The sequence below is a fragment of the Haemaphysalis longicornis genome, unplaced genomic scaffold (genome assembly GCF_048455015.1).
Source record: "Haemaphysalis longicornis isolate Haplotype H1 unplaced genomic scaffold, Haemaphysalis longicornis Haplotype H1 scaffold_12, whole genome shotgun sequence".
Taxonomy (NCBI): domain Eukaryota; kingdom Metazoa; phylum Arthropoda; class Arachnida; order Ixodida; family Ixodidae; genus Haemaphysalis; species Haemaphysalis longicornis.
The window spans coordinates 69831349-69975527 of NW_027526225.1; the positions used below are offsets into that span (position 1 = coordinate 69831349).

The following is a 144179-nucleotide window of genomic DNA, read 5'->3' on the forward strand; positions in this document are numbered from 1 at the left end:
TCAACGGTTAAAAAAACATCCGCTCAGGATGTGTTGGATCATCCACAATTTGTTACTTCACGGAAATTCCGCAACAATAGCCGTTACAGCGACACCAGGTATACGAATCTCGCATCGGGTCATCCATCAATTATAATTTTAATTGATTCGGCGTCGTCATTATATGCAGCTGAACGGCCTTCTTTGTCCATCTTATGATAGAACATTTGCTGAAGCTAACGCATACCCCGATAAGTCAATTCATCTACACCAACACCATTGTTTAAAGAAGGTTCACTTTACCCTCTTACGGACGGAAGCTCCGCCAAAACTTGAATGCCAACTTCCAATGAAACTTTAAGACTATTCAGTATTGTTACGTGCAGATGTACGATAGCTACTTGAACGGACACGAGTCAAAATTACAGTAGCTCTAGATAGATAGATCACTTCACTGAGAAAAACGAATGAATCACGTATGCAGATAGCTTTTTTTTTAAATAAGGTAACATATAGCAAAAATGTTTGGGCGGCGGTACAACTTTTCTAATTTACGGACGAGTGGTTGGTTCGATGCCGACATTTGCGGGGCCTGAAAAAGAATGTTTGTCCTCAACAAAGCGTCCATACTGATCAAGGGTCCAAAGATGGAATAGTTTCCTTATCGATGCGGAGCTGTAAAAGACGTGGGAGTACGGGAAATCACAACAGTATTAAACCAAACTAATTAGGCCGGTTGGTACGTGGTACAGCGTTCTACTCTGTACCGCTATACATCCCCGCTGCCTTGCTTAGTTCCGGTTTATCGTGGCTGAAACAGCGAAGTCACGTTTCACCAGGGTTCGATTACCAATTAGTCAGCAAATAAAACCCCTTTCGGTACCGAGTCAACGCTAAAATGGCTTCGGGAATGTTAGATTATCTTTTGAAGCCAACGTTTTACTGGTCTTCAATGGAAAATGCCTCGCGTATTCGCTTTCGTTTAAATAAAAAAATATAAAACCTGTACATTTTGCATGCTAGCGAGCGTCCTATGTGCGTCTTTCATCGCCATCGTCTTGTTTTCGCTAAAAAATGTATTCGCATGTTAATTCATAACAAATCGAAATTTACACCACTATGGACGCTCTGGAGAGTACAAGTTCTTGCGGGCTACTCAAATATAAATTTCGTGAATACTAGTAAGTGCTACTTATACGTGGTTTGAAGCACAACACCGGAGATAAAGGCTCTTAATGTTATAAACTAATTCAGCGTGCCTGCTCTAATCCGTGCAGATATTGTCTTTCGACAATATCTGCACGGACTGGGATGTATAGCCTGTTTGCCGCCCCTGCCACCCAAATGCCTCTATAGTCTTTCCCGCCGACCCCTAGCACTCCACCTTTCTCGTCTCGCTCATCCCGCTACAAACACGTTAAAGGTTTCCTCATGTCATTTCAATTTCCCGGCGTTCCACTGACGGTGCAGGAACATTTGTCGGTAATGTCCAAAATTCTATGCGTTTTCTGCTCCACCATGCTGATGTGTCCATTAATACTAAAGTTAGCACAAGGGCATGTATGCAGGTTGGAATAAAATATAAATGCACGTAAGCTTCGCCTGCCTTTATTTACAACGTAGGTTTGGTCGTAATTGCTGTAGGGTGTCAAGGGGAAGTTGAAAATTCCCGGTAAATGTCGCTTGAAGAGTTCTTTGTGCTGCCCAGAGCCATGCAATACGTTACGTTCCACCTGCTTTCGGCTAACATTGTGTGCCATCGGGAGGTGTCCAGGCTGCCTCTGCTGCATAAACAGAATTTTTGGCTTGGTTAAATGGGAAATAAACGGGGTGCTATTTTTCTTTTTTTAATTAGGCGGCCGATAAGGCAGTGTGGCACCACCTACATATTGTTACGTGGCGGCAGGAGAGAGGACATGAACCATGAGATAGGCGAACGATGTGTTATGGGAGAAGTCCCTTAGGGTCTGGAGATGTTTGTGTCTCCTGTCCTCGTCGTAGTTGTCGTAATAGTTGTCTCATGTAGTCACGGTACTAAAACACCGGGAAACTCGTTTACGCCTCACGCTAAAACGTAACGCGTGCAAAAAGCATCGGGACACTCGTTTACGCCTCGCGCTGGAGCGCTTCATAAATTGTGTTAAAAAACACCGGGACACCCGTTTACGCCTTGTGCTAGAGACCTTCGTGCATCAAAGACAACATACTATTACAGCAAAGCTGTATACCTCTACCTCCCGACAATTTTATCTCCGTGGGGGAAAACACCAAGGCGCCAAGAATTTACTTATGCAGTGCATGCTTCGCCACTTCCCAGGTTTCTCGTTTGTGAAGATGGCCCGCAATTTTTTTACCACGACAGGCTTTATATATACCGACTTGCCCATGATCGGCGGTTACGTTCACCGGATTTATTATTGCTTGCTTGGCTTTTCTTTAGTTCTTTCCGGTGCCATTACACCGGCTTGAGCTGCATTTGATCTCAATTTCTCCGCTGCATACGCGTTTGCTCGGCCTGCTTCAGTTATTTCGTAGTTTTCTCAGCGCGTTGCGCTCAGCCCTTGCCTATTTACCATAAGAGAAGTGCGTACTTTCTGCCGGCTCAATCATTTGCGTAAATCAGCTTGTTAAGGCGGAATCGCCGCTTGGCTAGGTTGGCGAAAGCATGCACATGGCTGGCGTCCACCGAATGCGCACCCTTCCGGATATCGTCGCAACAAGTCTCCACTGCTTCTAAGTAACCCTTTGCGACTGCATTCCAGAGCGTGTTACGAATTTTATTGCGCGCGTTCATAATAAAGAATAAAACGCAAACAAATAAACAGTGCGTTTTTTTCTATAGCAGGGGCCAGAAAAAATAAGCATGAAGCAGTAGTTGACACACACTGTTTCGTGTAGTGCGTACAGAGAAACAGGAGGAAGATACACAGCGCGTGGGGAATTTACTTTAGCTAACGACGCGTATTATAGCACGAATATAAAAAAATTGTCTCATATTAAACCAGTGGTGCAAGGCTGGAGAGACAGCAAAGCTGGCGGCCCCTCTCCTTTCGTCGACGACCCAGCTGTTGCCCCTCAAATAATTTCGAAACGTGCCGCTGAAAGTTCTCCATAACTGGCAGGCCCGGACCGTTTCCTCCACAGGTTTTCCAATCTATGCCAACGTGGACTGCGTTAACACTTGATATAACCCACGGCCATGTTCAAAGCCCGCGCTACGAACCCAAAGGACAGGTAGTGCCCCCTGAATGCAATGATAGCTAAATCGATAATGAAAAAAAAAAAGATAGCTCAATCGGATAGACACTTGTTTCACAACTCGATGGACCCAGTTTCGATTCCGACAACAGCAAGCGTTTTATTTCTTATTAATTGCCTGCACATTCTTTGTTCCCCGCCGCTGCTTAACCCTTATTCCTCACGCCTTTGAGGTGGCCCAGTGGCAATGTTGCCGGTTTTATGGCATGAATGTAGTGAGAACTGCGGAAACTCGCGATTCCGACTCGGTACGCGGTCAGCGCTCCGAGACCTGCGCGGCTCTTCGACGAGAGCACGAACACTTTGTTCAATTTGATGGCTACGACAGGCAGGTTCGCTTGCGCCTGGTCAGATGGCGCCACAGCTTCGGCTACGGTGAGCCAGGAGCTCGGGGGTTGCCGGCGGGGACGAGAGCTTCAGAAGCGGCACTGGCCGCGGCCGGTCGGCTGCGGCGAACGAAAACTTGGGCGCAGCGGTTGGGTGCAACCGCTTGGTTGCGCCGAGCGGGGCAGCACGGCGTGCAGCAGCGGAGTGATCCCGTGGCTTCCCCTCCAGCCTGGGCCGACCATCGTCCACCGGCAGCGCTAGAGTCGAACTACTCCGGCCGCTTAACCCTTTACGGCCCAGCCCACACAAACGTGTGGGTCAACAAATCGTTTACTAAGTGGCACCTGTTTTGGTTTCAGTTTCACAGCCCTTGGTAGTCGCTGCTAACGCTTCCGTGACTTTATTGGTTTCGTTAGTTCATTCATTTCGCCACCAGGGGGCGAGAAATCGCACATTAAAAACGGCGCTCAAGCCAGCGAGATCACGCTGGCCGCCTTCTAGATGAAAACTGATATTTCCTCTTGCTATTCTCGTATTTTCTGAATAACAAGTGTAAGACACGACTTGCAGGACTAGGAAAAACGCGATTGGCTAAAAAATACACCTGTTCCCTTCGTCTTCGTTCCGTCATCACGCTTGAAAAATGCACCCACACATATGTGTGGGCTGGGCTTTTGCCGTCACGAAAATTTTTCTGGGCACTACAGGGTGGCGGGCTCGTGCACTGCAGCGCTAGCGATAAAAATTTTTCCTTCCTTTCTTCGTGTCTCATTTATTCGCGGTTTTGTGCTGGCTCGTTGGTAATGTTTTCTCGCGCCTTAACCTTGAACTAGTTCCGTAGTTACTTGTGAAAAATATTAACTATAATTATTAATTATATTAATTAAAACTTCACTATTATTAATTTTCCAAAAATTCCATTTATAATATAAGTACTCCTGAAAACAATGTAAAACTCGTAAATACAACGTAAAAATGAGGTTTTCTGCGCCTGGTGCCATTTTTAAGGTATTCTTACAACCAGCAGATCATACGAATAGAAGCCCAACCGACACATATGTGTGGGTTTGTTTTCTGTGTGAAATAATCTGCGCTTTCTATTTTCACTTGTCGAAGCATGATTAGGAAGGGGTAAATACATAAAATTTATTTACTTGTAACCTCTTTTTCTAAAATGTTTTTGTTGGGCAGGAAAGGGTTAAGCAACGCGGGACCCGTCGACGACGAAGGAGACGGGAGCGCTAGGGGTGTTTTGGAAATAAACGGCGTTGGAGGTTGGCGCCGGTTGCCCTTGTGTCTTGCGTGCCTCCCACGCCGGCGCGTTCTACACGGCAGCCGCGTGAAGAGTCGTCCGGGTGAGACCCACACCACAAGGTCCTGGGTTAGATTCCCGGGACCTCGATAACCACATCTTTTTCTTGAAGTGCACACTGCCAACGCCTTCTCGTCGGCTCCTTGCCTCCTCGCCACTTTCTTTCACACTTCAAAGTTTTTTGTTGTGACATTGCTCGGCCTAAAGGGCTCCGCTGTTAAAAACACATACAAGGAGCATTATCACAAGTTTTGCCGCAAATATGCTTGGCCTGCAGGTTTTGTGGAGGTAGTCTCGCAGCAGCGTGGATAGTGATGCGTGAAAAAGACCCACAGCGGTGGCTCGGTGGCTAAGGCGTTGTGCTGCTGAACACGAGGACGCGGTTTGGGTTGCCGACTGCGGCAGCCACTTTTTTGTTGCTGGCAAAAAGCAAAAACCCCCGTGTGCACGAGGTTTCGGCGCTCTTTAATCCCGAGGTACTCAAAATTAACCCGAAACCCTCCACTATGGCGCACCACATCGCCTGCGTTGCGTGGGTGAGTTAGACCCTACAATTAATCAATCGATCAATCAATCAATCAATCAATAAATCAATCAATCAGTAAAAAAGTAGCTGTAGTGAGACAGATGCGGAGGGTGTAGGCTATAGTGGACATCGGCAAAAGCCTCGGTGACAAACCTTGCTAAAATAAAAACTTTTGCGAAAAAATGTGCTGAAAGATTCTCTGCAACTTTTTTTTGCGTCGTTCTCGGTCAAAATTTCGTACGCGATGGTATTTGTTGCTTACAACTCAGCAATTTTGCCAGCCTCCCGGTAAAGACAATTTTTTTCACAGTGCTGTCATCGCTTCGGTACGGCGGCAGTGACTCAAGAACATACCCCATTGAAAAGATCTGTGCTCGCCGCAGGACTGATTGGCTGGGGATGGCTGTCATTCCAACTTTGCCCTTTGTGAGACTTGTAAGCCGCCCCGAAGGAGCTCCTGGACGCGGGGCTCCAGTTACAGTGAGAACACCTCATCCATTCAAACAGTTTGTGTCGATTAGTGCTGCATTCGCTCAACATACTCGACAAAGTTAGGGATGGAAACACGCACCGTCACATCGGTCTATCATGCTGTTCACGTGAGACCTTGAAAGTATATACTCAGCGCATCGCGCCCTGTTCAATTTTTAGGGCAATACTTTTGTTGGGGAACTGAAGCCGCTCATCTTGATCGGTCTGTCTTTCGGTCCTTTGATCCATCCACCCGGCCAAAAGATAAAAGAATTTGTGAAACGAGAAGTTTAAACGTGTGAAACGTTTGAAAAAATAAATCTGGAAACACAGTTTATACTTGTTGACACCGACCAGCCAAAGCATAACAGTAACCGCATTTAAGAGGAAGCAACAATATAGAAATGTATTTGTAGTGTTCTTTTAATTTAAATGCACGATCGCTTCTTTTTTTGCTATAGCAAATACAAAATACGCATTCAAAACCCCGTTTTGACGCAATAATACAAGAAGTACTGGGGCTCGAAACAAGACCTTGAGGCGGCCTTCCAGGGAATGCAATAGTAACGAAACAGTCGACTAGTTGGTTCACGGCCACTGGAACGCCGGGGAATTGAATTGACTTGAGGAATCATTTACCGTGTTTGTAGCAAGAGGAGGGAGACAAGAAAGGTGGAGTGTTATGGATTGGCGGGAACAACTTTAGAGGCATTTTGGTTGCGGGGCTGCAAAAAGGCTGTCGTCTTTCCACAATATCTGCATGGACGAGAGCAGATACGCGGAATTTGTTTATAACAATAAGAGTCTTTAATCCGGTGGTGTGACTTAACCCACGTATAAGAAGCACTTGATAGTATTCTCAAAATATATATTTGAGTAGGCCGCAAAAACTTGTACTGTCCAGAGCGTCCGTAGTGGTCTAATTTTCGATGTGTTATGAATTAGCACGCGAATGCATTTCGTTAGCGAAAACAAAGCGATAAAGATGAAAGATGCACACAGGACGCTCGCTAGCATGCAAAATGTACATGTTTCCTTTTTTTTAGTTAAACGAATGCAAATAGGCGAAGCATTTTTCTTTAAGGGAGATTGAAAACAAATAAAACGTTGACTTTAAATGATAATCTAACATTCCCGTAGCCATTTTAGCGTTGACTCGGTGGTGAAGGGGGTTTTATTTGCTGACCAATTGCTAATCGAACACTGGTTAAATGTGTCTTCGCTGTTTCAGCCACGATAAACCGGAAGTAAGCAAGGCAGCGGGGATATATAGCGCTACAGAATAGAACGCTGTACCACGTACCTACCGGTTTAATAAGCTTGGTTTAATTATGTTGTGCTTTGCCGTACTCCCACGTCCTTTACAGCTCCGCATCACTAAGGAAAATATTCCATCTGTGTATCTTTGATCAGTATGGACGCTTTGTTGAGGAAAAATATTCTATTTCAGGCCCCGCAAATGTCGGCATCGAACCAACCACTCGCCCGTAATTTAGAAAAACGGTACCACCGCCCAAACATTTTTTGCTATATGTTACCTTATTTTAAAAAAAGCTATCTTTAAAAGTGATCCATTGGGGTTCTCAGTGAGCTGATTTATCCCTCTAGAGCAACTGTAATTTTGACTTGTGTCCTTTCAATTAGCTATCGTACATACATCTGCACATAACAATACTGAATAGTTCTAAAGTTTCATTGGAAGTTGGCATGCAAGTTTTGGCGGAGCTTCAGTCTGTGAGAGGTTAAAGTGGACCTGTTTTAAACAAATGGTGTTAGTGTAGCTGAATTGACTTATTGGGAATGCGTTGGCTTCAGCAAGGGTTATATCATAAAATTGACAAAGAAGGCCGTTCAGGTGCATAGAATGACGAAGCCGAATCAATTAAAATTATAATTGATGGATGACCCGATGCGAGATTTGTATACCCGATGTTGCTGTAACGGCTATTGTTGCGACATTTCCGTGAAATAACAAATTGTGAATGAACCAACACATCCTGAGTTAATGTTTTTTTTACCGTTGAAATAAATCTATGTCTTTGTTTGCATCCAAGCTGCGAGGTCTACCTTGGACAATTCGTCAACACTGGCATACTCAAATCGTAGAAGCCTGTCTACCTACACGCTGGAGTAATAAACTTGAAATGTGAGCCCCATTTTCAAAGCAACCGATGACCCAACACTTTCCAAGCACAGCCGCATTTCACGCTCTGTACTTAACCACTAAATTTCCAAAATAACGATAGTTGTCAGTGTAGGGAAACAAAAATCATAAATCAAAATTGGTTTCTGAAAGCTAATTTTGTTAGCTTGGCCCTCCAAGAAGAGTATAATAGTTGATTTTATTGATTGATTGTAGGGTTTAACGCGCCGACGCAACGCCGGCGATGAGGCGCGCCGTAGTGGAGGTCTTCGGATTGATTTCGACCACCTAGTGATCTACACATGCGCCGAAACCTCGTGCACATGGGCATTTTTGCTTTTCGCCTTCATCAGAAAAACGGCCGCCGCGGCCGGGAATCGAACAAGGGTACAATAACAGCTGTAGTACTCTTTCTTGGATGTGTGTGCGCAATAGATGCAATTTGTAATGTCCCTTGAGTTACTTGAGGCCGTGCAGACAACCTACAACTGTTGAACATGAAACTGGCCTTTGGTAGCTTAATCAGCCCTATTACAGCCACCAAAGAGTCTTTTGTAACCGAAAAAACTCCACTAATACAAACCTTCAAATTTTGTGCTAAAGATGCGTAATATACACAGGAGGGACGGAATAGTGGCTAACACTAAAGCGTATTTATCGGTGTGTCAACTTCATGTTAGCATTTAAGTGACAGGGTCACGTAGTTAAAGCCGACGCAGTTGACTCGAAGGTAAAACAACTTTATTGGGAGGAACTTGTGCTCCCCTAAAACTCAAAAAAATACACAGGCGGTGAAGCAGCTGCCAACAAAGTGACTTGAGCAGCCGAGTGTCGGTAAAATCGACTTCCGCGGCATCCGCTCAGCGGGCGTTTATCTCTCGTCACGAAGATTTCTCGAACCGTCAAATTACATCCAGATAACTGTAGATAAAACATTATTCTAGGCTGGTGAGGTTAGTTGAAGACACTCTCCCTATCAAAGGCGATAACACATGCACATAGAAATAAAGAATGAAACACGAGATTCATTTGTCCCACAGATAACACGGATAACACAGCTCGGCTCAGCTGGGGGGGGGGGGGGGCAAAACGAAAATATAAATAAACAAACCAAATGCATGATTTGCGGCAATATGTTGTCTTAAAAAACCATTATTTATTTGAAGCCTGTGATAAAATTGGTATCATTGATATTCGGTATAAAGCAGTCCAGCATTTTGTCTTCATAGCCCCTTTAATTCCTACCACACAACCACAAGGAAGGCCACTGCGACCCCAAAACAAGCCACAACATCAAACAAGAAATTGGCTTTTGCTGTGTGAAAAAACAAAATACATGGGAAGGTGTCGCATAACGCATGTGCTCTGCGGAGCACTGCACAAGTTTTGAATGTGTGTGTTTTGAATTTCACTGTGTTCGCGTGCAGCTGACCGTATAATCAAGTGTATGCGCTAGCAAGGCAGTTGCAGCAACCGAGCACAGGCCCCTATAACTCCACACTCATCCCAAGACCTGCCAATGTCGGCCCCTTCATGGGTTGTGTAAGGTGATGTTTTTCTTTTTTGCCATTTATACGACCATCGAAGCCTCGAAAGCTACAAAAACACGTCCGGTTGACCGTAAAGTAAAAGGAAAAGAACTTTTTCCCTCACCCGAACAAATGTGCGCGGGGGAGGAACTTCAGAAGCTCCACAATTAAACATCTTTTTTTGTACTTTCCTCTTCTCTTCTTTTAAGAATCTGCTATCTTTTCCTCATTAAACTTCATCATGTACCGAGTCGAAGAACGCATGTTGGCAAACCCCCTGCACTTTCTTATTTAATAAAGGGATTTTCTCCCTCTATCTCACTGTCTTTCTCTCTCTCTCCCCGCTTGACATTTGTGAGAGTGCAAGGCCTAAAGTGATACAAGAATGTCACCTCAAGGGTGTACAATGCTACTGCTTGACACTAAAACTCAGGTTTCCGAAGGGTCAGTGTAAATATAGGTCGACGTCACAAATTATCGACAAGAACTACGCGCAGCAAACGCGTCCAGGATAAACCAAAAATGAACGAGTTGAAATGCTAATGAATGAGTCAAAAATAAGTGCATCTGAGTTCCTTTCCTTACAAACAAGAGTGGAATGGCAGTCAAAGCTCTCTGTCCCGCTCGTTTCGACGGAGTCCGGGGAAGCTCCTGTACACGTCGTCACCACCGGCAAGTTCTTCAAATTGGAGTCGGGCTCCAGTGTCAAGCATTACGTACAAGGGCAGAGGAAAGTGAATCCACAGTCACTCGTTCCGAAAACTGAAGATAACGTTCGTCGGGTGACAGGACACTGTAGGTTCCCAGAAACGTTAGGGCTGCTGGCTACTTTTGGGATGAGCGTTGCAGTAAGAGGTAAAACGCAATTCGGCTGTGTCACTGCAAGCGTTCGACGGAGATTGGGCCTCATACATCGGCAGGTACATGACACGCAGAGGTGAAAGTGAGGTCAAACATCCTCAACCACAGCCTCGGTCACTCGCCGAATGACGTCGCAAGCGTGCTCGATGTCCTCTTCAGTTAGAGAGGCAAACACGGAAATTCGTATACTCGCATCCTTCGCGGTGTGCGTGCGGTCTTCCGGGTACCGGGCCCGTGTTAGCGCTAGGCCAGCTTCCCATGCCTGCGTGCGAGAAAGAGCAGCGTTTGGAACCCAGTGAGAATCAGAGTTACAGAACATACGCCTGCGAAGGAAAGTTTCACATCCACCTAAATGCAGGCATAGGGCTGTAAAGGACAACTACAAAAGGGGATTTCCCCTAAATCTGGTCGATTAACACCTGCCCTTCCCTTCGAGTTGTTGATCATTTCGCTCTCGCGCTACAAACGACTCACCTCCTTCTGAGCTCAGTTGGGTGAACGACTGCTCCGGTTAAGCAATGGTCCCGGGTTCGAATCCTGGATCAGGACGAATTTTTCTTCAACTGTGAAGTTTCTGAGAAAGTTGTTAACTTTCCTTTGTAGCCGTGTGGATGCATGTAGATGGATTTCAAGCTTTCCTTCGAAGAACTTACTCCACGTTGGGGACTTCCCCTAAATCTGGTCGAGAATATACGCCTGTTGTAAAGGTGTCCCTATCCCCACGTATCAAAACCGGCAAACCGAATGGCCCGCGGATGACAAAAAGTTGAAATAGTAGTCAAGCGACTGCAACTGCTGTGGTTAGGCATCAAAAAGTTGTAGAAACGTAAGTAAGCGTTACCTAACCTATTGTTTCTTAACTTGGAGTCTTAAGTAAATGTTTAGCAAAGTTAAGTTTTTGTTCCTGAGGTTCTGCCCCAGTACATTTGCAACTCAGCTGTAACCATGCAAGCAAGAAAACCTCCACCAAAGAAGAGGTGCTTGCACGGCCATGATTCTGAAATGCAGTTTTGCAGCTGGTGTATACTGAAGAAAAGTGAGTGAGAATGCGAAAGAAGCCGACCTATTTTGCGTTTTATGTGCCTTTTAGAAGGAAAGGCAGCAGTGGCAGGGCCGTAGCCAGAAATGTTTTTAGAGGGGGGGGGGTATGGATTTTTGTAAGTGGGTAGGTAGATTTGCTGAAAGCAACAGTAAGTATTGTTTACCTGCTGCCTGGAAAAGATTTCGGGAGAAGTTCAGCACCCCCCCGCCCCCCCGCTCTGGGTACCGCCCTGAGCAACGATTTGCTAAAGTGCAGTTCTTAAACGGTAAATTTACTGAATAAGACAAAGCTTGCATTACAACGCCGAAAAAGGGGCAGCACTCTGGGCAGCACTGCACAGCCGAAATAAACACACCGAACCTGTGCGCGTGCTTTGTAACAAGAAGTTTGCAGAGGCTAACCTTGAATAATGAAGAACAACAGAGCTATGGACAAATCAGAATGCCCCCATCTTGGAAAATTTAGTTGGAGGAAGCATATCAGTCGCTTTGTCGCTTTCTCTGGTAGCATAAAGCATAACTGCATTTTTGGGCTGGTATGAAAAGCTAACAGCACTTCACTGCTCTTATGTTCAGTGCAGGAGCTTGGGGTATTTTTTTGCGTTCGGAAGGGAACATAACATTTATATACAGTATTTTAATTAAGTCACAGAGCTATACGAGAATAGTCGAAAGGCTCAATTTCTCGCAGTTTCGGAATCTCCTGCAACAGTTTGGAACACATTGTGTTCTCTGGTTTGTAGCATGGTGATGAGAGTTTGGTTCTCTGTATAGTGTGTTCTTCATTTGTGTGGGGCGGATTTTAAGCTCCCAGAAAAAACTGGAGAATCAATTGATTGACTGGAGATTGATTGATTGACACCTTTCGCACGACGTCATCGAGATGCTGTCAGCAGTCCTTTGGTCGGTCCCCAGCGATGTAGAGATGCTTGACAGGCGACACAGCCTTGCCACCCAGCCGGAGCTGCGGGATCCTGGTAAGAGAAACAGTAGACAAAAACGTAGCTTAGAACTCCGGATATTGAGCACCTTCTTGGCTCATTCAGATTTTCTTTTGTCAGAGTCTGTATGTTTTTATACAGTTGAACGGATCTTCTCGGCCATGCTCGTCTTCGGGAACCCTTGAAGCCACTAAGAAGCTGTGAAAAATCCCTCCACTAAACCCCCTTCTGCAATAACCCAGTCGATTGCGGATGGTTGCTGCCAGGCTTTTGCCTAAAAGAGTGAACCTTCTCCAATTTCGCTGAAAAATATCATCGCGTCGAAAATACACTGAAAACCATGCATGCTGATGAGGTGGGTAACCTGTTCGTGTTAGAACATGTGAGTTGCTCTATATAGTTGAATCTCGCTCAGCGCCAGTCGCGCATGCGTTAAGCTGCTGAATGAACCTTATTGGTGTGCTGGGCTTCTGAAATTCAAACGCAAAATTTATAGCAGACGTAATACAAAACCCAGATCACAGAAGCTGGGACGGGAAAAAGATTCCTTCACAAAAACATTTGGACCCTACAGGAGGCACAGGAACTCTCCCCCCTTCTAATCAATACACTTTGAGGACTCCTGCTGTAGAACTTCGGTAAGGTAATCACTGCTGCTATAAATTTTGGTTTAATAGAAATTTTATAAATTCCTGAACTTTCCTGCATAAAATGGGGTGAATTTTACAGCTGCATTGCAGCACCGCTATGGATGAAAGGAATCACCAAGATTATCATTCGTATACGGCTCAGGAAAACAGCTCTAATGCGCATCGTTCTTATACGCGTACTTCAACATAATCTACCTTTAGATGCGACGCATCTCATGCTCGGGGCTGTGTTCCTCCCTCCCTCGTTGCCGTGGTCTTTGTCCGTCGTCCGCACTCTACTGCGCATGCTCGTCTCTTCAGCCCCGTCAGCGTTTGGGCTGACGTCGGCACAGGCCACTATAAAAAGAAATAGTTAGGCGGCGCCCGGTTCCGATCCCACGCCTCTCTGGCCGCAACGGGAGGTACGTGGCGCTCTTCCCAGTGCACTACAAAAAGAGACGGGAGCCTGTGCTAGGAACGCGCCTTATGTCCTTCACTCATTCAAACTACGTCAAGAAGATACTGGTACAACGAAGGCACACGAAGCTCAACGCCAACGGAAACGATGAACTGAAAACTAATGGGAACTTCAATCGACCCCATGGCTGCTTGGCATACTACTCAGGGTTCCCATACGGAAAGATGGTGTAATTTGTTTTGCTCAGTTTGGAGCGAGCACGTTCCAAATGGAAGATGGATGGGAGCAACCGAATCCTGTTTGATAGGCATATAGACAGCGCTGTCGGAACCAAGGTCCCATCACGGAGCAAGAAAACTTGCTTCCCAGAAATCAGCGGAGACGGCGAAAACTCTTTGGGCGCTTTCTGAGGCCATCTCCCTAGCGATTGCACAAACTTCGGCAGAATAATAATCACAGACAGCAACAAGCCTGTAGAACCTTTTCCAGCGGTTGCATATCCCGACCTGCCCGAAAAATTTTACTCGAGCATCCTCCTCGACATCCCGTACGGATTATTTGGGCTCCAGCCCACTCCGCCGTGTTTGGCAACGAAGCTGCCAATCAGCGTGCCCGAGAGTTGACCCACCGGGCAAGCCAGGAGTTCGGCGCGCAGTGGCAGGTCTCCCCTCTCTTGTCGTTGCACGAAGTCACTCAGCATTACCGTCTGGAACGAATGCTATATCCTCCTGCGCACAAAAGCCTCACCAAAGGACAAGACCGCCACCTCCGAGGCATTCAGACAAACACATTTCCCCACCCCACTAGAGCCCACATTCTCGCCCCCACCCTGTACTCCTCGCAATGCCGCTTCTGCGAGGCTCCGGGCACCCTCTACCATATCATGTGGGGCTTTGATAAGAACCCCCACCTACCCTCCTGCCTTTCCCCTCCCCTGAACACTGGGAGCGAGCACTGTCCAGCTCGGACCCTGACGACCAGCTTTGGCTGGTGCAGCGAGCCCAAGAAGCCGGACGGACTCAAGGGGTCCTGGAATGAGGACTCTTCCCTAGAGCTGACAGCTTCAGATACACGTTTATTCCTCCTTCTGCTCCTCTGTTTTCTCGTGACGTCGTCGCCGTTTGGTTCCGGTCTAGCTCTCCTCTTCAACCAGCAATAGTTTCTACTTCGGCCACGGCTGGACTCGGTTCCCTGATCGCGGGAGGGGTAGTCGAGTCCGGCCGTGTTTCGGCAAATCCGCGGAGCATCTAGAAAAGAAAAGCAGATGCTGAACGCCGTGTTGCGCTTGTGCTTGCGATGAGCGGACAGTGAGCGCGACTGAAACAGCTAAAACTCGGCACCAAGAAGCAAGCATCCAAGCTCTAACGACGACAGGGTGGAAAACGTGCCTCCTGCGGCGTTTTTTTTTTTTTTTTCTCGCCTGCCTGCGAAAAGGACTTCTTCACTGACGGCGTTAGGTTCCATCAAGACCAAATTCCCTTCATCAGATTTTTGGCTTTAGTTGTTACCGAGGAAGATGAAAACGCTTGCTGTGAAGTAGGCACGCTTTTGGAAAGGACCCGACGAAGAGGCTGCCCGGAAATTCCTTTTCCCTTGATGCCTCGGCATTTACTTGAGTGGGTGGTTTCCAAAGGCAGTTTCGGAACAATAAAAAAAAATCACGGCAAAAAGTTTTTGAAATGAATATGAACCAACTAGCCCGGGCTCACACTCTGGTGCAGTTTCGGAGCACCTCCTATTCGAGAGGGCAACATGCTCTGAAGCGGAAACGGGCGATCGCTTCATATCCGCCACTGGAATTCCACATGTGTACTGAAATATCGCTGCAATGACCTGCCCCAGATAGGGACGCAATGGAGAATACAGCAAGCCAGTAAAAATGGTCTTTTTAATGACTGATATCGGGACTAATGCAGAAAGCCAGTAACAATGATATTGTTTTTATGTCTGAGGTTGAGAATAATGTGCTGTCTGGTGCCGACCAGTGTCATTTGTTAAGAAATTCAGGTGTTGTTACTACAGCGGAACCCCGCTGATACGTCCCCCGGACTTACGACGACCCACTTCTTACGACGGATCACCATGGTCCCGGCAAACTCTTCATAGAAACAATGCATTAAAACCCCGATGATATGACGCTGGGGTGCATTCAGTACGCTTCATACGACGACGCGGCAGAGGATAAACCGGTGTATTTCCCGTATTTTATTCCGCTTCGCCGCCTCGATACGACCTTGCTTTATTCGGAACCCCCATTTGACGCTGCTTGATGTTCAAAGGTCCGCATGCGAGCCAGGCATCTTGCTGAACAGACGCAAGCAAGCAAGCGGGTACGCGTGAGCAGGAGGTAACCTTCGACGGCCCCACGCGGCTGCAGCACGCTAATGCTTCAACCGCTAGAAGTCGAAGTTGAGGTGGCAGGCGGACCGTGAATTTGAAGCTCCGATCGAGCGGCCGACGAATGCCAAAACACATACGACGCAACCCAGCGGCGATGACCAAACACCCGCTTCCCCGCTCGCTAGATCGCGGTTCTTCCTTTCGCGAAGCGCTATCTCCCTATATCTCTGCTATCCGCTTCCCACCGTATTTCAAATCCGCATTGTCACTCCACTCCTTTCTTTGCTATGGCGCCTCGATTCACGCGCATCCGCCGCAAGGGTGGTAACACGTATATGTTGGCACCGCTGTTTTAGGTGCCTCGCTGGCCGCCGCAGAAAATCACTGTAGCAAGGCCGCGCTATAATTTTCGTTTTCCGCCAGGTAGTTTACTCGTGAAGTTTGAATTACGTTATCAATTTTGTATTGATGGGTCTTGTGGGGAACGAAAACACCAATGTGTTGAGCACTTTGACCCAATAGCGATGGCACGCAGCCATTCAAAGGGTGTTTCCATGGTGTTTTTTTTATCTCCGCCTTGTACTATCGTTCGTTTCGCTTAGGCTTGTCAATTTCATACTACATTTTTTATCTCTCAATTGCTCGACCACGTCGGCCTTATCTCGCTCGCGCAATACACGTGGGGGGCGACTCTTAATAGCACCGGACAGAATGGGTAAGGTGGCTGCACGGGTGTCGCGTAGCGCGCGGCGCTTGGCTGGCGGGAGCTCGGACGCCGTGGAGGAAAAGGGGCACAATACAGGCGTTTCTTTCTTTTAAAACTTCGTATTTCAGCCAAGAGTTCGCTATTCACGTGAGCACGCGCTAAATAGAGTAGTTTAAATAGGTCATTAGCCCACGTGTCGCGTAGGACTGTCTCCTGGCCGGCAGTTACCCGCACCCCGGTAGTACGACACCTCCGTCATACGACACTTTATCGCGGTCTCTTGTAAGTCGTATTATCGGGGTTCCACTTGATTTATTGAAATGCGTGCCCTCTTCAGCTAAGTGATGCACGATGCTGACCAGCATCTTCATTTTCTGAAAGCGAACTGTGGAGTATCCTGAAAATGATTTGGAGGACGTGAGGCAGATGTCACTACCTTCCTAGCGGCCGCTGAAATGCTTAATGTCACACGTTATATTAGGCGATTTTCATGATCTGTTCTCTGAACAATGTTGGGGATAGGAACAAAAAATGTATTTAGTTCCCTGTGCCCTGAGGCGGCACAACGGTTTCATTTTCTATAATAGCTGTTGCAGTAACTTGCAGGCGCTCAGCGCACACGGGAGAAATACAATTAGACGTCAGCTTCGTTCTGCAATTATACGAACACACCACCTTCTGGAAGAAACATACTTTTCCTTGTTTTCCTGTACCTTTTGCCCGTCAAGCATACGATTTCCCAACAGTGGTTGCGGTTTTACAACCGCGGGAACTTCTGCATTAAGCATCAGCATTTTTGGGGCCAGAAATATCTCCACGGGTTTTGATACCTCCAGTTGATTAAAACGCACTTTCTCTGCAATATCAATTTGGAATAGTTTACCACCTTGTGTGAGAATATTTATGTGCGTGTCGTCATTTAAGTTGTCCCTGAAGGACCACGTTTTGTCCTGTTAATTGTTCGTTGCGTGAATTTTTGCTGATTTTTTTCCTCGTGGAAATTGGGTATGCCAATCTTGTTTGTTTTGTCAATTGCGAACTTTTTGTTAGTCTGATTGTTTAGTTGAAATGAAATCACCCTTTTTATTTTTTGGAGCGTCTTATCTTGTAGCATTGTTGCTGTCAATGCTTTTTAAACATTACCTCTCTGTATTAACTCATCCAGGGTCCAGGTACATTCATAGACTTAGGGACCCTTGCCTTAGTGGTTTTACCAATGTACTTCTCTGATGCACCTAAATGAACTTCTTCTTCTTCTTCTTCTTCTTCTTCTTCTTCTACTACCAAGTTGCGTGCACTTCTATGCATTAAGCCCAGGAAGTTTGCCTGACGGAGAAAATGTTCTCGCACAGATTGGTGCCAACCATTGTCACTTCTGTAAGCCTTTGTTTCATAATCGTCCACTGCTAGCAGCTTCAACGTCTCTCTTTCGGCAAGCCGATGTCTGATCATTCAGTAATAAGGGAGCCCGATGCAAGAGCGAGCGCGAACCCGGCCAATAAGCATTGCGGAAAGCTTCATATATTCTTTTTAGATTCGCAGCCACTTCCTTTGTTCAAGATATCGCGCGTACCCGGCAAACTTCCGCATCTGCAACAGCCCTTGTGCCATTATGGCCTTGTAAAGAACTGACAACTAATACGTCGGAGCACTTTATTCTGACTACAAGAGATTGGTTCGGGAAGCTTACACAAATGGTACACTCTTGCAACCGCACCATGCTGCGCGCAATCTCTCTTTCCTATCAAAGCTGATGCAGATAAGCTCATTTATTCTGCTCTGACTACTCTCGTCTGGGTAATTTCTAGCCATTCCACGAGAAATCAGGTCTCTTGGTATTCCAGCGCTTGTGGCATAGCCAGAGTTCGTACAACGGGATCATGGTTGGAGGGCAACCATGATCCGATCGTACGAACTCTCCCTTCCCTTGCCCCGCCCGCTCTCTTGCTATATTCCCTCCAACACCGAAACCAGCTTACTCTGCACTCTGAAAATGGAAAGTCATCTTTCTGAAACGTCTGTATACTTTTACTTGCTTTATGTTTTTATCGTGTGTTTCTGTCTTTACTTACGTTATTTTCTGTTTTCTGGCGCTCTTTATGAGTGCTTTGTTTCCAGACTAGGATATATATATATATATATATATATATATATATATAGTGTCGGCTCGGCTCAGTTGTGGTAAATCTAACTTTGCACCGAGGTTGCCGCAAACCGCCTCAGAGCTCATATTCGAATTATAAGTGTAGTGCAAATAAAACACGTTTTGTAGTTTAAAGCCTCCATAAAACTTGAGTACAATTCTTGTTTATTTAAAATAAAGAATTTTTCAAATAAACGGGGTGCAATATTAAGGAAACTAAGGTGCAAAAACACGTCTGCGTCTATCGGTGTATTTGAGTGTTTAGAATACAAAAATACTACTCGCAGTAGCAGCAATTGCATATTAACCCGGAAAAGGCAAAAAAACATCGTAAGAACAGGTGTCAACGCCCGAACCCCTTTCGCGCACCACACTTTGTGATATCACAGACCGTGAATGCAGGGTGAAACGGATTTGGTGGAGCTTGCCTAGGCACTTTATGAAATAAACACGGAGGCATCACGGACGTGCAAATACAAGACAGCTGTATGCAGAAACTTTTTATAGTCGCGCGCTTTTGAAAAGACGCACAGCACAGCAAATACACATAACAAAATGTAAAGCCGAATCCAAGACGGTAGGCTGTGTTTCAGTTTAGATTTCATCGAAATGCTTCGCTTTGTGCACAAACACAGTCAAAAGACGCCTGTACGTCAAAACACGCCAACACAGTCAAAACACAGTGAAAAGACACAGTCAAAAGACGCCAGTCAAAAGAAGCCTGTAGCCTACCTCCCCTACTGACCACTAGTGCATGCATACTTGACACAGCCGCCGGCAATGATGATGAATAAACTTTTATTGAAGCCAAATCCGACTCTGTGTAGAGGCAGACCTGTGGGAAGACTCCTAAATCCAGGGGTCTCTGGCTCTGGCTGGCAGTCCGGGCCTGTCTTACCAAGTTGCAACGGCAGCCGCTTTGAGAGCTGGACAGCTGCGCCGCCCATTGTGAAGGGGATGGATGGGGATTGGAAGGAAGGCCGGTGCGTGGGACCATTCCAATACTAGGTGATCAGGAGTACCTATTACGGTGCAAAACTTGCAGTGTGGTGGGGGAAGATGAAATGCCAAAATGAATTGTGAGAGAAGGTCGGGGTTTGAAGTTGACGGAGAGTGATTTCGGCAGCCTTTGTAAGAAAGGGATCGGGTGGTGGGAAGAACAGATAATATAAGAGTGATCGATCAAAACCTAGACGGCCAACCTATTCTTTTATCAACTACATTTACTTCAAGGGCAGAAAAAATACAGGGAAAAAAAAAGACGGAAAACCGTCACTCTTGTATACGACGACCAAGAAGACGTAACCATAAAGCTAGGACTAATTGTAGCCAACAATCGGCCACTTATCAAGTAACACATGTCTTGAACAACCTAGGGGATAATTTGAAATTTGAAATTTGAAATTTCATAATTTGTCCTATTGTTTCTGCTAGTAACATGTATTGCAGAAACAAATTTCATGTATATTGTACTACTCGTGATTCTCATTGTTGGAAATGTGTTTTTTTTATTCTTATTTTGCCTTTTTTTCTCTGTATTACTGGATGTTATAATCATGCATATTTTATGGAAACGTGTCATCTGTTGTAAACTGCCCAGGATCAGGAGCCCTTGATAGGCACTCAATGCCTTTAGCTCCTCTGGCGTCAGCAGGCAGGTGCTAAAGCCGTCTGCTGCAAAATTATGTATTGTTAAACAAAAAAGACCCAATCAGTGCCTACTGCTGTACAACCGGCAAATGTGACAGCTGGTGATTCCAAGAGAGAACGAACATGCGTGAACATGTGCATTTTTTTATTTTTCTACATTTTTATAACTTTTGTGTAAGCCAGAGGATAGCTTAAAAGGGCAATCTGTTTTTCGCTAGCATGCGTACATCGCGGAAAAAAGATTTGCAAATGTAACGCGGGTGGCGCGTCATTTTCGGCGACTGAAGATTTTTGGACTTTAGGGCATTGCGCACTGCAAGGTTTGATCCTTCTGAGTAACATTTGTTTGAAAACACAAACTACTCCGATATGACAAACAGGTCAAACAAATTTTCAGTTTAGCCGTGAACAATAAATTAAAAAAAATTGCAAGATCAAACCAGACGCTAGATTGCCGCTAAATTTGACGCCACCTGTCTCTGTATCTCTAATCGGGACTAACATTTAAGTGATGAGCAATATTTATGAAATATTTGTAAACATATCATTGAAATATTGCTTCTCTAGAAAAATATAAAAACGCACAAAAAAATCACTGCGGTATTTTCAAAAATTGGGTAACTTTAAAAATGAAAAAAAAACCCGCTCTCGATTTTCTTCAGAGTTGCACAAAACAGACTTCTTAAGAGGGTGAGAAACACTGCCGTAGAATACGTTGCATGATCATGTCTTTACCAAAATTATAAGGTCCTGAAATCACGCATTCAAGACTCGTCTCTGTGCCGTGTGCTTCGTTACTGGCGCTGCTTTTCTGGCTTCGCGCTTCGATAAAAAGTGTATGTTCGCCTTCTGCGGCGAAGCTGTGTAGCAAATCGTAATTTGTCCTGTCCGCAGTCAAAAACTAGCAAGAAATTGCCGAACGCGTGCACGTGAGCGCAGGCCTCGCCCTGACCGTCCAGAAGTTAACAAAACGAATAAAAATGCCCAGCGCTCGTGTGTTCGTGCCTCGCCGCAACCGCCCAGCGTTCCGGGTGAATGTTTGTCAGGCCAAGCGTACCCACTTAGGAGGATTGGCCAGGATTGCGCCCTCCCCCCCCCAAAAAAAAGTCCAACGTTCGCTGCAATCCTCGCAGTCAGTCAGTGAAAACTTTATTCCTCGCAACAATTTCTTGGAACGAGAAAGACTCCTGCGCTCTCCGTAATCGTAGCAACCTTGCTCGGAACAAGAAATACACGTCATAGAGTACGCGCCATCGAGGTGATGTCCAATGATTATCACTTCCAAAACAATGAAAGAAGATCACACTTATAGCAACAATGATGGAGTGAAGGTCGTTGCGGCAGCAGAGAAGAAGCAAATAAGCTGCAATCGTGGACTTAAACATTCGCGATGGTCGAGAAGGTTAAGTACAGCTTCACTACCTTGAAATCTTGCGCGGTAGTGTGAGCTTCCTGCATTTTTTACTATCAAAATTCCCCGTAATATTTTTCAGGCTGTAGGAAAATGGCCAAAATAGGCTTGCATAAATTTTAAGAAAAAAACGTTTTATGCTTTGAGTGAAGGGGTTGTATAAAGTGCGTTTTTTGGTTGTCTGGTACTGATTCTGTATGCTTTTTAGATGAGTACGATATTGTGAACCTCTGCTTGTGTGAAGTCGCGTGCGTGTTCGGTTTGTGTAAAGTCACCTCGTTCTTTTAAGTCGACAGGAGTGGTATTTTTTGGTTTGTCGTCCCATTGTAATTAGCATAGAGTTATCAAAACAAATAGGTGACAGTAAATTCACCACTGTTCATTTCCCTGCAAACGTATTTCAAATACCTGCTACAAGGTTTAGCACGTCCTGCGCATTTGTAGGAAAGCCTCGCCTAGGTCATCGTTCCCGGCCAGTAATAAGAGGGGGCGTGGCGGCCGAATTTGCTGTGCGTCACCACATCAAGATGCCATAAAATAATCTCTTCCTGATTGGATGCGACAAAATTAGAAAACTGCTCTCACAGACTTTTTGGAAGATGGCGACTGTAGAGTAATAACGGGTCCGGGTCACTTCCGTCGCTTTGTGGCGTGCTCGCAAAGGCAACGAAGGAAAGGAAAGCAAACTGCAGAGGGAAATGCCGGCTTTTCTCAGCAAACAAGGCATCGTTCGGTGTCGAAGGAAAACAGCGAGGACTACGGAACGCGCCGTATTTTGGCGTAGTTGCTTAACGTCGACGATTAAAGTCAACTTTAATCAATTACTTCAGATATTAAGGAAAATGTACCAGCCACTTTTTCACTCAGCCTTGAATTTGTTCTATACGTACTACATAAAGCCACCGCCAAAATACACGATTATGCAATTTCTTCATGCCTCTTGTTTCGTTGTATTCTATCACTAGAATGTTGAGGAGTTAGCGCACTGAGAACTATGTTTTAAGTGTTTCCAGATTACGTCGCTGGTGACGTTGTTTTGAGCGTTTTTTTATTATTATAACTTTGTTTGGACTTTGTTTTTATGGTATGAATTGAACATAAAAACGAAGCCTAAACAAAGTGGCCAGCCAATCGTGTCAGGAGACACATCAGATAAGTAGCGACGACCGTTGACTGTGGCACGTCGGGTATCGAACTTGCTATTATGAGAACAAGGAAATACTCACTGTATCCTTATGCCAAAATATACTACAAAACTTTCCACGTAAAGCGCAAGCGCGCAGGCACGCACAGCAGGGTGTTCTATCAGCCGGTGAAGAGAAGCTTTTCCTGAACAAGAGATTGTAGGACGAAAGGCTGCCTTTGCAATCCGCGAACTCAGTAGTGTAGTGTCCAACGGTGGGCACGGCTGTCATTTCGAAAGGTTACAACCTCTCGAATTTCAACTTGACACTCTAAATTCTGCATTGGCACGTCACTTCTGATATTCCCTGTTCGGTTCTTTAGAAGCTAATTTCGGCGACCCTGTTTTCCATCGTTTCCCTCTTTATGCGGTCGTTTCCCCTTTACCTTTATCCTTTTTTGCATGCGGTTCGCCTGGCTAGTTTGAAACTGTAATGTCTACTTAGTCAGTGACAAGCTGACGCACGGCCACACTTGAAAATAGGGTTTATTCACCCAAGAAGAACACGGCTTTTTCGACTGCTCTGCAGCAAGGTCCCAAAGGGTCTCGACGTGCATTGTCCATCGCCCCGCGGTGTCGGGGGCGGCGTGGGTGAGGGAAAGAGCCCCTTCGCGGGGACACTAATTGGCGTGCTGTCGGGAGGGGCCGACGAAGAACTGCGCTTCCGCAGGGGAGCACGAACACAACATTCTTCCCCCCTTAGAAGAGCGCCTGGTAGCGGTCAGGGGGGTGTGGCTGCCGTGAGGATTTGCCTTGAAATTAGGCTGCCGCTGGCTGAGGAGCACCTTGCGCTTGCTGTTTCGTATATTAGTTGAACACAAATGCTACCTTGGTCAGCATCTACATGCTCGTTTTATGTTCCTAGTTTGTAATAAGTTTGTATTGGTATTCATTCTAATAAAAACGGAATTGCGCAATTTCGCTCACCTGTCACGAGCACATCGAGCCGGCGGGCTCGATCGGAGTCGACACGCCTAAGCAAGTCTGGTTTTTTAGGAGCGAAGCCCTTCAGGGGCTCGGGCTGTTGGCGTCTCATGCCGTCGTCGTAACCGCCGTCTCATGTTGTCATGGTAATAAAACACTGAAACATTCGTTTCCACCTCGAACTAGAACGTAACGCGTACTAAAAAAACATCCAGACACTCGTTTATGCCTCGCACTGGAACGCTTCGCAACGCGTACAAAAAACACACCGGGACAATCGTTTACGCCTCGCACTGGAGAGCTTCCGGCTTCAAAGACACGACGCTTTTACAGCAAAGCTGTGTACCTCTACCACCCAATGGTTTCATCTCCATTGGCAAAAACGCCAAGGTGCCAGGAATACGTTCACACTGGATGCTTCGCCACTCCCAAGGTTTCACATTAGTGGAGATGCCCCGGGATTTTTTCAGCTAGCAAAATTACGTGCTGCCCTCTATTTCTAAATTTTTGAAGGTTCGTGGACTTTGGCCTACCTACACATAGCGTTAAATTTCCAAACTGCCAGACAGCGCGGGAGAAAAAAAAACATCAGGGAAATTCGCACTAACGCGCAAGACTTGAATGGCGAAGCTGTTGTAGGGAACGGACACAAAATTGGGTGTTAGTATTGTTTTAGGGTTGTGGTTGACGTCGGCGGCATGGGATTTCAATGGCCCCGTGTTGAGCAAAGCCCGAGTGAGCAGGTCGTTTTGGTCGACTTTTTCGTATGCCACTCTGCAAGCGTGGCTTATCGTCTCTGGCGGATGCTTCGCACGCCCAACCTCTCGAAGCGCGGTCTCTTCAGTGGGCGTGCGAACTATCCGCATAGGCTGGGAAATGTAGAGTCAATGATCACGTACAGCAGCTTCGACATTCAAGTCACAGCTCTTCTACGCAAGCGCACGAAGACACGAGGATGGACGAACGAGAGGCGTACGCTATGACGTGTCTTTCTCGTTCCGAGCAAGTGTTGTCGCGATACGGCGAACGCGGGAGTTTTTTTTGTGGCCAATGGGGGCCGATTTCACTAGGTGGGCAAGCGTAGCTTGAAGAACGTGTGCCCGAGGCACAGATGCACGAATGCTCGGCGTGTTGTTGCTATTTTTAAAACCGCGGAAGTGGCAAAGTCGGTGCTTAAAATTCCTGGAGGCTGCCGAGAATGGATTCCCCACCCCCCCCCCCACAGCCTTGCACCCTGCTTGCTCAACCAGCAACAACATTCCATTAAAATGTTGGTGCAAAGTTCTTTAACCATGATGACGCTTCGAAGACAGCTTTTATAGCGTTTTGATTTATTTGAAGGAAAAAAGTGCGCGAGAAATTGCGAAGTTGACCGCGTGTGTGAAAGAGAAAAGTCTTGTATGGCAATCAGCCCCGTTTAAAACATTGGATGGTCGAACTTTTTTTCGTAAACCGGTAACCGTTATTTCCTTTTGTGGTTATGTTCCGGTTCTGGGTCAGCGGGCTTAAAAAATAATGTTTCGGGTTCGGGTTGAGTTCCGGCAAAATATCGGTGCGGTTTGCTTTGGGTTCCGCCCCTGACTTAGTAATACATATAAATTTTGTAGTAACTGGGCCTGTTATTGTCGTAGGAGACGCCCTAGAAAACGCCAGCGGCGAGAACGACAACGCTGCCCAACATTTCTCAACGTTCTCGCAAAAGGAGGGAAGTCCCGGCGTTGCCGACATCTTGCACTCGGCAGCTCACTCATCTTCCGGTGTCTAGAGTCTCTTGGAGTGTTGTACACGTTCCTCTAAAGCAGGAACTAAAGCTTGTTCCTCGTTCCTTCCCAATATTGAAACGAGTTCCCGTTACAAGTTCCTTTATTGCGAAAGGAACGCGTTCCAGTTCCACTTCGAACATTGGAACGTGTCGTTGCATTAACGTTATTTTTCTTTTTTAAATTAGAATATGGTGTCGGATTCCTGAGGCGAAATGAAATGAGAAATTGAAAACTCACATCGAACAACGCATATTATGGGAATATGAAGAAATCCGGCAGCAGCTTATATGGAGATAAAAAGAATCCAAAAAACGAACCTAGACGATTTTCTTTTAGAGAGCACCGCACAAACTCGAGACATGTCTAACTGCGATTTTGGTGACAGTTCCTACTTCAGTCTTACAAATGAGCAGTAAGGTTACTGCGCTTCACATATCCAAATAGAAAGTTACTCGCATGCAGGAAGGTAAATAAATGTCTCGCATAAGAAACCCCTCGAATGGAACAATACATATGCCTTTCATAAATGCTAATTTAATACTAGAGTTTATTGAAAATAGCTTACAGGCCCCAAGGAACAAAGTAAGGGGGTTAAAATAGTAAAGTTTGCGGATCATACAGCACAAATTTGCGAATAACAACACCCAGCACAACAAGTAATGACCACGATGTTCGCCATCCAAGTTTGGGGCGGAAGATGACAACAAGACAAAAACATGAAAGCCAGCAGCGAGGTCCACAGGAAATCTACGCACAAGAATTACAAAGTATGCCGAACACAGTCAGGGCAGTAGATAAAGGAAACAATCAAAGATAGCCAAGTATGTGGACGCGACACACAAATCAGTTGCTGCGGTTAGAAATACGCATGAGGGAAAAGCACAAGAAATAACACGGAGCCTAATAACGTGTGTCAAAAACGTTTACACTCTAAAAAATGCAGTCGAACACAAACTGCGACACTATGAAGTAAAAGAAATAACGACAAATAAATAAAAAGTAATAAGAAAACAAGAAAACAAGTGCCGTGGTACCGAAACGACAGATTCTTTGGTTCTTCAATCGGAAAACAGTAAGCTCCCAACAAAGTTACAGGATATGGCAGAAGAGAAAAAGAGGTAGAGTGAATTAAAAAATGTGAAAACAATTAGTGGGGAAAAAATGCCGGTATGCATAGCCACAACTAAGTAGAGTCCCTTAATTCAACTCAGCTAAAGTTCATCTAGATGTTGGAGTCAGACAGACCAACCCGTTTTTTTCGTCGGCACTTCGTTGGAAATCTTCAAGAGTAGTTGTATGGAAGCGCTTGAGGGTACTGACATGTTGTACATGAAAAAAAGTTGGTTCAGTCCCTCGAAGTTCTTCATCTTCGACAGCGGGAAGTCAACCGCTACCAGCAGGTACCGCGGCAGCGCATCCTGTGCCCGGCCCTGTTGGCTGGAGGAACAATCTGCGCTGAATGGCTCGGTCACTGCCGCCAGCTCTGTCTTTGTGTTATTGGTCTTCTTGTCTCGCATAGAACTGTCTGGGATTTTTGATAGCTTAAGCCATAGAATTAGGCCACTGGTGACAACGACATCGCGCTTTCTTTGAGGGGTTCAATCCTGCAGTCCCGAACAGTTCCCGGCGACCCGGTAACCCTGCAATCCCGGTTACCCTTCGAACGACCTCACAGCGAGAGCAACTCCCTCGGCAACAACGCACCCGCGCCTCACGCGCACTAATGAGGTAATTACCCCTCATAATTTACGGTCGTTTCACAAGGTACCTACAGCGCCCTTCGGACATAAAAACCTTTCCCCTACAGGGAACAATTCTATCAGCCAGACGCGCATCCTGGCCTCCCCAGACAAACGATGAAAGATGAAAAGAATTCTCGCGGCTGCGCCATTCCCCCGTAGAAAGCCGCGTAAGCTCAACGGGCAGAAAGCCAGAAGCTGTGGCCCGCTGCGTGGTTATTCTTCTCTTTTTGACCTACGAGGAAGCATGTTCCGCTGAACAGCGGGTGAATTCGCCAGCATAAAGGAAGAGAAACACTATAGCAACTTGTGGGTTTTTCTACTCGAGCATTGGGATCAAAAACAGCCAATTCCTAGCGATGTAATGTTTGCAGAAGGAACGCCGTTCCTGCCGTTCCTTCAAAAACCTAACCAGTTACCGTTACAGTTCCACCGACCCTTAATAGAACGGTGGCGTTCCTCCGTTCCTCCAAAAAGGAATTATTTCCAGGAACGCCGTTCCCTGGAACGCCGTTCCGTACAACACTGGTCTCTTGCCCCTCTAATCGCCTGGAAACTGAAACAAGGAAGTCGCTCTTGGCTGCAATTCAGAAATATCGCGTGTTCCAGAAATCTGAAAGCTTCGTTTCTCCGCTCTATTGCGTTGAAGAAGCCTGTAAGGAGAAGCTATGGGCGTAGAGATATAACCCTACTCTAAATGATTTAGTTTGAGGTGAATGCCTAACATAACACCTTTAGCGAAAAGGCCTGTGGCCGCCGTCCTCAACCGAACAAATCCCGGGCCATCTCCACTAACGCGAAACCTCGGCACTGCCGAAGCATGCAGTGTATAAGAGTATTCTTGGAGCCTTGGCTATTTTGGCCACGGAGATGAAACCGTTAGGGGTAGAGGTATACAGCTGTGCCGTAAAAGTCTCATGTCTTTGAAGCACGAAGCGTTGTAGCACGGGGCGTTGGACGAAAAGTGTCCCGGTGTTTATATCAGCTTTAAATTCAGTCTAACAACATTTTGTGCCGGATCTTGTATAGCAATAATTTTAAGTGACCTTTTCATAGCCCAGCTTGATTGCATTCTGCAGTACCGATTGAAGATCCCACAAGTAACCAAAATTTTCTGTTACTCAGGATTTAGCAGTTTTTACACCGACGAAGGGGATCTCGAATCGTTAATGTTTCAGGTACTAGGTCAATTTCATGAATTTTTTAAGCCTTTGGTTTTAACTTCCCGTAGAAAGACGTATTGGTTGTTTATATCTCAAGCTTCATTTCTCGCACAATCACATCTGCTGGGCGTACTAGCCACGCGCCGGCAAACCACTTGTACCTTTTGATTCATCCCATTCAAAGCTTGTGAAAAGGTCTATTATAACATTGTGTTTTAAAAATGCCATAAACAAGTCATGTTTACACTCGATGCAGAATAGCTTCCGTACACAGGTTGACCGGCTTCTGATAGCGGGATACCTTAATTTAAGCAGCTCTTATCATACGTAGCGGAATCGATACTTCAGAAATAAAAACGAGTGGAACTGGACAGCCGAGCAGCCGATGAACGCAACAAAAGTGATAAATTAACAGTGATTCCTTAGATGTATTGAATAGCCCACAATTTGAAAAAGATAGAAAAACGAGCTTGTTTAACAGCTGTATTTTCGGCGGCCAACAAGCTCTACGCCATGCGCGTGAGAGTCAACGAAACAAAAAAAACAGCAATGCAGTCCTGCTCCGTTAAGCAGGAAAACCGAATTGGTTGATTGTGTTGAAGACGTCGTGTACCTATTCGATTCCGCTGTCCTGTGGGAAAATTATGTAAGCCAAAAGGGACGATGTCTTCACCGAAGATTAAAAGAAAACATTAATGTAGATAAGGGGATTAGTGGCCACTAAGGTGTCCACTTTCGGAGTTACCGAGGCTGCGTGCAGATCTTTCACAAAACACAGGTCAATGCGAAACACGGGGGTAAAGTAAGCACAGAAATAATTGAGACTGCAGAAAGAGAGCGTCGAAAAGAACACCGTCTGAGCATACTCTTGTTGTCCCTCTTCCAAACAGAGATTAATTTTATGTCCCAGAGATAGTTCAGCACGTGTTTGTGGCACATGGCGTTTGGTGCAGCGTAACGTTTGCTTCAGTTATCCCCAGAAATCGTTTTATTTCTGCTTTCTTGTATATTCCGACTCTCAGCGATATTTGTCACATGCCGAAAAATAAAAATTGCAGTTGTAAGTGAGCGCTCGTGCTAATCCCTTTGTTGTTGTATTTCGTCTGTGTGGCGCTGTTCCCGTCTTTGTAATAAAATAGAAACCTCTTGTGCGAAATAATGAAATCAGAAACTGCTCACAGGTGTTTCAAACGAGAGTATGTGTCGACAACGTGCTGCTGCTGCTACGAGAAAGATGGGAAACGTAGAGAGAAACAAAGAAGGAGAGACGGCTCATAGAGCGGTTTAGTCATGGTGCAGGTCGTTTGTTTAAAGGGGAAAAACAAAATTCCCAAAATAACAGACGTCTGCGAAATAAGAAAAGCTTGGAGAGAGGGAAGAAAACAGGGTTTGCGGAACAGCCACATAAGATTTCTTGACACTTTACGTACGGACAAAATGCGCGGCATTAGATGTGTGGCGAATTATTTTGTAAACGATGTCCGATAGAGCAACATCGAGTGACTGGGAATCTCTGACCTCATTGACTTTATTTTCTCGCGTTTTTGCATGGACTTTCGTACGCACCATGCAGGGTGCAAAGAAAGCGCAGATGATTTTTTCTCAGTTGTGCAACGGACGCAGGTTCTTGCTCCGTGAACACGGAAGCCATGCTATGGAGCGACCCAACTCTTAGCACCAGTGTATCTTTCGAACGTCGCTGGACATACTTACGCACATAAATGTTGATAGCTTAACGTATAGCGCTCTTGGCGCAATGTAGGAAGTAACCAAGCTTCTGACATTTCGTAGGTCTTTCCTCCTTTTGGAATCGAATGAAGTCTGGTATCTGGTGGGGAGATAAAGGTATAAAAGAAATGATAAAGTATTCGATCAAATAAAAGATACAGATAGAAAATGTCTGAGATAAAGATATAAACGACTATTACGGATTATTCAATATATCTCGCAGAAATTAAAGCAACAAACTTAAAGCCTCGGGGCAGCTGGAAACCGTTTGTGGGAATTAAGAAGGGGCGGCAGCTTTTGAAAAATAAAGGAAATACTGTAGCTTAACAATTATTACACTGTCCAAAGAAAAGAATATGTAGAACACATACTAGATTACCATGAATGGAGAGGAAATGTATTAGGGTTTTCATAAGTTCCGCGTGCGGAGAGTAGTTCGGAGGAGCACAAGGGAAGTTGTCCAAGTGTCCCTCAATTGCTCTTTAATTATTTTTTATTGTTTGCTTTTCTTTCTCATCTTCTTTCCTAGCCCCTCCCTTTCTACTTTTCTGTGCCCGCCACCATATTTTCTCTTTCGTCTGTTTTTTTATGTTTGCGCTGGCGTTTGGTTTGTTCCCTTCACTTCTTGCGCTATATTTTCCCTTATTTGCTATTATTTCCATCATTCATTTATTCATTCACTCATTTATTCACAAAGGAATGAAATAAGAGAAAGAGCTAAAACATAAATGGAAAGGCCTTTGCTAGAGAAGAGGTGAAGCCGCGAATCTTCTCAGTTACTTTAAGTAATCCATTCATTTCTTTATTCATTAATTTACCCGCCTCGGTGGCTCAGCGGCAAAGGCGTGCTGCCGAGCACGAGGACGCGAGTTCAATTCTGGGCTGTGGCGGCCGCTGTTCTGATGGAGGCGAAGAGCAAGAACGCCCGTGTTTACTTGATTTCGGCGCACGTTAAAGGTCGCCAGGTGTCAAACTTTATCCGGAGGCCTCCACTACACCGCGCCTCATCGCCTGCGTTGCGTCGGCAGGTTAAACCCGGCAATCAATCAATCAATCAATCAATCAATCAATCAATCAATCAATCAATCAATCAATCAATCAATCAATCAATCAATCAATCAATCAATCAATCAATCAATCAATCAATCAATCAGCATGGAATAAAGAAGCGAGAGAAAAAAAAAGCATGGATGGAACCAAGTTTGCTTCTAAGGAGGAGGAGCAAGAAATCTTGTCAGTGGGATTCATTCATTCATTCATTCATTCATTCATTCATTCATTCATTCATCGTCGGTCGGTGGGCCGGTCGGTTGCACTTCTCGAGCGAAAGAAGTTGCAAGGGAATTTCCACTAAAGCCGTCGTTCAAAGAGTAGCGTAAGCGCACAGTTTCATCACTCCCTTATCCGGTGCGCAGACAGAGAGAGAGAGAAAGTAGGGGAAAGGGAGGGTGCTATTATAAAGAGACGTGCTAGTGTCTCAGAGGAGAAGGTTTTTCGATGTCATACCCAGATCTCCCTGTGAGTCAATAGCCGGTGGTGTCGGGAGTGATTTTCAGTTAAATGAATGCACTGAAAGAGAAACTGCAGCGGTGTGCTCTTCAAAAGTGCGGCGCAAGAGAAGTCCCGGTTACACCCAACGCGATGTATCTTCCACACATTCTTGGGCTCGTCGTCCTTTCTGCCGGTGCCACAGGTGAGTTCCAGCCGGGAATGCACGCAGTGGGTTTGTAAACAAGAAAACTTACAAAACAAAAATGTTTCAATAATTTCACGTAGCGGCAATATCTCGTAAAGCTTTAAAGTACATGGCGCTTTTATAAGCTCAGCTTGTAGGAATTTTCGTCGCATATGTCAACAGTTGCAGCCAACTTTCCTTGCGCTCTTGCCGCTAACCAGTCAATGACCCTATATTTAAAAGTATCTCGAAATCATTTAAATGCACAATGAATGAGTGAATGGGGGTGGCTAGCTACAACAAAACCATGGCCCTTGCGCACTGTGTCTGCTCCGTAAATCGTTTCGCTCCGTTATGAAATAGGTGCAGCAGGTAGAGAGGTATTACAGATCCCCACAACCCTCTTATAAAAAAACCATTCGACTAATAAATGCGGACATATTATAATTACTACGGACATAGTATAAATACTAATGCTACACTGACAAAGAAAGTGCCAAACAGACAACGATGACCACAAAACATCTTTTGTTGTCCATGTAGGATTAGTATTTGAAAGCTGTTCCATAAACCAAATGAATTATCCAACCCATTTCAGATTCTCCCACTTGTTCTGAAATACTTTTGAGCGCTATCAGCAGTATTTATTTTAAGTGATTGAGCCGAACATTACTGGACTACGCACATGTGTAATTTAAAAATCCAGGACCTTCTTCACTAATGTGAAACCTGGGGAGGGTCGAGGCATGCAGTGGAAAAGTGCATTCTTGGCGCCTTGGTGTTTTTTCCAACGGAGATGAAACCATTGGGCGGTAGAGGTATACAGATTTGCTGTAAAACTATCGTGTCTTTGAAGAACGGAGCTTTCTAGAGCGAGGCGTTAATGAATGTCCCGGTGGTATTTATTACGCGTTACGAAGCGTCCCATCGCAAGGCAAAACCGAGTGTGCCGGTGTTTTTCAGTACTTGTTCTGCTCCAGCGCGAGGCGTATAGGAGTGTCCCGGTCTTTTAGTACGGTTGCTACATGAGACGATGGTTACGACGACGACATCAGACGCCGGCAGCCAGAGTTCCTAGGGGCTTCGCCCAAAAAACTTCTTCAAAACATTTTTTTTTCTTTCCTTGGTCTGGGCATCATGTCCGGGCTTCAGTGACATCATTCAGGTCATCTAAGAACTATTACTCAGTTTTCTTTCCGTTGAAGCAGTAAACACATTCGATAGCCACATTAAGCAAAGCATATGTTAGGCGAGCTTTTTGTGGGTGAAAAAATTCCACAGCGCAGTTTTGTGCAGACGATAAAAATACCCTTCGCAGTGGATCATTGCACCAAGTAAACAGGGAAAGCGTTTGTTGGTAATGTCGCAGGGGAGCTTATAGGACATGTCAAAGAGTGGGTGCTACAGACCAAGCCTATTAGCGAGTTTTTTACATCGTGGTATACGAGTAGCGGAATGTTTCAAAGGAACATACAGAGCCTGATGTGCAAGATAATCACAAATTCCAAACAGCGGGATTATAAACTGGAGAGCTTCACATTTTGTGTCACATCATCGCTTATTTCTGTCAAGTACCCAATCTTATTTGGTTGCGGGCTGCCAGTTTATTGTCTTTTTGGCTGGTCAAGGCAAAGCGTTTGTCATTTTGTGTCACACAATCACTTATTTCTGACAAGTACCTAGTCTTATTTGGGGGCGGACTGCCAGTTAATTGTCTTTTTTTGTCTGATCAAGCAAAACATATACAAAAAGGACAAATTATATGACCCTTTCCTAAAGGAGCACTGACACTAATTTTCGGCGTTTATATTATTGCACAGTTCGCGTCCTTCACTCAACAGAATACCCTGGCTGAAATATGAGCGGCCTGCGACGCGAAGGACATAGTTCAATTAGATCTCATTTATCGCGCCGACGGAGCAGCGCACGGAGCGGCACTCAGCAAATGGACATCAGCGTGACATTACCCCGTGCAGCCAAAAGAAGTGACGCGACAGCGCTCGTGAAAAACTCATGACGTCTCTTCACGCGCGCGGCCCCACGAGCGGAGAGCGGGCGCAACACCCTCTCAAGCGGTCGCCGGCGACGTCCGCATAAAGTGGTGAGGTCTCGGCCGGGATTCTGTCATATGCGCGGTTCGGGTTGAAAGCGCGGGAATTTGAAACAAACAATTTTCAGGCTGTTAAATGTAATTAGCTATCGCGCGCTGAAGTATTTGAAGTGCTGTTTCCGGTGCGCCTAACCATTAGGCATCGATAAAAGCAATAAAAGTGTAACAAAAAATTTTCGTGTCAGTGCTCCTTTAAAGGAGCCGAGAAGAGAAAACACAAGTTTGGTTCATTCAAAACATTGTCTCGTTAGAATCATACTGACACCACTTTTAACGTAAACGTCGCTCAAATAAGCTACATAATTAGGGAAAACGGGAATGGTCATGTGACCCACCAGCTCATATCCCGCAACAGAACCTATGATGTCACATGAGCTAAGCTCTGCGATTGGCGGAGGCTGGCAGAAGCAGACGCAAATTAGGTAGAGCTTACAAACTAGACGAACGAGCGATTTTCGCTTAAATTTAGGGCACATTCTTTACAAAGCAATAAGAATGATGGGACAAACAGTGGAAGTTACGAAATCACATGTAAACATAGAAGTACTGATGCGTTCTGCTGTTCGCACTGCGCACAGCATGCTTGGTTTAGCTGCACAGCACTACCGGGCTTGGGGTTGTCTCAGACGACACTGGCCGATTGACGCAAGCAACGGTGTCTTACGTGACCCCATTTGTCGAGCGAGCACTGTTTCAGGGAACGAATATTTTCTCCCAGAACAAAAACAAGCCAGGTTTAAATGCGGGCAAAAACAAACCAAACGCTTGCCACGGTATGGTGGCGCCATCTAGGTTACGGAACGTAAAGAAACGCGGGAACAAACCAACACCGCTGTACAGGGTGGAGACAACCTTTGAACGGTCCCGTGCCGCCGCAATTTGGCCAACGGGCTCAACGCGTTATTCTTTTCGTTTCCCACGAGACCTAGCAACGCGAAACAGACAATATGATTCACACTTCTTCAGTAAACCGCGTTGCGGCGATAATTTTTGCGCGGTTTTGACACAATGACTTGCTTCGGCGGCGAGCGAGCAAGCGAAAATGGCGGCGCCAGCGTATACGTGTCTCTACCCTGTACGGCGGATGCGTGAATGAAGGTACTCTAGGCTGCAGAGCGGTCGGTTCCTGTGATGTCATTTGGGACCACGAAAACGCACGATTGAGCGGGAAAATCAAAATTTTAACCTAGATTGTTTAATTTCTCAGTGAATAAAGCACCGTTTGTATCCGGACAAGCGCTGGGGGCACTATAAAACACGAAATCTTTCGAATAAAACCAACTTGCATTTTCTCTTCATGGCTCCTTTAAGAGGAAGATGGTCAAAACGATGGTCGACCGCGTCGGAAGGGCGCAGTCCTACAGATGTGGGCTTCACAATGCGTGGTACCCAGGTTCGATTCCGACCGCGGGAAGCGTATTTCTCTTGAGGGGCTCATGGGTGCGAGTTTATCGCCATCACCGTTTTGTAAAAACCCATTGTGTAAAGTTGGCTTTCCTGCTGTGAGTTGGAGCAATATCGAAAGCCATGAATGAGGTATAGGAAGCTTCGCTTCAATAAGAAAACAGCATAAAAAGCACTAATGCAACATTACACATATTGCGAACGATCTATTGAATCGTACGGACAAGAAAGTTTGGAGAGGTATCTATGTCTTACCGGACGTTATTTCCAGAGAGTGGAACAAGCTTTGAACTGAATATTTGAAAATTGGGCGATTTTGGGGGGTTTTTGATTAAAAGAAAGCAGTTATTTTTAGTATATTTGAAGTTGACTGAAGCTTTTGTTAGGGCCCACAACGTCCAGCAAAATATTTTGTACACCTAACACGATGTGGAGTGGCCCATTGCCGCTTGATAAAGGTATTATGGGGCGCACATTCACCGAAGTAATGCTACACATCTGTATTCGCCATATACCAAAACGAATAAAACTAAGAGTTGTGCATTTCCAAGATGTACTAAAATTCGATGGCACCATTTCTTTTCAGCTGCGGCCGACATTCTGGATGTCACGATGCTAAGCCGAAATTTCGTCTACGGCCCAGGAAGCAGCCCGAAGTTTGAATGCTATGTACCTCCTGGTGTCTCCGCCCATTTCGGTGTCTCCATAACCGAAGTGCCATTCTCAGGTGTTGAATTCCGTCCAGGACGAACCAATGGTAACATGTCTTAGCTTCGTGTGTGAAACTGTCATATTTTACACATGTGTGGTCAGTCTTAAAAATAAGATGGTGTTATTCCGGAGTACTTCGTAAGTGTCACGTCACCGAATGGACAGGGCGATTGTGTGGTCGTTATGCAGGGATCATAGGCAGCAGTGGCGTAGAATAGGCAGCTGTGGCATAGAGGTAGGTAGAACATCCGCCTCGCAAGCACAAGGACTGTTGTTCCAATCCCAGTGCCAGACAATTGCCACCGGATTAAAAAAGTATCCGCGTATTGACGTAATTGCAGAATGGGGCTAGGGGTGCTGCATGACCCCGGCGTCCATTGCCGGTAACGCACTCCCTCACCAGAGCAGGATTGGCCACCCTGGTGTAGTAACGGTCACAACCTTCCATGAATACGCCATTAACCCACGATCCTCAGTCTTCATTGGCTGCGAAGCAACTGACCACGGCGGCGGTCAGACTTGTGACGCAGCAGAGGGTTCTAAGAATGCCTGGACCCGGACAGGCCGCCATAGGAATCTGAACCCGGCAAAGTTAGAACCATATCTAATGAAGCGAGTCTAGAGGTGTCGTTTGAGGAATTAAAGGGCATTAAATGGATGTTACAGGGCTTGGTGAGGTTAGGAGGACAGGTGAAGCCATTACAGTGCTGAAAAATGGATACCTCCGATTTACCCTGGTCTAGTGGACAGAAGAGAACTGGGCGTGGGATTTCTAGTCACTGAAAGCATAGCCAGCAACATAGAAGAATACTATAGCATTACCGAAAGGGCACTAGGTCTTTTAATAAGGCTGAATAAGAGGTAAAAACTCAGGATGGTACAGGGCTACGCTCCCACAACCAGCCACGACGACCAGGTAGTGGAACAATTCTATGAAGATGTGGAATCGGCAATGGCTAAAGTAAAAACACGGTATACCGTAGTTATTGGGGGCTTCAATGCTAAAGTAGGCAAGAATCAGGCATGAGACAAGGCAGTTGGGAACTATGGTCTGGGATGTAGAAATAGCAGGGGGGACCTACTTGTCGAGTTCGCAGAACGGAATAACCTACGCATAATGGATACCTTCTTCTGCAAACGGGAGAGACGGACGTGGACGTGGAGGAGCCCGAATGGGAAGCATAAAATGAAATAGACTTCATATTATGCGATAATCCTAGCGTCGTGAAGGATGTGGAAGTGCCCGGAAGGGTAAGGTGTACTGACCACCGTATGGTAAGATCTCGAATTAGGCTAGATTTGAGGAGGGACCGTAACAAGCTAGTACGAAAGAAGCCGATTAATGAGCTAACAGTAAGACGTAAAGTAGAAGAATTCAGGATTGCGCTGCAGAACCGATATTTAGGTCTCATCGAGGAAGCAGAATGTACGACACTGGAAGCCAGCCACAACCTTACGCGCATTATCACGGAGTGTGCAGTAGAAGTCGGGGGAACGATAACTAGACAGGATACTGGTAAACTTTCCCAGGAGACGAAAGATCTAATTAGGAAACGGCAAACCATGACACTCTCCACACCAGCTGACAGAATACAACTAGCGGAGCTTTCGAAGTTAATCAATAAGCGTAAGACAGCTGACATACAAAAGTATAATTTCGAGAGGATCAAATACGTTGTAAAGAACGGAGGTAGCCTGAAATCAGTGAAGAGACGTCTTAACGTGGGGAAAAATCAGATGTATGCACTTAAAGACAAGCAAGGCAATGCCATCACAAATAGGGATAAAATAGTCACAGTAACCCAGGAGTTCTATAGGGATATGCACAGTAGCCGGGACATCCAGGATAATGCCGAAAAAGAAAGTAGTTAAGAGGAGATAGACATCCCACCAGTAACGACCGAAGAAGTAAGGAAGGCTTTGAAAGAAAAAAATAGGGGGAAAACACCTGGTGAGTATCAGATAACAGCAGACCTCTTGAAGGATGGCGGAGAAATTGTACTTGAAAGACTGGCAAACCTGCTACGCAATGCCTAATGACCGCAAGTGCTCGGGAATCTTGGAAGAACGCGAACATCATCTTAATCCCTAAGAAAGGTGACATGAAAGACTTGAAAAATTACAGGCCGATCAGATTGCTGTCAGTCGTCTACAAGGTACTTACCGAGGTAATCGCTAACCGAATTTCTGCAACCTTAGATTTCAGTCAATCTAAAGAACAAGCAGGGTTCCGTAAAGGCTATTCAACAATGGACCATATTCACACAATCAATCAGGTGATAGAGAAGTGCGCTGAGTATACTGAACCCCATATATAGCCTTCATAGAATATGAGAAAGCATTTGACTCGGTCGAAACCTCACCAGTCATTCAGCCATTACGGAATCGGGGGGTAGATGAGTATTATGTAAGAATACTAGAGGATATCTACAATGGGTCCACAGCTACCATCATCCTCCATAAGGAGAGCAGTAAAATACCTATAAGGAAGAGCGTCAGACAAGAAGACACAGTCTCTGCAATGTTATTCACAGCATGTTTACAAGAAGTATTAAGAACGTTGGATTGGGAACAGGTTGGAGCATGGGTTAATGGAGAATACCTCAGTAACCTCAGATTTGCTGATGAGGTTGCCTTGCTATGTAACTCGGGGGACGAATTGCAAAGCATGCTTTCCGCACTGAACACACAGAGTAGAACTGTGGGACTGAAAATTATTATGCAGAAAAGCAAAGCAATGATCAATAACCTTGGGGCAGTACAGCGGTTTGAGACAGGTGGCGAGGCAGTGGACTTGGAACGCAAATATATCTACTTAGGCCAAGTTGTGACTCCGGATCCCAACCATTAGGCAGATATAATTAGAAGGATAAGAATGGGGTATGGGGATAAGAATGGGATAAGTATGGGGTGGAGTGCATACGGCAGACATTCTCAGATAATGAGTGGCAGCCTACCCTTGTCCCTGAAGAAGAAAGTGTATGACAGCTGCATCTTACCGGTACTCACCTACAGGGCAGAACCTTGGAGACTCACTAAGAGATGGGCAATGGAGTGGAAGATGATAAGTGTAACATTAAAGGACAAGAAGAGAGCGGAGTGGGTCAGGGAACAAACGCGTGTTAAGGACATATTAGTAGAATTTAAGAAGAAATGGATTTGGGCAGGGCATGTAATGCAAAGGCAAGATAACCGTTGGTCATTAGAGTAACAGAGTGGATCCCTAGAGAAGGCAAGCGTTGCAGGGGCGGAAAAACGTTAGATGGACAGATGACATCAAGAAGTTTCCTGGGATAAATTCGTCGCAGTTAGCACAGGAACGGGTTAATTGCAGATTAATGGGAGAGGCCTTTGCCCTTCAGTGGGAGTAGATAGGCTGGTGATGATGATGATGATGATGATGCAGGGATCAAATTGTAACGGAGTTACGATACACGTTCTAGGTGAGGCTGCACGTTACAAGGATAACTGGTGTCCAAAGTTGGATGCTGATAAAAAATTGGACCGAAGTGACGTTTTCCTTGCCACTCAAATAGGAAAAGTTTCGCCAGGACCTGCCAAATTTGTCGGCGCGGTTGGGCGGGACATGAGGCACGAATCATACTAAATGACCTCCTATATCTTGAAGAAGAGTCATTGTTGGGGTGATGAATGCTCCTCATGGTAGCTTTGGATTTCGTGTACTGAAAAGTCACGATATCAAGCATGTGATCCCGACAATCATTGGCTAAAACGGAAGTTAGTCTTACACAACCACGTCAAAATAAGAGAAAGAGGCAAGTCTCATGTCACGTCACGTATTTTTGTTTATGTTTAAGTATACATACCCAAGAATACAACAGTCTATACAGCTGCAGTTGCGGTTCAGTCCCTAGAGCACGAGAAGAGAAGATCCGAAGCCACAAATCAAAATCAGGATCTAATACGGCGAATCGGGCAACTTAGATCAAAGATTCCAGTTCTCTCTTGTCGCGTTCGATGTTCGCAGCCATGATGGGCTTGAAAATGCGTCTTCGCGTTGAGACCGCATACCAAGTGTGTGGAGTTCCGGAAACCTCGTATAGCAGCGTAATAATAGTTCTGCCATGGTTAGGGTACTGTTTGGTCTGCCCGACGAGCTAGTTCGTACTACACGGCAAAGCAGCGAAGGTTTCCAGCACTTCCACGACGCCACAATCTGCCCGGTAGCGAGTTAGGCGATTTTCGTCTCCCACCAACAGTAGGCGCACACTTTTTGATATCGTGAAACCTTCGTTTCTGGTATCACTTGTTATCTGCCTTCAGCAAACCTAAATGACAGTGGTAGCAATTCTACATGACGAAGGAAAAAAAAACCAGCAAAGTTTGCGATAAACAATAGCCGCAGAAAGAAACTAATTTTACGGTTGCTTTACGGATGCGTCATTTCAGGAGCTTACGTACTGGATGTGCCCCAACATGTGTTCTTCCATGCGAGGACTAATCTCTATTGGTGCGACGTGCACGGATCTGCAATCTCCACCGTCACCTCGCCAGCCATGTATTACGATGAAAACGGTAAGCCTTTCACAGCAATCGACATCGACTCTGTCAGGCATCTTTCTGAAGAAGCAGTCATGAAGGACCAAAGCAAAAACCGTGAAATAAAAACAAGACATTTGGGTTTTATACGCCGAAGCTCCACCTGGCCTATCAAAAACGCCGTCGCGAAGCGCTGCGGTTCATTTAGATAAGCTGTTGATATTTATCTTGCTGGGAAATTATGCACGGTCAATATCACTGAAACGCGGGCTAGTTGGTGACAGTTCAAGGCTGTAACTTTAGCGCACAAAAACCGAGGACTGAACGAAAGACAGGAAGACCAGGGCAGACTAACAACTGGATTTTTATTCATCACTCAACTCATATTCATCACTCATCACTCATATTCATCACTCAACCCTTTGACAACATACGCGCATGATAAAACGTTTACGTATCACGTCATACGTGTATGACGTGCACACGTACACATTTGATCATGCGCGGGTGTTGTCAAAGAGGATATTATGTGTTGAGTGACGAAGTATGAGGTGATACGTACACATTTGATCATGCGAGGGTGTTATCAAAGAGGGAATATATGTGTTGAGTGATAAAGTATGACATGATAAGTACACATTTGATCATGCGCGGGTGTTGTCAAAGAGGGTATATATGTGTAGAGGAATGGAGTATGACATGATACACATTTCATCATGCGAGGGTGTTGTCAAAGAGGGTATATATGAGTTGAGTGATGAAGTATGACATGATACGTACACATTTAATCATGCGGGGGTGTTGTCAAAGATGGTATATCTGTGTTGAGTCATGAATATAAATCCAGTTGTTAGTCTGCACTAGTCTTCGTGTCTTTCGTTCAGTCCTCGTTTTTTGTGCGCTCAAGTTACAGTCATGAATTATGGAAGCACCTCTTTTTTTTCTCCACCAGAAAAAACAGTAGCCTCAGCCACGATAGAACCGTGTTCTCTGGCTATTAGCCTATGAGCTACGGCGCCAGTGTAGATAGCAAATTCACCATACCACAAGATAAGTTCTATAGGGCACTTAAGTTTGCGTGCGCGTGATAAAGGTGGAAGTACGGTGATATTTCTTACAACTTCTTTGCTGAAACGTTGCATTTCCATCACTTTATTTGCTTTAGCTTCTTTGTCTGTTGTTTAATCACTTTCGCCTCTTTAATCACTTAATGCGCCTGTTTAATCACTTTCGTGTCTCCGTCTTACGACTGAAATCACATAAGCAAATGTACTGGCACACAACACAACTTTCCTAGAATCAGGGTTTTGTGCGGCTGGTGTGCAACTGTTCTACTCACATGCGTTCACATTCAGTTGTCACGTGTATGGAATATTCTAGAAGTTCTACGTTTCAAACTCATAGTTTTGTTAATTTTGTCAAGTGGCCACATTTCCTCTGAAAGATCTCAATTCCCTGACAATAACCCATGTGTCTAAGTGCCTTGTGAAAAGGAATACCGACAACAACTTTTGTTCCATAGGGGCTGACAGGGGCCACGCAGACAAAACACAAGTTTAAATCCTTCGAAAGATTGCCTCATTAAAATCCTACTGACACCCTTTTAGCGAAGACGCCACTCAAATAAGCTATATCATTAGGATAAAAGGGAATGGCCATGCGACCTACTAGCTCATTTCCCGCAACAGAACCTATAATGCCATACGCTGCAGCACTGCGATTTGCTGAGGCCACCAAAACCAAACGCAAATTAGACAGGACTTATAAGCTTGCCGAACGAGCTATCTGTGCTTAAATTAAGAGTCTATTCTTTCTTTGCAGTAGGAATGGTTGGGTAAACAGTTTAAGTTACGAAAGTACACGTAAACACAAAAGTACCGTTGCGTACTGCTGTTGGTATTGCGCGCACTATGCTTGTTTTAGCTGCACAGCGCTGCGGTGCTTTTGGATTGTCTCAGACGACAGAGGCCGATAGCCGTAAGCGACAGTGTCTTATGTGACCATATTTGTCGAGCGGACACCATGTTTCACGAAACGGTACTTTCTACAATAACAAAAACAAGCCAGGCACAAATACGACAAAAAACGAAGCAAAGGCAGAAAATGACCCGTTCCAATATGGTGGTACCATCAAGGTTGACTAATGTTAAACGAGGCTCCGCAATCGGCTGGAGGGCTTTTCTTGTTATGTCATTGCAGACGTCGCAAAAACGGATGATTTGGCGGGAGATATAAAATTTAACTTGAATTGACTAATTTATCAGGGAATAAAGCATCGTTTGCTCCCGGTCAAAAGCTTGGGCACTATAAAAAAGAAAATTTCTCGAATCAAACAAGCTTGTATTTTGTCTGCATAGCCCATTTAAAGAGGTTGATGACACTTTCAGGTTTCTTACTGTGCGTTTTTGGTCTCGAGTATTTGTACGGTGTCTCCAGGGAGGAATTGACGGGTGCTTTATTTGAAAGCTTCTTTCCGGTGCGCATATACCGCTAACCACATCTAAACTTCTTAGGCTACAGTGCGTTCAAATGAGTCAAGTGGATGTGCATCCTGGTGGCTACAAAAACTTGCTTTTTAGGTTGCACACATCCACGTTGCCTATTAAAACATGGCTCAATAGTAAAAGTGTATGTGTGCCTTGGTCTGTTAACTATCGCTTCTGTAACCAACCGGAGACAATTCGAGTTCACTACTTTGTTTTGTGTCGATATGTTGTGTTTTAAAGACGGCAGTCTTTATTGGGCTACTTAAACGCAGAAATGTTGGTCTGTCTGCCTGTGTCTGTCTGGGGCACGATACAGCCACCCAGCCAAAGTGAAATAGAAACTACGCAACAGTCTTTTATACCAACAGCCAAATCTAATCGCCTAAATCAGGTGTTAATGTTCATACTTGTCAACATTGTTGAACAACAACACCACTTTACGAAAGTATGAGGCAGGGAATCAATACATGAGTGATATTTGCAGTGTTCCTTTATTAAAAAGCATGGATGCTTGGTTTTTTCAAGAGCGAATAAAATACTACATCAACTGCAGGAAACCGTCGCCTGCTGTTTCTCGCGCTAACTAGCGGCATTAAAAAAAATGAAACTGCAAGAGCGACGAAAGGTTCCACTAAATAGTTACACGTTCTTCTCGGCACACACGCGGAGTACGGCAACGTGGTTCTATAAACGTTGTAGTAGGCTGCCTCGATTCGGGCGCGTCTCCACAGTACGGCATAGCTAGCATCGAATCCCCCGGCTTGGCGTAGTGGAACGAGGTAAATTTAAATTGCCTTTAGCAAGCCTTTAGCGTGTTTATTTTGGGAGGAGCGCGACGGAAGAGCATCAGCATGAGAGGTGAGCGGGAAAGAGAAGGGAGGTATTTACCTGCGACGGAAACCAATCGGCTACTGTCTTTAGTCGACATTTGCAACGAAAGGAGTATATACGCGGCCTTTTTTTGTGATGTTCTGCAGGGGACTCTTAAAAAACACGTAGACATCACGCCCTATAGCATACGATCCTTGCCAGGTATGAAAAGCTGTTCCGTGCACTACGACCTTGTTCTGCTCATCGGATTTTTTAGCCTGTGGAAGCATCGCATGATTGACCGCAATGCGAGGGAACGTCGGTGATCTACGTCAATTTTTCGCGAAGAATCTGGGCTTTTGTATATTGTGTTTGCGGCTGAATCGCAGCCGCCTGGCTGATTGCATCTTCTTGAGGCGTGCGTGAGGGTGGTGCGACGATAATTGGAGCACCTCAAAAAATTTTCCTGAGCGAACCACTGTTCTGTTCGCGCTCAAACTTAAACACGAAGGTGGCATTTTGTGGTTTATTTTTTGTGACACCGGGAAAAAAGACCTTACTTACGTGTTTATTCTGAAAACAAATAAGAACGATTTTCGCCTATGGAAAAATGGCGGCCGATTTGGACGTACGAGGCAGCGCAAGTTGATCTTGTAACGACGGCGCCTCCTGGGGTACACAGAGCGAAACGCACGTTTGGGATTCACGGTAGTAAGGAGCAAACTCCTTCTACTTTACTCCTTTAACGTTACTTTGCTCTATAAGGGCGCTGTTTCGGAAACTAGCCGCACCATTCGATTTCTTTTGCGCAGACGGGCCCACGTTCCTACCCCAGAACTTTACAGTCACTGCAAACGTCTACGAAAGAGTAACCCTCCGGGTCCAGGGTGCCCCCGGGTTCGACCACGTGCGCCCTCACGTCACGTCTTGGGCCAAGGTAGATGATGCCGCAGGAACGGTGTCCAATACGCTGGCCACCGGCGACATGGAGTCCTTGACTCTAAGAAGTGTGCGCTCTTCGGACAGCGGCGTGTACATTGCAAGTGGACCAAGATTTGAAGCGCCGGGAAGAAATCGGGCTGTGATGAAGCTAATCGTTCGCCGTAAGTATTTTGAGACGTCCTTGCTTAGCCGACTACACGATAAAGAAGAAAACAATATTGCTACAGAATTTATATTCTTTTATGTTATAATTATTATAATTATTTAAATGATTATTATCACAACTTTCTGCAAGTAAACTTTACAAGGATATCGATAGTGACAAATAATTTGCAAGCACCGTCCCGCCACGAAGCCCTTGCGATGTTTGAACATGACCTGCCACAGGAGCGCGCCTGCCTATAGGGCTACAGCCTATGATATTTATGTGCTTATCGGCACCTCTAATATCACGATTAATAGATAACCGACTTTCGTTCTCAATATTGGAATCAGTCGCTGACAAATGTGCCGACTCAAATTATGACTTCATCAAGAGTGGCCATCAACGCAATTGTTAGCCGTTAACAATGCGTTGGTCCTCCTCATCACGCCTTCCTCCCTGTCCGGTAATATGATTTACCGTACCATACGCACAGCTGCTTTACTGCGCATTAAGGACGCCACTAGGCATGAAGTTTCCCGAAGTTACTTCATCGCGATCGACGTGGCTGCTGTTGTTTTTAGTTCTGGCGCTGAGAATTTGGATCAGCTCTTTTGTCCGTAATAGTTACCTTCAGAGCCAATGTCCTTTTAACTTTGCTCTGTCCTTGGTATGAAGCCTTTTGCAACCACGGCCAGGTTTAGTTACGGACGCGCGGGCATGTGATACCAACGTAGTTCATCGGTGTGCGTCAGAGGAGACGGTATACATGCACTCCATTATCACGCACTTTAGAGCCTGTACCTCGTACTCCGATAGTAATACTTCCGGAGTAGTTACGGGAGAACCTGTCGGTCATTTGTATTTAGCTACACTTGGTGCAAACGCCAAACGATTGTCCGGCTTCCTCATTTACATTCGCTATCAAGAATATTTTCCGCAGTTTCTATGCAGTCGACTAGAGCAGAAAGCGAAGCTTAATGTAGACACCAATTACCGTTTCCGTTGTAAAACAATGGCGGGGGAGATAGCGGTGACGTTAATATGGATCCCCTATACCTTTTCCAACTGCGGCGTGATACGCGATCCTTCACATGACCGCTCTCTGGCTCTTTTCGTAGAACAGACTAAACTAAACAACAGAGCAATTGCATCGAGAAAGTTGTAAACGTGCTGAAACCTTACTTATCATTGGGTGTGTCGGCTGGGTCAAAAGATGTCTGCACAATGGAAAAGCGCTGCCTTTTTAGAAAGGCGCTCTATATGTTCCACCTTTCGGTGTTACGGCAACCTTCTGGTATGTTCAAGGAGATCACGCTCTTGTATTGCAACCAGCACGTTGACATGGACAAACCACGTAGAAAGTTTATTTATGGTTGGTGCAGAACTGACATATAGGATGTTTGCGTTGGCCCGGGTCTTGCCGAACAATAGTGTTAATTCTGCAGCGTGAGGAATTAGTGTCCCGATTCTGCGGTTAGGGTTGTCCATATACGCCATAAAATATTCTGCCCTTACCGAAAAGAAGGGAAACATATCCGCAGAGGGGAAATGGGCAACGCTCGAAAGGAAACTTGAGTGTCGCGTACTGACACCGAACCATTGGTTGAGGCTTATTGAAGGTGGCCAGCGGTTCCAAAGATGCAACGTGCAAAGTTTACGCTAATCCAACCTATACTCCTCCAGTTCTATCCAATAAGACAGCCCCGGCAGAGCCCAGACTTCGCCGCTGCCTCTACTGACGTAACAACAGAACACAAATACATTTCATCTTATCTGGCTCTGTCTCGCCTTCGACAGAGTCAGTCCACAGCTTTTAGCTAAGGGCCCAACTCATAAATTCAGATCCAAACACTTCCATCGTGTACGAGGAGGTGATCGACTCTCGAAACGATTATTCAATTTGCTCATGAGAATGACCTCTTAAGACTGGTGAAGCGGCCTTGCCGACTCCTCTAGAGTGGACCATGCGCCGCATCCGCCCAGTGTCAACCTTGTGTGACTAGAGAAACATTGAGTAAACTGTGAACTACGAATGACCAGCATGGGTTATTCCTGAACAGAGAACCTTGTGTGAACAGTGAGCATCGGCGGAAGTGCTGTTTCTTTTACCTTTCTGCCCCCTACCTTTTCTGCCCTGTAGATTAGCGTGTGTGCACGGCCTTGAAGCTAACGGGTAAACTACTTATTCATGGTCCGTAGGCTAAACTAGACAGCCAATAAGGTTAGACCCTGAGCAGTTTGTTCAAGAAAGCGGCTCTTTGTGCTAGGACGTAAATTTCTTCGAGGCGTGTCGGAACGTGTATACTCTGTCTCAAAAGCTAGTTGCGAAAGAGGAAAACCACGGAGCGTGCAGCGACGGTGTCCCCGTAGTGTTCCTGCCTAGGGAAGAAGTGCCGCACTATACGCAGGTAAAGAAGGGCAACGGACATTGCCGTGTGCCTCATCACCGCAGCCGGATGTTACTCCGCGCGCCGCAACTAGTGCGTTACTGGGAATATTTTAAACATGGAATCATCCGTTTCCGTGATTTTTCGGACTTAATATGCTAATAAACTGTTGCAGCGACGACAAACAAACTATTTAGGAAAGGCAGACGATGCCATGCATTCATAACAATCTCCTTTCGAAACACACGCGCCCGTTGAAATCCGGATACGTCCCTTAAGCGGAGTGATAAGATACATGTGCTACTTGCCGTTCTTAACTTGTTCCCAAGTATAGCCAATTTTTACCTAGCTGGAAGAGAAAAAACTTCCCAAGGCTAAAGCCAAAAAGCGTAAACCAACCCAAGTTAGGGCCTCGTGGTGGGTTTTAAATGATTATCGTTGAAAACAAGGAAGAGAACGTGCAATTAGAACACTATGTGGGGCTACGTGCGGACTCAGCCAGTGCATGCTTCGTAGCTTGCACCCGGATGCTGCCAGCTCATGAGACAGAGTAGAGAACATATGAAAAAGTTGTGCGTTGCTGTGGACTTAAGACGCAGTGCGCGCGGTGGATCAACGCGTAATTTTGGAATGACTTTTAATAAATGGGCGTGACACTCCTGTAGAGAGAAAGAGAAAAACAGCTGTTTCTAAGAAAGCTACAAGTGCGAAGGTTGGGGGTGCGCTGTCCTTTTTTTCAGCCCTCGGCTAGGACTACTTGACCCCTAGCGGCTTATACAGCTTCTTGGATCAATAGTGGTTATCGTTCTTCGGAACTGAGCAGCGCAGTCTCCCATTACTCCTAATATTAAAGGTGTTTATTCTTTGTGTGTCGTTTTGCTTTTCTGTGAATGCCCATATTATGTGTTAAGGATCTGCTATCCTTGACGCGTAATTATCGAAGACTACTGATTGTCGCTCAGTGGTAGAGACGTTGGTTGCTAGAATTCCCCAACATTAGGAGTGGCGAAATTCCCCCATCAAAATACGGGCCCCCGGTTTGCCCTTCTGTGAAGATGAACAATTCTGCGCGCCGCACGCATTCCCTTGCGTCCTGCAAAGTTTTGCGAGTGCAAGCTTGCCTTGTACAGATCACAACATGCCGCAGAACGGCCGCCTTAAGGGCCCCTCGATGTCGGCGTGATTCCAACTTCGGCGGCAACAAACGCTGCCTGTAGCGACGTACCAGAACGACGCCGACGCCGCAGCGGAGAACTCCTCACTCCCCTCTCTCAGATTCAGCGGGCGCCTTTAGTACCGACCCCTCACGAAGTCTGGAAAGGGTGTTGTGTGTGTCTCTACTCTGTTCGCGCCGTGTGAAAAAATCAGCTGAGAACTTGTTTGACAATTAGCATTATGGGCATAAATACAGGGCCCTAAGCTCAGAAGAGCATTCATTTTGGAGCAGCGAATGAATACTGTCATTCTGCTCGAGTCCTGTACTGTAACCTCGCCCGTAAGGGCATTGTTCCCGTCTTGCTTCGGCTCATTTCTCGCCATGCTGTAAACCAGTTACGCTTGCCTTCGGCTTCTTCTCGCCGTCACCACGGCAGCAACTTTTGCTGGCCGCTCTTCACCGCGCTACCTCACATGACGGAGGCGACAGAGTACGGTGCTGGGATGCCGTCCCAAATGTAACAACTGGTTACCAGCGATGGGTTAGAAACTTCGCAAAACTACGTATTATGATGCCATCTTTCAGTGAAACAATCAATGTTCAGCATAGGAATAAAAATTTGATAGATGCTCAAACATAAGACTGCTTTGATTAGCTGTCAAAGGGAGACTACTTTGATTACTAAAAAACTTGGCTCCAATCCACGCTATGAAGGTGGCTGGAAAGCAGAGCTTTAAACAACACCCGCAACTGCCCATGCAATAGCACTTGAATTCACACACGTTGCTCTAAAAAGAGTGAAGCCAGAAATTCTGCCCGCCGTTACCTGGAATTCGCGGGGCCGGCATCCCGAGCGCAGCAGAAGCGTCGGTCACGGCCGGGCTAGAGCGGCGTACGCCGCCGCCGCTGTAGCCCGGCCGTGATTCGGGAGAAAGAAAACAGAGTGGAGCGTCTTTCGAAGGCTGAGACAGCAAAACCTAGCCATCCTGATGTGCTAGTTTGGGGCTACACCAACGCCCGACACAAGCGCACACACCGAAACAATTCCGCATGTGATCTTAGGGATTCCCATTTATACCGATATAATCGAGATAGTTTAGTAAGTTTGAGAGTAGCGAGAAAGCTGAGGTAGATTATATACTCGCTATTTATTAGAACCAGTTGCTACTTTCGCCTTTTTAAACATGTTTTAAAACGCAACCGAATTCGTAGTCACCAATTTAGAAAACAGAGTCCCATTCGTAGCAAGCAGTGCGGAAAAGGTAGCGTTTCTCTATCGGCCAGATCTGTGTATGTGGTCTTAACATAGTTTTTTTTTTTGTTTGTTTTCATGCCCTGCAAACCAATCCTTAACGTACGTTTGCCGTGCGACCACTTAATTCCTTTGGGTGCCGGTTACCCTGGAGGTGCTGTCGAACAAGTTAATCATGCCGTGCGAAAGCACCACACAATGAAGGCGAAGCTGCACCAAAACAGGCCCAAAACAACCGTCGCTAACTCAGACGACAAATCCGTACCGCCGACGCTGCCGCCGGCGAGCGGGCACTTCCGCGCGGGGAACGCTGGGTAAATTCGCTGCGCCATCTTTTCTATGCTTCGTGAGTGAAACCTTCCGCCCCCACTCCTTCCCCCCGCAGCCACCTAGGATGCATTGAGAGTTTGTTGTCCCGGACGCCACGAAAGAACCATTGGCTGGTAGAGCTACTAAGCTTTGCTTTAAAAGCTTAAGGCGATTTATCTTGCCAGTGCATGGTAGCACATTGCACAGTGCATCTGTGGTGATTCGGTAAGGAGTCTTTTTGATTGGTGAGCCCGTAGTACTGCCTCTATGATGAGCCCTACTTGGAGTTACGATACATCATGTATGTTGAATAACTCTCGTGGTTGCTAGGTAATGTCTGGCGCCGCTGGCTGCTGTAGACACACGTCCTGTGAAGGGAGGAGCGTGTTATTTGCGTTAGCGAGATTGTATTGGCTTGTAATGGTCGGTGATATAACAAGACAGCGAAAATGGAAGCTACCAGTGCTATGATGTACATGTGGTATTGTGGTTGATCTGTGTTGCAAAAGGTTGACGTCTTTGACGCACTTGACAAGCGGCAATCTTCGCCAAATATTTTTGCCATGAGAACGCGAATCTATAAACGACAAGTTACATTAGCAGAATCATCGCTACAATGATATGAATGAGCACGGCGTAGACTTATTATTTTTTCAGGCCCTACACTGTTCCCCCGTGACTGTAAAAACGGCGGACAATCACACGGCGTAACGGGACAATGCATCTGCCCTCCGGGTTTTAAAGGACGGCTCTGTGGAGAAGGTAAGTAGACGGCTCTTGAGAAGAAAACAATTAAAAGCGGTTGAATTGGTGTTATCACAATGAAGCTAAGTCGCACAAATAGGAATTGAAAAACCTTTAAAACGGAAAACCAAACGGGGAGGATTATCGCAACAATTAGGGTTCCTACACTCTGTGAAGAAGAATACGCTGCGAAGCTTGACGCAGTCCACGGAGTGCCTGAAAAAAATGCGTTTGTTTGTGATTCGCGATTGAGCATACTTGATAGCAATTTCGCATTTAGCTGAATGACACTTGCTTCAACTCGAGCTTTATTCTAGCGGACAAAGATAGACTGTCTGTTTTTCTGCCCCGTTTTAGGCATCGTACTTATTCATCAGACTGACCGAGTCCGTTCCCCCACTGAGGACACTGGACAGGTCGCATTGTGGCGTTTAAGGTCCACGCTTAAACCTCCCGCAGGTGCAACAGCTCCATGTGATGAGTAAGGGCATCAAGCACTGCTGAGCACGAGGTCGCGGGTTCAAATCCCTGCGGCTGAGGCTGCTTTTTTGATGGAGGCGAATAACAAAAACGCCCGTTTGGACGAGATTTCGGCGCACGTTGAAGATCCCCATGTGGTCAAAACTAACCCGCAGCCCTCCACTACGTCGGGCCTCATCGCCTGTGTTAAGTCGGTGCGTTAAACCCTACAATCAAATCAGAGTAAGGGCATGAAAGCTATATCTGCGCGTGCACGCCCTCTTTCTTTTAAACCGGCAACCGTTTATGTGCGCGTGCTTAGTAGTGAAAGACACCGTCGAAGAATTAGCTCTGAAAGCCCTTGAAGCTGATCAAGAAAGATTAGCTAACATCGACGTTCCAAGCGGGTAAGTTGCTGTTCATCTAGGATGGATTCGCCGCTACTCGGCGGGCTGTACCTTGGTGCGGCAAAGGTAACGCCAGCACCTTTCCGTTCTTTTCGTGCCCATTCGCGCTTCTATTCGGGTCGACGCTTTTTCAATTGCCGCCCTTCTTTCAAGCGAACTGCTTGCGTTTTTCCCATACCGAGTTAAAACATCAAAGGCATCGGGCACTGGGTGGCCTCTGTGACATCCACTGTTTTCCCTCGTAATTCTAGGGAGCAAAGAAGGAGGCATGTAGGCGCCCTACGTAATTCGCGCCAACAGCGCCATATCCTCCCCTGATGGCGCGTAGCGTCTGAAAAATGTTGCGTTGCATTAATTGTCATGGCAACAAGTGGCGAGGGAGAAAGGGGGTTGGTGACGTCACAGGCGCTGCTTCGTTTTTCCCATACCGAGTTAAAACATAAAAGGCCTCGGGCACTGGGCGGCCTCTATAACATCCACTGTGTTCCCTCGTAATTCTTGGCAACAAAGACGGATGCATGTAGGCGCCCTACGTAATTCGCGCCAACAGCGCGAACTCCTCCACTGGTGGATCGTGGCGTCTGAAAAACGTTGCATTAATTGTTATGGCAAGAAGTGGCGAGGGAGAAAGGGGGTTGGTGATGACGCAGGCGCTGCTTGCGTTTTTCCTCTACCGAGTTAAAACGTAAAAGGCCTCGGGCAGTGGGCGGCCTCTGTAGCATCCACTGTGTTCCCTCGTAATTCTAGGGAGCAAAGACGGAGGCATGTAGGCGCCCTACGTAATTCGCGCCAACCGCGCGAACTCCTCCACTGGTGGCGCGTGGCGTCTGAAAAACGTTGCATTAATTGTCATGGCAAGAAGTGGCGAGGGAGAAATGGGGTTGGTGACGTCGCGGGCGCTGCTTGCGTTTTTCCTATACCGAGTTAAAACATAAAAGGCCTCGGGCAGTGGGCGGCCTCTGTAGCATCCACTGTGTTCCCTCGTAATTCTAGGGAGCAAATACGGAGGCATGTAGGCTCCCTACGTGATTCGCGCCAACAGCGCCAAATCCTCTTCTGGTGGCGCGTGGCGTCTGAAAAAATTCACAGCATATCGACGGGGTGAATGATGATGAGTGGGCGAAGCTCCTGAGGGGAAATCATCGGTAAAACCGCGCGCGGCAACCTCCACGGCCGCCGTGGAGGTTGCGGCGGACGCCGTGGATTGACGCGCCGCTCAGTTTTCGTCCACCCCAACCTCCATGCAACGTGACCCGGCGAACGCCGCCGATCGAAGACAGGACAGGAAGTATAACGAAGTACGAGGCTGTGATTGGCTGCGGCCTCAAAATGCAGTTTGCCGCTTCCGGTCGCGTTCGCCGCCGCGCGTTCGACATCTAGCTCGCGTAGATCGCCGACGAACAGCCGTATTTTCGACGCCGGCGGCGGAGCGGCCGCCGCCGGGCTACGTTCGCCGCCTTTTCGCCTACATTTCGCTGCATGGAGGTCGGCCTTTATCCATCGGGCGACTCCGAGCGCGCGCCAACAGCGAACGGATTTTATTACAACGCTCCCCGCCATCTAGTAAACAATCCAAGAACTAAACTAGAGGTAGCCACGCCATCTAGTAAACAATCCAAGCGCATCTTTTCATCATATACAAGTACCGCCATCTAGTAAACAATCCAAGAACTAAACTAGAGGTAGCCACGCCATCTAGTAAACAATCCAAGAACTAAACTAGAGGTGGCTACATACATACGTCGAGGATGGACAGACCCACGCCTTAAGGAGCTTCGCCCCTAAAACGTTGCATTAGTTGTCATGGCAACAAGTGGCGAGGGAGAAAGGGGGTTGGTGACGTCACGGGCGCTGCTGACGACATTTTCCCCCGGCAGCCGGGCGGGGCCGCCGCCCGCAGCCGCAGCAACCGCCGCTGGCGCAACCGATCAACATTCGCGCCTCGTGGGTCGCTGCCTCGAGGGCCGCTCGCGACCGTCGGCAGGCTCAAAAGTTGGGTGAGCGGCGGCCGGTGCCTCGGAATGGCCGCCGCCCGTCGTTTGGTATGTGTGTGGAATCACGTGCTTAATAGTTGAACGAAGTAAACATGCATGTAATAGACCATTTGCAGCGTTGTTTTTGTCGCGCTATTGGCGCGTAACACAAACATTCTTTTTGCTTTTCTCTTATTCAAAATTCATACCAGGACGTCTTTGATTCGAGGCATAAAAATAGAGGCGCTACGCTCATATATTGCATGCGTATTTTATTTACACACTGTTGCACTCTAAGAAGAAATATGACATGCAAATTTAAGCATACACTACTGTACAATAGAAAAAAAAACGTGCGACATACACATTTAGTTACGCAAAAAATTGATTCCTATAACTTCAAAAGTTCTAGTCACTACACCGATATCTTCTCGCGCACCCTGCGGCGCGACAAGAAAATAACTTGGAAGTTCTGCCCAATACATACTTATTTCACGAGCACGCCTCGAGACACAAAGGTTTCGTACATGTTCTAAAAATTCGTTTCAGTTCAGGGACAAAATACTAGGGAACTTCTAATTTTAAACAAAGCTTGGAATGGTATGCTTCGCAGCCCTACTTTGGGACAGTTGAGGCAAACTCTGAAAGATAGTATAGATTCGACCATTATCCTGCTTACATTTCCGAGAAAATACTTGTTCACACCAACAAAACGCCGCGAGAAAAAAGTGTAACGTAATACCCGCACGACTGACCACGTATTGCCGCCTTCTATCTACGAACAGAAATAATGCGCTATCACGTCGTATTTTCGCACAGCATACATCGAATGCACCAATCTTACTAAAGTTCTTTTAATTGCGTGCGACCAGTGCCCTTTTAGTAATTTTTGTAAGCCGTATGTAAGTCATTACTGGTAGATATCTTTTGGTTCGTCACAAGCCACCCTTTAGCTTGAGTTTGGGCAGCGCCTCTTATCTCAGCCTGTCCCACACGGCTAGACGGTTCAAAGTTTAAAACCATGAAACGCAGGCGCACGCGCGATAAGATACAAGGTGCGGGCGCAGGTGTTAGACTACAGCAAAGCTGGCAATGCTATTTAATTTTTTCAATTAGCGAGATGATTGCAATGGCAGCTGCAGACAACACATATGCATTTCGGGGGGGGGGGGGGGGGGGTCTTCCACTGCTCCCTGTGCATATTAACTGGCAGTAAACAATATTGCGTTAGATTTTTCGGCGCACTGAAGCATCACTTGGCAGCAGCTTCGCAACGTTTTGGAGCAAGATGGCGCCGGAGAAATGTGTTATATGGCAGAAATTCCACCCCACAAATCGCCGCTGTAGTAGATACTCAGTGATCGGCAATGAGCCCGTACAGTCGGCAAAACGATTGTCTATAACGCTCAAGTGGCGTGCTCCGGACTGCACGGGAGACATCTAGGGATAGCGCCTGGTTTGAAACCGGCAGAGTGTGAGCATTAGGGGCCCGTATCAGCCCGATGGCAGTGCCCCGTCTCGCTATACCCGCCGCCAAGGGTTCCGCACCTTCTTTCGCTGAGGGAAGCGCTATCTGCGGTTCCGGGACGGAAAACAACAGCGGACATTACGTGCATTTGATTGATTGAAATCAAATCAAGGTTTATTTCAATATTGGTACAGCGTCGACAATGTTGATGGTCACTCTGGCAAGGAGGTGTAAAGACAGCTTGACGGGGCCAGAGCGCCGGTGCAGCTTCGACAAGTTTGGTCGTAAACAATACATTGCACAGCTGCGTTTGTTGAAAAGAAAAAAAATATGCAGAAGCAACGTGTTAAAATGCAATGAACAATATTAACACGCAAGTGTTTTATTCCCGGATACACGAAGATTTTGTCGACGTCATATCCGTGACGGAAGTGATGCCAGTACATCGAAGCAAGCGGCCTGTAAAGGGTACACCCCTGCACACAGGTAGTTCTTGCGGGGAAGCAACCTTTTTTTAAAGAATACGTTATACTTAGGAATCGTTTTGAGGTTTTATATTTTACCACGAAAGTGTTTTGTGCCGCGGTACCCCAAGATTTCACTGATGTCATATCCGTCACAGAAATGACGCCAGTAGACATTAGACGAAGCGACCCACCAGCAGGAGGTAGCTCGCCAAGCACACCCACATCAGCTGCCGATCCCCAAATCATTCTCAGCTGCAGATTTCGCTGCACATATCACTTTTGTGCTTCACCTATTCCTATGGCACAGGAATGAACTACAATTTTTTTCACCATTATTAATCCGACGCGTGGAAATCAAACTTTACGCGGTGTCAAACACATACCGCACAAAATGATACTCCCTAGAAGAACATGTAAAACATTGTCGACATAAAAATCTCTGTAATTTATCGTTGAAAATTGTAGAATGCACTTCTTTGCGCCTGATACGGGCACATTCTGCAATATGTGGACGTAATCGGTTAAGCATCACAGGTGTGTTGTGCCCAAGCGATTGTAAAAAGTAGTGAGTGCGACGCCGAGGAATATATATTGACAGCTTGATTGACGCCAAGGAACAATATATTGATTGATTGATTGAGTGATTGATTGATTGATTGATTGATTGATTGATTGATTCATTCATTCATTCATTCATTCATTCATTCATTCATTGCAGGTGTTAACGCGGTGACGCAACGCAGGTGATTAGGCGCGGCGTAGTGAAGGGCTCCGGATTAATTTTGACCGCGTGGGGATCTCTAACGTGCGCCGAAATCTCGAACAGACGGGGGTTTTTGCTTTTCGCCTCCGCCAGAAAAGGGGCCGCTACGGCCAGGAATCCACGCCGCGGCTATGGGCTGAGTAGCACAAATAAATGGGTGTTGAGGTAGCCAACACGTGAATGAAGAATCATTGCTGGTATTACACTAGCAATTAAAAGACGCGCGCAGCGGATGTGTCATCCAACCGTGGTATAATGGCCAAAGACGAGTGGGCGATGTGCTGTACTCTGCGCTCTTCGCTACAGGCTAGATAGCCGTCAATATGAAGAGGTGCTCCGGTTTAGGATACCAAACAGGCGCGCTCAGGTAGTTCCGGATCGCCGTACCACTACGTACGTGACGCCGAGCAGAAGCGTTCAGCTGAACTGTGAGTACGCTACATCACTGTAACGCCGGCTATGGAAATCAAATATACACTCTTAAAAAAAGTCGGGGCATTCACTAACAGAACACTAACAAGTTACTTGTTCCAGTGAACAATAGGTACTTAATAACTCGGGGTAGTAAATGCAGCAGTACTGAGGCCTACTAACTCAAGCAGGCAGTAAGCAGCACTAAATTCACTAGTAAAGTCCCAGCAATAACACTCTGGTGAGGTACACGCGTTTACAACTGGCCATGCATTACCGAGTCATAAGGACGACCTTAATCTAGTGCATACTACTTCCTACACCCAGTTAATTTCCTAAGCATGGAGTTGCTACAGGCAAAGCCTACGTACCGTACCCCCGGGAAGTAAGAATAGTAAGGCGTTAGTCAACACAGCCGCTTCTACCATTTTACGACCTTTTCTATTGAGGGTGTAGGCCTGTCAGTACACTCTGCAAAGTGGTGCAGTGGGCAACTCTGTGATATTCTAGGAGGTATGTGCAGTGCAAGACAGCTCGGGGTGGCAAGATAGGATCCGAAGAAGAAAGTAGCCTGCAAAGTTGAATGATTGTGGTGCTGGTAGCGGGAACACCGTGTCGGACATTTGCGTATCGTCAGTCAGTTGGCGCGTGCGTGTTATGAAGGCGCTCCAGCACCCAGCATTGTCTATTACAATGATCGACACGTGCCAGGTGCGATGGTGTTGCGAATGCACCACGTCTGGCTGGTGCAACGACCATGTGTACCGCATCTTGTAACAAACGGTGAACACAGGTTGGGTGCAGGCGCGTAGCAGAGAGGCATCTCGTCTTACGTCTTGTGCACGTAGAGCGTTCATCAGTCACAATAGTGCACAGTAGTTACGCGCTTAATATCGCGGATCACAGAACCAAAAAACTTAAAAAAAACTAAGAGATACTGCCCACCGCGACATCCCAAGTACGCAATCATAAAGCACATTCTCTCACTTTCCACCGTAATTTGCACAGAGGAGGTCGAGAAACGGCAAATTTTTTTTCGCAAGTGCATTCCTCTACTCCGAACTTCTTCCTTAGGATGTGAAATGATGATGATGATGGTTGGAGTTTTATGGCGCGAGGCGAACTAGGGCAAACAGGGCCAAATCAGTGGTTATGTATGAGCAGTGAAGATGTTAACAGTAAAATCGCTCAATAAGGTGAAGAGTAAAAACAGTTGAAGACAATGGTAGGGGCTGGTGTATAGGGCCGGTTTTGACTACACATGATTTGACTGCGTATATCCAATGCATTAAGCTGCTGTATTGTGTTTTTCAGCATGTGGTGACGACCGCTTTGGGAGGAATTGTACACACAAATGTTCAAGTACCAACCCGGTGAGGAGCGTGAAGTCCTGCATTGGTATTCTTATATGCCTGCCGGACCCCTACGGCTGTTCCTGTGGAACCGGCTTTCACGGTCCATTTTGCAATAGAAGTGAGTGGGCAAGACTTCCAAGAATTTTCTTGTGAACTATGGGGCGTTTAATTGCATAAATTGTGGTTGCTGAAATCATTCAAGTGCAATTATGTTAACTCAAAGATTTTAACATATTAGGCTGCGCTACAGGTTTTAAAATTGCCGCCATTTGGTTTTGCTGAGAGCATTGTACTGATTGCTTCAAAAGGCAACACAATGCAAACACGCCGACGGAGAGCGTGTACGCCGCAGTGTTGTCGTCAGGTTATGAATGAGGTCCCAGAAAATTGCCACTGAGAAAAGGAGAGAATAAGTTACCTCACTGTCCTACGCTCACTCGACGGGTAGCTAAAATCCAGCCATTGAGTAATAAAGCCTTTGTTGGATTTTCAACGCTCTAACACTGTTTTCTGACACTTGTAGGCCTGCCTTTTCTCGTTTTCTGGAATTTTCAGAAACTTTTTGCAGGGTATTTGTGCCAATTTCTGTGAGGTTGATCGTAGCTTTGTGTCAAAATAAATCGCTGCAAGAGAGTACTGTTACAAATGTCCCAGATGTGTCTAACCGAGCTAAACCTTTCACCGAAGTATAACAATTTTATCCGTATTCTCCGAAGCGCATAATAATTTAAGTCTAGCTATTGGTGAAATAGCCGTCGCAGAATCTCAACGATCAGTAGCTCTTACATGTCGACCATTTCAGGCTGTCCGCCGCATCGCTACGGCGCTGATTGCAAGCAAAGCCGGGTATGCCACTGCGAGACGGAACCGCATTGTGACATCTTCACTGGCACATGTCTCCGTGACGGCGGAAAGTGTCGGCGAGGGTGGAGGGACGCGCCTTTTTGTGACAAAAGTAAGAATTCATTCTCTTTTAGGGGCCAAACCCCTTAGGTGCTCGGGCTGTCGGCGTCTCCTGTCGTCGTGGTCTCATGTAGTCATGTTACTAAACCACCCGGACACTCATTTTCGAAAGCCTTGCGCTAGAATGTGACGCCCACTAAAAGAAAAGTGCTTAATGATTAAAACCTGTTCAAAATAAACTAAGATGATTTAAAGATTTGTGGAACGCTCGTTGTCCACTTCAGATATCGTAAAGCACCAGCAGAGGCTGTTTGCAGGCGGGTTATACTTTGTGTTGCACTCAGGTACTCGCCGGCTCTTGGAGTTAAGTGTACGGGTCGGGTGGTCGGTCAAATAAAAACAAAAGGCATCATCACCTTTTATCACCGAGGTCGAGCCGCCAGGGCGAGGCGCGGGCATTGCTACGCGCTCGCTTCGACCCTTGGCACTACTCCAAACTGGGGCAGATGGGGCATGCAAATTGCGTGAATTTGGTTCAACGCAAGAGAGGGCGCCACCGCCTCAGGTAGCGCGCATTTCTCCTCTAACCGGCGATTCTTCGGCGCCCAATCAGCGCGTGCCGTGTGGCAAAAGAGACAATTTTTCATACACTTATATACCGCATGATGTGTTCATTTGTATACCCACAGCCAATTGGTTGATTGTAGGGCTTAACGCGCCGACGCAGCGCAGGCGATAAGGCGCGCCGTAGTAGAGGGCTCCGGACTAATTTGGACCACCTGGGGTTATTTAACGTGCGCTGGAATTCCTTAAACACAGGCGTTTTTACTTTTCGCCTTCATCAGAAACGCGGCCGCCGCGACCGGGATTCGAACCCGCGACCTCGTGCTCAGCAGCGCAACGCCTTAGCCACTGAGTGCATGCTTTGTCCATTGCCAGGATTCATGTTAGTGGAGATGCCCCGTGATATGTTTTACAGTTCCATGAAATTTAAAGAGGCAGCTGGTATTTTAGGCCGTGTTTGTTTTCGTGCTTACGATTTATAAATTAAGATAAACATAGGATATATATAGGGATAAATATGCATTCTAAACATTTATTGAATATAAATATAAAAATATATTTTTTAAAAAACGATTTAGGAAACTACGATTTGTGATAAATATTCCACAAGCTAAAAGCTGGTGCGAGAGAAAAAGTGCTTTAGTGCAAATGCACTGAACCTACCATTAAAAAGGGTTTTTTGACGAGCAGACAGCTCTTTAGGCTAACCTCAATGATGCTGAGCCGCTTGTCAAGCGAGTGCTATTGGAATACTCATCTATCATTGAGCACTCTGCCGGAGAAAATCGCTGTTGTGACGGGGGTGCGGATGAGTGGACTCCTAAGCCGACGAAGTCGGAATAAAAATTAGCTCACTTGTAATGTCTAGTGCTTGAGGACCCCAAATTGAAGACAATGCAATGGTAGCACCAGGCGTCCGCGACTGTCCGCCTCGAATGACGACAATGACGGTTTCCAACGCAGTTTTATACCATCCGAGTTTTCGTAGTTCGGCATTAATGAAGCCTACGTTTTACATCCGCTCTTTTTTCACAAAGTGCTTTTTAAGACTTACAGATACGTCGGGGAGCCTCCGCAGTGAACTTGTCCAAATCGCGGGGTTTGTGACACTTTTGATGTACAGTAAACCTTCGCCAGCACGAAGTCTTCAAAGCAGGCAACCGATGTTGTTGTGAGGGGTATTTCGTTAAAAGCGGGAAATGTTTGCTCTCCCTGACCTTCAGTAAGGTCCGTGGAAAACTTGAATTAAAGCAATTTCCCTGTAACGACTGTTTAATCTACTTTGTGGCAAAATCACAAACCAAGAACCTCGTAAATTGCCCTAAATTTGTTGTACTTCAAGCAACCAAACAATAATAGTGTTCACACGCATCACAAAATGCCTTTTACTGTTACCACGAGAAGTGTACGGTTCCGCCCTCTTTTATTTACGTGTGCGTGTGTTTATTTGGGGCTAATGTCAGAAAATTGAATTGAATTGAACAAACGTTTACTGAACTCTTCAAGCGAGGTGTGAGAAAGGAGGAGAAGATCTTGAGGGTTTAGAGGGGAAGAGGGGGATGCATTTACATGGCAGCAGCTCGAGGGTGTTTCACGAGATATGCGACAGGCGTGTCCGGTCGGGATCCATCATTTTGAAGAAAATTTTATATGTACCTCATTGGACAGAGGGGAAAACATATCTGAAGTCACTTTTCCAAAAAAACAATTTTGACTGGCAGAAAAAAAAGTCCGAAATCAGGCTAGGTTGGGTGAACGTGTCGCACGAAATTCGAAACGTTTACAGCTGTAAAACACAAATTGTTGCAGCTATTGCCGCAAAATTGTTTCTGCCGAGACTTTGCATACTCTGAAATGAGTTCTGATACTTATTTTATGTTTTCAAGTAAATTTCTTTTTATAACAAAATTACACCCTTCACAATTGCCAAAATGTTGGAACCTGTTTCTGTGCGTCTACACAAGCTAGGGAGTGCAATTTTTAAAGTATTATTCCTTCATCTGTTTATATTTTTCGTGCCATTTTTAGTTAATGTATAAAACGTGGGTCATTGGGATAAAACGCGGGGATTGCAGGTCAGTTGCAAATATTGGTCCGCCTAAAGCCCCTATAAAAAAAGCCCATCTTCGATATTTTTCAAACTTCCACAAATTGAAGCCGAAGTTGTTCGCTATCACAAGCTTGAGACAGACCCCTGTTGCACTGTGTTCATGGTTTTGTAGCCGAAAAACACTAATTATGATATTTGGCAGTATTACAGGGGTATAGCAGAGTGGTCTGTAGCAACTTTCAGAGTACAACGTAAGGAGAAAAAATGGCCGGTAGAGTTAAAAAAATCATGAAAGTAAATTCGAGGCGACCGCGCTTGCTTGAAACTGACCGTGAATAAGGTATGCTGCATTTTAACATGTTGCAGAAATACTTTCCAAGGGCATTCCTCAAGCTATCGCACTCGCATTTGATGGATGCATCTCTTAACCCTGTTATGCCCAAATAAGGAAAACAATAGACAAGTATTCTAACGCTTTATTCTAATATAGTTTGCGCCTCAAACGATAAAACAATAAAGAAATGCGGATAAAAAATTATTTCCTCCCAGGGTTATAAAATAACAATGTATCATAAACGCAAAAAAAGTAAGTATATATATATACCTACGTAAATATTGTAGGTATATAATATAGCATATACCCATTTATATGTAGGCATATGTATACCTGCATATAAAGTAGGTATATAATGTATCATATGCCCCGGAAAAAAGTGTATCATACACCCATTGAAAGTAGGTGCAGAGCCGCCGGACGCGCTTACGATGGAGGAACCCATCTTTAAACGGTCTTTGGTACTACATGCGGCCAGTTGTCGAGCTATAGATTTTTGAAAAAAGCTTAGGAGGTATCATAAAGATACAGTGGGCATTTCTTTGCGGTCGAAAGGACAAGGTGCGAGTAAAAAAAATCCGAAAGATGGCTTATCTTACATGATACATTGGGCATTACAGGGTTATGGCACTTCTCGCTGTTTTTGTATGCGCCCCGTGTCGGCACACTTCTGTGCGTAGACACGGGGTACACAGATTAGCAGAAATATTAATATTACTTCAGACCTCCGGAAAGAGATTACTGTGTTTCAGCTATGCGCCAACGCAGTCCACCTTCATAAGATCAGCAGTTGTACTAGTTGGGAGTGGTTGCTGAACATCTTGTAACTTGACACGGACAAGAGAAAAAAAAATGGACAAACGAAAACGCTGTATTCTGTCTGGTTTCTTCTTCTGTCCGTGTCGAGTCTGCGCTACGCCTATATGTTCAAGTCCATCTTGACGAAGCGTTCGGTGGAAATGGGGGAAGTGTTCCGGTTGAAAGCGACAAATATAAAGGGCGCTCGCTTTTCTACCTGCTTCGTTTCAGCCAGATGTGATCCTCCTGTATCGCGGAAAAACTAAAAGCACCTGTTCCAACAAGAAATAATCGTGATTATGGGTGCAGTCATACATAACACAACGAATTTTCAAGAACCTTTTCCAGCTGTGAACAGTTTATGCGTGATCGCAGCCATGGCTATTGAGGAAAGTCAACGACTCCTCAGTGGTTTCTAGGGCCCATGGGAAGTATACTGAAAAGCTAATATTTCACACCGACTATTTAAAAGGGCAAAACGAAAAAAAAGCATATCAAAGGAACTTCCGCATTCTTAGAGATCTGCACACTGTCGTGTTGAAGCGGTGCGTCCTTAAATGAAGTAACCACTACCGAGATACGGACTTAGTGAGCGAGAGCAGGTTCTGTCCTTTAAGGAACTGACTGTGGATTCTTCAGACACGTCGGCATCCGAGGAATTTGTTTGCTTCTTCGCATTTAGCTGTTGTGAAGCTGAAGAGGTATTTTCAGAGTTAAGAAATGTGAGCTTTAATCCACCGCCAAATGGAAAAAACGTTCCTGAAGTTTCGAGGCCAGGCGAGGACGTCATAAAATTTTCATGAAAAAAAAATTAGGTGCAGACTAATTGCACCGCAGTGGTTTAATTGCACCACAGCCGATGCCCCAACATCAGTATAGCGACGGAAGAAGATCATGAAGCATGCATTTGACGCCTAGGACCCGCATAATTGTTTGATTGATTGATCGTATGGTTTAACGCGCCCACGCAACCCAGGTGATGAGGCGCGCCGTAGTGGAGGGCTCCGGATTAATTCTGAACCCCTGGGGATCTTTAACGTGCGCCGAAATCTCGTACACACGGACGTTTTTGCTTTTTGCCTCCATCAGAAAAGCATCCGCCGTGGTCGGGAATCGAACCCGCGTACTCGGGCTCAGCAGCACAACGCCTTAGCCACTGAGCCACCGCGGTGGGTTTGAGACTCGCACAAAAAGTGCTGTTACCTGCTAAGACTGTCAGACCTGGTCGGTGCTAATAACCCTTGCAACAGTGTATGGAGCCACAGAGGACTTCAGGTTGACGTGGACTCAAGGTTGCAGTGAAGACACGATTGTATACCGGTTTCGAGAACCACAGTAAGAATCGAGCGTGAGTTCCCGATCTGGCAAAGGAAATGCCTGTAGCGCGAACTGAAGGATGATTGGCCGTCTCGTGTAATTCAGCAAATAGTTGTCGCTCCTCATTAGTGTTGTGTGTTACCAAACGTGATTATTTCTTTATTCATTTTAAGCTCAGCGGTCTTAGGGCAGCTTCGGTGTTGCGTGGTTGGCCACAACCAGTAGGATAAGCCACCAGCGCACTTGAGAGCAAGAACTTTTACATCATATTCAGGAAATGCGCTCTTTATTCACGGTGAAGTTCGAGAAAGCATGGTCAACTCCACTTTAATGTAATAATTTTTAGGTGTACAGGCCATTTCTCGCCTTACGTTGTAGTCAAACATTTGCTACAGACCCCTTTACTACAACGCATTACTGTGCGGGGAGATACTAAATAACTAAATCACATTTAGTGATTATGGCTACAAAACCAACAAAATATTGGAACATTCTTTTTCAATAGTGTTATATAGATCAATGTCGGCTTCAATTAGGAAAAGTTTGAAAAAGAAAACTGAAGGTGACCGTTTTGTTATTGCGGCTTTCAGAGTAGACCAAAAGGAGCGACTGACCAGCAATTCAGCGCATTTTTCATAAGGACCCACTTTGTCTACATAAACTGAAAATGGCACGAAGAATTTAAACACATAGAGAAATAATACTAAAAAACATGAACTCTCTATTTTGTCTAGATACCGAGAAACAGTGGCCGACATTTTGGCAATTTTTGAAAAAGCTTGAAGTGTGCAATTTTTTAAAAACTTTCTAACTGAAAATACAAAATAAATATCTGAACTCATTAGGCGGTATGCAAAGTCATCGCTAAAAATCTCTGCGGAATTAGCAGCAATATTGTGCGTTTTACAGCCGTAAAAGTTTCCAATTTCGCATGACTCTACAAAGGCACCTGTTACCCCAGGCGGCTTTGGGGATCTTTTTCGAGTAGGCATAATTTGTTTTGCCTACTAGGTTTAGATGCGTTTTCAGACATGTTTCTTCTCAGCTAAGTCAGATAAGCTAACTTCATGGATGGCTTGTCCTGTGCACAAAAGGGTATGTATATAATTTCGGTAAAAATTACAGATGTCCACTAGACACGCCTCTCCCGTTTTTAGTGAATACACCCAACACTTGTCTTTCACCAATATTTGAAGCTGAAGGAGCGAAATACGTTGTATATGAGAAACGCAATTTTTATGGTGTGTTTTGTTTGTTGGAGCAAAAAGCAGTCAAACACATAGACGCATATAAAGAGCACTGGTGTTTTTGTTTTTGTTTTTATGTTCTAGTTAAAGTATCTCGGACGCCTGCTTTGCGCGTAAGAATGTTGATGTGCACGGGCTATGCAAACTGTACTAGTAGTATTTTGAAACCCATTGCCTGTTGCGTACTTGGGGATGATTCATTCTGTTACCGTAGAAACGATTTTGGTAGAGGAGCCAAGCTATCACAGCGAAAAAACATGCTTTTTGCTAACATACGCTGCGGATAAAAAATTATATCGATAATCAAGGATGGAGTCATTTTTCCCTCTGTGTTCCTGGATGTCTAAATCGTATTCAAGGTTACCCCATCTTCAACAACGGGCCTTCGGTCACCAAAATAACCGATCAAGGCGCACATGTTCACTTTGGTCAATGGAGCTCAACGAGGGAAGCAGGCATGGGAACTCCAGTCAGATACCTGGTCCAGTATAAGGTATGCTTTGTACTAGTTTCTGCTATAGAGATTTGATGGATAACGGTTACGTGTTTTTCTGATAGTGATAATAGATTTGTTTCTAAACGTGCGCGGCAATTTCATGAAAGCGTATTGACCTAATAAAAGTTTTCTAAAAGAAAACAATTCGGCCACCCCTTATCTTCTGATGTGGGTTACGTCCGTGGTGTAACTGCACCATTACAAGGCCGTGCTCATCGTGGCCATTGAAGAATCAAAACCGCACTTTTCTTCGGGGTATGGTGAGATCTGGTATGACATTGGCCAGAACTCGGCAAGGGACGCCTTGGAAGCACTGCTCTATTCGTTGAACAACTTATGGGCTAAGGGTGTCCTTCGGACCGAGTGCCAACACTCCCTGGTAGTGTATATCCTAAAGCCGGGGAAACCGCATTTGACCCATTTTCTTGCCATATACAATACGCAAGATATTTGAGCGGGTGGGGGTCGATTGGCCTGGTTGTTTGAGCATAAGAAGATGCCATCCCACTCCGACTGGCTTCGGACCCCGCCTCGGTACACAGGATGGCCTGTCTATTCTGGCTGACGATATCTTGCATGTTTCACCCCACAGACACCTGGTAAATTTCCAATACTATGACAACGTGGATCAGAGTACAATACTCAGAAACATGGAGTCTTTGGTGGTTTCACCTCATCCATCCAAAGTGGTACACTCCTTCCTGTGATCAAGGACATTTTCAGTAAGAGTGGACGCGAAGCCTGTCGGCCAGTTTAAGTGAAATCACGGGCTGCTGCAAGGTTCCGTGCTAGCGACTCTACTGTCAACATCGGATTTGTTTCTTTTGCATGAAAGCTAAATGAAATCACTTTTGTGAGGTCTCTTATGAAACCTTAAAGGCATGAAAGGTACAAGACTTCACTTTTGGGATGTCTCTGTGATATTTCTTCTTTACTGAGACACTGAACAAAGAACTGAATTTACTCGGCCGTCATCTCCAGTAAGTCCTAGATACTTTTATGCCTTTGCAAAATCAGCCGATTTGGAAATCTTACGCGACAGGCCTTGCCATGTACAAGTGGCTGAGGAGACAGGGAGGGAGTTACACTCGCTGGCTAACTTAACGCTCAACATTTTACACCCTTTTCGGTTGAAAAGAGTGAAAAAAATCAGGTCCCTTGGCGCAGACCTACAAAGGGTTTTCTGGCTAGAAAAGGGTTTAGGGATGAAAAAAGGGTGTGATTGTGAACACCCTAAAAAAAGGGTGTGGGCAGTGCAGCTACGCGTGACAATTGTGACGGCTACGCGCGGAGCATGACATACAGACACACTCAATATGCACAAGTCAACAGGCTGCGTGTGGACAGCGAATACGTACCTACCTAGAAATACACCTGTTCTTGATATATTATAGACAGCAGAAGAAAGTGTTCTGATAAAGTCGGTGGGCTTGTCGCGCAGATCAGATATTTTTGCGCAAATTTTGGAATTATGCATTTTAGTGTGAGAATACAAGTCACTGACGCACGCAGAGTTGCAAAAACGTTGTGGTCGTGCGGCAGTGATCATGTTCAAGAAGTCTTGGAATTTCATGAAATACCAACCAGCTATTCAACACCATTCCAGCCCTTACCAAGAAGGGTGTTTACTATTTCAACACCCTTTTTCCCACAAGCGAGTAAAACAGCAAATGAGGGTTTTGGAAACTAAGAAAAGCAGTGTGAAAGACCGCCAACTCAGACAAAGGGTGTAAAAACTTCCAAATTTGGAGGTATTTTATACCCGTTTACATGGCTGTACTGAACACTTTCTACAAGCGGAGGATGTTTCGTACCTCACGATGTTTAAAACAAAAAAAATGGCATAATTTATTACCAGAGGAGCAGTTTAAGTTTGAGCTAGGCTTGGTGACAATATCATAAAATACCAAGAAAAAGAACTGCGCCGCCTCCGAAGGCTGCACAACCGCAGATATGGTATTAAAATCGCGATGCCGGCTTTCTAGCCTGTTCGAGAGTGAGCACAAGGGGCGAATGCCTATGGGCACTGCGCTTGCGTTGACCCCTGCCACTACCCCAAACTGGGGCAGATGGGGCATGCAAATTGCTTAAATTCGGCTCAACGCAAGAGACGGCGCCACCGCCGCAGCAAGTGGGCGATTGCTCCTCCCACCGGCGCTTCTCCGGCGCCCAATCAGCGGGTGCCGTTTGTCAGGAGAGAGACCTAAATATTTGAATACACCTAGACACTGCTTGCTTCGCCCCTCTTGAGGTTTCAAGGAAGTGGAGATGGTCCGGGATTTTTTTACGCTGAAGAATTCTTTCTGCAGAATTCTGCCAGTTTCTCCCAAAAGTAGAACATGTTCATTTTGTCTACATTATAGAGATATTTCCCGGAGCGCCAAGTCAAAAGCGGGAGCAGCTGCCTTTACTGCCCAGTCAGACGTAACACAGAGGACACTTTAAACATTATTCATCAAACAACTTAGACTGAGAGCAGGAGCTGGGAAACCAGAGGGAACACGATAGGTTCAGCATTCGCTTGACACACGAAAATTGGAGGCCATGGCTTGCTCGTTACCCTCATCGAAACACTTCTTCGAAATTCAATTTGCACGAATATCATGACGACGTCAATCTGCGGCATTTTGCAGCTCATAGATGGCATACAATCAGAAATACAGTGTTTTTCATGTTATTATTGCATCCATTTGTTGCATCAGTGATAGCAGGTCACCGTCTTTTGCCGCTGCTATTTGCCTTCGGTCTCTCGCCTCACCACCCCAGACTACTTTTGTCTGAATAAAGTTTTAAGCTTATGATTAGGTTGCCTATAACACTTCTTCTCATTTAGGAGGTGCATGGAATGTGGAAGACCGAGACAGTCAGTGCCCTCTTCGCGAACAACGAATACACGGTTCCGCTATCAGGACTTCGGAGCAACGAAGCGTACGATGTGCGAGTCTTGGTCGTGGATCGGGATGGAAATTACCGGGAGGACGATGCCAAAACTACACACTTTCGAACCGAATGCGGAGGTATGCCGAGTAATGAAGCCGAAGGAGTTGTTTGCAATGAAAAGTGTTTCTTTTTCAGCCCCGAGGCTACCACCTCAACGTGTTCATATTGACAGCCGGAGCACCAATGTAATCGTTGTCACGTGGCATGTAAGTTCCGTATTTTGTTACGTAGTTCCGTGTTCCGTATTTTGGCTACAAGGTGAGGGAGACCTCTTGAGGTTAAGCTTGGTGTCAAGGATTCAGGAAATATTCTACTTGTGTGCATTTCGCTCTAGAGTACTCTGGATGGTTATACCACATTACCCATCGAAAGTGCCCAAATAATTAATGTAACACAACCTACTCAACCGGCATATCGCCTACTCAAGCAATAAAATGGTGTTCATCTTTCGAACATGTACTGCGGGGCTTGCCCGTTTCGCTTTCGCTTCGAATATCAGCCTTGGGAAACGATGATTTTAATGACAATAGCCTGCACAGGGCTTGGTGGACGCTAAATTTCAGCCTGCCTGTTTGTCACCCGAAACACTCAAAAGAACAGAAACGAACTTATCAGCTGCAAATGACGTTTGGGAAGATTCACTGCAGAGGATCGAGTCCATAATTGATTGGAGAATGCTGCAGCACCAGCGATGGCTGCACGTAGGGCAGGCAACTGTTGGCAAATGCTGGCGCTGATCGTCAGCGCGCCGCAGACGCTAGCATCACTGAAGTTAAAACTCGATGTAGTAGGGTGTGTCATGAAATGTACATACATAGGCAGTGTTGACCGAGGTAATTAAAGGCGCATCGAGCACACTTAATCTTGCTTGAAGAAGTTACTTAAGATGCTCAGTACTACGGGACGATGTGAAGGCAAAAGCCTAGTCTGTTGACCTGCTGTTGAACTCTCTGTTGAAATTTCATCTTTTCGTCGGGCCACTGCATCCACAGCCGCTCCCGCAACGGTAGTACGTCGAGCGGTAGTTAGAGCTGCTTTAGCCTCTTCCGCCGTGGCGTACTTGCTCAGTATTTGCTGCTCGTGACTAAGAACTGGTGCATCGTCACCCATAGGAATGTGGAATGGCGCACTAAGCCCATGCGGTAGAGTATACCAGATGAGTCCGGAACGTTTTAGGTCTTTTGCCGTTCTTCAAAAACCTCTCCCGGATACCGGCGTTTCCCTTTAGCGACGCGCTGCCCTGTTCGCGCTCCCACTTTCTGTACCACCGATTTTTCGAAAAGGGTTATACACCTCAAAACTTTTCATGAAACATCTACGACCTTCGCCTAAAAATTCGCCGTGGTTGTCGTTCTAAAATGCGAGGTGGGTGGGGACGCACTGGCGTCCATCTATATTTAAAGAACAAAGAAAACGTGGCGCAAACTAAACGTGGACGAAGAAAACAAGGTAACACAGAAACAGGAGCCACGTTACTTTGTCAACGTCTAGTTTTTCGCCACGTTTTCTTCTTTCTTTAAATATGTACAAACTAGCTCAGCAACAAGTTTTGTTAAGTCCATCCATAGGGCGCGAAGTCGATGCACGAATAGTTTCTGGAATGGAGATCGAAATCAGCATCACGCAATAAAGCGTAACCAGCTAACGGACCAATCTGTGTTGTCTTCGATGCCATCAACAACGAAGTGTAAGATACCATACATTTCCTCCGCTATTTCTAAAGAACGGTGGTCTTTCCTAACGTGACATGTCAGTTATAAAGTGCTGTTGATGCACCGCAACAATGGAGCAAGCGACGGAAGAAATGGTGGCTGACCTTGGTCCGAAAAATACCTCCAGTGTTTAAAGCGTGATGTTCATAGAACAGAGCGCTGACAGCCTGTTATTGTTCCGTCCCAGGCGTGTACACGTGTGATTTGAACATATTTGTTCATGGACCTAGAGCAGAGGTCGGGCGGCCTTGTATAGATGGTGATTGGTTTTGGATTTTTTCATTAACCTGCCGCAATGGTATGGGAAGCATTCATGCCAGAAGTGCAAGCACGGGTCTGAGACAAGAAACGGCTCGTTGCATGATGGATTTGGCAATTTCAGTTACGGCGGCGAAATGCAGAAGCCGTCAATAGTATTCTTGCAGCTCGGAAACCTGAAAACAGGTCATGAGTTATTTGTAGAACTCTTAAAGTTCTGCCTCCCAGTCATCGAAAGTCGTACCGAATGTCCTGCCGATCCAAACCGGTGGGCAATAAACATGCCGTATTCATGACCACTTAAGTTTTACGAACGCACATGTGAAGGAGAGTGTTTTTAGCACTTGGTGGAAGGGGCGGGGGTGGCCGAGGCCGGTTGCCATCTTTCAAAGGGGAAAAATAGCGAAAGAATATACAATACAAGAGAAAAAAAGACAACGACCACGGTGCTGACTTACAACTGCCATATAGGTTTACATTTGTGGGCATATGTGCCTCCACGCAATAGATGGCGGCACCACTTCAGCAAGCGCGCGATTGCTCCTCTCAGAGGCGCTCCTACAGTGTCCAATCAGCGCGCGCCGTGTGGAAAGAGAGAGACTTAAAATCTTTGAATGCACTGATACAGTGCATGCTTCGCCCCTCCGTACGTTTAACGTCACTGGAGATGGCCCAGGAATGTTAAAACTGCGTACACCATTCCCAAATAATTCACTCAATGGCTTCGCTGTGAAAATTACACCTCGAATAGCTTTGCATGTGGTTACCGTTGGTAATAATATGTGAACGGACCTAGTTCAATTGCTTGGAATGTTAACGCCAGGATGTAATAACGATAGGCAAACTAAACTGACAGTGGCGGGTAACGCCGTCGGCGTACTAAACCTACGACGATGAAGACAGGTGGCGCGGAGCGCTTGCTAGAGCCGGTACGGCCGAGTTCTAAATACATTGCATCTCTATGTAGCAGAACCTTTCAACAATAAGATCGCTTCACCATCGATTCAGCCAGCACGATACCTTGCGGAAAAAGCTACCTATTCGGCTTTTTGTCACGACAGGGAATATATTGTGTTACCAAGTACAGGCAGCAAGCCACTTGTCCATCACGAGTTGTCGATATCCGCTTTGTATGACGACGCCTCTTGAAATCACACGCATATGAACTTCTCAGTAATATCATTTATTGTTACAGTTGCTTCCAATGCCTTAGTCACACCCTTGTGGCTTCCTGGGGCAACAATGGGAGGATGACATAAATATAGGGGAATCATATATATCGGTTTATTAACACTCAGGGCCAGCTTTTTCCTGAAACCATGTTTGTAATCATTGCGTAAAACCGATTACTGTTTGATGGTTGTGTGGGAACGTCTGGAGTGAAACATGTGGCTCTCGTCAGGATATGTTAGAAGATGTGGAAACTCAAACACGTACATAATTTTGGTAATAAATGAACCTACCAACCATGGTGACACGATAAACTTATATGAAACGCCATAGGCCAATAATGTGCGAGATTACAGTTTCTCTTCGTGGCTACAAAAATACCATTTTACTAAGTTTAAAGTTGCACATTGTAAACTTTTGTCCGACAGCATGAAACGGTTGTTTCAATTCTTATTGTGGCAAACACTTCTCTCGTATCAAGAATAAATCCTATTGTATTGAATTTTCTTTCAGTACTTTTAAAGTGTTTCTGATACGAGTATAATGAGGCCGGTCCTGTTAATTACATATTTTGAAGGAATATTGAGCATTAGATAACACAAGCCCTTTTAAAATAACCAGAGAACTTTTAACACGCTGCCAAGTCTGCGAGTGCTACAGGCGAACCAGCATAGATTAACTCGAAGATTGTAAAATCGTGTAGTATAATTGATAAGTCAACACAAACTGCTGTACGCACAAACATGCATGCATGCATACACACATACATACATACATACATGCATACATGCATGCATGCATACATACATGCATGCATACATACATACATACATGCATGCATGCATACATACATACATGCATGCATACATTCATACATACATACATACATACATACATACATACATACATACATACATACATACATACATACATACATACATACATACATACATACATACATACATACATACATACATACATACATACATACATACATACATACGTGCATGCATACATGCATGCATACATGGACACATCCATACATGCATACATAATGCATGCATATCTGCATAGAAAAGCGTGACGCGAGTTTGAGGCAATTCCATGAAATCAGCGATTTGAGGTACCCAAGTTCTATGCACACGGCTTCAAGTACTCCCGCATACAGTGCTATTATGTTCGATATTTGCGCGTCCGAGCGTAGAACAGCGCCTTCTTTTTCGGCTTCTTTTCGTTCCCACTGCTTTAGACCCCGGCTCGGGAATATTGGCTTTGCGGGAATGTCAACATCGTCCTTCAAATGAATGGAAATGTGGTGGAACGAGCTACGACGCCAGGAGTGAACGTGTACCGGTTTTCAGTGAATCCGTACACACGAGTGGAAATTCAGCTCCGTTTGAAGACGCCTAACAACAAGTACAGCGAGTGGACACCAAAGTTCACCGCAACCTCCTCGGAGGATGGTAAGGTTTCTATTTCGCATGCTAGTGTTATGTGCGTAGTTCTATGCGTAGCGTTGTATAAGCCTAGGCAGTACACATCACAACAAGAAGACATTTATTTGTGCGAAGTGGCCAAGTTTAATGCAAACAAAATACAGGACTATCAAGAGACAATGCGGCGTTTATTATTCTTAGTTACTTTCATGTAGGATCGAAGTCTGCCGTAGCTTATTATTTCCTTGACATGTCGTGACTCGTGCGTTCGATAAAGAAGTCGGTATTTGGAACGAACAAACAATATACAAGGACAGAGGTTTCCTGAAAAGCGATGCATAGTGAAACATTGAACACCAGCGTAAAAGCTTTGTTTTTTACATTGATTGTATATAAGCGCGTCATTAGGATTCAGAACGGATCTTTTATATGTTGATTGCGTATTGTATTCTGATGCAGTGTATTTTGAGCACTCGTTTTTCGCGCCCCGTTGTGATGTCCGACATATCGATACAAATTTGTTAGTTTTTAAAATGAGCTGAATGGCGGCTATAACTGCTGTCCTGTCGCTTATTTGTCCGTTTGTTTTTGCTTTTTAACGTTGCTGCACCAGCAGCCACCTGCTGCATCGATATATCTTGCAAATGTCGCTCGAATTGCTAATGTGTTGAAGTGGAAACGTGAGTACGAGCGCGAAAAGGGGCAGTCAAACGCATGAAGAACTGAAACGAAGGATTCAGGAAAACGACCGCGACGAGATTTCGGGGCGCTGATTGGCCCATCACCTTCCACTTCGACTGTAGCTTCGGAAACTGACGAAACGGCGGTAGTGAGGGCTGGCAGAAAGGAACGTTCAAATTAGCCATATCACTTGGTTGGCAGACTGTGCTTTGGCTGTTTAAGCCTGCATAACCGGTCACGCCGAGCTAAGCGACAGCAATATCTTAGTGGGCGCAGCATCGTAGTTAAATTAAACACCCTCGCGATGCCAGTCAATCTGGTCTCCCTAACTTCTCACTGTTTTGTAACTAATTTTCTCTCCACTACTCTAACTTCTTAGCCATCATTCAGCCTCATTACTATGGCGGTAACGGTTATATCTGCAGCTAATCTGGCCAAGATGATTGTGCCAAATTGATTTCTGCGTTCTGAGGCCACGGCAGCTTTCCCCATAGACTACGTTCTGCGTTCGAGAACCAGAAAACCAAGTTGTGCCCTTCGTGGTGGGGACACGGCGTGGTCACATTGACTATGATGCCAAACAGTTATCCTTGGAGGAAAGTTGACACCTTCAGTTGATGAGTGCCGGTAGCATGAGAATACTTATGGCAGAAATAATTTGCAAGCAAACACATTTAGTCGCAAAAGTGTGTGTAGTTTCATACCCGTGTTGGAGAAATTGCAAGTTGGTGCTTATGTCAACTCTCAAGTTTTGTTTTTCTTTTGTCTGAAGAGGAATAGCAGCAGTACAGACATATCAAAAGGAAACGCAAACCCGGAAGACATTATCTTAAATTGTGGTTTATCCATGCTTTTTAAAGTTAAGCTGGGTATGCCTAGGTTCCAAAATTTGATGGCGTCCACGGGGGAAAACTCTCCCCTAAAAAATGTTTGCGGCTCAGCTCAGCTACCCTTGGATATGCAAAGCAAAAGCTTGGGTTATTCTGGTTGAGTCTTGGTTTCGCTTGCTTAACCTTTGAGGTAGCTTTATTGTCGACAACGGCTCAACGTCGTTCGGTCCCGTGGAACACGCACAGAAGGAGGTCCGGCCTCGCTTTCATTCTCAGCGAACGCGACTTGTCTGTTTCACGGTGAACGTGGCGTAAAATGAGTCACATATGCCGAGACGACCAAGCAGCGCATGCGTGGAAGGCGGCGCTTTTTGTCGGCTGCCGATCCGCTGAGCGGGCGTTCCCAAAGAGGCCGCCGCCGCTAAGTCGCAAAACGACTAAAACGGGGCCTTGTGCGCAGCGCCGTCGGCGGGCCCGGGCGAATCACGCGATGCGCTGGGACGGTTGTGTCACAGGGGTTGTGTCTCCGGTGAAAAGGTGACCCTGCGCATTGTCCACAAAATCGCTGGACGAAAGTAGTAAAGCTTCGCTTTAAAAGTCAGAGCGAAAGAGACAAGTGAGAGCGGAAGGGCTAACACCGGGAGAAAACCCTTATCACGGCTCGCGTCGGAGGGGAAACTCGGAGCGCGTCGGAGCGGAAACTAAAGAGCAATAGTGAAAGAGCCAACGACACAACCTAATGCATATCGCCGCTCGCGTCAGAGCGGAAACTTTCCTTAGAGTGAATGTTTAAAAGCCACGTGTGAGTGAAAGAGCCTATTAAACATTCCTTTCGATCTTTGTTGGCGAACCATCACATAGAGTTTTGACGTGCACGTCCACACTTCACCTAGTATATTCTTTTTTATCTTTTACACATTTACCGATTGAATTTATGCAACTGCTAGGTACGTATATACATTGACGGCACTCATTATTGTGTCATTCCATGGGACACTTTATTTTGTTTAGTGTTAGTTGTTTCAATGCTGTGCGTTTTATTTGTTCAATAGGTACCTTATTTATTTCTAAGATATGCAATCTTAACAATTCACTATTTACGCGTAGTCTCTACATTTCTTTGCATAAGATAGGTAATACAAAATTAGGTATCATTCCAGCTAGCAGCTACAATTAAGCTGTTTCTGTGTATGCTACCAATAACAAGGGGTGCCTCTACAGTTTAGTACTCTGGGACGCCTTTCTGTATTGACTATATTCTAGGGGTGTACCATTCTGTGACAACAATAAGGTTCAATTCTATTGTATTCTATTCTAATGCAATCGCATATCGCTAAAGCAACTGAATGTCACCACTCGTGTCGGAGCTGTGTGTCTCTGTGAATGTATAACGTACTACATGAATGAGTGTGCGCCTGATTGGCGGTGTATCACAGCTACCGCAAAGCCATCATTACTTTCATAAAAAATAAGAAACACGAAAAGAGGAAACTGGAGAAATAGATTAAGCGCGTATCCCTCTGGATTTGCACAAGCATACAAACATAAAAAGCATACATACATAAATACATTCATACATACATACATGCATACATACATACACATACACACATACACACACATACATACATACATTCACGCATACATACATAATTACATAAAATGGGCAATTTAATATCGCATAATTATCAAGTAGGCAGAAAGTTCTCTGCCAGTCACCACACCAGCTAAACCATCTTCAAAGGCCAATAATTTCTTTTGTTGCGTACATCGTTGTCGATGAGAATTTGAGGTTCTGCGACCAAATATCTTCTTATGCTCGAATACACTGAATAACCTTAGACGGCGATCAAAAACATCACAGCACATCAAACACAATTAAATGTAATCAACGACAGTGTTAGGCGTTTTCCTCTTTACAATGGCCGTAATTGTGCTGTTTGAACCATGAAATATTTATTTTTTTATTTATAGCATGTTTTGTAGCGACGATGCATTATGACAGAAGGCTGGGTGAGGAAACACAAATGACAATTCCATGAACTGGCACAGCCAACTATTTCATTAAGACATAAAAATCTAAAAAGGTGCACATGACTAAGTAACACTGAGACAATGACCACATCAAAATTCACTAAGCAAGCGGGTAAAGGTATCAATACTTTTTTTACTAGAGCGGAAGAATTGCACAGAAAGAGTTGTTATTGTGTGCTCTCCAGTTCCAAATTTGTACCAATCAGCGCAATTTTTGTCGTTCAAACATTTCCTTGCTAAATTGACATCTTATGCTAAGTAGATATACCTGTCCTTATGACCTATTGACAATGCTGCTTTGCTGCCAAGCAAACTAACGCTAAATTTAAATTAGGCTGGGTCGCCTATTTTTTGAATGCAAAATAAGACAAAAATGTATCAATCAAGCGAGGGGACGCTCCTCTCAACAGGAAACACACGGACGGCCGCTGGCCAGTAGCCATTCGTGCATTTGGCCGCCGATATGGTTCGCTTCTGTGTGAAGCGACAATTCGCCAGGTCAACATATTTTTAAAATCACGAGCTAACTGGCCCAGCAATTAAAGTTAGTCGAAAAAGGAACGACCAAGCGACTCAATTAAAGGGGCGAATTAAAATTTCGTTTGTCGTGTCAGACAGGCATGGGTATCAGCTGGAATGTTCTCTGAACGGGCTCCTCCTCCGAATCGTCTGAATAACGACCCTCATAAACGTTTTCATGGAGCAATGATGTCGGAAATTGCCCCAGGATGCAAGGAATGCAACAAAAAGCCCTAAAAAGTGTTGGAATAAAATCTTTGCTTTGAATCTTTGTAATGGTGGAGACAAGATGAACGCTTTGCATGAGTTTTAACGTAAAATATACATTGTGTGTGACTTCAAGCGAAAGTTTGCCCGTACGTACGTGTCATAAGGCGTAATCATTGTCATCATCGTCATCATCATCACCATCACTATTATAGTTACAATCATCTACTCCTCCCTTGAGTAGAAAATTTCCCCGCATTTCCCCGAGGGGAAGAATGTGAAAGTGCGAATGCACGAGTTGAATTTGCGCGGTTCGGTAATGTTCGCGAAAGAGAGATCACACACACACACACAACTACAAAGAAAGAAAGATGCATTTATTCACAGACACCTATTTGTGTTGTTGTTGTAGTTGATTGCTAGAGCGGATCTCAGCTTTGAAATTTCGTGTCAGTACTCCTTTAGGCGGGTGCATTAGCCCTTCTCACGCCCGATTCCTGGCCAATCCCCCACGTGGGTATGTGCCATGTCAGCAGCCAGGCAGCGCGCGCCCATCTCCCCCCGTTGCCAAGGAAGACGAGGAGATACCTGGCCAATCCCCCACGTGGGTATGTGCCATGTCAGCGGTCAGGCAGCGCGCGCCCATCTCCCCCCGTTGCCAAGGAAGACGAGGAGCGCGCGCACCCGCAGCTGTTGCTATGTGGACGGACGGCGGTCGCCGGAATTCAGGGTCGCTTATAAAGTGCATTCGCACTTAAAAAATAAGCATGAGTGTAATGACGCTATCGGTCTTCCTAAAAAAGGCTGTCCTTGTTTGAAATTTTTGGCTTTCTAAAAGCTACACCTACAAGGCGCGTCGTAATGGAGCGCCTCTGAATAATTTCGAACACCTGAAGATCCTTAATGTTCAATGAAATCTCGGCACCAATGAGTTTTAGCTTTTCGTCTTCATCTGAAAAGCAGCAACCGAGGCCGGGATCGAACCAGCTTCATTAGGCGAAGGAGCACAGTGTTGCAGCCATTCAGCCACCTCGGCGGGTTAGATCCTCGTTTTGCATCCGATGCCACCGGGAAATGAAACAAGTAGCGGAATCCTATCGCAAAATATAAACATCCCTGATTTTTTAAAGAAAGAAACAATGCAAATGTCACCAGGGTGTGCTGTTCACATACAAGTGTTTTGCAGGGATGATACCTTATTGCAGGAATCAGTTATTTAATAGAATATTTTAAAACAGCATAGCGCCTTCCACTCACGTGAATTTATAGGAAGCTGTTTGGTATATCAACGTATTGTGCAGCTTCTGTTTCACTTGCGACCGTGCGCCTGAATCCAGGGACAGACATACAGACAGACAGACAGACAGACAGACAGTCAGACAGACAGACAGACAGACAGACAGACAGACAGACAGACAGACAGAGCAAAATATACAGACAGACAGACAGACAGACAGGTAGACAGACCAACATACAGGCAGACAGAGAGACAGATCAAAAGTTCTTCATTTAAGTAGCCTAAGAAAGACTCGTATTTAAAAGTGGCCAAAGGGGATTTTCCATGCAGTCATCATTGTGCATTCAGTTTAAGAGGCTCCCGAAAACGTCACATTTGCAAAGTGTAGTGAATTTTAAGTGCAGAGCACTTTAGGGGGTCCCGTTGGCGTCGTAGCTCCCTCCTCTGGTCCCAAGTAGAGCCCCATGGCTTTACATCGTAGCGGCTGTTGTCGCGACGTAACCAAGAGGCTTCGAAAGCCAAGCGGTTTATATAGTCATAAGCATTCGAAAACTGTGAACCGCTGGGGCTTGTCATACATCTCCCCGTTGTGGGAGCGCAAAGAAAACAGTGGGTTCCATTGAACCAAAATATACGTAATTAACCAGCAGCGCACGCGTTCATTTAGTTAGGAACGCAAATTGGGTTGGTTTTTACGATAGTTATCTAAAAAAGTGGACGTGCGACGCGAGCACGTGCGGGAGCAAAAGCAAGCACAAAAAGAACAGAAGTCCCGCTGGCGCAGTTTCATGGAGGGGGCACGCGAGCTCTGCGAAAGCGGGTAATTTATTGGCATTGGGTGGCAGCACTGAAAGGATAACGGCGCTACAGCCCATTATGGCGAATCACTGCTCAGCAAATCCGACAGCTTTCACATTGAGTGGAACAGGTTTAATTTTTTCAAGTGCAGAACACTTTAGAGGCTCCCGTTGTCGTGGTAGCTCGCTCGCTGGTCCCAAGTACAGAGCCCCACGGCGTTCCATCGTAGCGGCTGTCGTCGCGGCGTCCCACAGAAGCTCCGAAAGCCAAGCTGTTTATATGTACAGAATCTTTAGAAACCTGTGAGCCGCTGGCGCGTGTCATACATCTCCCGTTTGTTTAGCGCAAAGAAAACTGTAGGTGCATGTGAGGCAAAGTACATGTAATAAACCGGCAGCGCCCGCGTTCATTCTGTTAGGAACGCTGGTTGGGTTGATGTTTAAGATAGCTAGCGAAAAATGTGGCAATGCAACGCCAGGAAGTGCGGGAGGAATATCAAGCACAAAAAAAACAGAATTCCCGCTGGCCCAGTTTCAGGCAGGGGGTGCGCGAACACTGGGAAGGCGGGAAATTCGCAATGCGTTCGAAGAACATATATTGAATTCATCAGGAGAGGAATGAGACAGGGCGGCGAAAAGCGTGATGGGTGGTAAGAGTGAGCGGATAAAGGCGCCACAGCTCGTTACGGCGAACCACTGCTCTGCATTTCCGACATCTTCAACAATGAGTGGAACAGCTTTAATTTGATTTTTTTCAGCAGTACACGTAGCATTTTATTTGCTATCGCAAAAATCAAGCGTTTCTGAATTTTTAATAAAAAACAATGTCATTGTCACCTATGTGAGTGAGTGAGTGTAGACTTTATTAAAATCGCCTGCAGGCGGCCTCCGTTACCGAAGTGCCGTGACGCGGCCCTACGTCTTTCCGGCTGGGCTCTTTACTAGGCAGCTCCCTCGCTACTAGCGTCGAGGCCCTCCGGCCTGCCCGCGCTGGGCGGCCGGACCCTCTCGGCTTTCGCTCGGGCGATGCTGTTCAAGTGCCGCCAGGATCTGCTGGACGGCCTGTAGTTGTACGTCCTTGTCACTGCTCCGCGCCGCGGTCAGGTACCACGGCGGGATCTTTGTCTCCATTGACGCTTCTGTAGGTCTTGCCGAGCAGTCCCACAGGATGTGAGCCATCGTAGCCCGCGCGCTGCGGCACACTTTGCACGTATCGTCCTCGTATTGCTCGCGGCACACATGCTTCATGATGACCGGGGTCAGTAAGGAACCCGTCTGCAATTGTCTTAGTACCACCGCTTGCTCCCTGGCCAGGCCGGGGTGCGGCGGCGCCATTTCTCTTCTTCTCATCCTATAGTATGTCGTGATTTCGTTATATGTCCCCATCCTGTCTTTGGTTTCCCCCCACAGTTCTTTGCGTGATATTTTGTTCTTGTTCAACAATGTTGACAAGTAGGGACATTGCCACCGGACTTAGACGTTTAGATTTGGTTGTGGGTATATAAACATATTGTGCAGCTTCTGTTTCCCTTTGGCCTGGTGGCTGAACCGACTCACAGACAGACAGACAGACAGACAGACAGACAGACAGACAGACAGACAGACAGTTACAGACAGACACAGAGAGACAGACAGACAGACAGACAGACAAACAGACAGACACCAAACGTTCCGCGTTCAAATAGCGCAAGAATAACTACCGTCTTTAAAAGCTGTACAAGGAGATTTCCCATGACGTTATCATTGTGCATTCAGTTCCAGAAGCTCCCGAAAATATCACGCTGGCAGAGCGGAAAGAACACAGCCTGAAGATCAAGTGGGATTCTCCTGTGCAGAAGAATGGGGCCCTGACAGGCTACAAGGTGGAAGCAGCTTGTCCATTCGCATGTCTTAACTTAGTTTTCCTATGGTTACTTAGTTGTGCGAGCACGCATTGTACGATCGCGTGAAAATGACGTGAGTTCTCGTTATTCTCGTTTAAAAAAATTAAGGCATGATTTGTCTAACACAATTTAATCCTCGCAACCTTCACATTAATGGAAGGCATCCTAGCATAAAACGAATGAGTCAACCCAGACAAAAACTATTCAGAAGCTGCCAAATGGGGGGTAATGGTGGGTAGGGAACCATAGGTTTTAATGGCGTTATACAAAGGCACTGTAAGCAGGTGCTGTGTTCCCTTTATGATGACTGTGTGGATGATGCTAGCCCCGTACAACTGCTTTTTTGCTCTTTTGTTTCTGTTTTGCGTACTTCAACGTCAACCGGACGTGAGGTATTTTAGGTCCGCTCGAGCCAACCGCGAGAGATAGCTGGTGTTAGTGCAGTCATGTTGCTTAATTTTATCACACTTTAAGAAAATGATGGTACGCTTCAAATTAATCATAACAAAACAAACCAAGCGTCTGTTTTTAAGTGATGTAACACCACTACTCTCAGTTATGACCTTACGCTTTTTTTCACAGTGGCCAAGGTTTTTTTTTGCATTATACTTTAGAGGAAAGGAAACCTTGGGTACCTTGATGGAAAACGTAAATGCGTGATATAGGAAGTAAGTCTTCTGTGTCCGCAGGTATGAACTGTGCCACCAGTATCACTACTAGATATATTAGTTTACCTGGAAATCGTTCCCACGTAATCTTATGACAGAAGCGAAATATGTAATAGTGCGTTTTATTCTAGCTAAAATTTGGTTTAAGAAAGCAATTTTAATAATTCACGCATAATGAAGGTGCCTAAGAACATTATGTGTTTCACCGAAGTATGCTGCGCTTATTAAGGATCACTTATTTCTGGAATTAGTTATTAAGTAGATTATTTTAAAACAGCGTAGTGCCTATCACCCAAGGGATTTTATAAGAAGCTGTTACGAACTGAATTATATAAACCAATGTAGCAAGAATGATAACAACGACCAAACGCCATTGATATAGCGATTAAGTCTTGCTTTTGGTGCATTGGACACCCCTTACGTATGCAAGTAATCGTACCCAAGTTAAGATTCTGAAATTCATCAGTATTCATCAGTATTCAGTCATCAGTATTCATCAATATTCATCAGTATTCGGTCTTTCCCATTGTTTTTCTGCTGCGCAGGCGAATTTATCTCTGGTTCATTCGTTCAACGACATACTACCCCATTTGTGGCCTTCAGAGTCAATTTCACTGGAGGCCTCTGACCACCGAGAAGTTTACTTTAAAAATTTATCTCCTGGATCTACGTACCTTGTCTGCATCGAGGCCAGCACGAATGCCGGTTTTGGAGGAGCTGTTTGTCAAAACTTCAGCACCAAGGCTTCTAGTGAGTACTTTCTCAATATAAAATCCTTCAGTGTTTAATCATCACTGATGTCATTTATTAGTGATAAAAATCTCGGGTAAAAAGAACGTCCTTGAAAGGTAGTATTAATATGCAGGCGGATCTTGTCCAGCGAAAAGACATCGATAAGGGGAATAAGTAGAGGTACAAGATTTGCCTGCTCGGATCCACTGGTACCACGCCCAGATACCTCTATGGGTGGTTAGCTCCACAGTTGAAGTGCATTGAATGTACCTTCAGCACGGTGCTTAGCATAAACTGCAAATTAAGAGTCAGCTGAACTGTAATATATGTACCGCCAGCAAAGCACCTAGCCCAAATTAATAATTTGTTGTCTGCGGGCATGGAAAAAGTCCCTTTTCAGTTGACGTAAAAAGCGTTCGTTGACCTTTCCTGAACAAGACATCAACTATATGAAATACTGGAATGTAGTTTCCGAATAAGCAAGCCAGTATTTGTGCAACTCATCAAAGAATCGAGCAAGCCAGCTAACAAGTGGCTGTTTGAACAGTATGTAACATTGACAAAACACCAAAGCAATAAAGGAACTGGGGATCATCATAGCACCCTTGGAGAAACACCGTGCAGTCTTGGCCATTTCCTACTGTAGGTACATGCCTTGTGTGAGTCACGGTATGTCCTGCTCCCCGTCTAGCGTGCAAGCCGGCAAAGCTCTAGTCCAAATACCCTGGAAAGCCGCCTAGGCTCAAGTGCTACAGGCCGCCGCGTAAAGGACCGAGCCGTTCTTTTGGTTCCCCGCTCCCTGCATATCTGTATCCCCACGTTTTAACAACTGGGGCTGTTCATCATGATTATAGTCGACGTACATATTTAATTCGCGTAAACAACTTGTATTTCTGTACTGGCACGCTTTTAAGGAAAGAGGATCGGGCAAGCGAATATGGATTCATCAACAAAGTACACACAAGAGACAAGGTAGGTGGAAGACACAGGCATCCCTCTAAACTACAAAATATAGACCGAGCGGGGGAGTTGGCATATAAGGACAATAAAAACTAATCCTGCGCGGCGTTTAGACAACACTGCCAGGGATACCTGAGCCAAATATTACACGTGCACGTGAAGCAGTATGCTCGCAAATCTCAATTAAAGGTGCAGGAGAACCAACCGTGCTCTCTGAATTTTTCGTCATTGAGCACTTCACGGCTTATTTCTCGAATTTCCGGTGACGATCCGCCATCGTCGGCGCTGTTCACTACCACCTGTCCTACCTGAATCTGTACGCACAGTTTTGAATGCTCCCGGAGTTGGATTGACGAACTCAATATTTCACACTTTCCACCGGACTCCACTGCAAGCGTTTATTGCATCAAAAACTCTCTACCAGCCTGAGCGCGCGCAAGCGAGAATGCACCAAGGCCTGCACTGTCCCGCATGAAACCGGAAACAGAGCACATTGCTCACAAAAAAGAGAAAAACCCCCGCCCTGTGATATATCGAAGGCCGCTCAAGAGAACATCCCGAGTCGCCCCCCTTTTGCGGGGGAAAGCGCGCAGCCTTCGTCGGGTAGTGGAAAGGCGAGTTGAGAGGGAACGATTATGCGCGATATTAATCTCGCGTAGCTCTGGTGGCACTTAACGGATTTTCATACTTCTTGCGGGAGGAGATTGCTAGGACAATGATAGACTTTTGTGCAAGTGCTCAAGAGTTTTTTAGGGAGTTTAAAGAGTTGCAGCTACATTAGAGCTATCAGGAGTATAGTAGAGAGCTCGGGAATAACTTTCACTCCTGGGAGTTTTTTACCGCGCGCTTAAATTTCACACACGGGCATTTCCGCTTTGTGCCCCCATCTGAAAAGTGGCCACCGCATCCGGGATTTAACCCGCACCATTGGGCGTAGCTGCACAACGTCTAAGCCCCTGCGTCAGCACGCCGGGTTGGGTACAAACTTTAATGGCGACACCAAAATGAGTCAACGGCCGCCACAATACAGTGGTTAAAATAATAAACGGGAGAGCTTCGTACTCTTTGCTGGCGGCTTTGCGCGATATATTTTACATTGTGTTCAGGCAGCCCTATAGCTGTTACAAGGGTGCGCCGAAGGTTTGAAAAGGTTGGGAGTGACGCAGCACTATCAAAAACTTTATTTTGCTTCATATCTAGAGCAGCAGTATTTTTTCCATTTGTTACAAACTGCTGAAGTATAAGGCAGTTCTGATAGCATCCAGCCGATGAGAGTTTGATGTGCGCAACGGCAGCAATGAGCTCAGCTGTGTGATGAAAAAGACAGTTTAGGTATAAAGCATAACAACCTAAATGGGCATATCTAAAACAACATTGCAAGTTCCAATAATTGGTACCGCAACATTTCTGTTCATTACTAATTTATTTTCGTGATATTTTAATTACCGAGCAGTGGAGCGCTTTTCCAACCACTCCTGAAACCAGTTGCCAAATTTATATAAATCGTATTCGAAAACACGACAATGTATTGCTATGGCGTTATTACAATGCTTCCACGTTTGCCCAGAACATGGTTCGAGAGACCATTGAGAGCATTGAGAAGTTTTTTTTTATTTTCAGCTTCGGAGTCACCGCACAATTTCAGATCTACGATGCAAACTGAGTATAGCCTAAGAATTCGATGGGATCGTCCTCACCGAGCGAACGGAGCCATCATAGGTTACATGGTAACGTCATTTCCTGCTTTGCATGTAGGCAACGCTAACAGCGCAGTGGTTCAGACATTTAACTATGTGTAGTTTTTTATTTGTAAAACACGTTCATAGTTTTTGAAGGATATTTCTACGCAGAATACTGAACAAAAGTAAAGGCGGACGTTTACAAAAAACTCACGGCGAACCATTTGTTCTATTTAAACAAAAATGCATTGAAAAATATATTTGGGTGAAATAAAACAGGTGGAATTTATCTTGAATCTCGTTAATGAGAAGCATTCGACCATAAAATAGCTTTGCGGAAACGAACGTTCTGATAGTGACATCCCCGCTAAAGGAACTCTTTCATACTATGCTCTAAACGACGCGGCTCTTGGACATGCGAAGCACATCGGAGCTGACGAAATTCCGGGGAGGTTCTATTATGCAATATATTAGCCCTAGTTACAACAGCAGAAATGGAAATTTGGCGTCGACACTCACCTGAAGTAAAAGGGTCTCTCCTAAAAAGGTGCTAAGTGTTTATCGCGTGCTATTACTTTGTCGAATTTCTGAATGCACCTTTAGATTAGGATATCTCAACAAACTAACAGAAAAGCCCTGCAATATGCTTTTGTCATAAGTTTGAAACCTCTAAATACCCCTAGTTTTATATTAAGCACACCTGACTACAAAACCGTGCTGAGGCAGGCCGTGGTGGTGCAGGGTGACGTGAACGACTCCCATCACGACTGCAAGCTGACCCATTACTTTGGTGCTTCTGGCTTCATTAATGTGGAGTAGCATTCTTGTATAAGGAGTAGTGTACTAGTACACGCTTTCCACGGCCGACGCTCGTGTGCGCATTGCTTCACTACACCATGTTTGTTACCTGTCATTGTTTGATGTCCACATTTCTTCAGATTAGGAAAAGCTAGAATACAATTCCCGAAAGCTTTCTAAACAGGCAGCCATGCTGGAAGGCGGGCTGTACAGCTTTTCAGAAGGAAATGATCGTTCATTTTCTCTTTTTTTCCTCCACAGGTGAATTCATGCCTGGTTCATACGTTCAACGATGTGCCAGAGAAATCATGGTGCCCAAACGTGGTTGTTCAGAACGTTTCTGCCACTACAGAAGTTTACCTTCGTGACTTATTTCCGGGGTCGACGTATCTTGTCTGTGCTCAGGCCAACACCATTGCTGGCTTCGGAGAAGCCGCTTTTGACAACTTTACCACCAAGGCTTCAGGTTAGCATTTACCCTATTTTTGTATGCTGTGTTTTCGGATTCAAATGCCAGGTTTCAAGCCTTGTAGTCTCACGCTGGATGCACGGTGTAGTAGGAGATGGCCACTGAGTAGTTTGGCCACTCAGTCTATCCCTTTAATAGGAAGATAGCATGTGCGTAGGCTACATTCAATTTTTTCACAGAACTGGTTTAAAAAGCAGTGCTGTTCTGTGCATGCCATCCTTCTTCTGATTAATTTCAAAAACATCCAATGACGCCAAGAATAACAAAAACAATTCTAACTGCGGAATTTACAAAAAGCAATATTCCCAAATTGGTATTTTTGTTTAGGTTGCGTGTCTGACTTCGGGGTAATATTTCCTTGCGTATCGTGTTCACGGTGCTGGCAGTGACTTGCGAGCAAAGAGCAAGTGGGTATTACTACCGTAAAATATTGGCATCTTGTCGGCAATGTTATAAGAAAGATAGAGTAGCTTATGTATCTGAGGGGGCATGAATGCCCTGTGGTGAAGAAGAGGGACACGGAGGGAGGGTTTGTTTGGACGCATCGCCGTTAAAGGTTATGCGTGTCGTGCAAGGTTTGTGAGGTCACAAACCTCTTGCATTGGTAGTGATCATTTCGTTGTTAGTGGTTTTAAGATATTCATGTAATTCGCGGGTTCCCCGAAAAATATTCTTGTGCGAATGGTTATGACAAGAGTCGGTCCATGTCACCACACGAGCTGGTGGAAACCACTGGTTTGTGTGCATTATTAATTGCCTAGTGAGGATGGGTCTGCGCGAATGCGTTACAAATGCGCTTCCTCTTCTGCAGGGAGGACCCAAGTTTCAATAGAGGCTCGTGAGCAGTGGTGAAGTGCGTACATTATCTTATCAAAAGATAAAAAGTCAAATGCCGCTAAAAACACTTCTACTATGAAATATACTGCACAATGAAGCATGCCACACGGTAAGGGCAGAGTCATGTTATCTATGCAACGTTAACACCATTCCAGCGAAGACAACTACAGCGAATTTGCCGAATAAACGAAGAAATTCATGTGTTCTCAATCACTAAATTGTTGTTTGATGAAAATATACGCCTTGCCGCAGGCGTGGTAACACTGCTGGAAGGTTTCGATGACCATGAGCCATCCAGTTCGGCAACGAAACTGAGGAATCGATAAACTTGTCACTGCGTCTTGTGACGCAGGATCGGTTGTGATGGCCGACGATTACGTCTCGGTGGATTACCAGGCCTAGGTTTACTCTTACCTCACATCTGACGACACTGTTGAGGCCATCAAAGAGAATACGAATGCCACAAATTATTAGGCAAGCAGTGATGATGGGCTTGCACAGGAGCCAAGCATTATGAATACCTTTGAACCGTAGCTGAATTTGACGCGCGGCAGTTATATATCTCGTCTCAACTTTACGTCGTGCCGCAGCACGTCTTTAGCCTCTGCAGGATCAGCTCGGTGGTAGTTGCGATTCAGTGTGTCATAGTACTGTGCAGAAGAAAATTACTGACACTTTTTTTTCCTATTCCAGTTTAAATCTGATGATTCTTTCGCTCAGTATGCTTATCTGCTTTCAGTGAAGTGGGAAACACGTATAACAAAGTGCCATATATAAAACAAGTATCGCATTCCCACACGCGGCATTATACACGTGTTTGACTGTATTGGGAATGGGAATATGATTACAATACAGGCAGCGTTGGATGTGTGAGCTAGATCGGTGTGCCTAATTCTGTAATGCATGGGGGGTTAGTGTCGTGTTGCCATATATCTTAGTGACCATTGCCTCCCCTCAGCGTTTGAGCGTGTTAAGTAGGGCTAGTACACCGATTGCGGCAGCATCTTGCAGGCTCTTGCAGCCTCTTGCGACTCTGTGCTTTGAAGATTATCAGACAAATTTGCCAGCCTTGTTGTGGTGGGTGGGTGTATCGTGATGGGCGCCTTGCTTCTGGATTTCTGTGATATGATCTTCGTCCAGGTCACGTTAAGCATCTCCATATAATGATCAGCACCTTCTCCGGTCAATCTCCTGTCTTCCTCAATGCACCCTTGTAAAAATTCATCAAATTATACCACTTCCCACCCTTGATATCCTCATTGAAGAGAGCAAGTTGTGTCTTCAGGAGCATCTTGAGCAGTCCGCTCTGAGCAAGGATACGGGCTCACACGAAACCATGGGCCGTAAATTCAACCCTCCTGGTTTCCCATTGTCTTTTCCAAAATATGAAACGGCCACAACTGGCATCCCATTGGTAACTTATGCCTCAGCGGCCGGCAGTAACCCGCGTGTTTGAAGTTCGCACCATTTACAGAGACAAGATGGCCAAATTACCGGATGGGAAGTTGGAAAATGACAGCTTCACGGACGCCGTTATGCACGCATTGAGGCTGCAATCGGATGGACATCTTCAGGCGTCCCTTTTCTAATCCATTCCCGGCAATAGTCTAAATCGTCAAATGCATGTGGCCTAGCTGGAGAATGCAGACTCATGGGAGGCTTGGGAGCTCTCCACTGCGTCCGCGACCATTGTGACTCTCTCTCAGCCCGGAAACGTTGCATCATTACGGACTCTCACGTCACCCTTAAACAATTGCACAGGACATTTATTTTTTCCATTATATGGCTGCTAGCATACTTTACGATATCTGAGACATAAAACTGGAAGGCATCGCCATCCGAATCACGTGGACAACTGGACAAACGCCTGGGGCGCACGACAACTATTGCTATTAAGAAGATTATTTCTGCTCAAATCCATACCAAATAAATATCGGTGCCCAATTACCACGGTCAGGTATAAGTAGCTGTTTAACAAAACAGTCGGCCCACAGGTTGGTGCCAACTTATTCACAATTTCCCTGTAGTTTAAATGAGGCTGCGCAAATGTCTTCTGCAATGAAGACGACGACGAAAGATGATCTTGTTTCGGCGGCCCATGCCGAATACGCACCTCTTTATCCCCATTCTTTACTTCCCTTGCACCTGCCTAGTAATCGCTTCCACCACTCACTTCCCCTCTCTAATTCCACCTACAATCTTAATCCCCCTCCTCTGTCCATATCGCTTTTTTAGCTACCCCTATCATCGGCTCACGTGACCAACCAGGGTGCGATTAGTAACATCTTGGAAATGGTCTTTCAATTTGAATTTGTAATTTGAATTTATTTCATTTTGTGTTACGACAAACATGTATACAATAGAAGGTTTCAGAAGGTGGTCCCAGAGTCAAAGACTGAAGAGGGGACCTCCTGTTATTTATTAAACAGGCGGAAACACACGTTATAAGCACGAATATATCAATCAATGAAACGTAAAATAATATCAGCAAGATAAATTACGGCATATATACAAGAACATAATAACCAAGAAACGTATTAGAAAGGCATGGAAAAAAAGAAAACTATAACCAAGATAACAAACGGTATATATGAAAGAACCTATCAAGCAAGAAACGTAGTAGCAATGCATGAAAAAAAAGAAACAATACTAATATCAGCAGCAGTGTATAGGCAAGAACATCATAAGCATAAACATCATATGTCTGATGAATACATGACGGTGCACTACACTGACAAAAGCATCATCATTAAGGACACCTCAGTATATTGCTTCACGAAGCACCGGGTGCAAGAGGTGGGGCAACAGACGGTTAATTCTGTAATTTAAAATACTGCCTTTTATATGCATTTGTGAAGTGTAATATATAATATTAGTAATATAGTAATATACTAAGTAATGTACGTAATAAAATATAGAATATATCCCAGGCAGCACAGAAAACGTGGCCAGCCTTTGGCTTATTTTTGGCCGATGCTTGGCCTGTTTGGCCATTGGCAAAGTTTGGACTGCCAGAGAACTTATGTTCTTTGGCATGCATTTGGTCACGGAATACTTGTTGTCTGTTCGGCCAGCCGAGGTCTTTACACCAAAGGCAAACATCTGGCCACAGAGAAAATGTTTTTTCATTGGTCACCACACGTCCGAAGACGAACAGCACGCGTCCGGCCACAGATTACTTGTTTCCTTTTTGGCCAGCTGAGGTCGTAAGACGAACTGCAATCGACTGGCCACGGGGGGCGCGTTGTCTGTTTGGCCAATTTAGGTCCCCAGATGAACGGCAAGCATCTGCCCACGGAGTACACGCTTTCTCCATGGCCACCATACGTCTGATGACGAACAAAAAGCGTCTGGCCACGCATTAATCGTTTCCCATTTGGCCAGCGGAAGGCGGAACACGAACGGCAACAGTCTGGCCACGAATTACTTATTTCCTGTTTGGCCAACGAAGGTCCGAAGACGAACGACAAGCATCTGGACGCGGAATACTCGTTTTCTCTGCGGCCACCCATGTAGAAAAGATCTCCGGACAGAGAATTGCGTGTATGTACGTGACGACCTCTGGAAGGAGGGGTCGCGGTGGACGGGAAATACAATGGTGCGGGAGAACGAGCCGCTTGTCCGCGGAGACTCAATGGCATGCAGTAGCATGGTATGTAGCTTCGCGAGGGCCTGGCGGTGGCAGTAACCTCTACGGCGAATCTCCCTTTCTGTGGGTCAGCTAACGAAGGCCATTATAGGCAGAAAATCTCTCCTTTAGTTTATAAGCTCTGATAAAGCAGGTAGGGCTGCTGACATGAGACTTGCTTTAACTGAAATGTTAGTGTGTGGGATGTTAAATTCAACTTCAAACATTTTTTTCGCGCCGAAGCTGGCTTAAACAAAAAGGTATACCTAAATGCTACATTTACATCACACGAGGGTATTAAGTTAGCGCCGCAAAGGCGACGTCAGGGCATTCTTTTAAACTAAACGAAAAAAAAACGGCAGCTGTTGCAATTGATCTAACTAGCATTCGTGTGGTGTTTGGAAGCACCGTGCCACTCTGGTTACATTAGGGGTGTTACCCGTGAATAAAACCAAAAACAGGCAATGAACATGTAGACAAGTCATTAATTTTCTTTTTGCCAGCCTACCAAGCACATGCATATGCTCCTACCATACAGCTATGTGCCCGTGATACACGTGGCGCTACTGATTCACGTCGGCCTTTCATTTGAGACATGTGCTGTGTTAATAAATATTATTAAATTTGCGTCGTAATAACAACATACCCCTTAGCTCTGCTATGCATGACTACATACTTCCCTGTGCCACAATGTCTTGTGACCCAGCTACTTCGCCGAAAACACGATGTTTCGTCATTGGTGAGTGGAAAATCCTTGACGCTTCATTTCGGTTGTATTTCCTATAGAGTTCAGTACCTGGACAAAAAAAGAACCCTTCGAGGATTCGAAATATGTATTTTACGATAGCTACAGGCTATGCTGAGGATTTACGCTCTAATGTATATTTATATGAAACGCGAATGCTCTGAAACGACGTGAGTTATTCATCAAAAGTTGTGGGAACCACGGAAGTTGCGAAGCCCTATATTTCTGGCACCCAGGGCATAAGAACTCTCCTGACATGCACAGAGAATAATACAAGCATTACGAGGTTGCACGCAGGTTGTTGAATCCAAGCTATGCATACGGCGATTGTGAATACCTTAATAGTACGAAATCACGTGCTGGGCGCGTCCTGAATTTGGAAATAATGTATTCCGTGTGTGTGATGAAACGCGTATGCGTGTTATAACATGGAGGTTTAAATGAACGTTACCCGCTGTTTCCCTACAACGTCATAGCATGCTTTCAATTATCGCTTTAATAATCCTGTCCATGTCGTTACCACAAACATATTCTCACACAGGCAACGTATGTATCACAGCTTTTTTTTTTTTTTTTTCAAAGTAGCGAATCTAGCGCATTTGAAAGCTTTCTTCACGATTTTGAGTGCCGCCACTTTTACGCAGCCGAGGTGATCAGTCTGTCTCCAAAAATGAATTATTACGAGAGCATTACGAAGAATTACTTCCGTACAATTTCCTTGTGAGGCTAACAGTTGGCCAAGTACTTCAATAGTATATTCAATATCGTCAGCGACAAGCCATCTATAAACTGAACAACACACCAGTGGAGGTTACTGGTGACACTGCTGAAGGAAGATCCGGCATGAGGTCGCGTCTTGACTAAACACAAAAATGTTTGCCCCTACGCCTCCGTCACCCCCATCAGGTTTCTCCCACATGCGATCTACTCTTGCACCGGTCGCTTGCTATTTTTTCACGAACATTTCCGGCCTAGCGGACCTTCGTGGTTACTAAAACGCTTTTGAGCTACTTCTATGGATTTTTCCTTACTCGAAAGATAGAAAAAAGAAGCGCAGGTTCTGTGCGGGACTATATGCTTGTTTAAAAACTTCGGCAGGAAGTGAAAGTCTACTGTCACCCGCCGCGATGGCTCAGTGGCTAAGGCGTTGCGCTGCTGAGCACGAGGTCATGGGTTCGATTCCTGGCCACGGCGGCCGCTTTTCTGATGGGGCGAAAAGCAAAAATGCCCGTGTGTACGAGATTTCGGCGCACGTTAAAGATCCCCAGGTGGTCAAATTTAATCCGGAGCCCTCCACTACGGCGCGCCTCACCGCCTGCGTTGCGTCGGCGCCGACGGCGCGTTAAACCCTACAATCAATCAATCGAAAGTCTACTGTCGGCTCAAACGTCAGGCTCAGTGTAACTCAGGAAAGAGGAGGGGTACGAGAGGGAGGATAAGGGCTCTTAGCGAAAAGTAATACGTTTGAAATACCTACGAGTATGCTTGAAGTGCACTTCAAATATGCCTTGTATTTGTACATGTATTTCAAGTGCATTAAAAATTGCATTTTCTTAATTTTTAGTAAATATTGAAAACACATTATTAAAAAAGCAGAAAAAATACAGTGCTTTTAAGTACCCTACAAATAGATTAGGTATGTACTGAGCCTCATGACTGCGCGCTTAAGGCATTCAGAATATATTGAAAATGTATTTCTTCCCGCCAAACGATCTAGGTCCAAATGCACTGTAAATATTTAAAAAATACGCTTACCTAACTCATTTAGAGCAGCACTATATACTTTAAAAGTGTGCTGAAGCATAGAAATATACTCCGAATATATTCGAAATATATTTCAAATGCATTGTACGTTTGTGGAACGAACATGGTAGAGATACACTCTCAATGCAGGAAAAATATTCATTGAAAGTACATTTTAAATGTATTATAAAAGCTTTGCCGAAATACCTTTCGAGTACACTAGAGGCGCTGCTTCAGTTGCTGAAGCGTAAGATTCACGTAAAGCATATCTTAAGTGCCGGATAAAATACATCTCAAATGAATAAACGTACTGAGAATTTCTCCTCGATGTTTACTTATAATAAAAAAAACTGAGGGAGATACTTTCACTTACTGCGCTGTCTAAGGCAGGCATACATATAAGCTCTCTGTATTAGAGGGAAACTCGGCGTACAAATATGTAAGCGGCGGTGTTCCAACGTAATCAGCAAAGCAAAAACATCTAATTTAACGAGTATATATATGTATGAAAACACTTGCACTTTGCCAGCGTTGTTACGACGGTATCTCTGTGGAGGATTTGAAATTTTTCTTTTTCTGAAAAATATCGGCCTTAGATGGACAACGCTGGCTATGCTTGCGAGGGCGAGCAGCTCGGCGCCTCTCACTGCTGCTCACTACCTCCTCCTTTGTGCCCGGCACCTGCGGGGAGCGGCGCACCGGTCTTTCACGTTTTGTATGCCCTCGCTGCGTTTCTTTTGCCTGTCTTGTGGTGTTACAAGTTTTCGGACTCCTCAACGCGCGGTCGTCGTGCGGACGAAGCCTCTGCTTGGACGGCGCGTTGCAGCGGCGTTTTTATCAGGATTGCCGTCTAGCCAAGGTAAGCACGATTTACCAGCTATTTGCGCATACGGTGTCGCACAACAATTAATCGATGTATGTTTGCCTTGCAATCAAAGTGTGTTAACGCCTTTTTTGAAATCCGCACGTGGTTGTTAAGCTTATCTTTACCTGCGAGTAAGATTTCCTACCGTAACTACTCCGTGCAAGGGAATGTACTCACAAATCGACGACAGCAAGAAGAGGTAAAAAAAGGATTTTAATGCTACCCTTTTTGCGCCTAATTTTTAGCTCGGGTCTTGCTGAGTGGCCGGGGGACTGTTGCTACGAGTTTTTCTGTAGATAGAGTTATTCCTTTGTGAGCTTATTTAGGAATAACACTTGCTGTAAACACATAACAGCCAGGAACGTTTTAAACACAGCCGGTTCACAGAAAGTCCGCCGTCCATGTTTACGCGTTTGAGAAATTTGCGAAGTGTATTCATGCTGAGCACGAGGTCACGGGTTCGATTCCCGGCCGCGGTGGCCGCTTTTCTGATGGAGGCGAAAAGCAAAAACGCCCGTGTGTACGAGATTTCGACGCACGTTGAAGACCCCCATGTGGTCGAAATTAATCCGGAGCCTTCCGTCGGCGCGTTAAACCCTACTAACAGAGTGTGAAAGGGGAAGAGGCCCCCCGCCTGCACTACGTAAGTATCGCACCCTACAAACAATCAAATCAGATATTCAGGGACGCAGCTTTTTTTTTCTGTTCGCAGCAGCCGCTCACAGCTGCGCATGTTCACAGCAGCCGCCGTACGGGGAAGGAACCCGGTTTGTGGCCCACATGCATTCGATTAATGCGCATGCCCGGGCCATACCGCGAGAAGCCGGGTAGCCTTCGCGATTTTTGTCCGTCGCATGTCGCCATTCTGTCAACTAAAGCCATGAAAGAGTTTGTGCCGTCTGTTTGGAAGTCACCAAAAGTGTTAAAAGCCACACACGTAATCTTCCGTGCAAGTGGCTGTAGCGACACTAAGTGCTTCATGCCCAGGGACTTAAAATGATTTGTCCATCTAAGACAAACTGTATGAGAGTCGCCGCTAAGTTACAATCAGTTTCCGTTCCCAGAACCAAGAACCAGCCAAGGATGGACGGAGAAGGAAGGGGGGATGAGAGGGGGGCAACCAGTTCCCCGCACGAGACCCCTCGGTTCCCAGAACGGGTCCCCCGGCCGGGTTCGTCTCTTTTTGTTCCTTTGATCGCTCCCCCCAAACTTCGTGAAACTTCAGGACGTTCCACCCTTCCTCTTTTGTGTTTCGTAGCAACTTTTCCCCTCCTTACTGTATTCATTTTGTCGCGCATTCACGAACACGTGTGCGCGTTTCGAGGAGCCCTTAGGTCGCTCGTGGTAGAGTGAGAATTTCAAAAATGTGCCAAAGGCACCGCAAAACAGCAAGTCTAGAGCGGATGCGCGTGGGCTGCTTGGCAGTTGTGTGTGTTTAGCAGCCGCAACTGCTCATTTGCGTCTAAAGGGTGTACTTAAACGAGTTCCTTTTAGGTGTCTCGAGTATTTATGAAGTCACTACTTTTTACTTGATGGTCCCTGACGCTAACAGGTGTTTATCTGTTTTTTGTATGTGAACGACGCGAGAATTTACAATTAATTTCCCCGTCGCTCCCTATAAAATTACCGGTTATGTGCGACGGAGAGCAAGAAAATTACATATGTGTTTAGGCAAAAATACACCTTTTCTTACTTTGCTTGTTTTAATCGCTTTGGTTAGGTGCCTACCATATCAGAGCTTGTAATTTTAAGGACGGCTTGAAAGTTTTCTTTCTTTTTCGAAATAAACTTACTTTGCCGTTCCTTTGAAGGCATTGTTGAGTGCTTACGCCAATCTAATGACTTTTATGTAAGCTTTCTACTACAATCCTGCCCATGCATTTTTAAACTGTTTCGCTGCGCACTATTTTTTAGCACGTAATCTCCAAAGAAGTTGACGCCGAAATACGGAACACATAACAATAATTACAGTTAATAAGATTACTATTTATCTTATTTTATTAGCGTCTTGTGAGGTCACAGACAAGTTTTGTCCAAGTTAATTAAAAAACTAGAATGGCCACCATTTCAAGTTAACTCAAGCGCCTAAGAAAGAGAAGCAGCGTAACGCTAAGAACTCTGTTGCATGTTTGGTAACGTTGTTAGCTGTGTCTTTTTTTGTACTAATTTTTGCTAATTTTCATCCCTAGACAATCTCCATACATAAGCCTCCCCCCCAACCACCATCCTTTTTTTATAATGGTATTGAAGATCCAATGTCGCTGCCGCATGACGATATAAACTATGCTTAACATTACATAAATTGCCTTACGTTCTTCAAATGGGCATTGTTTTCATGACGATTTTTTTTCTTTGAAGGGGAAACTAAAAACTCCTTGCTCACGAGGAGCGTTGGTACAGTTAGGGAAAAGGCCTGATTGATTTGACATTTATTTGCCTCTAAAAAAGAAGTGTTTCCCTAATATTTTCCCCTGTTTTCTTTTCTTTTCACTGCAGGTGCTGGTGAAATTTCCCGCGTGGAGAATCCGAAGTACGAGGACTCTGATGCACAACGCTGCATCTGCGCTGGCTGCAGAGGTGGCTGAAAGGCATTCATTCCTGCTGCTTAGTAATGGCGAAATTGGCCACTTTGCTGAGGTGTACAATAAACAACTTTCAAACTGCCAATCTTCCTCATACATGCTGTTCTTTTCAGTCATTTGCTGGCCCGCAATCAGAGCATGGCCGGTTTACATTTTCACAATGGAGCATATCTTGAGGCTACAGCCTATTAAACTTTTCGAAACCACAACATGAACTTTTCTAGTTGAACGTTAACAATTCCCCCAAAGACACATTGCAAGGCATCTCTCAATCTATTCATGATTTTTTTTGTATACACTAGTAACACATTTTGAGCATATTTGAAGCAGTATTTTCTGTGCATTTAAAATGCATTACTAATGCATTTTGGACGTATTTAAAATTACAATTTCTGAGCATTTTGATGCAATTAAAATTCATTAAATATATATTTTATGTTAATCCAAGGTTAACGGCCTGCTGTAGGGCATGCATGGCAACAGCCTTGGGCGGGCTTCCTCTGGCCTGCAGAGAATAATCTGAATCGGGCCAATGGTAGGCCATACATCATTGGCCAATGGTAGGCCATACATGCTCGGCCAATGGTAGGCCATACATGCTCGGCCAATGGTAGGCCATACATGCTCGGCCATTGGTAGGCCATATATGCTTGGCCAATAGTAGGCCATACTTCTTCGGCCAGTGGTCGGTCAGCCAATGGTATTAGCGGCCATAGTAGATTGGCCAATGAATGACAGCCAAGGTCGGGCCTTACACGGCCAAGGACCATTTTGGACTAAGGGCCGAACACTTTGGCCGAAGATTGGCCGGAAGGAAAAGGGCTGGCCAATGTTCTTTGGGCAAAGATTGGCCGCACATGCTCGTGCTGCCTGGGATAATATATTATATTAAATTAACTATATAAAAAGTAATATATGAAGCCTATATTGAGTAATATATAACCACAATATTCTCTAGCCTGCACATTGGCTCCCAAAACGCACCATCTCAAAAGAATTTCAAAAGTCAAAGAACAAACAAATTCGGTCAGTAGGCTAAAAATCCTGCGTAGCCTTGAAATGAGCTGCGTGGTGGTACATAGACACTTCCAGAAGCTTTATCAGTTGGTTCACAGAGCGTTTTGTTTCTTATCGTCCTCATCATCACCAGCCTGCCCAGGCCCACTACAGGGCAAAGGCCTCTTTCGTAGATCTCCAATTATCCCGGTCCTGTGCTCACTGCGACCAATTTATCCAAGCAAACTTCTTTATTTCATCTGCCTGTCTAACTTTCTGCTGCCTCCTGCCACGCTTGCCTTCTGTGGGGATCCACTTTGTTAACCTTAATGACCAACGGTTACCTTGCCTCTTCAATACATGCCCTGGCCACGCCAATTTCGTATTCCTAATTTCTACCATATATGTCATTAACACGCGTTTAATGCCTCACCCACTCCGCTCTCTTCATCCTCCTCAATGTTACTCCTATCACTTTCCGTTTCATTGCTCGCTATGTGTTCCTTAACTTAAGTTGACCCATTTTAGTGAGCTTCCAAGTTTCTGAACAGTAGATGAGTACTGGTAAGATGTAGCTGTCGCACACTTTATTATTCAGGGAGAATGGTAGGTGGCCATTTATTATCTGAGAATGCATTTTGAAGCACTCCACCATATTCTTATACTTCTAATTATATCTTCCTCATGGTTAGTATCCGGGGTCACTACTTGGCCTAAGTAGGTATATTCACCCGCCATTTCCACTGCCTCGCCACCTATCTCAAAGCGCTGAGCCCTACCGAGGATATTAGGCATTACTTTAGTTTTGTGCATGTTAATTTTCAGGCCCATGATTCTACTCTTCTTGTCCAGTGCGGTAATATTGTTTTGCAGGTCGTCCCCCGATTACGTAGCAACGCAATGTCATCACATAAATCTCAGGTTAATAAGCTATTTTCCGTTAACCCTTACACCCACCCTGTTCCCAATCCAAAGTTCTCGATACCTCCTGTAATTATGTTCTGGATACATCTGTAAACATGCTCTGGATACATGTAAACATGCTCTGGATACCTCTTGTAAATTGTGGAGAAATTGTGTCTCCTTGTCTGACGCCCTTCCTTATAGGTATTTTACTGCTTCCCTTAAGGAGGACGATGTCAGCTGTGGTCCCGTCGTAGATATCCTCTAGTGTTCTTACGTAGTGCTCGTCTACACCTTGATTCCGTAACGCCTCAATGACTGCTGAAATTTTGACAGGTTGAAATGCTTTTTCTTATTCTATGAAGGCTATATATAAGGGTTGAGTATACTCCACGCATTTCTCTTTAACCTGATTGATCGTATTGGTTTTCTAGGAATTCTAATTATAGCGCGCATCTGCATCCAGCAAACGCCGAGAACGTTGTATTATTAACAAAAGCAATGCTCTAAACACCACGAACTAGCCGGTCACCGGCTTTATTGACTCTAACTTCGCGAATTATACACTAGCCAGCTGTTGTATCACCAAATCAATTGATGTGAAACATTGCCCAAAAAGAAATAAGGTTTGTGTTCTGCTTCCGAGTCTACTCGCTGAATCAGCAACCGGACCATAAAGGCGTTCTGTGGCAGAGGACTACGAAATGGTTTAGAGCAAGTTCTTCTTAAGTGTGCCGAAATACGCACAGACAGAAATTTTCAAACCCATCTCATACCATACAATTTTATTGCCGACATCACTTTCTGGAATGTTTAATATACAAAATAGCCTGGTATTTAGGAAGTACAGCTGCACAGTGAGTTTGCCACTACAATTTCAGATTTGTGGAAGCACAGTCTCTCAGAGTACATCAACAGTTGAAGACATTGACACAGCCACGAATATACTGTAAGCACGCCACAAATTCTTTCAGCATCGTAAAGCAGTGCAGCACACGCAGAACTACATAGAAGAGCTATATAGTATAATTTCCAATAAGGGTCAGAACGCCCAATATACTGTTTACATCACCGTTTACTAAGCCCGTGCATGCATAAAGGTACCAAAAACGTTAAACCTTCGTCTTATAAAAAAAATTGACAAGGACAGTGACAGTGACTTTGCAAAACACTACGGGAGCCACCACATCGGAAGTAACAACTAATGCAAAACCTGCGTAGGGTCAAATAAACTCCTCTTCAGTGAAAATAGTTTGAGCAAATACATTTAAGCGAATAAAGCAGTCTCATTTAGAGTAGGAAGTCAGGCAAAGTATGCAGCATAACTGTACTTGCACGTCCGGAACCTGCACAAGCTTCATAGAAAATAAGAAAACATGCTTAGGTAAATATTTTGCAAAGATCATATGGAGTTACATCAAGTATTAAATTGAAGAAAGTCTGAGCCCGAAACGGATCTTTCATTGCTATAAATAAATAAATAACGGTGGTACATGAATGCGCCAAGCAATACACTTTACAATAACAAAGCAAATTACACAAAGCAAATTATCCCTATTCGAGTCGCACTTGCTTTGGTTGTTGTTATTGTATCTTTTTTTTTCTTTTTTTACCTACCGTCGACTGTTTCCTGTATAATTCTGTGTCATGTTATGCAGTCGTTACAAAGTTGCAACCCACCCTGCAAAATCTCGTTACGAGATCACAGTATCTACAAACAAACAAACAAACAAACAGATAAATAAATAAATAAATAAATAAATAAAAACCAGAATAAACTGATGGTAACAGTGTTCCCAAGAGTGGCAGTCCCCAGTGGTGGACGTAAGTATTCTGACCTTTGAAAGTGAAGCCCTCTATGCCCCAGTGACTGCGTGGGTCATCCACGAGAAAATGCAATGCAACGCAGGAAAGCAAACTTTACTCAAGAAAAAAACGCTTCCCGTGGTCGGAGTCGAACTTGGGTCTCTCGCGTTATAAAACCGACGCCTATTCGATTGCACCATTGCGACAGGTTCGAAGCATTTAAGATTTTAGACTTTGACTCAGGTTGCCTAACCACTTTTCTTTCCTGAAAGGGCCTTTGATTTTGACCATTATTTATGGAATATGAGCATCCTAGAATGTAATAAGTGCCGATTCAAAAAAGGGGTACAACGCTTCAATAGGTTAGGAATATATTCTGTGATACCGCGAAAACATCTAAGTTTTTTCAACAAGCCGTGACCGTTGAAACAATTTATGAGAATTTTCCGACCTTGTATCACCGTACTTCAATTCCACAGCAACTTTTGTCACATAACTATATCATGGTTGAGAGAGCAAAAATACACAAGAAAACATTCCTCTTAGCTGCACGAAGAGATTTTTTTAAGATTGGTGTCTAGGAATCCACTCGAAACTTTGGCGCCTGGCTTTACAGAAGTAAGAAAAGTCTTCCCATACACTGAACCGCGCCTATCAAAATCGATCAATTTGATCGATACTTTTGGCAGCGCCTTTTCATAGCGTTCCAGGCGTTTCTCGAACAAGTAAAGCTGTTCGGAGTTAGATCAGAAAATGGCCTTTCAAAATCAGTTTTGTTTTCATTTTTGCAACGGAAACGCGATTTTTGACACGCTTTTGAATCACCTGGGTGTGGAAAAGGGGCGTGGTCATCGCGCGTCACGGCTACCAACGAACAATGCGTGCAACCTTAATTACTCTGCACCAGCGCTTGTTTTTTTGCTATCAGGGCGTGAATGGGGAACTAGCAAACGATTTTCAATCGTCAGGTTCGCGCTCTGACAGTAACAATCCCAGAAATCGGCTGAAAATGCCAAGCAGTGCCTGGTTGCAAAGCTACTTTATGATTTTAGGCAGTTTTATTGCCTTTGCGCACGTTGTTCTAAGTAAAGTGGTAGTTCTACGTACCCCAGGACCATTCGCAAACAGTTTACAACAGTTTCGATTTCGTTTCTGCATCGCGAAATTCATATTTAGCGCTACTACGCAGTTACCCAACTTCAAGGCTACATGCCATGGCGCCTGAAGCGTCCGCGACTGATCCTCGAACAAAGCACGGCTCTCCTGATTTCCCCCCGCCATAACTTGATTTCTGTGATAAGAACTTCCCATGCAAGTCAAAAGGTCACACCCAGTCGCCAGATATCTGTTCCGCCGAGGACAGCGCATCAAACCGGCCATACACTACCAGCAGTTCGCCTCCCAGTTTCGTGTCCATGCGAGGGTATATCCGGGTGTCTAATGTTGCTGCTTAGTTGAACTGTCTATTCGGACGGAGTCTCTGATAAGTTTTTGTACTGTTTCATTTGAAAAATGTTAGATGACGCTGCAATAGAGGAGGCTCGTTGTGCTGATCTTTTTCAGCGCGCAACTGCTACTCGGCCAAAGATCGCAGGGCACGATTCTAGCTCATCGTACCTCATTTTTGCGAGCAAGGCTACAATTGCGAGCAAGAAGATGATAATAAAGCTCAGCTTTATGTTTTGAGAGATAACTGACCGTGAACGACAACAAGCATCAGCCACGGCGTTCCGTTTTCAACTTCATGCATGTTTTTTTCCGCATCGCTTGCTTGTCCCAAATATTGTGCTCGCTGTAAATGCAAAGTCAGCCATTCACAAGATGTTTTTACGTTATGTGGCGGAAAATTGGTGCCTCTGATAATGACAAACCGCCAGATTTATTCCAGAAAACCACCCGAAATTGCACATTTTGAATTGGAGGTTGGGCTTCACCGCAAGACACTAGCACCGTGCATGCTAACATTTTTTTTTTATATCTGAAAAACTGTTTCGCGCAAGTCGACATTTTATCTAGGGTGTGTTTTTGAAATGTTTCCCTACAAAATGTATATTCTAATTTTTTTCTACAACCAGTGGTTTGATATACACAACTCCTTTTTTACCTTTTTTTTTCGACAAGTTGGCAAAAATTTTGGTTTTCATATTTTTTTTAGAACTATGATATACAAAAACCTTTACAAAACTGGTATTATTGTAAATGCCGTAAAATGATCTGCATTTTGTGCTTCTGCAATTAGTGCCTAACCAATTTTAAGCAGGAAAAAAAAATGTTTTCTTGGACCCCTAAAATTAGTCAATTTTCCGGCGGTAGCGAAAGAGTTAAGGCAAACGCTCGACGGAGTTTGCACACACCGTTTCAAAATACATGAACATTTGCACAATAAATGCTTCTGTGACAATTAACGGTGAAGCAGGTGCTCATAAACACGGATAATTCAGTTCCAGGTGCTCCAGAAAGCCTCAGAACAGCAGAGAAGACAGAATACAGCTTGAAGGTTATGTGGGATCCACCACGCCAAAAGAACGGAGATCTGAAAAGCTACAAGGTGTGACTGCCAGTTCCGTTATCTCATAAACGTATATTGATTCAATGAGCGGAGATAGTTCGTTGATTTAAGTTGAACATTTTTTACATGCCCTGACCAAATATGACAATCCGATTAACTTTGTGCAATGCTATGAGCCTGCAAAAAACATTTCGCCACAAAGCGGTGACCAAATCACTTGCCATGTATGCGATTACATACACATGTTCTGACCAATCCTAAACATTATATCCAACTAAAATTTTCGGATGATATTTTAGCATGAAATGTTGTTTACAAATACATTATTAAATGTTTAATGACGTTACAATTGCAAGCAATAATTTCTCCGCTTGCGTCCATGCTATGATGCTTAGCCGCTTGCCTGACAGTCATCATCCGCTCCTTAGTGACCTTGAGATTACCTTCGTGTCTGATGCCATCAGCAGAATACTAACAAAATCATGATAATCATCTTTATATGAGATGGTCATCCCATTCGACGTCTTAGATGAGAACGAATTCTAGCCTCGTACAGAATACAGTAGCGAAACAGCTGGCCGTTCAAAGGTACGTCGTTACCCTCGTTCAGCATTACGATATGACACTTCTGCTTAGCAGTGACAGGGGTTCCACTAAAATTGAAAAAATATTCTCACTGCCACTCCCCACAATTGATGATGCCGTACCATCCTCTCCTCATGAAAGTTATTAGTAGGTAAGATAATACTGTTTGTGTGCTTGCGGACGAATTAGTGCGCCCACCATCTCTCATCATCTGCCATCATTGTTTGCGATACATTGAGAAGTGTAATTAACTACTTTTTTTCTTTCCTGCCTTTCTACCCGTCAGGTAAATGCATCTCTAATCCACACCTTCAACGACACGCTGCTCGATGCACGGTTTTCAACGTCAGCCACACTGGATGCCTCGGACGCACCAATTATCTCGCTGCCAGATCTGTTTCCGGGTTCAACTTATCGGGTTTGTGTCCAGGCCAGCACGATCGCTGGCGTCGGAGAGGCCGTATGTAAAAACTTTAGCACCAAAGCTTCAGGTGAGTGTTTACCTTCAAACTCGAGAGATATACTTTAGAAATTGACGCGTGCAGCTCAGGTCATGGGCAAACAATGTAGCAACCAACCGTATGTTTCCCTGTCTCCGATCAGGGGTGTAGGGGCGAGAGGTAATTATTGTAACTGATAAATGTAATATGCAACACAGCTGTTTCGATGCCACATGCCTTACATAAACCTGAAAACTCCTGAAGAACAAAACGCGTGTTGCCCTCCTACTTTGTTTTGTTGAATCTTTCACAGTATCTGCGGCCGATACGAAAAATCCCAAAATAACTATCAAGAATCTACAAAAACAGCATTAAATTCCCAGTATTTGATATTCACGGTTGAGTTGCTGAATATTACGGTGGCATGTTATTGACGTTTTCTCATATCTTTTTACTCTTAGTCCCAGTGCTTCAGTCCGAGCCAATTGCCAGATTACGTGGCCGCGGGGAAGTTACCATCGTCGTGCACCCTCCTGACTACGTTAAAGGTCCAATAACGTACGTATGAATACGTATGATACACACAGAAAATTCTTACGGCCATTTAGCGATGCCCTAGGCAATGCCAAGCTGAATGTGGACCCCAATACCATTTTCTCATGCCATTTTCGTAAATACCCTTATGCGAAGATAGGAAATTTACTAAACCACTGCCACAAAGGTTGTTTCCCGTAGGTGGAATCAAGATAAATAAAAGAATGCATAACCTATTCTTCTATAGTCTGCGAGAAACCGCTTGGGCATTGGAAGCACAAAAAAACGTCAAGCGAAATTCGTGTCAAGTCGTAAAAAACACGACCGCCCTTTGTTGATGAAGCATGTTAAATGTATCAGGTATGACGTTTAGGGGCTTTTGCCCTCACCGGCTCAACGAGTACCCCCAAGGTCGAATCAAATCTATGGAAACCAAATCAGGTTGTTTTGAGAGAGTATACTTTTCCACATTTGATAAACTTATTCATACGGTATCTTACAAGGGCTGCTACGGAAGAAAATATTGTTACCTCTTCAGCGGTATCGATGTAAACCTGCCAATAATTCATGTTTAATGAATGGTGTTCCGAACACGTCAGTTGAAACATGGGCTCGTTTTTTGCAGTATTTATAGCTACTGCGAAGCAAAATTTTTGGGTCATTCTATAACAGCGCTCGGGGTCTTAAATTTAGTATAGCAAGTAAAACCATTCCTCACGTATAGAAAAATGTTCTTTATTTCATGATTTCACCGTTTTTGAAGATGATTACACTCTCAAACAAAGAGCGGTAAACAAAACGTTTGCTGATTAGTTTGTTAAACCCGCATAATTTTCGTACAACTTGGCACATCGTTATACCTTTTACAAACGTTAAGTCTGGTGGGCAGTGAAACATTCTCACATGTGGTTGAAACAATTCTTTATTTAATGTGGTTTTATGCAGGAATGAAACAACTCACACTTGCAAGGGCACATAGGACATTTTGTCCCTTGCAAAATTTGATGCAAATTAAGAAACATATGGGCGGGAGAAATATTACACGCCGCGTTTATTAGTATTTTCCATGGCTCCATTTACACTTGTTTAAATGAAACCAGTGCCTAAGGAGACGTTGCAGGGAAATTCACCTAAAAGGAAGATGTTGAGGGAAGAGTATGCAAACGTTAAATGTCCCTGAGCGAATGGAACTCAATGCAATCTGCAGCATAAAACGCCACTGAAACAAGAAGTCTCTCCTATCAGCAACAATTATTTGTGCCCAAACAGTTTTCCCGTACTGCGTAGCTAATTATTGTCTGGAGTTGTTTTTCTGGTGTCACAACATGAATGCCACATTTAAACACGAAAGAGTACATCACGGCGGTCTCATTTTGTTCGATAAGATGCTGAACGTAAGACGGTTTGATGCTGCAGAGCGTGAAGTGGAAAAAATAATTCCGTACCACCTAGAATAATTTCGTGTTTTACGCCCACGCCATATCCTTCTCTTTCCTATTCAACCAGCGGATATTACGTCCTGGTGGCGCCGGAAGACTGCAACATCACCGAGCCCGTGCAGGTCGTCAACTTCACCAGGGCGCAAGAAATGCAGCTTGGATACTACGTGGCTGCCTATTTATGTCCCAGTGATCTCAACGGCAGCCCATCGGAGGTTGTCGTTGGGAGCGGACACATGATCGGTGGCTTTGAGAACCCACCACTAACAAAAGCCGTTGCTTACTGCTTCGGATTGGTCGTGGAGACAAACTTCTCAGGAGTAAGTTTTAAATGCGCGAATATGTCAAAGATTTGCAATGGGAGGTAGTGTTTGAAGCCACATTCGTTTTGGAACATTTATTCATACAGTGATATAATGTATTTTTAAGCTATATAACTTGTGCCTAATGATGTGTAGGTGTCATTTGTACACGAGATAACATGCCGTTAGGAAGGTATTCATCCGCATGTTACTCGCAGTTCATGGAAGCATCACACACCCTTAGATTTGTGGGGCCTTTTTTAGTGCTTTAGCGCTTCTTGGTAGTTCTTCTCTCATTTTAGGCTAGGGGTGAAGGCTTTGCTACTAAGCTGTGTTTCTGGCTAAAAGAAAAATCCTATTCATATAGGTCACTGCAAGGCAACATTTGAGAATACAAAAACCAAACATTCGCCGTCGCACCTTGTGCATCGTCATCATACATTGTCAAATTAAATACCTCCATACCTTTTCAATTGTAGGTTAAACATCAAAGGGGAAGTTTGGATACAGCTTAATTCAAACGTTTGTCCACCGTCCCTAAATTCACGCCATGTTGCGTCAGAGATATGCTTACCTCTAAATGTGGTTATAGCTTCAAAACAAACTTTGTTTGGCCAAGCATAACATTATCGTCTCGGTTTACGTGGTAGGTACACTGAAAATGTAGAGGTTAGGGCGGTGTTATCCCGGTCTTTAAAAGCACAACCACGCCTGAAGTTAAAGACTTGTTTAAGCAAAGAAAGTGATGACATCATTTTTTCCATTCTACTTAGGTTAAAAGCCGCATGTGCCATTACGCTTCATATGTAGAGGAAACACCACAATACCAGCACTGATACTAATAGAAAAATAAAACAATAATTGCCACTTATTTGAGGTGAATTGCAACTTTCTGTGATCATACATTGTGAACAACTTGTAGTTTTACAATACAGTTGTAAGAAACAATGGAGCACGTGGTTTTAGCAACAATAAGGGTACTTTTTGCACATCCTACGTTATACCATAGGCATATAAAACATGTGTGCCTCCAGTCATTTAGGTAGCCCCACTCGGACAACAAAGTGACTTTTGCTTACAGATGAAGGAGAAATATGTTATTTGTGTTAAGCAATGGCCCCTTCTGTGCGTCTAAGGCTGTAGCATTCAAGTAATGACATTGTGAAAGTATAGAAAAAACGGTAACAATCAGACGCTAGATTCGGAGACAATAACTCAAAGCATGTCTCCTTTTCTTAGAATCGGCAGCAGGTGTACTGTACTTCTGGTCCAGCTAGACGGCTGTGTTAACACTGTTGAATGAGTTTCATAGGCATCGGTCCCCATGCTCGAATTGTACTTGTAATGATCTCACGATGTTTTTCAGGAGGTGCTCTACGGATACAGCCTGACCACTCCATTTATATGTGAGTATATTTCTCTATACGTAGAACGTGGTTAACTTCCCAATGGGACTTGAATAGCTAAACGGAATGCATTCAAAACGCTAAGATAAAAACGTCGACGCACTGAATTTTTCTGCAGTGAATAGCACCAGCAGTATGCCAAGCCTTGCGGTCATCATCGGGGCAATTTCCGTTTTCTTCCTCGTTGTCATTGCGGTCGCAACACTCACGTTCTGCTGTCTGCGGTGAGTTCCTTTACCTATTCATGAAATGACTCCTCGGGTAGTTCAAATGTACAAGACCATAAGTTATCGACCGGAAGTAAATTTCAATATATTTCTTGATCCTTAAATCCTCATGATAAAAATTCTCAAACCTAGGAATTTCTATTGATTTGTGAATGCGAAAGCAATGTCGTTCAGTTAACCACCACTGATGGTTCTTTCGATATGGTATGTTACTGCCAGCCAGTATGATTTGGTGAATGGGCCGTAAGCCTCTGACATCAGCGGTCATCGTCACCCCCACTGAGTAGCTATCTTAAACTTGTGGGTGGTTATGTTGACGTCACAAGCAAACGGGAATTTGTGAATCGGCAGTGAGCCTCTGATGCCGGCTGTCCCCCCACTGGCCAATCCACTTTTGTGGGTATTATCGATATACAGCCATAACCTAAGGCTACCTTATCGTTCAGCCTAGAAACGCGCAAAGGAATGCAAAACGTACTTTAAGTCGTTCTACTGGTACTGATTCACGACGCTTGAGCTTAAGCATACCGGTGCACACAGCGCCGTCAAGTGGTTAACCTTGGATACAGCCTCACTGTTCTGGACCAAGTGGTAATGCCAAGTGGATGGCAGTTCGGCTCCTGTTTTTTAATGAGTAACGTGAAGCCTGTAATGGTTATATCTCAGGAGTTGCCCCACAAATTCTTCCTTTTTCATTTCTTGGATTTTATTGATCAAACAATGCTCCCCCGGATCAGTTCTACACATTATATTTGTAAATGGTGGTGATTTAGTGCATTTTAGGTCAGTTTAGGTGCATACAGAAGGTGTTCACCAAATTTAAAAAGTTTTGCAAAGCCCCGACAGTGTCCGGCCTGCACTGATTTGCAAATAGAGAGAGTTTAGATTTGACAACAGGCTGGTGCATACCTATGCGTTCGCACTGTACGGACACCTTATCTTAAGGCAGTGTGAAAAAATGAGGTATCATTGAATGCCGCATTATAGCGCTACTAACGTCAGAAGCGTATGCCCTTGTTGTCATCGCTAAGCTAAGCGAAAAGGCACTGTAAACGCACTTTTGTGCTTGGCGAATTGCTACTTTTATATTTAGCATGCTGTAATTACTTTTGTAGGATTCAGTAAGTGTTTTTACAGACGTTTTAAGGTCAAATGCAACCGAGCATTCATAATGTCCATATTGCACAATTTGTAAGGGAACAGTTTTCTGCGTCGTGCTGCCGTGGGTCCTTGGCTAAGGCGTTGACTTTCTGACCCGAAGAACGCGGGTTTGATTGTCGACTTCGATGGCCCCAGTTCTGACGTAATCCAAAAAGCGAAACACCGCTGTGTCGAGCTTTCGGCGCACGTTAAGGCCCATAGGTGGTGAAAAGTAACCTGGAGCCTTCCACTACGGCGTGCCTCGTAACCCGGGTGTAGCTTCGGCCCGTAACGCCCCACAATCACTCTTTCCCAGCAGTGTTTTTATGACATGCCGACGAGGGTCCGGGGGGAGTACTGCGCAATTACCGTAAACACTCCCATCATCCCACCCGCACTCCCCGACGATTCTAACCAAGCACTGATGCAGACAGCGAGAGAGCTTTTGCTGAGGCTTCAACCAAAGCACGTATTTCTCTCTCTCTCTCCTAGCAGCACTTCCTTGATAACAGTGTTGTGGTTGTTCTATTTGCAAGAGTTACGTTCATGTTGCCTAACTTTTACTCATATGAAGCATGGTGTTTTTGCTTGCCTGTTTGCGGACGGAAGTCCACCGCAGCAAAGGGGAAAGTCATTTTGTCCAACCAAACTGGTGAGGCACAATTTCTGCCAATATAAATGTACCTCTTATGTATATTTTCAAATTACGCTTGTCTGCTTACAAGAGTATAGGCAGTCTCATCGGAACAGATGCCCAAAATGCTTCTCGGTTTTTCTTGACGGAAGATTTGTGTGGAGAAATATGAGCAAACTGAATACCTAGCTTTTGCTTCACGAAACATCAAATTGCACTCGCGGTGAAAAGGAGTTCCGCCGTATGAACGTTTCTAATCCTGCAGATTTCTTGTGATTCTTCGCACGCACACTACAGCGATGAAATACAGAACACAAATCTCTGTTTCATTACTGGATAAGAACGCACAAATTTTCTTATTGTTTTCAGCTGAGGAGCATGGGATGTCCCACGTTACCACGTCACATACAATCCAGAGCAAAGATGCGTCGAAAGCATTGGTTGTAGCAGACCATGGTCTTTCATCAAGGCCAGACCTTGTGAAGAACCTCAAAGGGCCCAAAATTGAAGAGAACGCACAGCTGCTTGCTGAAGGACACTTGGTGATGGCACTCTTCTTTTTTGACATGATACTATGCTTGTTGACTTTTCGTCCCATTTCTGTGATTTCATGAGTCAGTGCCATGTGGGAAAAATATTTTAAACGCATGTCGGTGCCGAAATTCGCGCCTATGCGAGGCAGATTATAAAAATTTATTTTATTTGCAAAATAAGTTTTTTAGAGTACTCCGGACATCAGTGCACCGGCCACGCTAAGGTTGTGTTTCCAAGTCCTGTATCCCCTCTGTACTGACGCAAAAAAGCGCACAGAATCGAAGACATGTTTGGCAATGATAAACACTAAGCCTCTACTTTTGTTCAACGCTTCGCCTGTTGAACTTGCTCTATCAAATTTACAGCGAGTAGCCGATGTATCTGTGCAGTGCTTCACTCGATCGAGTTCTTTCTAGCATGAACCCTACTCGAACTCCTTAAGCTTGTCTGTTAAGAAATCTTGTTGATTGGAGCGTAGCAAGCTTGGTATGCTGTCGAAGTTACGTTGCCTTCGAAGGACATTACGAAATTTAGTACAGATCTCTTTGTTCGAATACACAGCTTGGAGAGTGTCCCCATAGTTAGCAAGTAAATTCTTTTTAGGCTTGGGGAATGCGGCTTTTGAGACAAGAAATGATCGAACCTCCGTAGAGAATCATGCAGATAATCCCATTTTGCTCTTGTGCAAGTGGAAGCCTTTGGTTGCGACAAAGAGCAAGCTTTTATTCTTCAGGTGCATTATTTGGCGCGCTCACCCCTACTGATTTATTTAAATTTTATTGATATATTAGCGAAAAAAATTGAATTGTGCGTCAGCGCCGTGGTCATCGTCGCCTTTATCTCTTGTCTCTTCAAATTTTGCGTTGCTCCGCTTCATGACAGAATGAACCAACTTTCCCACGCACCAAACCTCGCAAACATTGTCGGAGCGAGAGCCCCACTCCAGAAATATTTCAGGGAAATCAGGAACTATCTTTGCGCCAACTTTATGGCTGTGGCCACAAACAGTAGCTAACTAAACCCCTAGAGAAATCAAAAACCTTAACGAGCAGTTAGCCCCGAACGATTCATATCTGTCTTAACAAACCCTCACCTGTTCCATCAGAGCAATTATGAGAAAGTACAATGGCAGCCTTTACTCAATGTCACCCTCAAGCGTACAAGTTACCTAGTTTATATTACTATTCGTTGTCTACTATATAAATGATAGCTTTAGTATAGTCTGTCTGTGTAGCGTCAGGGAGTTTTTTGATCAGTCGCTAGGAACCTAGTTTCATCAGCTTCATAAATATATAAAAACGCTCTTTTACCCACAATGAATTAAAAGACTGTTTTCAGGAAATCTTTCAAGAAACTTAGCAGTGGCTGTGAATGGGCAGTAATGTCTTCATAGTCGTGGTTTTGCTAAAGTTATCTTACCTATGGTTATTGTTGTCCAAAAGGAAATCATTCGGAGGAATTTTTTTCGTGTGTCTTTTTAACGTAACACAATCTAGAAGTAAAAAAACACTAAAACAAACAAAAACAAGCGTAAAACCAAACGTTTTCGCTTTGCAAATTACGAAAAATGCGCGCACCAATTGTGCTGTTGTAGTCTGAGGGCAAGTACAAAAAATGTGAGGGGATAGTATTTATTATCACTCGTAACCGGTGTGTCAAAAGCCTCGTAACAAAGGTGAATGATTGCCAATAATGTGTTGTGCATGCTGCTTGCTGCTTTGCTGAGGAGAGTTGCTCATGTATTCCTGCTTCGTTTCCATTATTAGTGACGCTATATACGCTAGAAGGCACGGACTGTACTATGAGGGGCCACCAGCCACCTATCTTGGGGAAGACGAGGCTGCAACCCAGTCCATGTACAAAGTCCGTACCTGCCATCTTGAAGTCACTGTTGACTAGGTAAGATTAACCGAGTTTCTAAGTATGTAAAATATTCCTACTCCTAGGGTCTAAATCAAAGCTTCCCATTGAACTCGCGATTGTTTAGCTCGCCTCACAAGCTTCGTACAGCACTTTGGTTGCCACAACCCAATCAACGAATCAGTGTTGCGAAGGTCTCCCGTATTGTGGTTGCTACTGTCCCTATTGAGGCTGCCGAATAACAGTAGCTAACTCAAGGTGAAACTTTGGGAGTAAACCACCAGTCTAATATAGCTGAGGTGGACCTGCCCTATAGTATGCAACTTGTAGGAGCATACTGAAGAGGGAAATAAGTAATATTTCAGTTCAGATGACGCAGTTTAAAGACTAAAAATTCCGGTGTGCGTACATTGTTGGTTGTGGGTTCCAAAGTATGACTTGCTGCAAGGGAAAATAAGAATATTGTTTTAGAACACCACCTTGTGGGAGAGACGGGAAGTTCGCACTAAAATATCAGATTTATTTAGCGGCTTGTTGAGCTGCGTATGCATCGTAGTGCGTACATGCATGCATATATATATATATATATATATATATGCAACCTTGATATATATATATATATATATATATATATATATATATATATATATATATATATATATAATATATATATATATATAAATATATATATATATATATATATTGAGAGGCGCTGGGAGTCGCCAGGCGGGAGTCTTTATTCGTGCGGTCACAGCGCCAGGAAGGCTCAGCAAGAAAGGCGATGTCGATGACACTGTCGCCGCCGAGATAAAGATGATGCGATGATAATAGGGTGCACACCCTGGAAAGGGCGATTGTCCACATGCTAAAATATAACCTGTACAACTTCTCACACTTATCCTCCCCCTTCAGAAAACGCGGTCACCTGGCCGCTGGCTAGGGCGGGGTCTGAACTATGAACGTATGGCTTCAGCCGAGAAACGTGAACAATTTCAGTTCCGGGGCAGCGACGATCGGTGACAGCGTTGTTCGGAGCCACGCTATAATTCACCGGGGACGTTTGCTGAAGCACGGTATAAGGACCGATGAATCGCGAAAGCAGCTTTTCTGACAAACCAGGTTGGCGTACGGGTGTCCAGAGCAAAACTTGGTCCCCTGGCTGAAAGGAGACACTGCGGTGAGTCTCATCGTAGTGAGACTTGCGGAGATGCTGACTGGCTTCAGTATTCTCCCGGGCCAATTGGCGGCAGTAAGCGACGCGGGCAACGAATATTGCGGGGACATTCTCCGTGCAGTCAACAGGTGCAAAAAAGAAAGTTGAATCGAGAACAGAAGGTGGTGGGTGCCCATAGACGAGATAATACGGCGAAAAACCAGTGGTGCGTTGAACTGCAGAATTATACGCGTATGTCCCAAAAGGCAGAATAGTGTCCCAATTGGTGTGATCTGGTCGGATGTAGGGAGAAAGCATATCAGAAAGTGTCCGATGAAAGCGCTTAGTCTACCCGTTTGTGTGAGGGTGACGGCATTGGCGGCACGAAGAACTTCCGCGAGGACTGCTGGCAGAAACGTCTTCCCATGGTCGCTTAGAAGAGCGCGTGGTCGACTGTGGCGCAAAAATAGGGAGTATAAGAAAAACTCGGGGACCTCTACGGCGCAACCGGTTCGGAGTGGGGCGGTTTCAGCATAGCGGGTAAGGTGGTCAACCGCAGTTACTACCCACCGATGACCAGCTGGGGTAACGGGCAACGGGCCGAATAAGTCGATGCCCACAACATCGAATGGTGCTGACGGACAAGGTAATGGTTGCAGCGGTCCGGCAGGTGCTGTGGTTGGCCGTTTACTGTGCTGGCAGGGCGCGCAGGAAGCGACATATTTGGAAACACTGGTAGAAAGCCCAGGCCAGAAGAAACGACTTTTGATTCGGTTCGAAAGTGTAGACAGTGGGAGCACAGACACTGCCTCATCGTCACAAACTGAAGCGGCCATGGCACTTTGCGGTAGCAAAATTGTTTTGGTAGACGTATTTACTGCAGCAAGGAGAGCTGAACCAGACGAAAAAAAGACGAGGCAGGAAGGTATGACTACGCCTTTTAAAATAAAATTCCCAGCTGGTTCAATCAACACATCACCATCAGTGACTGTGGTCGAGGAGAGGGACAAAACTGTTTCTTCTCCTGGGCACAAAATAGAATCGGTCCTCGCTACTAAGCGGCGTTTCTTCGGACTTTCGGAAACACTGGAAGTGGAGGTATCGGCGATATGAATGGTGGGTTGGCATCAGGTGATGACCGCTGAGGCCGACGACAGAAAATCCCAAGCCAAAATGAGTTGGTGTGCACATGAGGACAACACTGCGAACTGTATGTGATGACGTACGGAATCGATGAACACACGAGCTGTGCAGAATCCGGAGGGTCGAATCATAACACCCTTGGCTCCACGAAGAGTCGGACCTTGCGTAACCTACAGCACAAATCTGCATGAATGACGGAAACACTGGCCCATGTATCGGCTAAAGCTTCGACCCAAACTCCTTCTATGAAAACAGTCAATGTATTTGATGGGGACTTAGGGGGACTTGAAGATTTTTCCCGTGACGCAGTTTCCCCCCAGATAACGGCTGCTTTCAGTTTTCCGAAAGACGGTCGGCAACGTGAGAGGCAGGGCGGAGAGGAGATCACGACCGGCGGTAAGGCGAAGGTGACTGACGTCGGGGAGAATGTTGCGTGCGGGGCGGGTCATAGGAGTCAGGAGGGGGCGAATAGCGACAAGTAGCTGGTGGAATCAAGGCTTGTCGATATCGGCGTGGGCTGTTATCACGGCGTGAATTCATAGCGTAACTGTATCGCTCGTCCTGCTGACGCCGTCGACAAAAACGTGAAATATGGCCCCGGATGCCACAGTAGTACCAAACTGGCCGTGAAGGGCGCCAGATGGAATAAGACTGCGGAGTAGAAGAGACCGTAGAAATGGGAGCCACGTGCGCGCAGGATTGCCCCACGTGCGTTAGCGGCGTCGCCGTTTGCATGACCGGCGGCAGTGTGGAAGCAGAAGCCGCAGGACATGTGCAGGAGTGCTCAGCCGTGTACGGAGGATCAGATTTAATAGCGGCCAGCTCATCCCTGATGAGATCACGCAGGCCGGGAACCAAGCTTTCTTGTGGAGCTGCGAGCGCTGTAGTACTCGGAGGCTGGTGGCGGTTGTCTGGGAGATTGTGCGAGACGTGTCCTTCAAGCTCTTCGCGAATGATAAGCCGAATCATGGCGCGCAAGTCGAAGTCCTTCGAGAAGCCCTCGCCCCACATGGCTGGCTGCACCCTCATAGATTGCAGGTCTTCGAGTCGTTGGCACGCGGCTATGACGTCCTGCACGCGTGAATGGTTCGGCAGGGCAAGTGCCTGAAAAGCAAACGGGGCAATTCCCTTCAGAATATGCCGAACCCGGTCTTCTTTCGACATGCTGCCGTCCACTTGTCCACACAGGGCCAAGACATCCTCGATGTAGGACGTATAGGTCTCCATGGGATGTTGCACGCGCTCATTGAGTTTTTTCTTGGCAGCTTCAGCGCGGGTGGAGGATGTGCCGAAAATTCGACGCAAGTCAGTGATAAATTTGACCCAATCGGTGAAATCTTCGCGATGATTAAAAAACCAAGTTTTAGCCACCTTGGTCAGACGGAAAGGCACCTCCGCTATCTTGTAAGAGTCATCCCATCGATTGAAGAAACTCACGCGGTTCTAGGAGTCGAGCCACTCTTCGACGTCGTCACCGCGGAGGCCAGTGAAAGATGGAGGACAGCGCTGGGGGCTGGTGATAGTAAAGGTAGGTTGTATCGGGGCTGCAGCGTTGCTGCCCGAGCGGCTGCTCTCGTGCTGCATGGTGCTGGTGGGCAGTAGATATCGACGACCTGATCGTAGCTCCAGTGGTGCGGAAGCAAGAGGTAGACTGCGGGATCAAAGCACCTTCCACCACTTGAGAGGCTCTGGGAGTCGCCAGGCGGGAGTCTTTATTCGTGCGGTCACAGTGCCAGGAAGGCTCAGCAAGAAAGGCGATGTCGATCACACTGTCGCCGCCGAGATGAAGATGATGGGATGATAATAGGGTGCACACCTAGGAAAGGGCGATTGTCCACATGCTAAAATATAGCCTGTACAACTTCTCACAATATATATATGTATATATATATGCATGAATGCATGCATACGTACGTACATGCACACATACATACAAGCACGCATACATACATACATACATACATACATACATACATACATACATACATACATACATACATAATACATACATACGTACATACATGCATACATACATACACAGTGTAGCACTAAAGAAAGATTAGCTCAGTTTGTTAGTAGCGTAAATTAAGCAAATAACGCTAAATATTAAGTAAACTCGAAATCTGCCAGTTTCAACTAGCACATAACTCCATCTTTTAAAGCTTCCACTGACACTCAAATGTGCGGCACTCATGTTTGGTGTTCTTCGAGTTTTTAAACCACACATTCTGATAGTAGAAATTATAGTATTGCGCTCCTAACTGAGACGTAGCTAGCTATGCGTGGAGTGATCGTGTTCTTTTCGCCTATAAAGATGAACAGACTGCGGCAATTGATTGACTTGTCCTGCTATGTATTTACGCTAAGTATTGTGAATCATGTTGTATTTTTTTGGAATCTCGCAGGTGGAGTACATCTTCTACAACCTTGCACGGAAAACCTCTCAGAACCGTGGCATTCGTGCCACAGTCGATGTTATCAGTTGGCCATGCTATATGTGGTGGATGCAAGCCACGGGGCGCAAGCGCATGACGAAGCGATAATTTGGTCAAATAAAAGTTATTCGCATTCCGTTAGGCAGTTATGATTTCAATGTTCCTCAGCCCACAGTCACATCTGGATGTCGACACTAAAATACACAAGGCAAAGAGAATGAGCCTGAATTCTGAGGAATACGTTAAAATATTTATTTTTTGCACAAACAACTTCAAAACTGCGTTGCAAAGGAGTATCCTGTATTGAACACGAATTTTCCGACAACTGCGGCGATCTTGGGCTAGAAGGCACAATCTAAGAAAAAGAGAACCGTATGCGCAGTCGACGATATAATGTTTCACTCTATATCGGCTGGGCTAGTACGCACCAGAGCAGCAAAAACATTTGGGTCAGTACTCCTTTAATATTTAGCTTTTCGTCCGGAACAATTACTTGTAATTTTTTCATCCATTATTATCTAACGTAAATGTTCAACAGGGCTTTCTACTGTGGCTTATATACCCATATACCGTAATTACCAGATTCTAACGCGCCCCCGATTCTAACGCGCACCCGATTTCCCAAGCAAAAAACCAAAAAAACTTGCACCTTCGTTTGTAACGCGCAAGGAACTTTGTGAGCAAGAAAAACGAATGCGAGAGAAACGGTTGGTTTATTCCCCGAAGTAATCTCATTCGTCTCACTCCGCGTAGCTCTCCGAGAGCTCCTTGTCGCCTTCCCCTGACCGCAACATCTCGTCATTGGTGCCGTCAAGCGCGTTCGCGATGCCACACTTCTGAACGAACGTTCAACCATGTTCGATGAAATCGTGGCCCACGCCTCGCATGCCCATCCCGCGAGCTTCTCCAGAGGCATACCCTTCAGCCAACCGCTCGTTGTGAACGCGTGGGAACCGCTCGTAAGCCGCGGAAGCGGCGCACCTTCGTTGCCGCTGCTGCCATTGCTGTTATCAAGCACGCAAGTGGAATAATTTGAGGATTTGTGTGAACGCCGAAAGAAAAGCCTAGGCGCCTAGATCCGAAAAATTGTTGCTAAAAGCTTTGGCGCCATCTTGAGATGGCGATGGGTGGAACGAAATTTCAGCTGTTTCGGCAGTTTCGGTTTCGTATCCGATTCTAACGCGCAAGCGATTTTTCGGCCTATTTTTGCGGAAAAAAGGTGCGCGTTAGAATCGGGTAATTACGGTAATTGGTACTTCGTAATCAAATTATATTTAGAGGGTGTACCAAGACCCCTTTGTGTACAATTTATTAATGTATTGTTTATACGCCTGTTTCATTGTGTCTATTTATGTAAACGTGATGTATTTACTGTAGAAATTACACTCCGCAGAGAGGACCAAACTGTCGTGTTTCTGTTGGATGTTTTGTGTATTCTTTAACCCTCATGCAACAGCCCAGGCAGGTCTGACTGAATCAATGTAATAAAAAATCTATCAGATGACGCCTCAGAAGCGTTAGAACAAAACGCATGACGTAAAGTAGAACCAGGTGATTGCGTAGAACACACATTTTCTGAGTCATAAACACTTCATGTATCTTCACAATTGGGAAAATTCACGGTAAAGTTTGCCATCAAAGCCAGTATATATCCTAGGGTATTGTTGACTTGGCTCTGGCAGAATGGTCCATGAAATTATTGGACTCCATTCCAATTATCATTTTACTGTTTTACTTGAACAACGCCAATGTTATGAACAACAATGATATTTTCAGGATCATATTACATTGGTACGTGCCTGTAAATTTTGTTTATTTCAACGACATTAACTGTAAAAATTCGGTGACTGCGAGATATAACACTGTAAAGTTTGATATTTTTAGACAGACCTAGATCTGTTCCCGGGATTCGATACATCTACAAATCAAAACGGTTCACTTCGGAACCGTCGCTCATGGTAAGGAGGTTACTTTGTAATTCTGTTAGCATTGTTGTGTGTTACAACAGTTCTAGGTCAAATGACTTGTGAACCCTGGCATTTTTAAAAATAAATATTTGGGGATACTTTCCTGGTACAAAGTGCTTGACATACTATTGGTAAACGCGAACCACATATTTTCACAACATTCACACTACTAAAAGAACACCAAATTATACGGCCCTGCTTTCAAAATGATATAAAAGCGATCACGCTTTTTTAAATAACTTAGATTCACTTTAGGAAGTTATTGGTTTTGGAGAAAATCCGCAACGAATTCTGCTGCCTTGCACAGTAATTGTTTAGTAATGGTTCAGACAACCGATTTTTGTGCAGTATGTGACCTCCATCCCAAAAAAAGAGCATCGCGCAAAACATGTTGAACCGAACGGTTTGCTGATAAGTACCAGTACAAAGGATTAACCGTCTGAAAGCGGAATTTTTAGATCTGTGACCATTATATATGCTGCAGAAGATGAATACTGGTAACCATGAGAGTGAGCCCCATGGTAGCATACTTTTAAACTGTGCGTGGGATGTAAAGAAGTGTTTAAACATTGTCAGACTCTAAAACAATAATCAAGGTCACTCGCACTCATTCGTTAATGCGGTTGTTAAACCAAGAATTGAAACCAACGGAGGTTTGTATGCATACGCTAGTGTCAAGGTTAGACACTACAGGGCGCCTCGTTTCAGATTTCAGAAAGTTGAGTGCCAATATAAATTATTCCGCCAAGTAACTTCTTGTGGCTACCCGACTATATAAAACGCCGGCTTTCATATGCGTTAGAGGTATTGAACTCCCAAAATATTGGTTTTCTGTCAATGTACCATTGTCCAATAAATTTGTATTTTTGTTTTTCTCTTCAAACAACAATGACACGGGCAGACAGCCGAGCGGCCTTCTCCCCTTAAAGGAAAACATCACTAGCATTTTAGAGAGAACGGCTCAGCTCTTTAAATGTATTTCCACATTCTAGAGCAGGGATGTCGGGAAAGGTGAGGCTGAACAAAAATGAAATTGTTCACTCCCTATTCCTGACTTCCAGAGAATGCGGAGTGTCAAATGGCCCAGCAGCATTTATACTACACCCGCCACGGTGGCTCAGTGGCTAAGGCGTTAGCTGCTGAGCACGAGGTTGCGGGTTCAATTCCCGGCCACGGCAGCCGCTTTTCTGATGGAGGCGAAAAGCAAAAACGCCCGTGTGTACGAGATTTCGGCGCACGTCAAACATCCCTAGGTGGTGAAAATTAATCCGGAGCTCGCCACTATGGCGCACCTCATCGCCTGCGTTGCGTCGGCGTGTTAAACCCCACAATCAATCAATCAAATCAGCATTCGTACAACCAACACAAGAAAGCCAAGGGAAGCTGCAGAATTCAATTCAGTTGAAATAAACAATGTGATCAATTTCGTGAACTCCTGTTCACGAAATTGATCACATTGTTTATTTCAACAACAGGCGAATAATAACCTTTTCCTTCATAATAGTTTTATCCTTGCAATTTGGTACGCTGTGCACACTGGACAAGGAACATTACTCTGCACAGGCGAAATTAAATTGTTTTTTCCAGCTGTGATGTAAATATTGCAGGTATTTGCTAAGGATAACAGTGTTCCTGCCAATGCAATTCTTGATGTTTTGTGGCAGCTACAGCCAAAAAAGCCGCAAACATTATAGGGGCAGCCGAAACAACCCACACGAGCAAAATTTTCTTCTATCGTGCACGCTATTGATTACCGCAGAAGTGTCGCACTCACGAACGAGGTGAGGGGTCCAATTTCTACATGCAAAAGTCCTTGTCCACGTTACGCGTGAATGCCTACGACCATACTTCGGCATAGTTGGACCGGCTAACTCAAACTCTCTCACTCATTTTTTTTTGACAGGGGGGTATTTTTGCAATCCCCTCTCAAACTGAGACTCATTGCTGAGCAACTAATCTAAGCTTACTCTAACTGAAACTGACAGCGAACGCAAAACTCAGAACTCACTCTCGCTGAGAACTCAATCTGACCTCATAACTCAAATGGACTCAAAACTCAGATGTACTCGGAACTCAAAATGGACTCAAAACACAAAAGGTACTTAGAAGTCAAAATGAACTCAGGCCGCAAAATTGACTCGGAACTCAAAATAGACTCAAACTTCAAAATGGACTCACAACTAACCCATGTTCAAAACTCAAAATGGACCCAGGACTCACCGGATTACAAGTGAACTCAGAGCTCACTCGTGCTCAAAACTCAAATGAACTCACAGCTCAAAAGTTACTCAAATGTAACTCGGGCTCAGAACTGCAAACTCACTCAAGACTCACTTCGGGGCTCAAAAAGGACTCAAAACTCACCCCGGCTCAAAACTCAAAATTGACTCCGAACTCACTGGAAGTCAAAACTTCAAACAGACTCAGAACTCAGTCAGGCGGAGAACTCATAATGAATTCAGAGCTTGCTCGGGCTCAGAACCCAAACTGGACACAGAACTCAGACGAACTCAGATGGACTAAGCATTCAAATGGATTCAGAGTTTGGAAAATTCACGCAAGTTCACGAAATGTACGGGCGCAAACTCGTGTGCTCAGGGCGTGTTTGGTGTGAAAGACATGATATCGTAACTCCAGTGGGGTCGGAAATAATTACCGCTGCAGATTTAATACCGCTATACGTGCTAGACCATGATGACCAGCACCGCTTACAAGCAAATGTAAGTATGTATTGGATACCAAACCGTTGATATAGGCTACGTGTACGTCAGAAAAAAGATTCATGCTCCAGCGTTTGCTGGGACCAAAGGCGGAAACAAATGACATTGAGCAAGGTGACGTGCACTTAGTTCATTTACATGGGAGCTGTTTATGATTAGGGTACTGTCCATTCACCTCCTGCATCCTCAAAAAAACTCCTTGTGGCAAAGCCGACAGTTCCCACGAATCTGTGAAGCTTAAGGGCTTCATGGGAGTGCCCCTTTTTTATCTTGGATTCTTGCTTGATTATGGGGTCCGACCTGGGACGGGTGCCACTGCTTGCGCCGATCAACCACACCACACGTTTAAAAATTGTAAACATGCACTGTACCTATAATGGCATACTTATGTGCAACACACATGTTTTCGTGCTGTTTAAATGTGCAACCGCTTGCAACATATCATGATTATAGTCATATGATTCGCACATCTTGTTTTTTTCTCAAAAATTGTGCATTTACCTTATTATCGACCACATCATGAGGGAGATGGATATTCGCAGATTGGGATAAAATTCAAGAGAATGCCTCTAGGCGAGTAAGGTATCAAAGTGGAGACCTCAATGAGAGGATTCACGTGGGAGAACTAAAAATCTGCTTCCTGTTTATGAACATGGCACTCATGCTGAGTCGTAGTTTGGGTTGAAATTCAACGTGGTGTGCCGCTACGGCATGTGGGGTCTTAAATTGAAGGTCTCGGTGAGAGAAATCATGTCAGGCAAATAAAAAAAATGCTCTCTGGTCTCAGTAGTGACATGGTCATGGGGAGCTATAGATTGGGTTGATATTCATAGTGATGCCGTTGAGGTGTATCGGATATCACAAAAAGATTTTCATTTGGAAAATATTATTGGACCCATAAAGGATGCATCCTGGTCATAAATATGACATATTCATGGTGGGTCATAGATTCGTTTAAAATTTATATCGATACTGCTAGCGCATGTCGCGTATTGAATAGAAGGTCGTGAATAGGGGCTTCACGTGGGACAAATAAAAATTGTTTCCTGGTTTTAATCCGGACATAGTCATGGTGGGCCATATATAGGATTAAAAATAAAGTCATGTGCAGCTTGGGCATGTGGAGTATCAAATATAAGGTTTCGATGAAGGAACTCACGCTTGACGAGTAAAAAAGTCCTCTTGGTCATAATGATATCATAGTCATGGTGAGCCACTGATTCGGTTGAAATTCATAGTGATTCCGCTTAGGCGTGTCTGGCGTCAAATAATGTTTCTGTTAGGGAAATAACGTTGGAAAAATAAAGAATGCACCCTGGCCATAAATATGACAGTCACGGTGACTCATAGGAAGGGTTAAAATAAGAGTAATGCCGCTAGGGCGGATGGGATATCAAATTTCAATTGTTCATGAAAGGACTCGCGTGGGACAAATAAAGAATGCTTTCTTGTTATCCTCATGAGATGATCATGGTGATTTACAAATTCGGCTAAATTCAGATATGCCGCTAGAGATTGTAGGGTAACAATTTAAAAGTCTCGATGAAGAAAATCACGTGGGACAAATAAAAGGAGTATCCCGCTGATCAGCACCAGTTAAGAGTAGTTATACTCGTGACCTCACTGCATATGCAAAAATGGCGGCAGAAAAGGAATTGTGGTGTCAAAGGAAAGGTTTTGAGGGCGCAAATGTAACTGAGGAAATGACCGTATCGTACGATCCTTAGGTCCCATCATCAGTAAATATTCTAAATTGTGTCCTACCCTCCTGGGGCCTGTAACGTAATAGTTTACATTCGGGGAAACGGGTGCATCTAAAGCAAACAGAGGCCACTGAATAATGGCCAGTTTAGCCTTAAAGCACATCGATATTCAAAGACCCCCATCTGATGCTTTAGAGGGATCAATCGCGCTTAGGGCATTTCATCAGACCCTCTTTAAAACGTGGCTTGGTTGACACACTGCGGCTCGAAGTGTGTGGAAAAATGTGTGCATAGCCAAAAAGGACAACGCTGGGGAACAGCCACAGGGGCGAGATGGAGAAGGGGAATGCGGAAACTTTTCTTGGATGTCCCGGGGAGTAAATATGCGCTGCCACCCTTGCTCCGTCTAGTGCACTTGTAGAACTTGTATATTTTGTTATTTCTTGCGTCGACGAGTTATCGCGGTAACCAGCACTATATATAATCATTTTCTGAACGAAATTCCGAGTCGGCAATACACCCTATGCAAAATGCGCTCCGCCATCTCTCGTCGACTCCAGTAGATAGGTCCGCCATTTTGGTACGGTCGTTTGAAATCGAAACCAAGTAGCAAAGCGGCGCCAAACATAGAAGGCGGGCATTGACCGCTCTTGGTGGTGGACTGCAATGCCGGAGCATTGCTTCGTGCCGCAGTCCACGCAACGCCGAAATACCGGTCCAAATGGAGAAAAGCTACGTGAAGTTCCACGCTCCTAAACGAACTTTCTGACGTGAACTCTGCCGGCGCGAGCAACCGTTGGGACACGCTGGGCGCGGTGCGCTGGGAGCGAATATTTGTCGTTGGTTCGCTAAGCGCGGGATTTCGTAGTCGCTGTCCGGATGAAAAATACAGCTGCGTTGCACTTCCGTGGTCCAGTTTTTGTATTCTAAATGAAGCCATAGCGTGCGCCACCTATTTATGTGACTGACAGTGGCGCTCGAGCGGGGAAACAGTACCACACGTTGTCAAAATTAGGATTTGTTTCTTCACTCGTCCCTATGGCTCTGCGCCCGCTTCATTTCATTGTTAAATCGTACCGCTTAGCCCCTACACGAGCCTTTATGTTACCTAGGGCTGTAACAAACTTTTCTTGCCGCACTACGCCGTCACGGAGCGGTTGCAAATTTCCTCTGTGGCGGGCTCGCACAGTATGGGAGTATGTTGTTGGTATCTCTTACGTTGCATTTAGCCGCGTGTCGTTGCAGAAGTGGCCTACACTGATTTATGATGATCTAGCGTTGGAAGTTTGAGCTTTTGCACTTGGTTCCCGATTTTCCGGGCGGGCAGGTTTGTTGTTACACCTAGTTAACTTGTTGCCCATTGTCATTTCAGCCACTATGTATTTACTGTCGAATATTTTGCGACAAAAATACACACTCACTCCTCTTGTTTGTCACATGCTATATGCATGCCTCAGACGTAATGATAGTGGCCATTGCTGTAGGTAGCTGAGGCAACTTTCAAGTTTTCTTCAAAAAAAAAAAAACGGCCAGAGTTGCATCAGTCCGCCGCGCATCAGCTGGAGTGCTTTTGCATTTTTTGTATCCACAGTGAAAAGCCCAGTAAATTAAACTGCTTCGCTGATTTATAGCGCAAGCAGTGTAGCAAAATGTAGATAAAAATGGAAGAAAGGGAAGGATTCGCGCACCCCTGCATCCCGCGGTCTAGTAAACACGACGTTGCCCAGCCTCTGCATGCTCGCGAGATGACCATGGCGTAATGTGGCTTGAATGCTTGCTGGTAGCTCATAGGTGACCCTTCAGGTGTCATGCCAGTCCTTGTTTCTGCCACTGTGGGGGGTGGGGCCAGCAAAACCCATTCCCAAGGCTACCAAGTTTTCTCCCAAGCGCCCGCACGGCACTTTGTTGCTGCTCGCATTGCTCCTGTACTCGACGTGCATCGAACAGACGCACTGGCAAGGGAAGGGAGAGGTAATTTTCTCGCGGGCTTCTCCAGTCAATGTCTTGGACACTCGCTGGCTTTATGTCCTACTGTCTCGGACGTCCTCACTGTTTTAGCAGCTCAGTGCACGCATGCTCCGGTCGTGCCTCTTAAAACCTTCGGCTTGCAAGAGGGCGAGTAGATGCACAGTCGCCAGGATGTGACTACACGCCCCACTGCAACCCGCCGGGCAATCGCACGCTGCCTCACAATCACTCCAATGTCCGTCTCAAACGTGAGGCACACAACATAGGGCCGGCCCCTTTCTTCTGAGAGCGAAAGCAGCTGCTGAGCACATGAATGAGGCCCAACCTGCAATAACAGAGAGAGTAAAAAGTAAATAGCACTCAGGGAAGAACAAGACTAGTCCGCTACAGTCTATGATAAAGGGACCGAGCAGGAAGCAGTGGCCGCAAAGAACAGACTCAAACTGACCAGATTTTGTGTCTTGCTTAACACTGTTCAAGGGAAATATTCTACGCCTCAAACAGCAATGATGTCAAAATTGTCTTTCAAGTTCGATCTTGCAAGTATCGCTGCATGCTTTCTTAATGTATTTTCAAGAGAAGGAAGTTTAACATTTATAAACCTCACCGTGTGTAATGATACCAGTACCCACATAATCGTGTTTTTCATAACTTAAGCAAGCAATATTATGATCACCTGTAACTTACTTCAAAAACTTCTCGACATAAGCAGGTAAACATTCGGGCTATACCGATGCCCCATCGAATTTAAAAAAAAATCTTTTAGTTTGGTGAGTTCGAGCTAACGAGGTTTTATTGTAATATCTGTTCGGGCACACGAAAACATGGGCTTTAGAAACAAACACAGCCACCTCACTGCCATAAAAGGAGAAGCCAGACCCACAAACAGATTTTTGCGGCAGAACGTGCGCAATAAAGAATGTAAACACACACAAAAAAATTCAAGGCGTATGTGCACTTTTGTAGTTGTCTTCGCCGCAAAGCGCGATTGCTTTGCGGCAAACGCGCCGGCGGACGACCGTCACGGAAAACGGCCGCAGCCTTTCCGTAAGCATCTTCGCCAAAAATCATCCAGTTAATTCGATGTACAGTATTTCAAAATAACTAATCCACCCACTAGCGGCACGGTCTGGCGATTGTTGCTTTCCTGTTACAGGGTTACTCCAACAGGGTCTCCGCTACGCATTTGCATGGTAAACAACGGTGAACAGAGTGCTATACAAATGGTCATACCGGTTAACTCGCGTCAAGGGAAAAACAAACAAGGATTTACTTACTGCGAGTCGCGGGTGTTGGTCGGCAGCGATAAAGGTGAGCGATAGGCCTCGGTGGCTAGGCGGTATGGCCTGCTCCGCTGCCACTCGGATGGGTATTTGGCGCGGCACCGCGAGTGGTACGAGTCCTCAGACACAGTCGGCAGCGCAAACAAGTACTTCGTCCACAATCCGTGGTCGGGACCCGGAAAACGCCGTCTAGTTTGGGCCACTCCGCGTTACCGTCACGTACGCTTCCACAGTAAGCAATACGATACTTCCCGATTGTCGCCCGTACCAATATGGCGGACGGTCTTGATTACATCAGTGTTGCTAGATCACCAAGCAATTTCGCATAAGGTCTATTGCGTGTCGTTCTGTGTTTTTATATTCTGCGTAAACTCCTTTCCTACGCAATTTCACACGATGAGACAGCAAACAATTTAGCGATTCCCGTGCTGATGTATTTAGCACTGGCCCAATGCAGGTTGCGCCAATAAATAAGTGGCTGTAATGTAGAGGGCGCCTGCATTATTCACGGACCATCCCCAAGCAGGCGCAGATGGTGTTATTGATTTATTATTGGGGACTTAAGGTTGTTCTGCCATCCGCTAGTACTTACCGCGAGAACTGCGTAAAATACTAAAGTATTTTACGCAGTGGATCGTATGTTCACAGGCTGCGGCATAAAAACATAACGTAAACGGAAAGGAAGCATGCAGCTTTGCACACGCCAGGCGGTGTTGTGCTTCTTTTTCATGCTTGCTCCGGGCATCTATTCGAAAGGGGAATTTTTTGGAAGGAATAGATATACTTGACACCTACACTGTGGTTTTTAAAGATTTGTATTATTACATGCTTTGTATTCATGGGGCGATGTCAACCGAATCAGAGGTAACCCACTTCGGCATACCAACCTGGTACTGTAAGGATATCCAATTGATTAATACTGTTCGTACGAAAGAATTTTTGTTGTCAAACAATACAAGAACCAACTATGCAGTGTCCTGTATCTCAACAAGGACGCCTACTGGACAGAGCTAACAAATGTGTTCGTTTAATAGTGCAAATGGGAATTAGTAGTAAAAAGAGATATAGTAAGTACAAAATATTCAGAAAAAACGAACCAGTACAAAATATCCAAAAAACAAAAAAGTATCCCAATATGGCTGCTAAACGGCAGGATTCACACGAGAACCTCCTGAGGAAGAGGAGCTGCGTTTGAGGGCACCTGTATTTGTCAGCAATATCCAAAATTCTATGCATTTTCTGCTGCATCATAGTGATGTGTCCATGAATACTAAAGTTACCACAAGGGCATGCACACAGAATGAAATCAAATATCCCAGCAAACCTCTAACATCTCTGCAACGTCCCAAAAAGATCCGAACGTCTATGTCCTAGCAGTATCTCTATTAGACATCCGTACAACGTGCAATATTTTAATGAAAATTTTTGGATGTTGAGATAACGTTGCTGGTACCCTAATTTCGGACGTTCTTTGAACTTTGCTAAAGACGTACTCTCGATGTTGCTGCTGCTTCATTTTGGGAAGGTATTTAGACGTATTTTGCTGACGTTGTTCAAATGTTGCTGGTATGTCCGTTTTTTACTTCGAACATGTCTATCGCAGTTACATTTATTTTAGCTATATCTGCTATACTTTATTTTCAAACTCTCCGCAGGCGTACTGTAATGAAGTTACCGAGAGGTTTTGTAAGGGTTTTGTACCGAGGCGTTTTGTGCAAGTATTGTATTCCACCACTATTGCTTTGAACCTTTGACCTTCAAAACAGTAGCCCAATACCAAACCTCACGGAGAGAGGCAGGGACTTAGTGCAGAATTCGTTTACAAGCGACGTTGCCAACGAGCCTTGTAAGTTTTTTTTTTTTTGGGGGGGGGGGGGGGGGTGGAGGGGCGGGGGTTATTGCCGTCAAATCTGAACAAAATAAGATAGGATGATGAACGAAGACGCAATAAGCACAACTTTACTTGCTACTTGATTTAACCTTGATGTTACGTACTGACTGCAGCTTCCTGAATTCAAAGTGTGAGCAAAGCAAATTTCGTGGCTGCCTTGATACTGAGGTTAACGTCAAACGTCACTTGTAGGTTAAACGGCAAGGTACCCTGCCTTTTTTTTGCCTTGAAAAAAAGTCGATGACACCCTCATTGCAAAAAAAAACTAAAAAATTGTGAGGTTTTGCCAAGATTCCAACCATAGACTTTCAAAACACAACACAAGAACTTAAGCTCCAATCCACTCGAGCACACCGGAAAACAATGCGTGGACCCAAGAATTTGGTACCCTAACAAAGGCTGCCAAAGAATATTGTCGGGTGATTCGTTTTTTGGTCGTATTTGACAAATTTCGGCGGTGCTAACGCTTGTTTCTTCCGCACCGATCTTGGAGGCGATGTCAATTATGCTAATACTGCAAGTGATGTAACCAAAGCTCCCTTATTTAAGCCAAGAAAAGCTATCGCGCTTCATCGTTCCCCCTATGCAAGCTACGGTAGCCGCGAATGAAATTGAATGCACCGCTATATTTCTGGCGTTGATAAACTTTGTTCGTTACGCTCCGATCTTGCAGACAACCCCACCATGCTAACACTACAAGCGTTGTAGCCAGAGCTCCCGTATTTAACTCGCAAAAAAGCTCTCCCAATCCCCCGACCTCCCCGATGAAAGCCAAGCTAGCCACGGAGGAATGCGCACTTTCGAACAGAAATAGCTTGTAATTTGCCTCAAGGCACCAACTTACCGCACGTTAAAAAACTGATTGTTTTCGGCTGAAATAATGACCCCAAACCAGGAGATGGACATGGAATCCGGACGATGTCGCCTGCTTTCGGATGCTTTCTGGCGCTGCGTCGACGCTGATACCTGGCGAGCAGCATAGACATCGGCGTAGCTACATAGGACCAGTGGGAGAGTGAACTTGCCACCTCGGACCTAAGTAAGCAGCTTTGGCTCGCTGAAAGGGCGAAGACGGCAGGCCGCACCAACGCATTCCTGGACTGAGGACCCCACCCACGTCTAAGCTCGATCTACCTGTTCAATAAATTTTTCTCCTCCTCCTGCTCCTCCTGCGTCAGCTCATGTCGCCGTGCATTTTGCCGACGCCTCAACGCGGTGCGATGTCGACGCGCGAAAGCGCGGAAAATACGCTGCAAGTGGTTGCGGCCTCAGAACAAACCATAAAATTACGGCGCCCACAACCCCACGGCAGCTGTATTTCCACCGAAGACCCTGAAATTGCCTTGAATGCCGTAATCTAGATAGTCGGTACAATTACTGTTTTTTTTAAATACCCACGCTCAAGCTTTTCTTGTATATAATTGGCAACTAATACGTGTATTTAAAAATTTGGGCATCTAATTCGCAACACGTTTTTATCAAGGTTGGTGTCTTTCAGGAACTTGTTTTTCCCTCGGACGAACACGAGACAGGAAGTCGCTGCGCGGCGAGTCCGATCGTCCCACAGTTGTATTAACTGCACTCCGTATCGATACGCGTGCTACAGGCGGGTGACGGCACGGGTGTCCGCGCATTCAACTTTAGTTATTTCGGCGATTTGACTACCATGGATTTATCTACCGGACGAAAAAATACTGCCAAGTAGTGGAGGTAAGTGATTACTAGTGAACCTTGTTTTCTTGTCATATGTATTTAACGTAGCAGAGTTGCTCTCGAACTTCGGTACGCGTAAAGCGGGATTCACACGACGGAGAAACCCTCTCACGGAGGCGGACGGATATGTGACGTCAACAGCACGTGACCGGATTATCCGGCCTGGCGGCGCATCCACACGTGCGGAGCTACGCGGAGTGCCTAGCAGACGACAGCGCCGAGGAACAGGTTCCATTCCCCGCCGAGGGCCACCGCCGTCGAGCGAAAACACGCGGAGGCATTTTCTTTCGCGGAGCCACCGCGGGCTATCCCCACCGAGGGGCGGAGCCTAAAACCGGTCACGGGAGCGGGTCCCGCGGGCCAAAAAGAGAGGGTTTCTCCGTCGTGTGAATCCCGCTTAAGCGGTTAGCCCTAACGATTTGAGGGACTCGCTTTCTGCGTTGCAGAGATTTGTCGGTAGACCTTTGTACCTGGCTGCTGCGTTTGTAAACAGAATCGATTCTCGCGCAATTTCTAGCATTGTGTTTGGTGAAGTGTTTGTGTTCTGTCCTGTTTTGCTAGGCGAATGTTTTGACATGGAATGAAAGTAAGGGAAGCTGGAGAGTGCGAATAGGCCTCCTGCGCTGCCCAGGGGGCGCTGCGCAAGCGGCTTCCGAGCAGTACTTCCGGGTAGTGCAGAGCTGCGCGCATGGAGGAAAGAAAAGTATTCTTTCCTCCATGGCTGCGCGGGTCCCATAGGATCCCGTGTTGACAGAAGCAAAATGAGCTCGACGCTTCCGAATATTTCGCGACGTGGCCACCAGCTCATCCCCGACACGTCCGATCTATTTCAGCGATCAACTTGGCATTAGGGGAAAAAGCTTTGCAGCGCTAAACACGTTTACAGCGCCGACGAAAGTGCCGGGACCGTGACGGCGTCTGCTACTCGCAGGTTCACTATCGATGGTCGTACGAAGTGAAATTTTAAGTGAAAATTCTAGTTTAAACTAATACTCTAGGTGACAAAGACTTCTCAGAAACAGCCGATCAAAAAAGAAGAGTGACGCAATCGGCGATGATCGCGCTTTAAAAAGCCAGCGAGTCCGGCGGACCGCAGGCTCGCCTGCTGCGGTGTGCCGCTCTTTTGCGTACGTACCTGCACACTTTGCGTGCACTTTCAGTAAACAGTGCTCGTTTGCGTCGCCGGTACGAATACATGGTGCAGCGTTAGCTTGCCGTTTTGTTGCGTGTCTCAGAGACAAAATGCCGCGACCGTCAGAAGCGTGAAATCTGTTTTGCGATTCCGAAATTAGTGGCCGTAAAACAAAGTAGTCGGGCGAACTAAGAGGCCGCTCGCTTTCCTTGTTTGCTCTCACTTTACTTAATTACGCTGTTACAGCGTACATTCTCAGTTCGCACAGCCTAGAATGAGGGTCAGCAACGGCCGAGTTCCATGCAGCCGACACGGCGGAGGCCTGGACGGCAAATCGGGTGGGAGGGGGAGGGGGGCTTTGAATGTAAAGAGAAAAAATTCGGCGAATTTCTAATAATATTTGAAAATAATCTAGCGAAGTGTGAAGATGGGGGGCAGTTCAACTGGAGGACGCCGATTCTCTGTTCTTGTCTCGCTGTCTAACTCCATTTGAAGTCAAAACTGGCGTGTCGGCGTTCAGATTCGACGACCCCTGCACTAGAAAACCACCACATTCAGTGATGCTCGTATGTAAATAGGCGGGGCCCCGCGCCGTCTATGCGGCTGTGTTATGTTATGCTGTTTTATGTGATGTTATAGAAGTACACATCTCTGCAGGCAGCGGGCGTGTGATTTGGTGCATGTTTTGCGTCCTTTACTAGCGCTTCATTTGTTTATTTGGCGCTATTGCCCCACCTACTCGCTAGTATGCATGTACCCTGCCGTTAGTAAATCGTGCGACGTAAAACGTTACGCAAGAATCATTTAGTTTGCGGAAATACGAAACAAAATTTCCACTCGTTTCAAAGGCGGTGCCAGGCCAGCAGTGTCAGCTGATTCGGATGCGCAATTCTTGCGTTCGCTTGCATGCTACTGCTGAAGCAACCTTTACCTCAGAATATAGGATGAGCAGCGTTCCGTGTTTATGCTACTCGTGAACTTTCCTTTGTCGACCGGACGCAAGAAGAAAAAACTGTAACTGTCTTCAAACAGTTAAACCACCCGACCTGGCGATACTGTCCCACGCCGCGACCACCGCGACAGCTCGCTCAAAAAAAGCCCACACATCGGCTTATTTTAGCGGATATTATTTTGTTTAGCCTCTGCAACTACTTTCAGAAGCTATTTCATATAGTATGCAGTCATTTACACACGCCACAAAGCGCCACAACCAACTTTCACTCTGGCTTGTAATTGAAAACACATGTAGGGCGGCGAGGGTCGTCTGCTTTTGTACTACCCAGAGGCGTCGGCCGCTAGGGGGGTTGCATGTCGCCTTCTTCTTAGGTGGTTAGATGGAAAAGGAAAAGAAATGGACTGGGGATAATATTGAGCCCAGCTGGGGGCTCACCGGCATACAACCCAGTCCGGGGGGTCCGGAATATAGAAGGGGGTGAATGGGATAGGGTAGATAAAAAGGAGGTAGGTAAAGAGAGAAAAGTTTAGGCGCCGCGAGGAAAAGAAGCGTTGCCACAGTCACTGGCGGCCACCGAGCACAGTACACACCACTAACACAGGTCCTGGCGTCATGCTGCGTCCGGGAGAAGTTCTCGACGGGAGCGGTGGAGCGTAGAGGCGAGGCTGTGCTGCGATGAGTCGTGCGCGGAGGTCCGAAGTGAGGGGAGCTTGCTGGGTGATGTTCGTGGTAGACGAGCGGTTACTGGCGAGCGAGAGCAGGCGCTCGACGGCCCTACGCACCAGAGCGCTCGACGCCCGAACGAAACACCCATGGCTTGCGACGCGTGGCCGGCATAATCGCGATACCGCCCCGGCCGCGCAGGAGCGAACGAAAAAAGAAAAAAATTTCCCCGCATTTCCCCGAGGGGAAGAATGTGAAAGTGCGAATGCACGAGTTGAATTAGCGCAGTTCGGTAATGTTCGCGAAAGAGAGATCACACACACACACACACAACTACAAAGAAAGAAAGATGCATTTATTCACAGACACCTATTTGTGTTGTCGTTGTACTTGATTGCTAGAGCGGATCTCAGCTTTGAAATTTCGTGTCAGTACTCCTTTAAGCGGGTGCATTAGCCCTTCTCACGCCCGATTCCTGGCCAATCCCCCACGTGGGTATGTGCCATGCACAGACACCTATTTGTGTTGTCGTTGTACTTGATTGCTAGAGCGGATCTCAGCTTTGAAATTTCGTGTCAGTACTCTAGCCCTTCTCACGCCCGATTCCTAGCCAATCCCCCACGTGGGTATGTGCCATGTCAGCGGCCAGGCAGCGCGCGCCCATCTTCCCCCGTTGCCAAGGAAGACGAGGAGATTCCTGGTCAATCCCCCACGTGGGTATGTGCCATGTCAGCGGCCAGGCAGCGCGCGCCCATCTCCCCCCGTTGCCAAGGAAGACGAGGAGCGCGCGCACCCGCAGCTGTTGCTATGTGGACGGACGGCGGTCGCCGGAATTCAGGGTCGCTTATAAAGTGCATTCGCACTTAAAACACGTCCGCACCCCACGACGACCGAGGACAAACTCTCCTGCATGTCGCCAAAACTCCAGCGCAGGAGGCCCATATAAGTGCGTGTGCGAGTATAAGCGTGTATGCGTTAGACGCACATCGTGTACTTTTAGCGTGATATTGGTTTTTGTTTTGTTTCTGCAGATGCCGTTTTTTTTCGTCACAATAGTTTTCGGGTAAAAACGTGCACAATAAATTGAATGATTGCCGTTCATGTAGCGTTAAAATAAAATATTAACCCAGTGAATTCCGAGAGTACAGCATTAGATTAAAATGCCATCTGGATGCTTTTATCGCGTTTCGATTCAGTGTTCAATCTTTTCGAACGCTCAGTTTGGTCGTGAAATGTTGGAATGAACAACGTGTATGCAACCCGAATTTATTTGTAACATCAGAACTACCCGCATGTCGTAACTGGTACAGTAGTATGAGCAGCGCTGGTTGTGCTTCGTACTGTTACTGCAGCATCGCAAACGTATATTAACCTTACAGAACCTAGTAAAAATATTCAAAAATGACTGTTAAATTTCTGTCACTTATGGAATTTTCAGCTTAATGAATTTAGTGTGTAACACACCTTGGTGATGAGAGTAACACCGCATTTGGGATTTCGCAGATTTAAGGCAGAGTATGATTCTGGTGTCTGGCCTGTCGTTTGCTAATAACTTACATGTTGACTGGTGCAACTTAGACTATGTGAGAATGTGATTGTGCTGTAAAAATCTCTTGCACAACTTTGATGCTTCCCGCTGTACAACGTATACTTCAACTAAAAATGTAGGCCTAGCAGAACAAGCGAACAGGACAACATGACGAGTGTTTCAGTAATGGGCTTTTTGAAGGTTTAGTTATGCAAATATACCAACTAGCCCACCTCGCCATTCTGCTGCACGAAGTATACGTCCATGGCAATGACGATGTCCGGGTTTGTGCATGTTTCCTTTTGCCACATTTTGTGCACATGGCTTCATCTGTGTATATATTGTCACTTCAATCCACCAAGCGGTTAGGATAGACACAGAAAATTATTTTGCAAATTCAGATGGGACCTGTAGCTGGGCTAAAATGTCCTCAGAGTCACCATTCACGAAATATAGTTCTTATATTTAGTGGTACCTCACATTAGCTGTCATAGTTAGTGCTAAGGTTGCCTTAGTAGTGGCAATGCTGACATTAAAGTATATCCACTCCGCTCTCTTCCTGTTTCTTAATGTTAAACCCATCTTCTAGCGTTCTATTGCCTGCTAAGTCGTCCTTAATTTAGGTTAGACCCGTTTAGTTAGCCTGGAAGTTTCTGCCCCGTAGGCGAGTACCGGTAGGATGCAGCTGTCATACACTGTCTTTTTCAGGGACCATGTAAGCTGCCATGCTGTATTATACCAGTCTTAAAAATATGTATTAGCAACACAGAGTTTCTTGTACCCATGCCTAGATTGACGAACTGACTTGCAAGGGAGGTGCTACTGCAACAGTCTGCACAAGGCGCCTCGGAATTGCTGAACTGTTTGGTTGCTCATCGTGCCGGAGGAAAGGAGTTGACGCAGAGTACAAAAACACAGAACGACACGCAATTGCCGACTCGGAATTTCGTTCAGAAAATGATTATATATAGTGCTGGTTACCGCGATAAATCGTCGACGCAAGAAATAACATAATATACAAGTTGTACAAGTGCACTAGACGGAGCAAGGGCGGCGGCGCATATTTACTCCCCCGGACATTCAAGAAAAGTTTCCGCAATCTCCATCTCCATCTCGCCCCCGTGGCTGTTCCCCAGCGTTGTTCCTGGTGGCTACGCACAGATTTTTTTAAACACTTCGAGCAGCAGTGTGTCGACCAAGCCACGTTTTATAGAGGCCCTGACGAAATGCCCCGACGAAAAAGCGCGATTGATCCCTCTGAAGCACCAGATGGGGTTCTTTGAATATCAATGTCATTCAAAGTTAAACTGGCCATTATTCAGTGGCGTGTGTTTGCTTTAGATGCACCCGTTTCCCCGCATGTAAACTATTAATTTTACAGGCCCCATGAACTTACGACACAATTCAGAATATTTACCTATGATTGGACATAACGATCTTACGATAAGGTCATTTCCTGAGTTACATTTGCGCCCTCAAAACATTCCCTTTGACACCACAATTCCTTTTTTGCCACCATTTTTGCATATGCAGTGAGTTCGCGAGTTTAACTACTCTTAACTGGTACTAATCAGCGGAATACTCTTTTTATTTGTCCCACGCGATTTTCTTCATCGAGGCCTTTAATTTGTTACCCCACAATCTCGAGCGGCATATCTGAATTTAGCCGAATTTTTGTCTTACCATGATCATCCCATGAGGATAACTAGAAAGCATTCTTTATTTGTTCCACGCGAGTCCCTTCACCAACAATTGAAATTTGATATACCATACGCCCTGGCGGCATTACTTTGATTTTAACTCTTCCGATGAGTCACCGTGACTGGGTCATAATTATGAACAGGGTGCATTCTTTATTTTTCCAACGTTATTTCCCTAACGGAAAGATTTAGTTTGATACCCGACATGCCTAAGCGGAATCACTATGAATTTCAACCGAAGCTATAGCCCACAATGACTATGGTATCATTATGACCGAGAGGCATTTTTTACTCGTCCAGCATAATTTCCGTCATCGAAACCTTATCTTAGATGCAAAGCATCTCTTGCTCGGGGATACGTCCGGCGTCCATTCGTTGTCCGCACCTCTCCCCCTACACTATAAAAAAAAGACATAGCGGTGCCCGGTTTCGATCCCACGACTCTCTGGACACAACGGGAAGTACGCGGTGCTCTTCCCACTGCGCTACAAAACCGAGACAGGAGCAAGTGCTAAGAACGCGCCAGATGTCCTTGACTCATTCAAACTACGTCAAGAAGCTACTGACACAACGAAGGCACGCGAATCTGAACATCAATAGAAACGGCGAACTAAAAACTTTAGAGTAGGGTGTTAGCGTCTCTTGCTCGGGGGGAAGTCCCGCGTCCGTGCCCCGTCCGCAGCGCCTCTGATGATGATTGTGGCAGGATGCCCCTAGGGACTGGCCGACCAAAGAATCCATCACGAGATAGCTTCGCGTTCAACGATTGTCGTCATCTTCCCGTAGGGGAACCGCTGAAGATGAAGAAGAGGAGAAGACAAAGCTGCGAAGAGGAGGACGTGTACGTTGCTCTCGCCCCGTCCGCAGCGCTTCTGATGATGATTTTGGCAGGATGCCCCTAGGGATTGGCCAACCGAAAAATTCATGACGAGATAGCTTCGCGTTCAACCACCGTCGTCATCTTCCCGGAGGGGAACCGCTGAAGAAGAAGGAGAAGACAACAAAGCCGTGAATACGAGGGCGTGTACGTTGCTCTCAGCCGGTGCACCAACGTCAACAACCTTTACCTCACCAACGCTGACGGAGACTACCGATTCTAACACAGAGACGACAACATCGACAAGAACATGATGGACGAGTTTCGACGCCTCGAGCACCACCGCGTACTCACCGTAACCCAACAGTACTTGCGTGCGTTTGGCACCGGTGTGGACCCGGACGTGGAATTCCCTCTGCCGCTACTAAACACCAGATCACTCAACATAACGGCAACACGCCAGCTGCGCGATAAGCGCGCATGCGCGTCTCCTCTCTCATCTCCTGCTCTCCACTCTATCTTCTCTATATAATAAACCCGGTCAGCGCGCCGCTTCCTCAGTTGCGGCTTCTGTTGAGACACGCTGCGCCGTCCGATGAGCTGAATAGATGCCAACAATTCTGCTTTGAATCACCACATAGTTTCCTTCGGGGAGATGGTGTAATTTTTTTATACTCCACACGCCCTAGCTGCACATGACTTTATTTTTAATCCTATCTTTCGCTCACTATGAATATTTCTGGATTAAAATCAGGAAACAATTTTTATTTGTCCCACGTGAAGCCCCTATTTACAACCTTCCATTCAATACCCCACATGCCCTAGCAGTATCAGTATGAATTTTAAACCAATTTATGAACCACCATGAATATGTCATGATTATGACCAGGATGCATCCTTTATGTGTGCAATGTTATTTTCCAAAAAAATTCTTTATTTTATACCCTATACGCCTAAACGGCATCACTATGAATATCAATCCAATCTATAGCTCCCCATGACAATGTCACTACTGAGACCAGAGAGCATTTTTTTATTTGCCTGACATGATTTCTCTCACCGAGACCTTCAATTTAAGACCCCACATGCCGTAGCGCCACACCACGTTGAATTTAAACCCAAACTACGACTCAGCATGAGTGCCATGTTCATAAACAGGAAGCAGTTTTTTAGTTCTGCCACGTGAATCCTCTCATTGAGGTCTCCACTTTGATAACTTACTCACCCGAGAGGCATTCTCTTGAATTTTATCCCAACCTGTGAATCGCCATCACCATCATGATGTGGTCAATAATAAGGTAAATGCACGATTTAAAAAAAAAACAAGATGTGCGAATCATATGACTATAATCATGATATGTTGCAAGCGGTTGCACATTTAAACAGCACGAAAACATGTGTGTTGCACATAGGTGTGCCATTATAGGTACAGTGCATGTTTACAATTTTTAAACGTGTGGCGCGGTTGACCGGCATAAGTAGTGGCACCCGTCCCAGGTCGGACCCCATAATCAAGCAAGAATCCAAGATAAAAAAAGGGTCACGCCCGCGAAGTCCTTAAGCTTCACAGATTCGTGGGAACTGTCGGCTTTGCCACAAGGAGTTTTTTTGAGGATGCAGGAGGTGAATGGACAGTACCCTAATCATAAACAGCTCCCATGTAAATGAACTGAGTGCACGTCACCTTGCTCAATGTCATTTGTTTCCGCCTTTGGTCCCAGCAAACGCTGGAGCATGAATCCTTTTTCTGACGTACACGTAGCCTATACCAGGGGTTTGGTATCCAATACATACTTACATTTGCTTGTAAGCGGTGCTGGTCATGATGATCTAGCAAGTATAGCGGTATTAAATCTGCAGCGGGAATTATTTCCGACCTCACTGGAGTTACGATATCATGTCTTTCACACCAAACACGCCCTGAGCACACGAGTTTGCGCCCGTACATTTCGTGAACTTGCGTGAATTTTCCAAACTCTGAATCCATTGGAATGCTTAGTCCATCTGAGTTCGACTGAGTTCTGTGTCCAGTTTGGGTTCTGAGCCCGAGCAAGCTCTGAATTCATTATGAGTTCTCAGCCTGACTGAGTTCTGAGTCTGTTTTAAGTTTTGACTTCCAGTGAGTTCGGAGTCAATTTTGAGTTTTGAGCCGGGGTGAGTTTTGAGTCCTTTTTGAGCCCCCAAGTGAGTCGTGAGTCCGTTTGCAGTTCTGAGCCCTAGTTATATTTGAGTAACTTTTGAGCTGTGAGTTAATTTGAGTTTTGAGCACGAGCGAGTTCTGATTCCATTTTTAGTTCTGAGCTCCGGTAAGTTCTGGGTCCATTTTGAGTTTTGAACGATGGGTTAGTTGTTAGTGAATTTTGAGTTTTGAGTCTATTTTGAGTTCCGAGTCAATTTTGAGTCCTGAGTAAATTTTGGCTTCTAAGTCCCTTTTGGGTTCTAAGTCCCTTTTGAGTTTTCAGTCCATTTTGAGTTCCGAGTACATTTGAGTTTTGAGTTCGAGTTATGGGTTCAGATTGAGTTCTCAGCCCGAGCAAGTTCTGAGTTTCGCGCTCGCTGTCAGTTTCAGTTAGAGTAAGCTTAGATTAGTTGCTCAGCAATGAGTCTGAATTTGGGAGGGGATTGTAAAAATACATGTGTGAGTGAATTTGAGTGAGCCCGTTCCAACTATGTCGAAGTATGGTCGTAGGCATGCACGCGTTCGACGTGGACGAGGACTTTTGCCTTTAGAAATTGGACCCCTCACATCGTTCGTGAGTGCGACACTTCTGCGGTAATCAATAGCGTGCACCATAGAAGAAAATTTTGCTAGTGTGCGTTGTTTTGGCTGCCCCTATAATGTTTGTTGCTTTTTTTCTGTAGCTACCACAAAACATCAAGAATTACATTGCCAGGAAGACTGTTATCCTTAGTAAATACGTGCAATATTTACGTCACAGCTGGAAAAACCAATTTGATTTCGTCTGTGCAGAGTAATGTTTCTTGTCCAATGTGCACAGTGTACCAAATGGCAAGGATAAAACTATTATAAAGGAAAAAGGTATACTGAGGACCCTGGAATGTTGTCCGCGCGGGGACTGCGCTAAGCGTTCGGCTTTGGCCTTGTGTATGTGCTGCCCGCCTGGCTAAATGATTTGACCACTCCGCGTGGTCAGTGACTCTATGCCTATGAGTGCTATTAGTGCATGAGATTGAGTGTTGGGTGACGTGGTGGGATTGATTGGTTCATCTGGCCAATCAATGGCTCATATTAATTATTTTGAAAGGGGTCTTCGCTCCTTATTTTTATTGTTACCTTTCCTTTAGGTACATATGTATATATATTTGCTGTGTTGCTACCATTTCTTTATGAATCTGCCTCACTTCTACGCCTGCACCATCGACCATCCCGTGCTGTGGAATTTCTGTACTTGCTCCCCCCTTATGTAATACCCCGCAAGGGGCCCTTAAGGGTATAATAAATGATGATGATGATTTGCCTGTTGTTGGAAATTAACAATGTGCTTAATTTCGTGAACAGTAGTTAATCTATTTTGCAGCTTCCCTTGGTATTCTTGTGTTCATAGTATAAATGCTAATTTGATTGATTTATTGATTGATTGAATTATTTTTGATTGATTGATTGATTGATTGATTGATTGATTGATTGATTGATTGATTGATTGATTGATTGATTGATTGATTGATTGATTGATTGATTGATTGATTGATTGAGGGGTTTAACGCGCCGACGCAACGCAGGCGATGAGGCGCGCCGTAGTGGAGGGCTCCGGAGTAATTTTGACCACGTGGGGATTTTTAACGTGCGCCGAAATCTCGTACACACGGGCGTTTTTTGCTTTTTGCCTCCACCAGAAAAGCGGCCGCCGCGGCCGGGAATCGAACCCGCGACCTCGTGCTCAGCAGCACACCTTAGCACTGAGCCACCATGGCGGGTGTAGTATAAATTCTGCTGGGCCCTTTGACACTCCGCATTCTGCAGGAACAATTTCATTGTGGTTCAGCCTCACCTTTCCCGACATCCCTGCTCTAGAATGTGGAAATACATTTAAAGAGCTGAGCCGTTCTCTCTACTTTGCTAGTGATGTTTATCTTTAAGAAGAGAAGGCCGCTCGGCTGTCTACCTGTGTCATTGTTTTTTGAAAAGAAAAACAAAAAATACAAATTTATTGGAGAATTTGACATTGACAGAAAACCAATATTTTCGGAGTTCAACCCCTCTAACGCATATGAAAGCCGCTGTTTTATATAGTCGGGTAGCCACAAGAAGTAACTTGGCGAAATAATTTATATTGGCGCTGAACTTTCTGAAAGCTGACATGTGGCGCCCTGTGGTGACTGACCTTCAGACTAGCCTATGCATACAAACACCTCCGTCGGTTTCAATTCTTGGTTTAAAAACTGCATTAACGAATGAGTGCGAGTGGCCTTTATTATTGTTTTGGATTCTGTGAAGTTTTCAAACAGTTCTTTTCATCCCACGCACAGTTTAAAAGTATGCTACCATGGGGCTAACTCTCATGGTTACCAGTATTCATCTTCTGCAGCATATATAATGGTCACAGATCTAAAAATTCCGCTTTCAGATGGTTAAATCTTTGTACTGACACTGATCAGCAAATCATTCGGTTCAACATGTTTTGCGTGACGCCCTTTATTTGGGATGGAGATCATATACTGCACAAAAATTGGTTGTCTGAACCATTACTAAAAATTACTGCGCAACGCAGCAAAATTTGTTACGGATTTCCTCCAAACCTAATAATTTCCCAAAGTGAATCTCTCTAAGTTATTTAATGAAAACGTGGTATCTTTTATATCATCTTGGAAGAACGGGTGTAATACTTGGTGTTCTTTTAGTAGTGTGACTGTTCTGAAAATGTGTGGTTCGCGTTTACCAATAGTATGTCAAGCTCTTTGCACAAGAAAAGCGTCCCAAATATTTATCTTCGAAAATGCGAGGTTGACAAGTCGTTTGACCTAGAACTGTTTTAACACACACACAACAATGTTTGAACAATTACAGAGTAACCTCCTAACCATGATCTCCGGTTCTGATGTGAACCATTTTGATTTGTAGATGTACCAACCCCGAGAACCGATATTGCTCTGTAAAAATGTCGAACATCACAGTCGCCGAATTTTTTCGGTTAATGTCGCTGAAATAAACAAAATTTACAGGCGCGTACCAATGTTATATGGAACCTAAAAGATGATTGTTGTTCATAACATAGGCGTTTTGCAAGTGAAACAGTCAAATGTTAACTGGAAGGTAGTCCAATATTTTCAGGAGCTTTCATGACAGAGTCAAGTCAACAATACCGTAAGATGTATACTGGCGTTGATGCCAAACTTCTCGTGAGTTTTCTCAATTGTGAAGATACACGAAGTGTTTATGACTCAGAAAATGTAAGTTCTACCCATCACCTGGTTCTACTTTACGTCGTGCCTTTTGTTCTAATGCTCCTGAGGCGTCATCTTATAGATTTATGGTTACAGTGATTCAGTCAGAATTGCCTGGGCAGTTGAACGAGTTAAACAATACACAAAACATCCAACAGAAACACGGAAATTTGGTCCTCTCAGTGGAGTGTAATTTCATCAGTAAATACATGACCTTTACATAAATAAACAAAATGAAACAGGCGTATGCATAACCCATTATATTGTGCACAAAGGGGTCTTGGTACACCCTCTAAATATAATTTGATTACGAAGTACCAATTATGCGGGTATATTAGCCACAGAAAAAAGCCTTGTTGAACATTTAGGTTATAATATTGGATTGAAAATCATAAGTAATTGTTGGGGAGAAAACCTAAATACAAAGGAGTACTCACCCACATTTTTTTGCTGCTATGGTGCGTACTAGCCCAGCCATTATAGAAAGTAACATTATATGGTCTACTGCACATGCGGTTCTCTTTTTTTTAGATTGTGCCTTATAGCCCAAGATCGCCGCAGTTGTCGGAAAATTCGTGCCGAAGACAGGATACTCCTTTACTACGCAGTTTTGAAGTTGTTTGTGCAAAAAATAAATATTTTAGCGTATTCCTTTGAATTCAGGCTCATTCCCTTTGCCTTCTGTATTTTAGTGTCGACATCCACATGTGACTGGAAGCTGAGGAACATTGAAATCATAACTACCTAACGGATAGCGAATAACTTTTATTTGACTAAAACATCGCTTCGTCATGCGCTTGCGCCCCGTGGCTTGCATCCACCACATATAGCATGGCCAACTGATAACATCGACTGTGGCACGAATTCCATGGTTCGTAGAGGTTTTCCGTGCAAGGTTGTAGAAGATGTACTCCACCTGCGAGATTCCAAAAAATACAACATGATTCACAATACTTAGCGAAAATACTTAACAGGACAAGTCAATCAATTGTCGCAGTCTGTTCATTTTTATAGGCAAAAAAGAACACGATCACTGCACACATTGCTAGCTACGTCTCAGATAGGAGCGCAATACTGTAAATCCTAATATCAGAATGTGTGGTTTAAAACATCAGTCCGCGCATTTGAGTGTTAGTGGAACCTTTAATCGATTGGAGTAATGTGCTAGTTGAAACTGGCAGATTTCGAGTTTACTGAACATTTAGTGTTATTTGCTTCATTAACACTATTAAGAAACTCAGTTAATCTTTCTTTAGTGCTACACTGTCTACGTATGTATGCATGTATGTGTGGGTGCATGTACGTACGTATGCATTCATTCATGCATTCATGCACACACACACACACACACACACACACACATATATATATATCTATATCTATATATATATATATATATATATATATATATATATATATATATATAGCGAATCAGAATAGGAAATGAGGGGC

General features: G+C 45.1%; 1 protein-coding gene and 1 long non-coding RNA gene across 2 annotated transcripts in view; one reads left to right on the plus strand and one right to left on the minus strand.

The window, feature by feature from the left end:
- Window positions 1-31686: 31686 nt before the first annotated feature.
- Window positions 31687-117386, plus strand: LOC144162800 (uncharacterized). The gene is made up of 24 exons (XM_077693461.1): window positions 31687-31878; window positions 35961-36131; window positions 40496-40621; window positions 44694-44984; window positions 50730-50834; window positions 58079-58237; window positions 58922-59074; window positions 65692-65825; window positions 68662-68845; window positions 68904-68974; window positions 73158-73371; window positions 81405-81511; window positions 82746-82950; window positions 85513-85619; window positions 86631-86835; window positions 103385-103491; window positions 104324-104528; window positions 104939-105035; window positions 106518-106770; window positions 108119-108158; window positions 108277-108382; window positions 110529-110701; window positions 112460-112592; window positions 117255-117386. The coding sequence occupies exons 1-22, from the start codon at window positions 31746-31748 to the stop codon at window positions 110530-110532; spliced, it is 3177 nt and encodes a 1058-aa protein (XP_077549587.1). The 5' UTR covers window positions 31687-31745; the 3' UTR covers window positions 110533-110701; window positions 112460-112592; window positions 117255-117386.
- Window positions 117387-143461: 26075 nt separating this feature from the next.
- The window catches only part of LOC144162013 (uncharacterized), a 5898-nt gene continuing 5180 nt past the window's right edge, over window positions 143462-144179 (minus strand). The window contains exon 3 of the long non-coding RNA XR_013320568.1: window positions 143462-143643. This is a non-coding gene — a long non-coding RNA (uncharacterized LOC144162013). The remainder of the gene's footprint in view (window positions 143644-144179) is intronic.

Bases quoted from the DNA above. Each gene is read 5' to 3' on its own strand.
- LOC144162800 (XM_077693461.1), top strand. From the start codon at position 31,746: ATGAATGCACTGAAAGAGAAACTGCAGCGGTGTGCTCTTCAAAAGTGC. The intron at 86,836-103,384 runs GTTAGCATTTAC...CGGATAATTCAG, and splicing joins CTTTACCACCAAGGCTTCAG to TTCCAGGTGCTCCAGAAAGC. The intron at 104,529-104,938 runs GTGAGTGTTTAC...TTTTACTCTTAG, and splicing joins CTTTAGCACCAAAGCTTCAG to TCCCAGTGCTTCAGTCCGAG.